The sequence below is a fragment of the Styela clava genome, chromosome 6, assembly GCF_964204865.1.
Source record: "Styela clava chromosome 6, kaStyClav1.hap1.2, whole genome shotgun sequence".
NCBI lineage: Eukaryota > Metazoa > Chordata > Ascidiacea > Stolidobranchia > Styelidae > Styela > Styela clava.
In genome coordinates, this window is record NC_135255.1 from 6456766 (window position 1) to 6600944 (window position 144179).

General features: G+C 35.6%; 10 protein-coding genes and 2 long non-coding RNA genes across 14 annotated transcripts; 6 read left to right on the forward strand and 6 right to left on the reverse strand.

Moving 5' to 3' along the window:
• The first annotated feature begins 14998 nt into the window (after positions 1–14998).
• LOC120331204 (DDB1- and CUL4-associated factor 13-like) lies at positions 14999–24439 on the forward strand. Its single transcript, XM_039398272.2, has 12 exons — positions 14999–15072; positions 16416–16595; positions 16736–16935; positions 17603–17797; positions 18471–18658; positions 19158–19286; positions 19782–19907; positions 20762–20863; positions 21200–21272; positions 23181–23275; positions 23350–23418; positions 23924–24439. Exons 2-12 carry the CDS (start codon positions 16526–16528, stop codon positions 24006–24008), a joined length of 1332 nt encoding a protein of 443 aa, XP_039254206.2. The 5' UTR covers positions 14999–15072; positions 16416–16525; the 3' UTR covers positions 24009–24439.
• A 1334-nt stretch (positions 24440–25773) lies between these two features.
• On the reverse strand, positions 25774–27991 carry LOC144424512 (uncharacterized). The gene is made up of 2 exons (XR_013476743.1): positions 27698–27991; positions 25774–26800 (listed from the first exon to the last, which is right to left on the reverse strand). It is a non-coding gene; the product is annotated as an uncharacterized LOC144424512 (long non-coding RNA).
• Positions 27992–33586: 5595 nt separating this feature from the next.
• LOC120331187 (prostaglandin G/H synthase 2-like) lies at positions 33587–43224 on the reverse strand. Its single transcript, XM_039398252.2, has 14 exons — positions 43081–43224; positions 42728–42787; positions 42418–42537; positions 40974–41117; positions 40500–40643; positions 40027–40202; positions 39781–39879; positions 39238–39472; positions 38760–38945; positions 37975–38078; positions 36880–37027; positions 36210–36363; positions 35308–35452; positions 33587–34573 (listed from the first exon to the last, which is right to left on the reverse strand). The coding sequence occupies exons 1-14, from the start codon at positions 43082–43084 to the stop codon at positions 34472–34474; spliced, it is 1821 nt and encodes a 606-aa protein (XP_039254186.2). The 5' UTR covers positions 43085–43224; the 3' UTR covers positions 33587–34471.
• Positions 43225–48546: 5322 nt separating this feature from the next.
• Positions 48547–55810, forward strand: LOC120331162 (WD repeat-containing protein 7-like). The gene has a single exon (XM_078113531.1). It carries the CDS (start codon positions 49975–49977, stop codon positions 54310–54312), a length of 4338 nt encoding a protein of 1445 aa, XP_077969657.1. The 5' UTR covers positions 48547–49974; the 3' UTR covers positions 54313–55810.
• Positions 55811–62899: 7089 nt separating this feature from the next.
• LOC120331163 (uncharacterized) lies at positions 62900–93082 on the forward strand. Of its 3 annotated transcripts, none has more exons than XM_039398205.2 (26): positions 62900–63091; positions 63753–63871; positions 64791–64902; positions 67341–67483; positions 70171–70292; positions 70459–70540; positions 70680–70812; positions 71124–71227; positions 73528–73604; positions 75809–75989; positions 76273–76345; positions 78194–78276; positions 78896–79126; positions 80008–80115; positions 80310–80516; positions 81013–81115; positions 81683–81739; positions 82119–82199; positions 82877–83020; positions 83604–83657; positions 86140–86517; positions 87742–87909; positions 88848–89182; positions 89521–89692; positions 90682–90868; positions 91190–93082. In XM_039398205.2, the coding sequence occupies exons 1-26, from the start codon at positions 62992–62994 to the stop codon at positions 91371–91373; spliced, it is 3738 nt and encodes a 1245-aa protein (XP_039254139.2). In that variant the 5' UTR covers positions 62900–62991; the 3' UTR covers positions 91374–93082. The 3 variants fall into 3 exon arrangements, with proteins under 3 accessions (XP_039254139.2, XP_039254141.2, XP_039254143.2); XM_039398207.2 differs by having other exon boundaries at positions 81019–81115; XM_039398209.2 differs by having other exon boundaries at positions 81028–81115.
• Positions 93083–96439: 3357 nt separating this feature from the next.
• LOC120331215 (uncharacterized) lies at positions 96440–98285 on the reverse strand. The gene has a single exon (XM_039398288.2). It carries the CDS (start codon positions 97633–97635, stop codon positions 96766–96768), a length of 870 nt encoding a protein of 289 aa, XP_039254222.2. The 5' UTR covers positions 97636–98285; the 3' UTR covers positions 96440–96765.
• Positions 98286–99950: 1665 nt separating this feature from the next.
• On the forward strand, positions 99951–101700 carry LOC120331216 (putative methyltransferase DDB_G0268948). The gene has a single exon (XM_039398289.2). It carries the CDS (start codon positions 100021–100023, stop codon positions 100888–100890), a length of 870 nt encoding a protein of 289 aa, XP_039254223.2. The 5' UTR covers positions 99951–100020; the 3' UTR covers positions 100891–101700.
• Positions 101701–103084: 1384 nt separating this feature from the next.
• On the reverse strand, positions 103085–108835 carry LOC120331251 (uncharacterized). The gene is made up of 4 exons (XM_078113801.1): positions 108684–108835; positions 103843–103999; positions 103609–103718; positions 103085–103299 (listed from the first exon to the last, which is right to left on the reverse strand). Exons 1-3 carry the CDS (start codon positions 108833–108835, stop codon positions 103659–103661), a joined length of 369 nt encoding a protein of 122 aa, XP_077969927.1. The 3' UTR covers positions 103085–103299; positions 103609–103658.
• Positions 108836–113467: 4632 nt separating this feature from the next.
• LOC120331193 (T-complex protein 1 subunit eta-like) lies at positions 113468–122099 on the forward strand. Its single transcript, XM_039398260.2, has 16 exons — positions 113468–113610; positions 114152–114305; positions 114999–115105; positions 115460–115549; positions 116029–116117; positions 116198–116369; positions 116929–117093; positions 117597–117674; positions 117999–118109; positions 118449–118546; positions 119012–119144; positions 119735–119851; positions 120242–120342; positions 120688–120763; positions 121555–121735; positions 121955–122099. Exons 1-15 carry the CDS (start codon positions 113605–113607, stop codon positions 121684–121686), a joined length of 1629 nt encoding a protein of 542 aa, XP_039254194.2. The 5' UTR covers positions 113468–113604; the 3' UTR covers positions 121687–121735; positions 121955–122099.
• A 3107-nt stretch (positions 122100–125206) lies between these two features.
• On the forward strand, positions 125207–126378 carry LOC144424362 (uncharacterized). Its single transcript, XM_078113576.1, has one exon. The coding sequence runs from the start codon at positions 125332–125334 to the stop codon at positions 126376–126378; it is 1047 nt and encodes a 348-aa protein (XP_077969702.1). The 5' UTR covers positions 125207–125331.
• A 646-nt stretch (positions 126379–127024) lies between these two features.
• LOC120331191 (HHIP-like protein 2) lies at positions 127025–137316 on the reverse strand. The gene is made up of 12 exons (XM_039398258.2): positions 137144–137316; positions 136249–136411; positions 135624–135864; positions 135236–135320; positions 135065–135169; positions 133488–133611; positions 131037–131227; positions 130499–130668; positions 128548–128688; positions 128179–128311; positions 127662–127798; positions 127025–127164 (listed from the first exon to the last, which is right to left on the reverse strand). The coding sequence occupies exons 1-12, from the start codon at positions 137245–137247 to the stop codon at positions 127079–127081; spliced, it is 1680 nt and encodes a 559-aa protein (XP_039254192.2). The 5' UTR covers positions 137248–137316; the 3' UTR covers positions 127025–127078.
• A 556-nt stretch (positions 137317–137872) lies between these two features.
• LOC120331246 (uncharacterized) lies at positions 137873–138923 on the reverse strand. The gene is made up of 3 exons (XR_005567945.2): positions 138713–138923; positions 138132–138205; positions 137873–138047 (listed from the first exon to the last, which is right to left on the reverse strand). It is a non-coding gene; the product is annotated as an uncharacterized LOC120331246 (long non-coding RNA).
• Between the last annotated feature and the right edge of the window lie 5256 nt (positions 138924–144179).

Below are 144179 nucleotides of genomic sequence, written 5' to 3' on the forward strand. Positions count from 1 at the left end.
AAAATACGATTTCAATCCATTTATTGCTAGTTCATGCCTTCATGGGTAAACAATGTTTAATAAATTTACTTCATTTTTGTACAAGTATGTGTTCTCACTGCAATATGGTGCTGCAATGCGTGATCAGTCTCACAATCATTGAAACTATGAAAATATGGTAAGTCTGGGAAATAACAAAAATATATTTTAATTGATATTCGATAATATTTAACTTTGTTTTAATAGATTTCATCGTCCGATTGGTATCTTTCGTTCAAATCATCAGATGAAATATTTTCGAGGAGGACTGTGCGAAGCACATTAACAAAATTGGATTTCTTTTTTTGAGTAGATAATGAGAAACATTGTTTTAGAAAGCTTAATACAGATCATGGAGACTCTCGGGTTTCTTCTCACGTCCATGACACAGCAGCTGCGCAAGAAGGTATTGTGTTATTTTCAAAAGGAATTCATCAGGATTTCACGGCGATTAATTAACAAACTTATAGTTATCATGAGGCATTTCAGATAAGTACACAAATATATACATGTTCGAAAGCAGCAGATAGTGGTAGCTGAAGAATGAGATTTTCTCGTGAATACAGCCTTGCTTGGAAATAAGTATATATGTGAAAATGTGGCATTGGGCCAACGGACGAGATACTAGAATTTTCGATTTATTAAAAAAGTAACTATGCACTGGAATCCATTTTTAGCAAAAAAGCAATATCTGATATCTAATAAACTAAGCAAGTCATTAGTCAACGAGGGCAGTGTTAAAAAATAACATTTTTTAATCTGATTGATTCAATATTTCTATATAGTGTGATCAATTACTTCGATTGTGATCACTATGGTTGTAACAAAATAGTTTGTATAATCCATGTGTGTACGGTTACAGTTGAATCTATTGAAAATGGCGACACGGAGATCACGGTTGCAACCGACTATTCAACATAAATCGTTTGTATTGATTGTAATATTTTTAAAGGTAATTTGCTTATGATTTGGAGATGGCAAGAAACGAATTAGTTTTTATTCATACACAATCGTAAGTATATGAAAACGAGTTAAGCATCTTATTTGTAAATCAACTGTTTCGAGTTTCAGCAAATGCGTTAACTGAAATCGAAGCATAACTTTGAAATGTGGTTTTGAGTATTGTGCTGCCGGGGAAATCAGACAAGCACAAGAGAACAGCTGCCATAATCATCTATTGTTACGTGAAATGGTATCGCTTTTATTGTTGATTATCATACAAATATCAAACATGTCTTATTTCAAATTACAATGTCAATAACATCATAGATAATATCTTGCAGGGATTCAGTGGATCGGAGTGTATACACCAACACCATAACCATCAGCAAAAGACATTCTTGACATTAGGAATGCTTTGATTGATTTAAACGCCATTTCACCTCTAAATAATTCTCAATGCTCAGATGTTATAAGTGCTTTCGACATATCAACGAAATAATGCAGCGACGCAAATATTACATTATCTGACGCTTATTAGGACACTTATAATTGTCTACTTATTTTATTATAGAATAATGTAACAAATAAATATTCAGACGTAGTCTATAGTACAATGTTTCTTTCAGAATAGTAACTTTGCTTTCGACAGCCCTGGGAAGCATTATTTTTATCTTTTGTATAATCTGATGCAATCGCTTAATTGTGGAAGTGGAAATGAGTTGAGAGCCAACAAACGAAAGTCGAAAACTCGGGAGAAATAACAAAATTCGTCGCAATACCACAAGAACGCTATTTATTGCTTTAAATATTATCAGTGATTTGCTATATCACAATCCGAAACATATTGAACATAATTGCTTTTGGGTCACCTATTTTAATGCTCGTTCGATATACATTGTTTAGAATAGCCTACTTTCCATATTTCAAAGAATTTGATTCTATTCAATTATCTAAGAATTTTGGTTTACATAAAGTCGATGAAGTTTCCAAGTAATGAATTTTCAGGGGACACTGATGTGAAAGTGTGCGAAAAGAACTAGAAATTTACTATATGTAAACAGCAATGTTCTAGGTGAAGTATAGGGTACCATAATAATCGGGGGAAAAAAATGAATAAATTTAATAAAGTTGCTTTGGCTGCTGCTGTTGACCATCTAGGTTAGGGTCGTTCAACCCGTGGCCGGCCGAAAGTTTTCGAGTGGTCCGCGCGGTATTATTCGAATCCCAATGTCTTTCACAAATCTGAGCCCTTATTGGAACCGCTAATGAAAAAATTGTTGTTCAAACTCGCGAGAAGCACCACCTAGCTATCGAAAGCTTCTTTTATGTCCATTTATGGTCGTTATTGCTAGTGAGACATGTTTGAATTTGTTTTTATCGTCTGTCATGTATTTCAATCTGTTTCCCTCTTTTTTTTCTGTGAAGTTAGAAAAGGCAGTTTTATGACCTCAATATTTAACAGCATTTACCTCTACGAGCAATTTATATTCACGGATAAGCCAAGTAAAATCCCCCTTGAGACACTGGGTGAGTTACTAATCGTCCTAAGCGTTAGGAATACGCTCGCCAATGCATCTCTGATTACTCTGATTACTCTGTATGGGTTCGCAGGTTCGAATCCCATGCAGGGATAGTTATGTGCGAGAAGATTGCTGGATTCCTCGCCGCCGTAGGGTGATTCACGTTACCGCTTATCGGATACGCCTTCCTCCACTAGGTTTTGTTTTTTATCAATTCTAAAAAAAACATCATGTTTTAAAACAAGGGCTTGTTTTGAATCAATTTTTTTTTGTATTCTTTGTACTTTTCATTGAAATACCCCCTGCATCGCCAAAACGTTGCGTTCGAAGAGCTGCATACGCTGCCGGAATTATAATTTTAAAAATGAAAGTGAAAAATCTTGTTTTGACTTTTATTTTTATTGCTTACATTCATTGCCACGGTGGTATCTACACCAAAGTCATAAGATTTTAACCGGAATGTTTATCCGAGATGCCAGAGAGACGTTTTGAAAAGAAAAATCATGAAACTTAGCTCACGAGCCTACTACAAAATTAATTGTGTCAAAGGCAGCCTTCGGCAAAGCGAGTGTGATACGATAATGAAGAATAAACTTACATCGGCGGCAATCTACTGATTTAAACGATGAGACGCGCTAGCCTAGGGCCCAGGGCTACTCAACTATTTTTACCGAAGGTCCGCATACAAAATTTTAAAAATATTTGGGTCCGGACTTTCCAGAAATTATATTTCGGCATCTTTAAACACGCAATTCCTAGACCGACTAATGATTATTAGCTAATCAAAATTGTTTTTAATGGCGTTATAGTTCTTTTCATATATATTTTAAAATCTTTGCATACTTTGTTCTTAAGGTTGAAGTGATAGAGTCTTCAAAGTTATACAAACTGAAATCACATTTCAATTTTCGCAAAGTAGTTTTGTCGTAGGGTCGCTCACTTAATAACTTATCGGTTACGTCTTATTGCGCCAACCACGTTTGCGGTCGCACTGAACTACACCTTGAGAAGGTGTGTATGAGCCGTTATCGATATTTGCGGCGTTTCGAAGGATTCATTGCAAATAAGAAGCGCTTGGCAAGTTTTACATCCATTTTCTTTCAACCTATTTAATACAAAAAAATCAAATAGTACATTCATTTTGAACAAAACAGGCAAAAATAAACTTGATTTTAAACAATTGTTTTAAAACAATTCTCTTTTAACAAATCCCTATCCTCCACCATCAGGTCCATGGTACCGAAGCCAAATAACTAACTAATCCCATACCCGACATGGAATGGTAACCGGACGAGAGGCCGTGGTTCTCCATATGGTTTAAGCTTATTTTAAAATACAATGTAAATAATGACATAGTCAACATCTCGCAGGAATTCAGAGGATCGAAGTGTACACACCAACCCCATATCCATCGGAAAACTACCCTTATGACATTAGGAATACTTTGATTGATTTAAACGTGACATCGACTCTAAATAATTGTCAATGCTCAGATGTTGTGAGTGCTTACGACTTCTCAACGAAATAATGCAACGACGCAAATATTTTATTATCTATCTGATGGTTCTTAGGACTTATAATTATCTACTCATTTTATTATAGAACAATGTAGCAAATAAATATTCAGACATAGTCTATAATAGAATGTTTCTTTTAGAATAGTAACGTAGATTTCGGCAGGCCTGGAACGCATTATTTTTAACTTTTATATGGTCGTATGCGATCGCTTACGCGATGGAAGTGGGAATGAGTCAAAAGCCATCAAATGAAAGTCGGGCACTCGGACGAAGTAACAAAATTTGTCGCAATGCCGCAGGAACGCTTATTAATGCTGTACATATTATCGGTGATTCGTTATATCACAATCCGAAACATATCTACCGTAAATACTTTTGAGTCACCGATTTTATTGTTCGTTTGATATACTTTGTTTAAAATACTTTCCATATTTACTATCTATTTTGAAGGTAGGTTACCACGAAAATTTATTTTCAAGAATTTGATTCTATTTAAATATCCAGGACTTTTGGTTTACGAAAGGTCGGCTAAGTTTTCAAGAAATGAGGGATTTTTGAGGAACACTGAAGAAAGTGTGCGAAATGAACTAGAACGTGTCTTACTATAAGTAAACAGCAAAGTTCTAGGTTAAATATCGGGTCCTGTAAGACATAGTTTCTCAAAGTGCTCCAAACGGAGCCGCAGGGCTCCGTGAGACGAACCTAGGGGCTCCACGAGCTACTCTATTACTTGTCAAAATACGGATTCGACTATTCTGTAACTGTTCAAAGAAGCGAATACACCATTAATAAAATTTGACACCAGCAGCGTCGTAATATGGCAACGAGGCGGTGACCTAAGTATGACATGATCTATAAGCAGAAGCGAGGTCAGGATTTTTAAAAGGAAGAGGGGAGAGTACAAAATTGGAATTGGAAATTACCAGGCACTATTATTCGCGATTCGGCCACTCGTTAAAAAAAACTTTGTCAGTGGATAACGAGTTTCCATCCATGGCCGATGCGAGCATTTAAACTGTCTTGTCATAATAATTTAATTGTGTTTATCGTTACTTGTCTTTGAGTCGAGATTACGATTAATGAAATGAGGAATACTATTACTATTCTAAAATAACATAAAATAAGTTCCAAACTGCCAACTATAAATAGATTGGAATCATATTTTTGCGATCTGGAGATTTATCAAATTTGAGTTGTTATCTCAGCGGTGTTTAAATATCAATGAGTACAATTTACAATTGCGCAATCCTTGACTGATGCCTGCATGTTCAAATGCCTTGTTAATTGGCTTCATTGTGTTCAATGGAACCTGCGGATGCGTTGACTTACGACAATATAAAATCATTACAAACCAGAATTACCACGCCAATCCGCGGACATCAAATGAGAAACAACAAATGTATTTTGTTCGCAATAACAAATTGTTCAATAAACTTATATTGCATCGCATTGCGACTGAAAAAAGTCGCATTTGGCTTTATCGGTAGTTTCAGAATGGATAAAAAGGTACATCGAGCGCACAATTGAATCGATTTACCGGTAGGTAACTCGCATGATATAACTTCATAGATAACCTAACATAACATCAAAGTTTGTGATTTAAAATATCTAAAAAAGCGTTTTTAATCTGTCGCGAGTCCGTTAAAACAATACTTATCATATTATCTTCCGTTTTGGTTTTAATATTTTATAATACCGCTTTTCAATCAATAAATTTTGGTTGCCATTCACCTATTTATTAACTATTTTTAGCATCTCGTCGCCGATGATTATAATATACTAACTCGTTTTCCATAATGAACTCACAATTCCGCAAGAGCACAAAAAAGTAATTATCGTCGTCCTCGGGGAACAATACAAGCAAGGAAAATTTGTGATTAAGTGAGAATAAACATCCACATAAAGATGTTTACGGTCTAAAAAATACGCCAGGCTGACGAAAACAATCGGCGATTTTGACAAAATGCAATCGCGCATGTCATGAGCAACTTCTTCAGTCTTCCAAAAATATCATAAGGGAGAGGGTTTGACCCCGAGTTCATTAATACGTTATCTGCGATATTTAGATAAAAAAGTTCGAGCATTTAAATTACTTAAAGTATGTATTGTCATTAGCCCAAAGTAATTTTAACTTACTCAGGAATATTAATCAGTAAATAACAATGTGGTTTTTGTCTGCATTATTTTCCAAATTTATTTGTGGGGCTCCGTGAAGAATAACCAACCTCTTCAAGGGCTCCGTAACATCAAAAGTTTGCGAACCCGTGCTGTAAGAATCATTAACAAATTGAACAAATGGATTTATTTAAAAAAGTTGCCCTGACTGATGCTGCTGTTAACCATCGAAGTTTTAAGCCAATGTGCCTCACTACTTCATTGGTGGGAAAAATGACGCATCCCGAAACAAGTTTGAGACCAATCATATTTACAACTCTTGATATCGGTCATGAAGCTTAATAATAGTACTGGGAGCGCCAGCGCAAATGTTGTAACGATACTCTATACAGCGGCAATTAAGTGAATAGTTCAAGTTTTGCTCTAATTTTCAATCATTGTTATATTTGGCTTAAAAAGAGTTCTTCAACCCTTTGATTATAATCTGAATCAGACCTTGTAATATCTTTCATCAAATTATGCGAGGAATTGTATTTACGACCCATATATAAATATACAACTTTTAATAATATGTCAACAATATATTTTACATACAAAGATGTCTGACATGAAACGTTACTAAACTTGAGATATATGAACATTGACAGCTTTATGAGTCATGAGATCGTTATGAGATTTAGTCCGAAGAAATGAGTAAATATATATGTTATGGTTAAAATAAAAATAGCTTCGGGAATGAAGCAAAATTTTTCTCCTTCGTGACTGAGTTTTCCTTTAAATTATATCCGTGCCAGTTGTATACCGTCATAATATTAAAAACTTGCTGCGTGGTATCGTTGTTTTTATTTGATTTTTTGAGCATCACGTTTTTTTTTTATTCATACAAAGCATATTGAAATATCTAAAATATTGTTCTTCAGTTGGGATTTTGAAACCTAGTATTGTAAAGTAGGACTTCGAAGCAATATATCTTGGGAAAACCCGAAAATATAATTGCGATTAAGATTCGTGGTACGATTCAGCGGGTTCGTGCGAACTCGTTATTGGAATGAACGCGTTCTTGTTTTAGACGTTAAACAAATGCAACACCGTAGTTAACGATTACGATTATATTTGGCGTTCCGTAGAACCTGTTGATGGTGGGGCGATACGAGAGAAAACCCAATTTTAAATTTTTGAACCCAGCACTGATTAAGATTTAATAATATTTCAATTTCTTTTAAAGAATTTATTTCTCAGTGGTATTTTTCATCTATAAATCAGGGGTGTGCAAACTGCGGCCCGCGGGCCAAATGCGGCCCGCAGGAAGAAGTTGTGCGGCCCGCGGAGAAATAACAATTTCGAATGGTGTACCCGCAAAACGAGTATTTATTCTTTTTCGTCGCAAAGCCCATACCAGTCATATTAGCAAAACAAGCTAGCAAAATTCTGTTGCAAAATACACGATTTATATTACAAAAACGTGTTTCTCACTGCATTCGTTTGAAGTCGGTGTGACAAAAAATTTAAATAGCAGTTTCTTCAGAAGTTTATGCGTTTTAAATCTACTATTTCTACAAGAACCCTTAATAATGCCGTAAGATCAATAGCACATATAGGCAATTTTGTGCTTGCAACTACCAGAAAGCCTAAATTAAATAAAGGTGCGGCCCGCGGCTTCACCCAGTTACTTGTATTTGGCCCGCAAATAAAAAAGATTGCACACCCCTGATCTAAATCTTTAGATGAAATATTTTCGGAGGTTGTTCATTGTCAAGTAATAAAAATATTACAAACGATTCCATAGGTGCTGTGAAGTTTCATTCGAAAACATTACCATTATTCGGGGTTAGTCATCGTGAAAATAATATTGTTTAGTTTGAATGACATTTAATCATCCATTTCCGTGGCCGGAACATGCTTTTGCTCAGTGCCAGAAACAGATCAAATGTGCTAATGAATAAATGTGGTCATAACCAATATTGTAGGGGAAGATGGGGCACGTTGGGATAGATTCGATTTAGATTTTAGGAAATAATCAAATTTGTTTGCAAAATATTTTGTCAAAATATTCGAACTATTTCAGTTGAACATTGATTTTAAAAATATTAAATCTTTAAATTTGAAGTCTCCCTGTTCTTTAGACGAGTATGCTGAATAATTGCTTATTTTTTAGAGCATACATCGTTGAACTTTGACAGACTGACCCATTGTGCCCCAGGGTCTGTCCGGATGTGCCCCACAAGTGGGGTACAGAGGGACACTTGACAGACGTTTTTCAAAGCATTTTGGTAGTAAGATGTGTGTCGCAAGGGAATTTCTTATTCGCTGAATAAAAACTACATTTACCCCACTATGCATTAGTCCCGCCAACTTAACTTTTTATCACCAGGTGTACCCAAACAAAACGTTGTAGCTCATGACTAACTTTAATATCAAGTCTCTCATCAACAAGTTCCAGTCAGTCATTTGCTTAATTTATAATACAAAATATCGAGTTAAAATAAACTCAAAATGGACCAAGACCAAGAAGAGCCTGAACTCGGGCACAATGGAGAGTAAATTGCCTTTCCCCTCAACTTGTCGTTATTCAGTGATAATGCATCTATCGATCCAAACTTTTTGACAACTAGTATTGCATTGTATTTCGCAAATTCGAGTCGAGTCTGTATACAGTCGCCAAATCAGTGGGCGCTTTGTCTATGATTCATGTTTTTTGAAAAGAAATGATAACTGTTCGATGATTGAAATCTATCCATCTTGGTTTTTCTCAAATACCGATGGGCTGATTATAGAGTGCCTTTTATTTATTTTCAAAAATAGCACATTGCTCGCTTGTACGTATCGTGCTATAAAATCTAATCTATTACCTAATCGATTCCCCTACTAGTCTGGATCCGTTTTATGGTTGCCATCCGTTATTACCCGTTGCATATTCATTTATATATAGGTGAGGTTTAGAACATCAATATTTTCTTAGATATTTGTACCAGTGTATGAACAATTGTTACGTAGATGACAAAATAATTTTGATGACGACACTAAGGGATGATAATCTGTAAAATCTTTCAAATTTTGAACAAACATACTTATTTATACTAGACTTTTAAACCAGGAGAAATTTTGGGCGTTTTTAGATATTGAGATGTGACGTTAAAACAAAGTAAGGCCAGATATATCGAATAAGAGAAAATTGTTTGCGAAACATCAAACCTTCCATGGCCATATAATTCCGTTTGGTATCCATGTCTTCTAAAGCAGCGTTTCCCAACCTTTTTTGGTCACGGACTATTTTTTCACCGACGAAAACCTTTGCGGACTCAAGGTGCGTTTATTGCAGGGGGCAATAAAACCAAGCACAACATAATTTTAACAAATTTCAACAATGGCCTTTTCTGTCGCACAACATTCAATCCATAACAACGACGAGAATTTAAAATGTCTTTCTATTTTAATTTATTTGTGTTCATAGTAACTCGCGGTTGCGTCGACTTACGACACGATGAAAGCATTAGTTTTTTAAAATGTCACGGCAATCTTCGAACATAATAATGTGAGCATATATTGCCCGATTATATTTAGTTTTGATACATATTTTTTGCGATCTTGCGAATTTGTTATCGCTGTTAGAAAAATCTTACTATCTGCTATAAATTTCCAGAAAGAACTTGTTTTAGTACTTAATAAAAATATATTTAAAGTATATTTGTAAATCAAAAATACATATTCGTCGACTTGCTTTATTATTAATTTAATTGTGGTCATTTTAACTTGCGGTTGTGTTGATGAAATAAAAGCAATAGTACTCAAAAAATATCATGACAATCCGTCGACACAAAAATGCGTGGTAAAGTGCCCGATTATATTTTGATTCGTATTTTTGTGAATTCTACAAATTTGAGCTGTTCGTACAACACCTACGGCAGTACTACACGTACCAATGTGGGGGCAGTAAAGCGAAGAATACAAATGGAAAATTGCCTAAAAAAGTGTTTTCAATTGGTCGCGGCCCACCATAAAACAAAAAATTATGGGCTCTCCGTTTCATTTTCAGTATTTTGTCTGGCCGCTTTCCAATTTAGGAAATTTGGGTCGCCACCATTACTACCTACCAAAAAAAAAAATTTATTTATTCCTCGTTGTTCGAACTCGCGAGAAACACCACTTAGGTATCTATCGACGCTTGTGCACAGCAGACTCTTGTTTTCGTCGGAAATCCGCAAGCGAGTTGTGAAATCTCATCGTTCAATGAAGCGACGCGCGAGTGACATGTCGCGTCACCTGGCACCAAATTTCTGAATAGTAAATTGCTATTCTAATAGTTGAATATTCGAATATATGCCCAGCCCTATTCAGTAGCCAATTATTATTGACCTGATTATTGTTATGTGAATAAAGTTGCTATGTTTTATGTAAATTCTAACGTAAATTGTAACTTGGCTGATAGTTAAGTTTCGCAAAAACGTTTGCGGCCCGCAGTGAATTTCTGGCTCGTTGCGGACTCATTCGAACGCTCCGCGGACTCATTTAAGACCGCGGACTCGGGTTGGGAAACACTGTTCTGAAGCTTCCGATCTTTGAATGTATACTACCATCACGATTGGAGACCACACGGGTTTGTTGTTGTATAGATGTTATAGATTCCATTTTAACATATTATAGTAATTAGACGTATTGATATACAGCCTAATTCTAAACTGCTCTCTGTGTCCTAAAGTACCACTAAGAACGGGTATATAAATGAAAATCTTCCATCACTCAATGCTGCATGCATCAGATGAAGGCTTGACCAAATTTAACTTCCGACCGATATATTTTGAAACAATATGAGCTAAGAGGTCACTGATGACACACTTTTTTATATAACCACGAATTTCCCTATAATTTGCATTTACGTAGTTTTTAAATTATAGGTGAATTTCGATGAGCAAAATATATAAAGTTACTACATATTTTATCCAATAAAACAATATTCATTTCTTTTATTCGCAAACTTTTCAAAGGTATTTGCTATTATACTCTATATATGTTAGGTAGTCATAACATAACATAAGGTGATTATTAGTCACTACTCAGCTACATTCAACATGCGGAAGACATAAACGGTAGTAAAGTGTTGAAGGTACCGACTAGGTATTTTTTATATGGTAGTACTCTATAGATATAAACTCTGCATAGGTTAATTAGTATATATGTATATGTCAAAACATATTTAAACTTCACCTGCTGTGTACCAGTATATCATAATCCTAATTTTCCATTAAAACACATAAAGACACAAATCTTTGAAAAGGTATGGACTGGTATGGACTTTCAATAGACTGATACTCAAAAATCTGAATTCGGGTAACTTGAAAATGGTTTGAAACTAAAAATTAAACTCCGATTCCGAATTGGAGAATAAAACTATCCGTAATAAGCATTAAGGTGGACGAAATAACTGAAATAACAAATTTACTCGAACGGTGTGTATTTGGCAGCAGAACCTTCTATCTCTACCTTAAAATCATTTATAAACCAATATGTTTGCTTGTTTATTCATCATATTCTTTCAAGATAATCTCAATCTACGCACTGACCTGGAATGTCTTTTGCTACTTATAATTTCGTATCTGTTCTCACGTCCTTATGCATTTTAAAATAATTTATTTGGATTATCTCATAATTTTACTGAGTTTCTGCAACAACGAACGTTTCATTTCGACATTCCGGCACGGCTTATTTTATATTTACTTAAGACTCGCAACAATTTTTTAATCGCTCGATTTCTACCTTTTTATATGGTTTCGACCTCGCAATCAAATGGCTTTACATTCTATAACTCAAACCTATAGACCAGTGGTTCCCAATCTTTTATGGCTCGTGGCCCCCTTCTGGCGCCTTATTGCACTCGTGGCCCCCATGTTCACCATCCAAAAAAACTCAAACTATATAGAGACAAAAAAAAGTCCAAGCTTTTTAGTATACAATCAATGAGAATCTTGGACTTGGGACTGCCTTGCAAGGTTTCTTATATGGAGCACAGTCTTTGATATATACAGCCAGAGACGAATGCCACAAACAAAATCTAAAAACCGTTTTGATGTTGACAAGATCAGAAAAGCCAGATGGGCTGTGGCAAGTCATAGGCCTACTATCAGTGAAGAAGCTTTCATGCTAAGTAGTGGCTAAGAATACGAAATGCCACTTCATAGCTACATTCACTCTGTCATCTAGATTTACTTTGGTGAAGCCAACGCCAATGCGACTGTCGTTCAATTTTCGTATTGTGGGCAATATGATGAAACAATTCACGTATGGGAAAGTGAATTCACCCTGAAATCGCAAATAACCTGTTCATGTAATGAAACTGCGGTGAACGCCTGAACGGGAGATTTTGTTTTAAAATAAAAGTATGCAAACTAAGTTGCTTTATGATCAATTATTGGTCTTGTGTCGTGGCCCCTCTTGAACTGCTTTGTGGCCCCCTTTGGGGGCCATCGGCCCCCGGTTGGGAACCACTGCTATAGACAGTGTTTTGATATGTAAGGCCGATAAAAATCCATTTTTTTAAAACTCCAAGCAATTGCAGGTTTCTTACTTGGGTAGTCATAATAACTTGTCTATGACATGAAAGGTAAGGTGATCACGAGCAGAGGTAAAATAGATTTAGCATGGTTTACGTTATTTATGCATCAAAACTTGTATATTCCTCGCTTGGTATATAGTAAAAAGATATCACCTATAGGGAAGTCGATTAAGACGTGGGTTCCTTTGTGTTGTCATCAAATTGTTACAGGCTGATATTTAAATTCACTTTCCGGTCGTTGCTAATACATAAACCGACAACACAGTTGCTGATGCATCATCGGCGCAGTCTTGGAGACAATAAGTTATAGTAGGAAATACAGAATTACCGTAAGCACAATTACCTAACCAAGGTAGCCGCTGACAGGTAGACCGAATGGTCATTTCGCGGTTATCCTGTTCATTCTGGGCAAAGTCATGAATATGTATATATATATATATTTTCATTTTGCTTTAACTTTATTGTTCCCGTTTGCCTGCATGGATGGCTAATAAAAAACGATTTGATTGATTGATTGATTGAATTATTTGTGATTATTTTAGGTTACAGTTTTTAATTGTGATAATTTTTATACTTTAAGAAATCATATAGCACGGATCATATTTTTTTAGATGCAAAGAAATTTCAAAAGAACGTAACACACGCATTTAATAACAGGTTCGGTGGTATTAACCATGATAACAAGTAACCTATTTTAAAAGATTCAAATCCCGTTTACTAAGACAATTCAGGAAAATGTAAAATGCCATAAAGGTCCTAGATCCTCTGCTCTGGCTCCTTAAAAGCAACACGGCTTTCGCCACCAACCTAAATAATGCATGTCGCTGGAACATTTATATATATATATGACTTATCATATTCCTTGTCGACGGTGTTGGTAATCGAGCAGTAGACTGCGTTTGAGTAGAGTTGTAGCTCAATATACGTTCACCGAAGAAAAATATCACTGGGCAACTGTATTTTACTAAATAGCCCATGGGTTTCAGATACTGAAGAAATGTTGTCTTTCAATCGTGGGTTTACATTATTAAAATAGTGTATTTCCAAATCAAAATTATTTTATAATTAGAGGAATATATCGATTTGAAGCCAGCTACCCAAACTAGTAAATATCTGACATGTGGGATAGTACGAGTTGGACCCTTTGTACAATGCTATTAGACGTACGGTCATTTACATATAACAGATTGAAGAATTTGGGAAAAGGGAAGGACAAAAAAATATTTTACATGCATACTTGAATATAATTTTATGCCACGATTTAAATCAGATGCTAACCACAAGTGTTTATGTGTTATACGGCTATTCTAAATTTAGCTTCCAATAACGCACCCAGAATAATAGTATCATTGGCACGTTATGAATATGCCACACACACACACAACCACTGAGAAGTTATTTAAGTAAGAATAAATAATAAGAATAATAAATTTAGGGTATATATACTATGCAGTAAACAAAAAAATAATAAATAAATACTAGAAATTAAAAAAATTATTCCCCACACCATATTGATATTTTTGTAATGGATGCCATTGCCAAATTGATCGATCTTCTAATCGTTAATTAAAATATAAAAGTAAGATTCTATTGGAAACATATTGCCAAGCTGATTATAGTTGGAGTCAAATGCCAAGTTGCCCAACCTAAGTTGCCAGAATTGGGTGCATGAAGAGGTGGACGAGACCATTTCATTCCCCAAATTAGAGCCTATTATTGCCAAATTATAGTCCAGATTGTAATAAGTAATTAAAGTTACCGGTAACAGTAAAATTACTATAAATTGAGTAAAGTAGGATATGGAAATAAATTGGTTACAAAGGGTGTAAGTGAGGTTTTTCATTCTTGGGTATTGATTTCAGACAAGGATATAGGAATAAGGTTGTTATTTCACAGGATATAGGAGTCTTTTTTGATTTTTTCCTTATGTGTTTTACTTCATTTAATCACTTTGAAGTAACCTGAAAAACAAAATATAAAACTGCGAGTAGATGTTTCAATGATTGGGTGAAGGGGAACGCGCTGAACTATTTATTACAGGCAAAAAATAATTGTTTAAATAAATGGGATGTATTGTCTATACTATATTCGAGAGATGTATCACTGCTTGATCTTTATTATAAAAAGTACCATCCGTTCGGTTTTTCAACTTCCTAAAAAATATGTGCGGCCCTCAAATGACTTGCAACTTTAATTTTGGCCCGCGAGCAAGAAAAGGTTGCCGACCCCTGTTGTAGACGAAAGATCGAAATAAAATTGTATTGTAACTCAGCACCGCCGCATACCGGCAGGAGTTTTGGATAAATGAATAATATCAACAACAACGCATGTGCAATGTGCCAACTTGAAGTTACCACATATCGGTACTGACATGACATAGGTAGCCTACAGCAAAGTTTTCAGCAGGAAAATTGTAAGTAATTTAATCATTTTGTCATAGAGAATGGTTAGAAAGGTAATACTGATGCATTGGTACATGAGTAATTTTTTGTGACGTTGTCAGGTGGGGCTTAGAAATGACATATGAAAAAATTGAGCCAGGCCAACTAGAAGTACCGGTACATGTGGGTGGTACCGTACCGGTACTAAATTACACCGGACTCAATGATCACTTGTACTCAATTTAAATATTCTCACATAGTACAGTAGTACTCCTCTACGGCCCATCGCCAATGGGCCGTGGCCCAACTAGATCAGTAGCCTAGATGGGCCGTATACCCGGCCCATGGGCTGTAGCCAGACTGGATTCCATGTCAGGTGCACGCTCGAAGACGCTAGCGCTCCGCAAAAATGCGCGCGAGCGAATTCAATTCTGCACGCCGAAAATTTGCAATTGCTCACCTTTGTAAATCGGTTTAAATGGTCTTTAGATCAATGACCAGTAATATAACTGTATAAAGATGCCAAAAAATTATAACTCTACAATTGTCGACTAATACTAGCTTGCAAGATTTGGCCTGATCGAAAAATGCGAAGCGAAGAAGACCATATCGTGTTGAATGATAGGAATCCCATGAGATAAGTTATGGGCGAAAAGATCACCTCCTCACCGACGCTGGCCAGTTACGGCTCTGATTCAGCGTATTTTTTTATACAATAAATAAACACGGATGTACTGTGAAACTGGTATTTGAAGTCGCACAAACACTCTCAAAATTAGTGACAAAGTATAGAAATAATGTTTTGGGTCAAAGGTCAAACGTTCATTTTTGCTCTGATTTGACGTATTTTTTATTCATTAATTCTAAGTAAAAACACTCCCAAACTTATTGACAAAGTATGTTCATTTTGCTCTGATTCAATGTATTTTTATCCAATAATTTTATGCGGATGTACTAAACGGTACCGGTATTCAGAGTTGCACAAACACTCTCAAAATTAGTGACAAACTGTAGAAATAATGTTTGGGGGTCAAAGGTCAAACGTTCATTTTTGCTGTGATTCAAAGTATTTTTATCCAATCCCGGTAATTTTACGCGAATGTATTGAGAGGTATCAATGTTGAAGTTAGTTGCACGCGGGCGCAGTTTTTTTTGCACGCTGTAAGCTATAATTGCACGCCAGGAATTCTTATTTGCACTCGGGAATTTCTGATTGCACGCCCGATTTCTCGTTCAAAAGGCCATGAAATCCAGACTGGGGCTGTAGAGGAGTCACCACTGTGGTAACCTAAGTTCTGTTTATTATCACAACCACTTCCACTCGAGCTCTTGGTCATGATGGTGATCGTGCCCACAATTTTTTCTTATTTTTCAGATTTGCTCCAAAGTCTTAAAGCTAGCCTATTTCATACCTAGTACTGCAGTACTGTAGTAGATAATCTATCTTTCCATAAATTCTGACTGAAGTTAATAGGCGTCAAAATTATGAAGATAAAAGTTTTGTCAAGAAATCCGGATGATTATATCAGAGAATCGAACAGGGATATTCACAAAGGTAAGTCATAATTGTTCTTATCAATTGTGACCTAAAGATTTCTATTAGTGCCTGTATTGAAATACTGAAATAGTATAAAATTGTATATATTTCTCTACACAGTAATATTTCAGCATTATTGCTTATGCAATTTTTCCTAGTTCAAAGAAACTATGATCCGTCACTTCATCCCTTTGAAGCACCAAGAGAATATATAAGGGCTTTGAATGCAGTGAAGCTGGAACGAGTATTTGCAAAACCATTTCTAGCTTCCCTTGATGGCCACAAAGATGGCGTCAGCTGTATGTGCAAGAATGGACAACGATTGAATTCAATTTTTTCTGGATCATGTGATGGAGAAGTAATATTTTTTTTTTAATATCTCAATTCATATTTATAAGTTAATTAATGAGCAAGAAATTCATGAGATAATCATTTGCTTCTTTTTTGCAAAAAATTCTTATAAATTTTTTTGAGTATTTATTTTTTGATGTAGATATTTTGTCAATTTGTTCATTTTGCAGATCTTCATATGTAGAACATGTTTATACCAGGAATAATCTAAACTCAACCAAATTATCACTCAGTTATATTGTCTCAATATTATTAATGATGTGATCATTTTTAAAGGCAAACTTCACATTTTACATTCTAACTTCATTTTCTGGCAGTTTTGTTCATTGTCTAGGAATATATTTTTTTATCTCAAAGTTGAGTTCTTTCTTATTTTGGCAATGATGACAGAGTAGATTTTTCATATATATTCTTGGAGGGGGAAGCCAACAGAATGGCTTATTCATATGGTGAACTATGACCCCAGTTACCAAGGCTTGGTACCAGTCCATGTAAATAGTTGATCAGTAATTTATTTCAGATGTATGGACTTGGTATTGCAGGAAGCTGTTATCGACCTATTGTTACAGGAACTCTCGCACATTCCTGTTCTCCATGGGATTATAATACGACATATAATACTTTTTTAAGCTTCTTTTTTTTCAATATAATTTTAATCGTTTACTTCAATCAAGATACGATACTGGAATCTGACAACAAAAAGATGTTTACAATATATTCAAGCTCACACAGGATTTGTCCGTGGTTTAACTTGTTCCCCTGATGGAAACTTAATTATTTCGGTTGGTGATGATAAAACAATAAAACATTGGACGACTGATGCTTTATCTGACACAATTTCAACTCCTCTAAATACAATTATATCAAAAGTTAGTGTTTTTTTAAATTTTCTATCTTAATGTTGCAAGTTGATGATCTAGTGTTCAATATGGTGTATAAAATTTAATCAGTTATTTATCAAACTGGATAGATTCTGATTTGTTGAAAATATACAGTGAATAGATTTATAACTGCTGCTATCAGAGCTAGGAAGCTGGTTTTAAATCACAGGGGTTCCATCTCTGGAGCTTCATTATTCACGTCGGGGCTGGACTCCAGAGACTCCAGATTCATACCCATTGTCTTTCTCCGGCTCGCGTGCAGCCCGGTTGCCGACCAATGATAAAAGGGTTTCAAATTAAAACTTTTAAATATATATAGATATTTAATTTATTTGTATAAGTAGGCTATTAGAAAATAACAAATGTGAATAAATAGTCAGATGGTTAAGAGCTGGAGCCACTAAAATTTTTGGTAGCTCTGGCTCCAGCTCCATCTAATATAGTAAGCTTGGCTACAGCTCCACCAAAATGTCATGACTCCGGCTCTGACTCCCCAACCCTGGCTGCTACTTTAGATTTTATAGTTTAATTTTATTGATTTCAATTGATGTATTTGGCAATGAACTGTGCTATAACACAACTCCAATATGTATGGGGAGATAGAAAAATTATATATTGATCATTTTTTCAGTAGGGAGCATTAAATTCATTCTTGTTTTAGCATTTATATACTGGAATAGACCATCATTGGAAAGAACCAGTGTATGCAACATCAGGTGAATCAATATGTATATGGAATCATGAAAAAGCAGACCCAGTACGTACATATACCTGGGGAACTGATACGGTTAACAGCGTGCGATTTAATCCTGTTGAAACGAGTATATGTGTTAGTACTGCATCAGATAGGTAGGTTTATCTTTATTCTTTTGCATAGTTTCAATTTAAATGTAAAATGAGATTTATTATAAAGGGTTAATTGAACAAGAACCCAGAACCCAGGTCATTTGGAACATACTCTAAAATAGGGGTGGGCAAGGTTTGGGGACTGGGGGCAAAAAGTGTGACGTAAAAAGTTACATATTATGGACAGAATTATATTTACAGTGTTACAAAAGCAAAATTGGAAGTAGGCCTTATCCCACAAGTGAATTTAATTGCAATCTCAACTCCTTGAGCTATTTTTTAGCCAAAACATCTGTTTAATACCGTATCGAAATATACTTCATAAACATTTGCATACTTTCTGTTACATAAATACAAAATTCACAGGAACACAAAGTGAAATGTTACACGGCGAAATAACAGATTTATATACCCACTTCCCACATTCTCCTAATAAAAATACCTCCTTTTCCAATATTGACCTTATAAATTATATTATATATATTACACTGCTCTTTTTTAGGAGTATACGATTATATGACATCAGGGCATCTGCACCGTTAAAGAAAGTTATAATGACAATGCGATGTAATGCTGCAGCATGGAATCCTATGGAAGCGTTTATGTTCACTGCAGCATCTGAAGATCATGAGTATGTTTTGATTAACTTGCTTTTTTATTTGCAAATCATGCACATCTATAGAGGGCCATGATAATCTGTTATACGAAAAACATTCTGAAATGGTATATCCAAATATGGAATGTATTCACTATTCAATAAATAAATTGGTTTGTGTTCTGCAGAGAAATAGTAGTTTGATAAAGATATTTTTTTTAAAGAAAAAATTTGAAAAAAAATTACGTATTGATTTTTTTTCATAGTATATGGAATAGAAATCAGATGTAAATCATGTAGAACTTCGGTACATATTTTAAGTATGAGTATTCTAAGTTTTTCATGAAATAAAGAATTTATTGTATCAAGCATAACTATTTTGAATGTACGGTATGTGAATATTCAATTCAATTTGGACATTTTTGTGTAGGGCATGATTGGCATCATTGTGTTGAATAGCACATGACTACATTAAAGGCAACACATGACTTAAAAAATCCAGGTATTTTATTTGGTCTTCTTTATTTTCAGCCTTCATACATTCGATATGCGATATCTTAAGACTGCAAAAATGATTCATAAAGATCATGTTGATGCTGTTCTTGACATAGATTATTCCCCAACAGGGAAAGAATTTGTATCTGGGAGTTACGACAGGTACAAATTGATTTTCTGATAATTATATAGCTGTGGATAATTATTACTTATCGATCTTGGTCGGTAAGTATGTTGATAGGTATTTGTTTGTTTGTCTGTCTGTCTGTTCGTATGTTACGCGATATCTCACGAAAGCGAGGTTGAATCTGCACCAAATTTTGCATGTGCATTCATCATATCTCGGACCAATAGCCTATTGATTTTGGATGAATTATGTTGTATAATTAGCGAGTTAATAATTAATTAGTGATGAGACACGCGGTGTTGCTATTGAGTCGGAGCAAAGGAAACATGCCACTAGATCGATAAGTCGGCAGTCTCTGATCACTATCTCATTTTATGTCTTGCTCAGTTGGAGTGAATAGCAAATAAAATATAAGTCGAAAAGGCTTGATGTAGAGCTGGGGGGGTGAGGTTTTTGGAACATGGATTAACAATTTTGCCCATTTAGACTGGTGGGCCATGTGAGGGTGATGTAAAGTATTACATTTTATGAACAATATTTACATCGTTACAAAAGCAAAAGTGGAAAACAAGCCTCGTGCGTCGTGCCAAAACTGAATTTGATCGCAATACCAACAAATTCCTTCAGCTATTTTTTTTAGCTAAAACATCAATTTGGTTTTAGTTTGGCCGTGGCAGCATCAGGCGGGCCAGATTAAATTACCCTGCGGGCTGTAGTTTGCCCATGTCAGTCGTAGAATGACATATAACAGCAATGGTCATTTCCCACTTTCCTATCAGTATTGTTCCACTTTTAGTAAAAAGTTCGGGACTTAGATTTAAGCAAATTTGTATATAAAAATTAGACGAATCTTGGAGATTTAATTATCCTCACCCAAACTTTGTGACAGATCGATAAGAATATTTCCAGTTGATAGTGGAAGAAGTCGTGAAGTCTATCATACCAAACGTATGCAAAGAGTTTTCTGTGTTAATTGGTCTGCAGATAACAGGTATGCTCAATGTGGTATTGTTTGGTTATGTATTATATATATATAAGATAGTTTTTAAAATACCAATCTCAGCTATTTGATTCCCTATGTCTGAGGTTCCCAACTTCTTTGGGTCTGGGGAATTTGACACCGGTCGGTAAATGTTGTCCTTTTGAGTTTTAATGATATCGATGAGTTTTTATATGGGCCTATTAAATGCTTTTTTTACATTTCAAAAGGGGGGTTCAGACACCATAAGGCATACTCCCCTGCTAGAGATTCTCAAAAAGCATTGAAAATCAAAATAAGTTTTTATAGTTTGATGATTGTTAGTTGAGCCAATCTTATTTTTACCAGGTATGTTTTATCCGGATCTGATGAAACAAATATTCGATTATGGAAAGCAAGAGCATCAGAAAAAATAGGAAAAGTAGGTTTTTATTCTGGAATTTTATTGCATATACCGTATGTTGCTATTTAATTCATCTAACATGTTTTATTCATGTAACACTTATATAATTCATCAATTTATAGATATTTGGCGACTTAAATCAGGGTGGTCCAAACCGCGGCCTGCGCAGAACAATTTTAGCGTGCACCAAACCGGGGGTCACCAAACTTTTTTGACTCAAACTGTGTTGAAACGGGCCGGACAAATATATTTGTCAATGCAATACAATGAATTCCCAAAAGTTGGGAAATCCATTCAATTTATTCCACAATATAAATTCTACATTTCTGAAGTCTTTAATATTAAATTCTAAATCGCAGAATATAGATCAAGAACATCATAGATAGCAAACACATATACAAGATTTCTAGACAACTATCCTGAACTTGGCTGTTAGCAAAACAATTGCACTTGTGAATGTCCGCATGTAAGCCGTATAAAAGTTAACGTGACTTGGACTATCAGCGCAAAATGCACGTTTGACGTTCATTTTATCACAGGGAACGTACACATCAACAGTTTCGCAGAAAGCACGCACAATGAGTTTACGAGTGCATCCTTCACAGAAAACGTTGCGTACCGGTAGAGAATTTCAGCCTATTTTATCACAACTCTTTCTAAACAATTTTTGATTACTGCAATTAAACTACAACTTCTAAGAAGGCAAAATGATGATTGACTCGTTTGATTCATACTTCAATTTCGGAATCACGAACCAAAAACTAACGAATAGCATTCAAAATCGCGAAGGCCAGGTATTGTTTGAAACCACGACTAAAAATCTGTTCGAGAGACAAAAGTGTCTGAGCGGAAGCGAATGGGTCTCCGGTCTATTGTTAAGTCAATATTTGCATCTTGCTGATTGGCCAATGTTACAAAATGAACAAGGAAGTCGATGCTCGGGGAAATATCCTCATCGCCAATATCGCCATTTTTTAGTGTTATTGCGGGTCAGCTGGAAGGACGCCATGGGCCGGATCTGGCAGAACATTTTTGAGTTATTTTTAAACCATCCCAACTGGGTATAGCCCTTTTCCTTATCTCGATGTCGAGATTGATGTTTGGAATTCTAATATTGTATCTATAAACGTCAAGACGGTGTCAATATGAGAATGGCGTCCTGTGATCGGTACAAAGAGAAAGTATTGTCTTGTGCAGACAGGACCAAGCCGATGAAATGAGTTGCGCTTTTCATCTAAACTTCGTGCCTTGAGCTCGCGAGACGTTTTGTGCCTTTATTTCAGTAAAAACACTTTTCTATTTTCAAGCGCTGACTTTGCGCCACACGATCTAAAAGTAATAAAATTAGTCACATATGATAATTCATCATACAATAAGTTTGATAAAAAAGGTGACCGAGGTAAACTGGTAGGAAACGTATTCTCTTATCCATAACAACGTTCAACCACAGTGCATGGTGTGTTTTCAAGTAATATCTGTCACGAAAGAATGTAATTTTAAGCGACATTAGAAAACCAAACACAAAAAAAGATATCGAAAATACCATAGCATTTCTCGGGAAGCTATTTTAAAATACCAAAAGGCTTTATATAACATCTTTATAAAACTGATCAGAACGGTAAACTCTAATTCTCACATATAAACTTGCAATGTTTTGATTTGGGGTTTGGGTTTCCTCCGACTGCGGCCTGCGGGACATCCTGAAAAGTTTTTGCGGCCCGCCAACCTCGCATCCTTGGACCACCCTGCCTTAAATAATTTCTCCAAAGTTTTATATTTTCGAATGTTTTAGAGAGGAATTATCTGTTTTAATAAATCAATATTTTGCATAGCATGATCTCTCATTTAAATGTAGTATGGAGGTCATTATTTTACTTTTTGTATCATATATCCATAATCTGTTATCACAAATACTTCTAATTACAGTTAACACCGCGAGAAAGAGAAGCAGCAATTTACAGTGATAAATTGAAAGAAAAATTTGCACATCATCCACAAATTAGAAGAATTGCAAGACATCGGTAATTCGCAATACTTATATTTTATGAAATCCTAAATTCTTGCATCTAACTTAATTTTATGGATACTTTTTCAGGCATGTACCTAAGACAATCTACAGTGCAGTGAAAGAAAAAAGAATTATGAGGGAATCTTTGCGAAGAAAGTAAGTTTGTTACGTTATTGTTATTTATATGCTTATTATTTAATGTTACACTTGAACAGATGTGATTTTCGAGGCACAAATGAATTTTTTAGATGGCACACAAATTAAAATTTTATCAACTACATGAAAATTTCACACTAAACCTTCGCTTAACATTGGGGCATACGTAAAGGGAGACAGAAAAAGACTAACCTGGGTCATTTAGTTTACGACATAGTTGGAGATAACATACCTTGTGTAGAGCCATTTTGCTTACTGAAATTGTCGGATAAAATTATACACAAACGGAAATTCAAGTCTGTAATATATACTCTTCATCTTTAAAAAGTAATCAAGGAATTTATGGGTTCTGTTTTTTTGTTGGGGGGTTGTTGTATGGGTGTATGTTGGTTGTGCCACGCTACATAATATTGAGAGCACTGCTGTACTTCTATTCATATTTTCCATGAAAAATAGCCCCCAGGTTGTTTTTACTTGTTTTGATCCCTGGAAACTTTGTTTGCAGAGAAAAGAATCGAAGAAGGCACAGCAAACCTGGTTCGGTTCCATTCGATGTTGAAAGAGCAAAAAATATTGTCGGTATTGTTTGATGCATTAAAATATATAAATGAATAAATTTGCGTTTTCCCGATAAGTTGGAAAGAAGGATCGTTCGAACATCATATAATGACTCTAGTTGATTTGATAGAATAGGAAAAGTGGCCTGCATAATCAAATGTTCCGAACCAAAAGTCATAAATTATGAATGATATTTGAATTGTCCAGTTTCTTGGCGAGTAAAGTCATATTTGAGTCGCCGGCTACTTTGTGCCTAATTGTAACAATACCTGGACAGCAAATGTTTTGCCTCCTCTTCTGCCAAGGATTAAGATAAGTAAAACAGTTCAAATGGAATTCTGAGATGATTGCTCGCTCTAACACGAAAGAAGTACATTTCCGCATCACTGCCACATTGATATATAAACATGATCTAGTTGTTGTTAAGAGCTGACACCAAATGAATATAAACCGTTAACTACTGCATTGGTGTTCTCATTCTATTATAAGTTGTCTTTTTTACTTGGAAATATTGCTGAGTAACTTTAGATGAGTTTTTTTCGACCTGCATGGCCCGTGTGTAACCTGATGAATTGGTACAGCGGAGGGTGTTTCAAATTTAAGGGGAGGGCGGACGGGGGTGTATTTTGCTATTAGCGATAAACTACTTGTAACCCACAAAAATGTGTTATGTATTGGCTGATCATCTGCATTGGTATATTCCCTACTTTCTGGATATTCAAAGATCTTTAGGCTGGGAATTCAAAGTGCGGTGTCACACCTCTAAATTGGGAGGAGGGGGTCGAAATGAAATTACCGCATCCAGCTTAATCGCTTGGGGTCGTTAGTAGTCATCCAAGAGACAGCATTTCTTAAACCGTGACTTCACTACGCAATTCATAACCGACAAAGGGAATAGGATTGTTGCACATTTGAGTTGTAAATAAATACAATATTGCAGGTTTTTTATAGAAATACAGTATAGTGGACAATTTACACATTAAATTGCGTACATCAGTATGCAAGGCATTTGCAGGTTGTCGAGGCTCGTGGCAATTTGTTTACACTGTGATCCGCTTCATGATGTATTGTGACAATATAAAATTATGGAAAGGCGGAAAATGAGTCTGCAATTTTTTTTTTCTACGATTCGACACTTTATATCAGGTTTATTGTAGAGTTCATAGGACATGTGTAAAATTTCGTGGGGTTGGCGATAAGTCATCGCAAACGAGACACAGGTCGTTTAGATTTAGATCTCGGTAGTTAAAAGGTGTAACCGATCCGGCGTAACTTCTTTAGCCGGAGTAGATACCATGGTTAAGCTGTTTCGTCAGCTTTCTTTCTCGACTTCAAATGGAATTGCCTTCATGCAGGGTTCCTGGAATAGGCTACTTGTTTTGTGAAAATGTATTAAACGTTCTCATGCGAAGCGAACTTTCTTTGCTTGATTAAATTCTGCGTAGGGCAATATTGGACTCTAATATTTGTGAAAACGCGAGTTTTTTGTGAGACTGTTGATTAAATTCTGCGTAGGGCAATATTGGACTCTAATATTTGTGAAAACGCGAGTTTTTTGTGAGACTGTGTAGAATATACAGTGTATGTGTATGATATTGTCTAACCGTTCAGCTAGAATTTTTTTTAAATGTTCCGTTATAGGCCCACTTGTGAATAACTTCTACGAAACAACCGGAAATATAGATCAGTGTATATTTGCTGATCGAATTTTACAGATAAATTTTTGACTAAAAACAATATTCCGTATATATATAAAAGACTGATTTGTATAATTTGAGTAAGTTAACGGTGGGATAAATCTTGAAAATGCGCCTTATATATGTATGTTATCTGAAATGTGAATCCCGGGTGTTGGCGCGACATGTTAAGTGTTAGGAATATTATATTCCAAAAAACAGATTCCAGCAGGTTTAGTCGAACGCAGTCAACACTCTTCAATACGAACGATTGCCTAATAAATTTTTCCTGGAATTGATTTCTCAAGGGATTGATAGTCAATAAGTCAATCAGATAATTATTCGTTGATTGGAATAACTGAATTATCTGCCCAACTTTCCCTTTTTGAAATGAAGCGGGCTTTAAACAAGATTTCTCGTTGTCTTTGAATTTTTTTAAATACATATGATAACACTGTGGAAATACATGAAAACTACATTTAAGTGCTGGTTACATTGGTGAAAAAAACTGAGCATAAAACGAGTGAAAAATTCCACAATAACTCGCAGTCCATGTAATTTTACAGCTCTTGGCATTTCGAATGTCGACCGTAACTTCGCTTGCGGATGAAACTTCTGAGGCGAGTGCGCATGACCTTGTTTTGAGCAAAATGTGATTAAAGACATCGATTCTCAACGTAGTAAATAAAGATAATTTTCATTTGTGGGAGCGTTGGTACGTTGTCGTTATCACATGCACTTTCGACAGCTCTAAAACCTACTACCTGACAGGCGATAGAACATTACCAAAACAGTCAAGATGGTTATTTGGCCAAAGAAAATATAGGTAGATACCTCGGTAGTCAAATATAATTCGTGTTCGACTACCGATTTGTTCCATTACGAACACTTTTTTTTGCCATAAAAAATAATTTCAATTACTGTATATACAAACTTTTACAAGCATGACGTTATGTACATTTGTGCCCAGTTGTGGTGGCTCCGTATTGTCGTCAGCATTTTTCTTCTTCCTGGTATGTTCCTCTATTATATTATTAAGTTCTATTTCAGTTTATCCTTGGTTCCAGAATAGTAAAAAGTAAACTGACAGCCCAACTGCTGGAGTCAATATACAAGCTGCGTATGCTAATACTGCGGTCCGTCTGACACTGAAAATGAAAGAAATAATTTGGTCATTTTAAATTATTTGGGTATTCTGAAACTGAGGTCGACTAAGGCTGCGTCGGCGTTTCCCAACCTGGGGATTTCCCAGGGAATGATTTTACTCTTGTGGGGGGAGGAAATTTTACTTTGTGTTTGCCTGTGATACTATATTCTTTACTTATTTAGTATTATTGTGATACATACACATGACATGATTTTATTATGAAATATTCCAACAGTATCTAATGCCACTTGTTGAACAGTCTCCAATAGACAGAGGCAATATAAAGGCAATGCACCCAAAAAGGCTGGGAACCATCGGGTTAAAAACTACTGAATTCCGTATTCATAAAATTCTCATCAAAAATTCAAAAGCTTCGTTATGCAATTCATGATATGCTATGCGAATATGCGACTCTTATAGAATATGTAGTATTTTAATGAAGTTCTTGATAGTATTAAAGAAATGATTTTTGCAATTATCATAAACTCGCAATCAGTCCATTTTGTTTATAAAGTTGATTGCGGTCAATCGATTCTAGACGTTGGACCCGCTTTTCAGGATCATATATTTAATTCTTATATGCTCTAAATTAATAAATATCTGCGGGAACAATTACTTATCCTCTTTCTATCCTTTTGTGGAGGTGGATCAGTATACGCATTAAACAAGGATAAAAATTGCTACATAAATTGAATCAACACGCTATTCGTCATCGATTGTTATCTAACACTGTGGATATATCAACAACAAGATTCACTCGTATAGTTTCTCAGTTAAGTACACTTAGGCCCCTCTCTGTTTTTTAACTCACCATTCACCTACTGTCACTGTGTTGTAAATCCCATTCTATCTTTTATAGGATGACATATGATATCTATAAATACTAAAACTAACTTACCAATAGTTGATTTTTTCGACTTTCTTGGGTTCTTCAAAATTACCAATGCTGAGTGAATTCCTTGCGATTAAGCTTTGTCTCGATTCCATTTTAAAGATTCCCAGTGAAATATAGTCGGCGTAAAAATTATAAATCAATCTACTTGAAAGTTAGAATATGCTGTATAAGTTGAAATCTTAAAACGAAAGTGTCTTATCAATTTATTCCGACGTCTAGCCTCAGTCGTGTGGCCACAAGTTTATAAACTTGCGGCATTTTATTTCTCGGCATAAACGCCGTTGCTGTATAACATCACAGACGACACAGTTGGCTGATCCGCCTAAATGAAAGTTTTTTCCAAAGGAATGTCCGGCATCGAACACGTATACTAAGGGAACGTAGGCAGGGAAATTTTCTATTGAAATAACATTTTTCACTACGCGGATAGTTATGATCATTGTCAATTGTATTCGCGTTGACGACGGATTATGAATTTTGAAAACATTTCACCGTTGGAAAACTGGACAAGCAACCGATGCGACGGTAACGGGTACGGGCAGTTATTAATAAACTATAAACCCTTTAAATCTCCTATCGCAATATAATTGCGCTAACTAACAATTAGACCATCGTGCCCACAGTTGCAAAGATATACTTCAAGAAGCTGGATTGTCAAAATCGTGCTTATAGTTCATCACTTAGAAAGGCGCTCCAGAAGTGTGTGTGTACCAAATGGAGGTAACTAATTTCGTTCGCCTACTTTACATCAAGTTGTGTAATGGGACTGAAGCCTATGTGCAGGAGGTATATTCACTTGGCTAACACAGATACTCCCCGAACTCGTAATGGAACTGAAATAAGGGAAATCGGAATAAAATTATGGCCTAACCCTAACCTGGTATTCACACTACGGTAGTGTCCGTAGAAAAGCACTAAAGCCGTAACCAGCTAACTGCGTTTCTCATCCATATGGATCATTTGCTCTAACTATGCCGATCGTATTTGCATTATGACTGTCAACCCACAGGAAACCAATTTTACTTTTTCAATTCAACAAACAGCGTCGAATAAATGTAATATTATTTAAAATTTAAATCAAGGCCTACGAACGTCAGTGTAACGTACTTTGGTTCAAATGCTCATCAATAAATAATGATAAAACCATAATTTATCCATAAGTTTTCTGCACCCATTGAGACAGAAAGTAATTTAATATCTCTTCAAGTCTTCCAAACCATGGGCACTTACTGCGAAGCGTTCACATGCCTTTTATTTTTAGAATATATATGCATTATCGAAAGGTGCAATCAAATGTATTGACACGGCTAGTGTCAGCTTCTGAATGGCCGAACTCCCACGAGACTGTTATACTTATCCTGACGACGCTGATGTAATTTAAAAACAATAAACTGATTTACCCTTCACATAATATTCTAATTAAGCCATCTTGTCTTTGTTTCCCTGGCGTGCCCGTTCGATCTGTCTGAGCAAACGCATTGTTGTTCCAAGATTTTATCCAATTACGATGGATGAACAAAGTACACACAATTAATATCAAAAATAATTCAAGTTTCATTTTCAATCGGTTAATCAATGAGTCCTTAGTATTGAATCGAAGAGCGTCGTATCAAGATTTAGAAGTCGATTCAATAGAGTTTTGTAATATATATTTGAAAACTGATTTCACTTGCCCAGTATCAATAACGATTCTGTCAATATTAGGTATTTAATTAAAGACAAATCTTCATTGTCGCGATGTGTGTTTTTCTGCGTCTCAGTTGTCACTTGCACCCAGTATATATACAATAAATTTTCTACTTCTAATTTACTGCTTGCCATTTTTATTCGAACCAAATTGGAAAACTGTATATATTCTCAATTTGATTGAATTGTTACATGTGTGTCGCCGCTCGATAACCAACTTTGGTTCCCCGCGACTTCCCTTCTCCAGTAAAACTGTGTAATTATCATTTTCTCGTAATTTGTGCTCGTGTGAAATTTTTTACTGGTTGGAAAAAAAATAAACTTGACTTGACCTACTTCTGCCCTCCGATCACAAAACTATTATCACAGCAGAATCGGACGTGCGGTTTAAGAGATCTGTCCGCGTAAATTCTGTAAATTACAATATGAATTTCAGTTATAAACTGTGACAATGTCAGCCTTATTCCCAGTCGAATGCAATGTATATACACAAAATTATCATATTAAAGGCCAGTTTAATAACGATCGTCTTCGTCACTAATTGCTTCTTCTTGATAGTAATAATGAACGTCATTTTCCGCAATTTTTGATCGACAAAATATATCTACGGTTTGAATAAGTTCACCACCAAGGCGTGCAGACAAAAGCATGTATTAGCCCATGTATAAAAGTAGCAATAATATAATATTTTAAGTAAACCAATATACCGGGTATCAACGACTGGAATGTGAACTTCATAAATACTTAATGTTTTATGGCCTATTCTGCGTTATTGCCTCATTCAAATAACCTGTGTGGTTTTTGGTCGCAGAATGAGAGAATCAATGACAAAAATAACATTCTTTCACTACATTTACCGCTTTCCATGAGCAGTTGCATATCAATCAGTAAATATATGGCCAATCTAAAGACGAATAAACCTACTCGCATACCTTTACTTCACTTGGTGTTAACATCTTACTTTGCTTTTTCAAAGAAAGAAAGCAGCGATTTCTCGATTAAAAAGCACGATTTTAGTTATTGATATAGCATAAATAAATTATTACATCTTTGAAGGGTTTAATAAAACCGTCAAATCTTTCAAACAGAGATGTGCAACTTTTTGTTTATCGGTGGACCAAATTAGTTTTTTCATCACAACGATTTAAAAAATTAATAATAACAACCAGAGCGCCGCGGGAAAGGAAATAGAAGATAATGCGTCTATCGCGTACCGCACCTTTCAGTCATAAAGACACCGCGCAAAACGGCGAAAAGTTTAACGCAGCGACAAGAGCAAAAATCATTATGTAATTTTACTAATGTAAGCGTCTTTTTTAAACATAAACTGTTGGATTAGTATTTTATGCTTGATGGCGAAAAATCATAGTGTTGACAAGCGTTTGGTGGGTCGGGTTGTGGCCTGTGGGCCGCCTGTTGCACACCCCTGCTTTAGAACAATGGAGATTCAACGCATTGCATTCATTCTAGTAAAGTGCTTTCACAATACGACTTGTCTACCGTGTCACAAAATATATACACAAACCTATTAGTCCGGCAGATAAGGGGACCTTTTTGGCCCAAGTTTTATTTCAGACATAAGGTTTTTTTTATTTGTGATTATTCATCCTGGGTTCATTGCCCATCATTTCTACATGGGTGTGGAGTTTGCAGCCTTGAGCAATTTTTTTACGGCTCGATATTTGTATTAGTGTTTTTCGTCAAACCTGTGCATCATAATGACGCACAACCTGAACCATAACCTGTTACAATAATATGTTCAGGTTGTGCACAAACTACGCAAGCACCAAATTTACTAGGAAATAAAATCAATAACTTTTAGGTATTTATTGAGATATTTGTATTAGTGTTTTTCGTCAAACATGTGCATTATAATGACGCACAACCTGAACCATAACCTGTTACAATACTATGTTCGGGTTATGCGCAATCTTGGTGCACAAACTACGCAAGCACCAAATTTACTAGGAAATAAAATCAATAACTTTTAGGTATTTGTTGAGCCCAGCTTTGGGTCGCGACTCATATACAGTATATGGAAATACTGTCGAAACATACGCGTAAAATTAAGAGTACTATTTCAAAATACCCGTTTTTGTTGCAAGTAACAATACAAGCCTGCTAATGCAGTCGCCAGTGGTTCAAGTGGATATACGCCCGGTGGAGAACAGTCAATTATTTGTTAGCGAGAATTGTTATGCAGCGGGATGATCACGACGACGCAGTGAAAGATAATGATATCACGAGAACAAGAAAATTGCTACATTTTATAGTATATCCCTAAGAAAGAATGTAGTTCATTCTTATGTTCCATGCCAATGCTTTTCAAACTACCAAAGACTCTCAACACTTTTGCTTCTTCTCTTCCATAAAAATACATGTTTTTTATTGTATATTCGCATTTCGATCTGTTTGTTCGTGCTCCCAGATAACCGATCGGCGGCCTCCAAGGATGACGGGGTCCCCTTTTAAGAAACCCTGTCATAAACTAAAAGAGGCGACCGTGCTTCTTTTGCATGTTGTCATGCTGTCCCTGGAATTCAGCTACAACAAAAATTTCACGAAAACGGATTTTTAAATTTTATGATTTTATTAATATTCTCAACAATGAATGATATACGGGTGGTAAAATGCCAAGTTATTCCAACAACATGATTATGTTTTGAAATTTACAACCAATATTTTGTATGTAACTTTGTTTGAAAGAGCCCCAAGAGCTTTAACTACCAATATCAAAACGGCGAGGCCAAAATAGTCACACTACAGCATTGTCAAATGTGCTGTATTTACGACAGATAACAGGTTTACCAAAAAGAATTACATGTAAAATGGTAAAATGAAGATCAATTCAGCAATATCTACTTGGTGATATGCATCTGTTGATGATTTTATGTGTTTGTTTCGGAAGTTTAATAACAGAATTAATTGTGGTTGTTGGGGATGTTTTAAAAAAGGTTGCATGGAAAAAGTTTTCACAAAATGTCAAGGTTTGATGGTAGTAGAGAAGTAGAAAAAATACTTCCATGTTTTTTTTTTATTTGATAACCACGCCACAGAACTTCCCCGATAAGTATACGCAGCAATTGCGAGAGGCAGAAATGCCAAGATGGGATTTCATCGCATTGCAAACCAATATTAGCAATTCTTATATATATTCGCGCATTCCCATCTGAACAGCGTGGAAAAGATTATACACATCTAAACACTTTAAGAACTATGTCAGATGAGCGTCATATTATCGAATATCAGTAAAGGAATAGTGCAACGGAAAAAGACATATAAGGCGGAACTTTCAGTAGTATGCAATCAAATAATCTTATTGTTGAATATATATTTAAAAACATTTCGTCACGCCAACTGCAGTCCGAAACTTTTTGTTTCTGGCTGAGCTTTGATACCGATTGACACTCATGTAAACTGGTAAGACTGTAAGATGCACGCGATGGAGCAGATACTAAGAGTATCCGTCCCCCAGCTGTCATTTGAGTGGGTACTGCTGTTTTTATTGCAGATGTTACTGATCTTTTTGTATTAAAGATTTACTGCCATCACCGATTTAAGGATGTTGGAAACCAACACGCAATATTACAAAACTCACTTTCAACACGCGGTTTAAGAGAATGAAAAAGCTGAAACTAGTATTCTTTAGAACAGCATACAAATTCTATGAAATGAAATCATACACAAAAGCTCGTCAAAAACCTATAGCTCAATAATCAAGTGGAATTTGATGCATGTGCGCAAAATGTGCGCTTTACTACGTACAACCGAAGCACGCAGGAAAATGTGTGTGATGTATTAGTATTCAAAACGTTTGACTCAACTATGTTGGCATAAGAGGTGCACATCTCGGTTTTGCATACCTTCTATCTCCACAAGGATACTGTATATTAATTTTGCCAAAGTCAATGCAGCACTGAAAGGTTGCGGTTCTTCCAAAAGAAAACACGTTACACATCTTTAGATACCAGTGGACGGTTTTACATGGCCTTGTTCGGAGTGAAAGACGAGGTCAAATATTCCAATCCAATTCAACTAATAAAATATTTCCCAAGTCCATAAGCTTAAACTAGGAAAACGAAATGCGCGCGGCAACGCAAATGTAGTTTGAAGAGCGCAAAAGAAAGTGGCTAGATGCTGTCGATGGATCTTGGCTTGTATTAGTGTAATAAACTACCATTTATTCTACTCAAATTGAATCTCTGACATTGTAAGGAGATTCAATGTTACTATGTATGCAAAACTAAACCATGTAGTTATGAAATAATTGTTTTTAACAAAAAGGCGCTCCTGAAGTATTCGTATCAAGATGGCGCACAACCTGAACATTGTATGTTTACCAGGTTAGGGTTCAGGATGTGCGTCATCTTGGACCGAATACTTTAAATCCACTTAAAAAAAATTGCGCAATATTATATACTCCACACCCACCTGGATATCATTATATATGTCATATACATTATATCTAAACAATAAAAAAAACTTTATGTCCCAAAACAATGTTAAGGCCTGATTCTGCCGGACTATATCTGGTTTGGTGGTTTTCTTAACAACATTTCATTTGACCATTATCCAGTTTACAAACTGTAGATTTCATAAAAGACCTTTTAAACATCCACGGGTATATAAAGAATCAAGATTGTTAATACTGAAGACAATGCACTGTAATAACGATAAAATATCAAAGGTAAATTAGATATTTTTTCGTTTTCCTGGCATCTGCTTCACAGTAAAATGTACGAAATCGGTTGACAACAAAGAAAAACAAGCATCAGATAAATATTTTAAAGAAAAGTTTAGAAAAATTTGTATAATTTCATTTTGAATACAGATCCTAACATGACGTACTTCTAACATTTTGAAAAATGTCGACGTTAAAATTATTATGTGATGGACATTTATAACGAATATACAATACCGTTATATAATAGATACGTGTTAAAATGACAAAAACTGCAATTATAAGGCATAAACAAATACAATATTTTGACGGCGCAAAATCACAATATTATAAATTCTGTTCAACTTTGAGGACATGGGAAATGTTACCGACTGCATCGATTCACTGAGTAACGTTATACCATTTTGATTTTACAATTCGGTTTTGTGCTGCCCTGTACCCTCCGTACCATCACTTTCGATGTCATTGTATATCATCCCTTTGTCTGTATCCTCCGTAACAGCTTCTGCAATCTGTCATATAAAAAGATGATCAACTTTAAAAGCTACTGGGAGACTTCGGCGTGATTTTTGAGTACCTTTGTATCTTTAATTAACGTGTTAATCCACCTAAGTCCTAAAGTATAGTCGGCTGAGCGTATTTAGGATTGCATTTCCATATTTTTCCAGGGGGAGAAGAAAGCCGATAAAACGGATCAATGATATGGCTTACAACGGCTTCCTGTCTAGATACCCGTCGACGCCGGGTATGGAAATAGTTAGCCAAGTATTTGTTTCTGAAGCATGGACATGATGATGAAGAAAGCCGTAACCAACCAGCGTTCCCGCGCGGAGTCCAGTAATCTTCGCGCACATAGTTATCCCCAACAGAATTCGAACCTGCGAACCCATGCAAGGTAATCGGAGGTGCCACGACAAGCGTGTTTCTAACACTTACCACAATGTGCCAACCGCCGTTTTTTATATTCAATATTTAATCTCGGACTGGGATAAATCAACCACCACTAGGATCGTAAGTGAACTATAGTGAAGTTACATACAGACTATATGGCAGTACGTAGACACGATTTCAAAAGAAGATATCTCGCTTTACCAATTGTGTCTCATTTTACAGACATGGATTTATCGATCAGCTAATATAAAATTTGAATGTAAGGCTTCGTCTTCCCCTGAAGATGCAGGAAAAAATGTTACATGTTCCGATTTTACACAGTCCTGCCTAGCCGTTTTTGTTCATGTGTACTAACCTCAAATTTGAACTCCGGGCATCCTTTTATATTTCTGCATGCTATATCTTTTAATGAAGCAGTTTTCACCATGTCAAATCCAATTTTTCCGCCAAATGTTGATTCTTTCCAATATTGAGGTGACCCGATGACGTTTGAAAATACGCTGGAGTAAAAACAAAATGTGGCCTATAAGGTAAATAATTAAATATACAACATTACAAGAGCAATGCTCAAATATATGTACAACAGTGATTGGATTAATAATTATGATAATAATAGGTCCTCTTTTGTATTGGAATCACTAGCAACAGGTTGCGTCATTTGAGCAAATGTGTCACACTACCAACACGACACGCTTTACATAAATCCAATATATATATATATCTTTTTTGAAACGCCAAATATAACACTAGTCGTCAACTGCGGTGCACGTTACCCACGTGACATTCCAGGAACGGGTTGGCGGGAACCCGTGCAAAATTCCTGAATCCCACCACTTACAGACATGAGAATCAAGTGGTATTTAAAGCTGTTCCCAGTTGTCATAAAAAGTGTTTCCATGACTAATAAAAATAGCAAGAGTTTGAGTGAAATATTGGTTTCCGAATTACTCAAGAGGAAATTTGAAAAAATAAAACAACAAAAATCGCTTTTGGGACTGCTGGCCGGTTAATTTTGCATTTATCTGCGCTGAATTAAGTTTTAACGAACAAGTCAGACGTAGCACCCGTCAGACGCCATAGTGATCAGTAATTCCGCTATACGTTTTAAAAATGAATTGGTTCGAATAGCAGTAAATTTAATTTGATAAACTGCTTGAACATTTAACCATGTACCTGTATAACTAGATTGATTTTAATGCAATGCGCCATAATACAAAGTTCACCGATTGTGGTATTTCATGTTAATATTTATAATACCTGCGAAGAGCGTAGTTTCCAATTGATTCAGTCAGAGTTATTCCCCACATCTTTGCTTTGTAACGTTTTTCGACCATGATTCCGACAAAATATTCGACAGCGTTAATTTCGCCTCCATAAAATTTACTCAAAACTTTGGCAAGCTTAGTTTCACCTAAGAATGTTTAAATTTAATAAATATAAGTAAATAACGGACTATTCAATGGGACGTCGAATATTTCGTTCTAATAAATTTTGGGCACTCCAGAAGTATGTATACCAATATGGAGATAACTATTTTTGTTCGCCTACTTTACGTCATGTTATGTAAAGGGATTGAATCCTATGGGCAGGGGGAATATTCACTTGGCTAACACAAACAGTTCCCAACTCGTAAGAGAACTAAAATAAGAAAAAACGAAATAAAAATATGCCCTAACCCTAACCTTGTACACACACTACGGGAGTACCAAATTTTGTTATAAACCACATTGCAAGCTCCGAATCGCATGGTTATATGTCACGCTATCAATTGCTTGAAATGATCAATTCCACTGACAGAGGGCTTCCATGATTCAAGCAATCTTGCCACACACACCCCGATAGGATTAAAAGCGTGATGTGAGGATGTAATAGCAATACAAGTTTGATTGCTAACAGGCCAAAATCACAAATATATATTAGATACTACCTGTCAGTTCTTCAAACGTCTTATAAGGGGGAAGCCGAAATAATTCTCTGTATCTGTTGAATGGCTGAAGGCGTAATTTTCTGTTCATTTTAATGACTTCATAAGCGACTTTATGTAAAGACTTTGCCATGTTTCGACCACCAGCTCCCTGAAATTTACACAAATACAGTAAAAAAGACCGCAAGTTTTTTTTAAAAATGTTAACATTCCGCTTGGTTGAAACATTTTGTTGAATGTTTAAAAAAGTAACTAAATTAGAAAACTGTAGGCATCACTCAGAAGCAATACAATTCACACTGCCACAAGTGTTTTACACTTTCCCCTCAGATATAGATAGTACGTAAGTACGTAAATCAACTGTATATTTGAAAGATTATGTTCCCTTCACATGAACTTTTGTTTCACATACATGAAGTGCTTGAATTATATTGAAAACTGTTTGACTGATGAGATGTCCAATACCGAATTATAAACCAGTGACGATTACATGCTAAAAGTAACACATTGAAACCAAGGTGTCGCAAACACAAGCAAAACTAGTAATCCGGTAAAAATAATCAGGAATCAAGAAGTTGTAACTGCAATGAAACTTGACTTTTAGGTCAGGAGTGTGCAAACTGCGGTCCACAAGGGAAAATTGTGCGACTCGCGGAGAAGTGCCAATTTTGAATAGTGTGCGACCCACGAAGCGAGGTTTTAATTTAGTTTAATCTGGTACGTGCAAGTAATTTCAATCCTTTTGCGTTGCAAAGCCTGTACCCGAGTCCAATTTATAGTCCATGATTATGACGTTACAATGCCTTTTTTGTGCTTGTAACTACTAGCTAGAAAGTTATGTTAAAGAGAGATGCGGCCCGCGGTTTCACCCAGTTATTTGTATCTGGCCCTCTTGTATCAAAGTTGTGCACCCCTGTTTCAAGTGTGTGCAAAGTTTGGTCTCCTTGTCACTTGTTCCGACGTTACAGCAGTTTGTGTCCCATAAAAGCAAGTTCGGCCATATTATCCTATTCTGAGTGACAATATGTAGTTGCAATACGCAGGCACATCATGAACTGAAATAATCTAATATGCATAATAACAGTAACCAAGTCTTACTCTGCCGGCCACTTGATTCGCCATCGATGTTGTAAAAACATTCATTCCATTATCAAGCAAAGAACTCATGTTAAAAAATGTTTCCTCCAGAGTATATGTTTTATCTAAGATAAATGATGTAAAAAATAGAGATAAAAATAACTCAGACTGCCACGAGGGAACGACTAAAAGTAATTAAGACAAATAAACTGTGTGAAGCATCAGGTTGTAAGCCACGATCGCTGACGTCATTGACTTGACGCTGATTTTTTTTATTTTTCTTAAATACAATATTGAATTGTGATTTGATATATCTAAATGTCAGTGAGTTGATGCGTGGATAAAGTGCAAGGTTGCTTTCCTAGGACTCAAGTGCATGTCGGGACTAAGTTCGCGTCGAAGTCTCTGATTAAAATGAGTAATATCCATGTTCTGTCTATAGAGGCCCATTAGAGTGTCAGTGACACGAAACGACGGGATATAACGGTAAACTCTAACTTGAAATTAAATGAAAGTTTGAGGATACAGGCTATATTTTGCGTCGTCGAGGTGCGTAACTTTCGCAGATAGAAGTAGAGCGCCACCCCCACAATTTAATCATAGAAGCATAAACGTGGTCAAGCGCTTTACGACTTGAGATCTTAGACGTCTTTGCTAAAAAGTGTACTTTTGTTTAAACAATTCCTACAACAGGTCTTCGTGCTTTGTTCAACGATTCATTATCGCCTGCTGTGCTTTCATAAATATTAACATGACTCTAAGTCTGAAGTCATTAAAACCTAACCCTATATTCAGAAAATACTCACTCCCAATGTAAAAGTAATTTGGAATCATATTGTGCCAGTGATAGAGAGTGTTGAATTCTACATGCAGACGACCGCTCGCCCATCGCATCGATGAATCGTGCATCAGGTCGGGTTCAAAGGTCAGCTTCAAATCCATTCCAGAAATATGCTGAACATATTCTTCAACTGTCACTTTCAATGTTTCGCCTGCGAGTAACTTTATTTTAATTTTAAGTAAGGTTGCCTATTCCAGTCTAGCGTTCACCAGTGTTCCGAGGAGACTTGACTAAATGTCACCGCCCTCTCGCGACTGGAGAAGAGTAATATTATGTTTCACGTTTTGTGGTATTTTGACGTTTTATTACAGCTTTGAGTTTCTTCGTGCTTTTAAATTCAAGCTAAAACCGAATATATTTACTTTGGTTGGCGCAGAATTTATGATATACTTTTTAGAGATACTGTATTCTCTAGTTTTAGACGAAACTTTGTTTTCGCTTACCTAAAATAATAAGTCTTGTGGTTTGGAAGAGTCTTTCATCATCCCACTGTGGGTGATGTTCTGCTAATACATCACATACCCTGTTATGTTCTCGGAGCCATAAAGTAGAGTAGTACATCAGACTAGGGAGTAAAGCAAAAAATGGATGTCCCATTGCAAATCGGTATTCCTCTATCACATTTTCTGGATAATCCATGTTCACTCCAGGGCAGTCTTTCATATTTGGAGGATATTCCTGCAATGTATTCGGAAAATAAACCATCGTATTATGGAAACGAGACGGTATAAAAATAAAATATAGTTTTTAGATCAGATCAGTGAATCAAATAGAAGACTCAACTATGACTATATTGTAAATGAATCAGCATCATCGTCTAAAATTTAGACTCTAAATCTATTTAAAAATCAAATTAGTTTAAACGATTTTCTTCATCATCTTCGTTCACCAAAATCGTATTTTTTTCCGTTATGTGCCTAAAAAAGCTCAAATTCTTAACTTCTGGTGAGAAGGCAGACACATCACAGTCCTACAAATAACAGTACCTCTCCATTGATTATTTGTGTCTTCATCTTCCCTCCTTTCATTGATCTTAAAGCGAGCTGTTTTCCTAACGTTTCCCCATAAAGATGAGACATATCGAGCTGCAAATGAATGAAAAATATATGTAATGCAGTCTGCAGTCTAATAGCAATAAATGCTCGATCCAAAATCGTATTGACAAAGTGCACATTTGAAAATAAAAACGACACTAGAATAATTACCGTATGTTTTTTTAAGTTTGTATTTACCGTATGTTGACCCCAGGTTAAAGTGTCGTCAGAGGGAACGGACTTGAAACCTTGGTGTGTAAAATGCTGCCCATACAACGGAAGCGATAGTGAGGTTCCTCTCGGACATGGCTTGAACTCAGTTCTTGTAAATACTTCTTCTACCAATTTGTAAACGTCCGGGTACTCTTTGGGACCTAAAAGAAAAATACGATGTTATACACAGACATTGTTCTAAAACGACAGGATCCTATTCCAGGCAAGCAAGCTACACTATCTTTGTATCGATGTCAAGAATATTGATATAAGTTGGGCAATGTGAGTAATCGACAGTATCGGTAATTTTTTTGAAGCCCATCGGTATTCGACAATTCTGATAAAGCCTTTTCCGGTACAATATCGCGAACAAGACGAGCGACAGAAACGGACAGACCTCTTGGGCTGTATCGCATATGAAGTTTCGAAATATCTGTATACTACATTTATTGTCTTACCGACGACACCAAAAGGTGTTGGACAATCTTCTGGAACAGCTGGAAGAGTACGTCCCCAGTACGTTTTGTTGGTGTATCCATCCCACGTGATGTAATCCGCTGCTGTGTTGTGGGGTTCTGGCCATTCCGGAGACAATGCGCGTACTATTATAGAGAGAATGAGAATAGTGTTCCGCATCAAAAATGTATAAAAAAATAAATGAGCCACTTCAAACCGAGGCATGACAAAAATATCCATACTTAGGAAGTATGTACAACATGGCCTCTTACGAGCATCCATTTTGAAGAAGACTCGCCTCAATGTTGTCAAATTTTCAAAATGTAAATGTTTCGCTGAATTGCCATATCAAATGGCAGGCGATTAAAGGGGAAAGAATTCTTTGCTTTTGCATATGAATTTCAATCAAAATATTTAAATTGTCAAATGGCAACATCAAAATACGTTATTTGCTCTCAAATATTACCATGACTTACTTTTCAGAATAAATTTCATGAAATAAGAATGCACAAATTTGATTTTGTTCACAATTTTCCATATAATTTTTCCGTTAGTAGTAATTGCTTGAACGGTGAACGGAGATGGACGAAGTAAGTTGGAGATCCATTTACTCCAGGTCGCTGAAACAAATATTTTAGTCTTTATCATTTAAATTATTATATAGTAGATATTTTGTCAATAGTGTTGCCGCCCTACGGGTAGAGTCTCACGATCTTACTCTAAGCAAATGCTATTCAATTGTTTTCCCAACTGTATATCAGATCGGAACCATATGGTATACGGCTTAGGTCTATGTTAGTGGGAATCACAAACGTGTCAGAAATTGGAAATATAACATGATAAATATGATACATCGGGATTTATACACACGACCATTACCCGTTAGTTCGCGTGGTGCATCTGCGGTACGCGTACATTTGTACCAATGCACATCTGCATCCACGGACATTTGTACCTATGATGTTTTCACGCATATGAATTCGCCCCCCACAGCCATGTTCTCGAAAAACCGTGTTCCAGACAAACTTTAATTACCAACTATAAATATATATTCGAAATGAAGACGGATTACAAACGCGAATCCGATGGAAATAAAATACTCACAAATACATGGCTCTCTAAAAAATGTCGTGTCCCACGTGTCCCTGTGGGACGATTGAGGCTATTTGAGGCACCAGTGCATTTGCGAGTATCTTAATTCCATCGGATTCATGTTTGACTCGGTTTGCTGTGTGTCATCGGCGAATTGTCAGGTGTTTCTTTTTGATTGGAAAAAATACTAACTTTGCGATAGGAAGTGTATGAGCGAGTAAGAATACTCCTTGACCAATTAAAAAAGAATTCCATACCAAAAATAAAGAGTGGGATAAACAAAGAATTTTGACATAAGTCACATTTTCTTATTTTATATAGGTAATATATATCCACCAGAAATCGAGTCAAACAAACGATACTCGCTGCTTGCGATAGATATTTTATTGAGGAGAGGACGTCGTATCCAAATCTCGAATCAATGCTACCATTGTTTTCCAAAGTTATTCATTAAATCAATGTCCATATGTACCCTTTTGCTTGTATGCATACTATTTTGTGACCGGCATACGACTACTACTATATATGACTTTACCAAACACCTAGTTATCATTTTTTCTTATATCACGTACATGGTGAACCATTCCAATTTGTGAGGTGTACAAAGTCATATAAAAATTGGAAAAAGTGTACCACGGAGAAAACGGTTCTCACCTTAAAAAAAACATTTATTAGAAAAAATCTTGTCTGTCAGAGTTTCTCAATATTAATTTAATATCAATCATTGATTGAATATTGAGGTACAGTAATATTCACTCATCGGAATCCGGAAACGGATTATTTTCAAAGAAAACTTCGAGTAATTTCAGTTTGAGTAAAACTACTCACGTGTTTGACAGTTGACACCATAGTATCCAGTGCCATAGCAGTCACAAGTATATTTTTCAGTCCAAGCAATTCTATTGCATATGCCGAAATTTTCACATGGATTTGAGCAGCATGGGTTGTCTGGAAAACGATATAAATGAACATAAGCAACAGGTAGGGTGCAGTAAACTTGTGATCAGTATGAAATTTGGGTACTTGATTTGGTTATGTAATTTCCTGTTCTGCACAACCAAACGTTCTGACGACTACTTTGGGTTCAATCTCATGTTTTTTTAAACTATGTGCTAGTCTTGTCAATTAATGTACTCACATTTAATTTCTTCTGCATTTATGACAGCAATCAATCCAAAGACCGTAAGTGTGAACAAGGCTGTGAAAATATATCATTAGATTACAAATTACGTGGTTATAAAAGATAAATACTGTGCGTGGTGATGGACTATAAAGTAAAAATATCAAATTATTGTTATCCAATCTTGGACACATCTACTGAATTTACTTTTTTAAAACCATATCTCTGTGGAAGAAAATAGATCTAGCGAGCACATAAAGGACCATACCTCTGAGATGAACTGAGTCACCGCGATTATCGCTTAAAGGAAGTCGTAATTTCCGCTCCTGTGCTGCATTTAATGATATTTTTTGTTTATCAAAGTTACTCACCCATCACGTAAATTCTGACATCCGTATGACGTAGCTGTGAAGATGTTAGACAATGAGATGTCTATGAAACACAATTTGAGACTAAGTTTGCAACTGTAATGAATATAATTTTGGATAACAATTTTGTGTACATACCATGCCCTCGTAAGCCACTAATAACCGAAATCAATAACCTGTTTACTGATAACATTTCTCTAGTCTTCATAATCTCTTTTCTACACAAGTTGAGATAGGATGGCGCGAGATATCAATTTGTGTTACAGGAAGCATTTTTCTCGCGATATAGTGTACTAAAATTGCTATGCACACAATTTAATTAATACATTTACGTGTACACTTCATGTATATTTCGAAGACGCCGCACACAGGCAAGTTGTTCTTGAAGAATTCCAGTCGCGATTGCATTCATTTATGTATTTTATAAGCAAAAATTATTCAAATACCAAACTTGCATATTAATACAGCCAAACAAGTTCAAGTTGAAAAATGATTCGTACGCCAATTCATGGAGTTGATGAATTTCAGCTTCAGCAGTTTTAAGCAAATCCTAGCACTGACACTGTCCTAAATTGGATGATAAACTATAGTGCGTAACATAATCAGCGATGAACTGAACCAATGTTGTCTCTATAAATGAATTAGATCTGTCGTTGACAAGAGTCCAAGCCTTGATGAAAAATTTCGAACAATTGATTGTTTTGTAACATGATTCACTAACAACGTTACGAGCTGTACATGTAAGCATGTTACAACGGAGCATCAGAATTGCCGTTTCATTTGTAGGTACGATTGTCTCTTATTCCATTTATGAGTCAGTCACATTACGATTTACTGTTAGCGTAGTTTGCAAGGTTTGCTTTGAAAACACCATGAAATCATTTTTTCATTTGCTATGCTTCCGAAAACAAATAACTGGCTAACTAATCCCATACCTGACATGGGCTGGTAATCGGACGAGAGGCCGTGATGATTAAGCCATCTTATCGGCACTCCGGCTTATCTGCTCCTGGATAAATATGTAGATCTTATCCTATAATACTCATATATATGGATCATTGCAAGCAAATATTGTCTAGCTTTTGTTCGACCCATCACAGTGTTTACTATAAGCAAATGCTAACTAATTTAGATGAATTGGGAAAGGTGAAAGTGGTACCCCGATGTCTTATCCACGCACTCATCCTTCTGCAATTACTAAACTAAAGCCTTTGCTCTTATGCCTCGGGGTAAAACGGATAGTAAAATGTATCACAGACACAAAATTCAACATTATATTTTTTGGTATTTTCATAACAAAACTAACGATAATAACGATGGTCACCTGAGCCGCCCACTGCGTTAATGTGCAACCATGCATGACCAAGTTTAACCGAAACAACTCTTATTTACTAGAGTAAATTGTGATGCTGTCGGAAAATTGATGAAATCTTATTGTTATTACTCTTTGTTGTTGAATTTGCCCTGTGGATCCTTCTTACGAAAATTATTGTTGTTCGCAATATCTCGCCGTTCTCCCCAACTAATAAATAAAATCAATTTCAAATTTTTAGTACTTTATAATAAAACCAAAAATAATTTTATATTTTTCTTGTGGAAGCCGATATTTTACCCCAAATTTTTGTTATAATTCATGGGAACATTGTCGAAGTGGGTAAAATACTTGAAGGTACCGATGAGTGACATCCGTGCCCATATATTTGAGCATTTATCTCTTTTGAGGCATATCGATTGGATACTCCTTTGTGCTATCAGCTTGCTTTATCTTGAGGCAAAGGGTTGAAAATATTATTTCGAGTTGTTTTAACTCAAGCCACGTTTCAGAAAAAAGCTACCTATTTTTAATACAATATTGTGGGTTTTTTTAGGGTTAAAGGGATAGAGTTTCTCAAATCTAAACAAATTTAATCATTATACCGTAGTTGGTAAACCTTTTAAACTGTAGGCTACATATTTGGAACAAGATTATTGACCTGGTTTAAAAATTAAACAAATATCAGTTTCAAACTGGAAGAAGCCGTTAAAACAAAATAAAACAGCTTGAAAAGTAATAACGGTTCAAAATCGAATGTCAAAGCCCCTAAGGCCTAGGCTTCAGCTTCTCTTGCCTAATGGTAAATCCGCCCCCGGGTTTGTTATCTGACACATAAACTTCATCTAGTGATTTGAACCCTGTTTCATATTGTGGCTTCGATTGATATAAACTAGACTAGAGTATTATTTACATTTCCACAAACCAAATCAATCATGTTTTAGAAAAGAGAGAAGTACCTTACCTATCTTTTTCCAGTCATGAGTGAATTCAAGCAATCCGTAATACTAATGATAAAAATCAACTTTTCTCATCCGGATCAATTATGGATGCTAACGAGTCAATAAGCTATGTATTCGAGTGGCTTTCTCTCTATGTATATATATGTTGGTCGCTTTTGCTGTAATTCCCTTTTATTCGAAAATCACCATCGTTCTGCTGTTGCTATCATTCTCCAGTGTTGCGCATTTATCCTAAGGTAGGATAGGATAGGATTTACATATTCATTCCGCGGGCGGTGGGGGTGGAAAGCCGATTAGACCGCTTAATCATATGGGGAACCACAGCCTCTCGTCCGGTTATCATTCCATGTCGGGAATGGGATTAGTTAGTTATTTGTTTACGAAAGCATGAACTTGATGGTTGAAAAAGCCCTAAGTTTCTCGTAGCTCAATACTTGAGATTTGAAGGTAATGATAAACAGCCCAGTAATGCCAAAATTGGGTATTGCCTTGATGAAACTATGATATATAAACCGTTTGCAAGGGTTAGAGATATCCACGTTGGACAAAACACTATTGTCTACTCTACGACATATAAAATTGGCATTGAACCAGAACAGGGGTTCCCAAACTTGATGAATCGCGGGCCAAAAGTCGAAGCAGAAGTATATTGGCGGGCCAGAAAAGGGGATTGACAAAAGGACGCGAAAAGTTAATAAATATAACAGATAGGTGATAGAATATCCGCGGAATACCGAGCACGACTTTCAACAAGAAATTTTCAACTGACATGGAATAATGAAGTTACTTGCTCATCTGGCATACGGCATCGTATAAATGGCTAGTTATGGCTTGTTTAGTTACACAGAAAGGATCAACTGAAGAACCCCCCTCCCCCCCCCCCCCACACACACACACACGTTTACACCCCTCTCACATGTTTAAAACATGGCTATGATTCAGTACATGGTATTCGCAATAACGCATTCAGATGATCATCTGTCAGTCTGAACCGAAGTTTTGATTTGTTGAGCTTCAAAGGTGTGTGTAGTTAGAAAGATGATGCTTGAAAATTTACTTTCTATATCAAGAGAAATGACTTCCAAAACTTGCAACATACATTCGGGTAAAAATTTCCTTTCAACAAACTGGCGATTTTTTTAGCGATGTTGATGGTTATAATATAACTGGCCAATAACGTGGATTCACTTTCATTTGACATTTTTTTGAACATGTTTATTTGACTTTTGTATGAATTTAGCAATGGATTAAATTTTGAAATACGCTCGTCAACTGATCATAATTTCTAATTTCCTTCTATTTCCTCAGAGCTGTAATAGTTTGTTGACAAGGAAGATAAATCGCTGAAGTTTGATTATTTTCAATATAGAAATAAGATCGCTGCCATTTATCTAAAAAACGTCTGTTTTCAGTATCAAATTTTTGTTTTTTGACAGCTTTAAGCTTTCTCAATATAGAGCAGATACCTCAAATACTGCTGTATACAAATACCGTTACGCATACATATGATATAATATGTATAATTGAATTGTTACAAATATACACATGTATGAACTGTTGTAATGATTAAACAATTGGCGGTATGTAAAACGTAAAAAGGTAAACACATAAAGTGGTAAACGTATTGGTATTTATTTACGGATCAAGTTTAACCATTAAACTATTTCACTCGAGCGCGGCCGGCCATTTTGAATTGTTACGCGGGCCGTAATTGGCCCGTGGGCCGCTGTTTGGGAACTCCAGAACCAGAAGGACACTGTTCATCCATACTATTACCAACGAGAATGCCCGTCGCGTGGTAGCACTATTGAGCTGGACAATTTTCACCATTTCTTGATTAAACCCAAAGTGATTAAACCACAAAAGTGTGCCCGAAGCAAGAACCAAGGTCGCAGCTCTCGTTCAGAGTTGAAAATAATACCCAAAAACTAATTGCTGCGGAACTGCGACGCGTTAGGATCTAACTCAGATATGTATACAGATATCGGTCAGGTTATGTTTATCGAGTTTATCGAGTTACAGCAGTATGATGACTCCGTCACCAGAGGGAGTCTCAGTGAATTCAGTCATGTTATCTGTCTTCTGGTGTTGTCTGCTTGCAGGCTTACCGCGTAGTTATTACCGTATTATAGGGCAAGATTTATCCCGGGGTAAAGAAAAAAAGAAAAGTCAAAACTAATAGATATTAAAATTTTTTTAATAATTAATACTAAAAAATATAAATAATGATCAAACATTATGGATTATGGAAATTACATGATGGACATATCAATGGCAATGGGATACTATGGACAATACAATCAATGGACTGTAATGAAATGCTTTGTTATTTTTGTATACTTGGTTATTGTTGTTCATTTATTATTTTATGATTTTTATATATTGCATAAACCACATTGTGGAATCATAAAAAAAAAAAAAAAAAAAAAAAAAGAAAAGTGATAAGAAGGCTCAATCATAATTATAGCGAACCACAGCTCATCAAATATTATCAAATGTGTGGTAATTTCTGTGAACAAGCATGTGCATTGGGTACGGTAGGGATAGGGGATAGGATTTACATATTTATCCCGGGGGAGAGGAAAGCGGATAAGACATCTTATCCATATGGCGAACCACGGCCTCTCGTCCGGTTACCGGTACGGCGGTACCATTCCAAGTCGGGTATGATATTAGTTTTACTGTATTGTTTGTTTTCGGAAGCATGGACTTGGTGGTGGAGGAAGCCGTAACCGACCAGCGGTTTTGTGAACCACCCAACGACGGCGAGCTGTCCAGCAATCCTCTCGCACATAACCATCCCTGCATGGGATTCGAACCTGCGAACCCAGGCAGAGTAATTAGAGGTGCGGTGGCGAGCGTAGATACATGTTATAAACTTTATTCTCAAGGCAGTAAGTTTTGCTTGTTTTCTAGACGTTTCTGTTATATAATTTCCTCGTTGTATTGAGTGTTGCGTTTTCAGAATGCCCAAATAAATTGTATTTATTATATCAGTGTTTCTCAATCTGAGTTCGGTGGAGCTGTTCCATGGGTTCGACTAAGGTCCTCTGGAATAATTCTACGCCATGACTGCATGATACCCGCCCTTCACTTAACTTATGTAACGCTGATTAGGATTGATATGTCAAAAAATTATTGCAATACGCTCACTAGAAGTATGTTAGGTACTAAACTACACGAGATTCCTACTGAACTTTGTGCAGTTTCGCACAAGTTAAAGTCTTTTTTGAACTGTCAGTGACGGGTATATTTTAGATCTCTCAAACTCGTTGTATCGCCACTGGTGTTGCAGGCTTGGATGTACTTCTGCATGATAGTGTTTTTAGATACTTTCTGCATATGGAAATATCTTACCTGTCTTGGATTATTAAGATAACCTCGGAATTTTAGGCTGAATATTTGCGTCAGTGTTCATATTCATGATCTACTAGTAAAATGTAGCTCCGTTTTATGCACAGGTTGAAATTCAAAAGTAAGGGTTCACGAATGAATTTGAAATCTGGGCGTATTTGTAGTTCAATGGATGAACAAATTTGCATCAAAGAATATTTTATGTCCGAGCTTTGCTAAAAATTATCATCACCTGTCCTGGACGATCTTACTATGGTATCGAGTCATGTCGTAGCTCTATTTCTTCAAAACGATCCTTCCTATCCACATCTAATTGTCATTTGGAATTCGAATGACTTGAGCTATCAATGCGTTCGATAAATCATTTTAGCTTTCAGATTTCTGAAGTGATAACTTTTTGCTTTGGTAGTGTTTCCCCTTTTCAGCCACACAAGGGGTTTCACTACTTACTGAATACAGCGGGAAACACCGCAAAGAGTGCGAAACAGGGAAACGTTGCATAACAGAGGAAAACAGCGCGGATCAGAGAAAACTAGCTCAAAACAGGAGACGCAGTTATTACCACATTATGGCGGCTCCTGCCACGAATGAACCGCGGCGCCTCTTGCCATGGTTCTATGCCGCTATTACTGGTATATTCACAACGTTATGTAACGGATTTTAGGTCATCATGCGAAATTTAATCTACTTTTCTTTTTATCTAACTCTAACCTAAACCCAAATTAATCAAAACTGTATCCATATGGAAAACGTTCTAAATTACGGTACCCAAAATGTGTCACCAGCAGGGGCAGACCTGCCATTACAGCCTACATGCCTTGGTTTGTGTTTTTAATTTGTTGCTGTGGTACTCCAACTCATTGCAGAATTTTTTTCTGCTCTGCGCTGTTTCCCTCTGTTTGCGGAGGTTATGCACAAGTTAAGCTTTTTTTTCTGACAACAAGCCCCCATGCATTCATGATCTCACGTCACATGAACTACATAATTGTTGCCCAAATTGTCATCCAAGTATTTTGATCAATATGGTACTGTCATATGAAGATGTTTGTCTATAAATTTGATGCTAGTTTTATTACTGTATTAACTAACAGATGGCAAAATCCCATTTTTGTCACATTCGATTCTGTATGTGTACAATCCAAATCCTATACGCCCTAATAGGGTTTCTATCTTTATTTTAGAAAAATATAATTTTTATTGCTGATATTGTTCCTTTATGCTGATTGTGAATTCCATTTCTTCCAGATTTGCTATATAATATTAGTAAAGATGAACAGCCTTATTGTGCCAATAGTAATGTGGGGTGGGAAACCCCCTACACATAAAATTCGTGCAATAACAATGACGAAGGATTTGAAACATATTTTAACTGGTTGTGCTGATGGTCAAATTTGCATATGGGATATGAACGATACTACAAAGAGCATTCAACCAAAGATGCTATTGTTTGGTCATTCAAGTTCAGTTGTCAGCATAGTCTCAATTAACAATGGAACAAAGGACACAAAGTTCATGGCCAGTGCATCGTTGACTAATGAGTTATTTTTGTGGGATTTATCAGATGGCCGCTGCTTGGAACAAACCAGATTATCTGGTTCCCCATCTAGATTAATGTCAACTGAAATAACTATTGATGGAAAAGCAGAATCGTGTATTTTATGTGTCGGACTCTTTGCTGAAATATTTATTCTTTCAGCTGTAACTCTTGAAATGGTCGCTACTTTGGTATCAAGAATTTATCCTGATTGGATAAACTGTTGCTGTATCACAAACTCTGGCCCTGAAATGTCTGTGGTTGGACTTACTATGTCAGGTACAATAAAAGTTTGGCAAATACCAAATAATTTGTCAACAAAATCATCCCCTATATTAGAGGATGAATCAAAACAATTAAGATGCCAAAATGCAGTCCAGCTAACTCATGCTTCTCATCCCGATAACTATTTACTCATTGTATGCCCATATGAATGGCAATTGTATGATTCTGGTGATTTTTCATTACTCTGTACTGTCCCATCCCCGCATGGTTCTGTGTTTAGCGGGGGAGACTTTTTGAAAGACAATTATAGTGTTGCTTTATATGATCAGAATGGAATCGTGTTCTTGTATTCATTACCCACTACATCTATGCCAAGAGGCTCAAGAGACTCTGTAAAAGATTTTGATACATGCAAAGTAAGATTGCTGTATTCATTTCGTAGCAAGGAAACTAGTGAATTATCATCGCCTCCTGTGATGGATTTATTCAATGAACAGAATGGTGATTTTATTTTATGTTCTGGCAATAGTAACGGCAGTGTCTCTCTATGGTCAATATCCAAGAATAGAGATCACATATCTGATACAGTGAATTTATTATGCAATATAGGGTTGCAAACTCATTGGGAAAGTTTAGTGCGTAAGCCTGCTGGTATAATTGACCAGTTAGGAAAAGATTTAAATATTTCTGTTACCACCAGCTTGTATATTGAAAGTTTGGGGCAGTTAGCTTGTGGCCGTGAAGACGGCAGCATAATTATTGTACCTGCTGCAAGAGCTTGCAAGTCTCGTTTATTACGTGATGGACCATTAACAAAAAAGACATGGCTTCCTCACAGAACAATGCGAGGACACCAAGATAGAGTTACGTATTTACTCTATCCTCATCAGGAATCAAATAGATATTCATCTCAAATATTTGTTTCTGGCAGTGCGGATTTTACAATAATACTATGGGAGTTATTCACCGGAGTGCAACTCCATGTTTTCAATATCCATGGTGGTGAAATTACACAACTAATCGTACCACCGGAGGAATGCAGTCCAAGAGTGCAACAATCAATTTGCAGTGTTGCCAGCGATCATTCTGTCGCAATATTAAGTATAAGAGAAAGAAAATGTGTGATGCTTGCTGCCAGTCATACATCAACAGTAGTTTCTATAAAATGGAGACCATTGGATGACTTTGTACTTGTTGCTTGTGCGGACGGTGGACTATTTGTATGGCAGATGGAAACAGGTCACCTTGACCGCTATGTCACTGGTGTAACTGCCACTGAGATTTTTGCAGCTTGTGATGAATCCAGCAGTAATAGGACTGATGATATTGTACATGGCAATGTCAATTTGTCTCAAGCATTTAAGCGAAGAAATTTGGCTGGATTCAAAGCCGCAGCACAGCAAGGATTGCGCAATATTATCGAAACCATCGAAGACAAAATACAGGACGATGGAGAGAAACAAGGTAATCTCAATGCAATGTCATGTACAAAAGCAATGCTTGTACAACCACTGCGAGCATCACCAACACAAGATGATGATTCTCATATCGTATTTTTCAATACTGAAGCTATTATTGGCACTCTTTTACAAGAACAAGCTCTGAGAAAGAAACTTTCTCGAGTGCAAAAACGAGCAGAAAATGGGAATAATCCCAGCTCAGCTCGTAAAGTTCTTAATGCATTTATATACCAAGTCAAAAATCAATTGTTGGATTCCAGTGATCAGGGATCGTCTGCAGCTAGTACGCCAAATATTTCTAGAAAACATAAAGAAAAAGAGAAAAAGTCTCCATCTATGGAAGTTGACACAATAATGAATGTGGCTCAATTATTACTATCTTGCCTACATGGTTGGGGCTTAGATCAAAAGTTGGATGATATATGCAAAAACAAACTTGGTATTTTTGAGCCTCTAATACCCATTTGCTTTGGTCTGTTGTCACGAGAAGGGCAAATGGCCCTTATGTTACCTACCTGGACAAAACAAAAAAAAGTACGGATTACCAAGTCTGAGGATATTGTTGATGGTTGCACACACCTCACTTTTTCAATAATTGAGGATAATGTAGCAGCAACAGATGATGTTTGCTCACATTCAGGACATTGGGAAGTTTCCAGTACGATCACAACACATCATCTCATAAGCATTATTGCCGTTGCAAACACATTGATGGAACTTTCAAACTTGAGTTTTTCGAATAATACTAAAACAAGTAATGCCAATGGAACATCTTTGACAGAGGATTCAACATCAAGCAATATTAGTGACGGAGTTTCTGAAAGTCCTGGAGAAATGGCTCAGATAAAACAAGGCTGGGCATTGCTGGCAACGATGCATTGTGTGTTATTGCAAGAGCTGTTAGATTCTACTTTATACAAGCCTCCTAAATTAGAATTATTGGCAAGGCGGTGGCAAGACAGATGCTTGGAAGTGAGGGAAGCTGCACAAGCTCTGCTCCTTGCAAAATTGAGGCAGATTGAACCAGAAGGACGCAGAAAGATAGTGGAAGAATGGGCGAGACATATGCCTGACTATGTTCAACAACAGCACATTGATCTTGTACCAAACACTAGAACGGAAGAGAGATTGAATTCAGTTTCTGCCTCTGGTACTCCTACTGATGACATCATTGACAAATCAAGTGTATCGAGTGTCGAACTTGCCACAGAGGCACCAACTCAGTCACTACGCCCCACTGCGCAAAGACTCTCCTATGAGACTAGGCGCCGACAGGCAACAGCTGTGATTATTCTTGGAGTCATTGGAGCAGAGTTTGGACAAGAAATGGAGCCTTCTCGGTCTAATAATGCAAGCCCTTCTAAATCTCAAAGCAAATCAGAAATCCCTGAAGGATTCAAACTTACTAACTATTCAATGGCAAGAAATACTTGCAAAGCTCTTGTATATCTTTTGCTCCACCCTGCCTCGCCAAGGTTGCCAGCCAATGCTCCAATAAGACGAGCTGCGATAGATCTGATAGGAAGAGGATTTACTGTCTGGGAACCTTATGTTGAAGTGTCTGCTGTTTTGCTTGGCTTACTGGAAAATTGTGTTGATTATAGTACCCATTTGGCAAGCATTCAAAGTGGTTTACCTTTATCCGCTCAAGCGGATTCATGTCGTTCATCTCATCATGCTCTTTGTCTAATAGCTACTGCTCGACCTTTGACATTTATTACTACAATAGCTCGTGAAGTTGCTCGCCACAATGCTGCAGCTGCCAATCCTCAACATCAAGCGTTGCTTGCGACTTCAATCATTGTCCGATCCAGGGCTGAGGTGCTAAGAATCATAGAGCTGCTGGCAGATAAAATGATGTCAGATGTCATGGACTTGCTGGTTGAAGTTATAGACGTTATTCTTTTTTGTATTGATACTAATGCATTGCGCACGGCTAATAGTTTAATCGAAGCTGTGCCAGCCCTGTCTCGTTTTCACACTATTTCATATGATCCTCGAACAAGACGTATTGCTGTTGGAACTCGTAGAGGTGCAATATATTTATACGATCTCAGGACTAATAAACATCAAATCATACATCGTGGAAGATATACTATATCCACATTAGCCTTCTCCCCAGAAGGGAAATATCTTTCTGTGTATAGTGTTCAAGATAACCTTCTTAGTTTCTGGATGACATCATCGACCTTGTTTGGTATGCTACAAGCACAGGTGAAAAATGTTAAAACAGTACGCTTACTGCCATCTTCAGTAAATCAGCGTATTGTAAGTTCCCCTGATCACACAAGAGACAATAGCAAAAATTTTATGAAATTATCTTGGGTTAATAATCGTATAACTGTTTTGTTATTGCCAGATGGTAATGAATACAAGTGTCATGTATGATATTTCTTATGCCGAAGAGGGATTATTATACAGCTTTGACACTTGTAAGTAATTGGAATAATTTGATATAAAGTATTTGACCCAATGACTATTTACATTGTTCCAATATGCGAAATCAAAAGTGGTATATGTCATGCAGTTTATATGTGTGACATCTTTGAAAAATCAATAGTTTTAGTCTTCAATATTCAGTAGATAAGTCAACCTTTCACAAGACATGAAATTGATTGATTGATATCCAATATTTGTTGATATATTTGTGTTGGCAATTACTGGATAGTTGGGCATGCAAAATTTTTTTCTATACTATTTTCAACTGAATCATTACAAAATAATATATAAGTCAATATTTCAATACCCACTGCATAATGATGCACTGATCTAATAATGCTATTCATAGTATGTCATAATTCTGGGAAGGGTTTGTTACTATTTCCTTCCATTATAAGCGATATGATTTGTTAGTTTGTTTACACCTGCCTAGGTAACCTTGAAGTGAAACCTTAAAATTTTTAATTTAGGTCTACACTAGCATGATAAAATTTATAAAGAACGTTCATTTTCTCATCTTGGATCAAAGCAGCTGTTAGCTGTGTTTATACTAATAGTATATTCATATGTGATAGCATACTTATTTATTTGTTTATCTTCATTTTACTGTATTTTAGATCAAAAGTTTATTTTTGTTTATGATTATTGGGTTATTGGTGACAGAGGTAATGGTGCATGTTCGGATATTCAATTTGAGGTATTAGAAGTTCATGTTTTTTATTTACATCTTATGCTTAGTTCTTTTAATGGTAATTGAGAAAATCAAATTAAAAATGTTGTATTCGTTTGGTTATTTCATATTGTCTTTTATTTTGAAATTGCAATGTTTTTTAAACAAAATCGTGCTTAATATGTAAGCTGCTGATTCTTTGCCACTAATCCGAATTGCATTATCAAACATCTCAAATGACATATCGATTTTTAATAACTTTTGGAATGACATTTATTTAGATTGAACTCTTTTTGAATTTCATATGTCAAATGCCACCTTGTATTTCATGCTGCATATTATGTGACAAACAAATTACGTAACCTTATGATTGTATCTTCATTACCTGATTGCTATGACCACTTAAAGTTTATCTATAATGTTGAGATGAATAATGCACATAACCGATTTGTCATTTATTGACTGAATAATTGATTATGAGCAACCCTCTAAATCAGAGATTATGATGACAAAAATTCGATGTGCTTCATTTATAACTCGTTCGAATTTCTTGATTTTAAATTGTTGTTGCGATCTTAAAATTGGCTTCTTTCTTACTCCTAGAATCGGTTTATACCAAGCCTATGTGATGTTCTGTCTCTGCCCATAGGGATATTGTGCAATTTTTATGTTTGAAATTTTATTTCTATAACAGTCACTGTGTACTGCCTGATGGAATACTATTTGTCGACAAAACTACTCGATTGAAAACAATGAATAAATCAGGTCGATAATATATGTCTGGTGGTCATTGGTTTGTTCACGCGGGGAAAGCGGACTCGATTGGTGTCGAGATTAATAAACGCCATTCGTGTGAATAAAACTAAAGAAGGGTTTCGCTTTATCGTTCATGACAACGTTCCTCGTGCAAAAACTAAATTCAATCGCAATCTCAACAAATTCCTTAATCTGTTTTTTTTTTATCTAAAAGCAACAAAATTTGGTTGTGGCAGCAACACGTTTCCCGGCCGGAGAGGAATTTCTTTTCAAAAAAGAATTTTAATGTTTTTGGGGAGGTAATATCACTTTCCATTTAGTTTCACAAATCATCAGTCCTAATGATGTCTCAAGTTCGTGTATGGCAAATTCACTTGCTTGTGAATCGAGTTTCTTCATGTTATCCTATTCAGATACTTACAAGTTTTGGTGAATAAATTTTGCATCCTGCTCAAGGTATGTTAAGATACAATGGCCAAGATACAGGCCAAACAATAATAGACAATATTACCTGTCTTATACTTCACTTGGAAAAGCAGAATAGTATATATATTTTAAAAGTGAAACACTGAATTAGAAAAACGCAGTCAAGCAATTTTTTTATGAGAGAGAGAAAAAGAGATTTATTGTTTCGTCAACCAAAAAACAAGCGTTGGTACAATAAAATACACAAGGTTATTTGGTATAGACTGGAGGAGCGATACGACCATAAGGTCATCAGAGTCAGCTCCCCCCAAATTCACTATTAGGATTCACATTTAATGTCTTTAAACAATGTATAAAAAAGCTACTTGTAGGAGAGTTGACTAAATCTTTTACAAATTTTTTTTGGGTTTTTGCTACAAAATAGTTAAACCGTAAATATATACTACTACGGCTAAACCTATGGACCCTTTTCGGCCTTACAGGTAATAAATGATCAAGGGTTCCGCTCCCAATAGCAAACCTTGAGGTCGTGGTCCGTTTTGTAAATTTTGAAAAATGGGCGCATTAGGATGACACAGAATTGACAATTACGGTAGTTATTCCATCAGGAAATGTTTTCATGTTATGTATCTCGCCTTTTTCGAGTAATCTGTACAAGGCTCAGAACAAGCAGTACTGGTACAGCTATTATGCCTTTTGTGATGAAATAAACTTTCCGTTATCTCATGACTTGAAAAATTGGATGCAGCTATCGGACAAGAATATTCTAATCTTCTAATAGCGTGTTTGATAAGTTCTCTTCGAACATGGCTCTATCATGAAGAAGTAGATACTTTGTTATAAGAAAAACCCTATCTTTTCAAGTTATATGAGCGTATGAATTGATCCTGTGAGGAGATAGTAGCACACTTTTTATGAAATGTTTTTGGAAGAACAAGATTGTTCCCGGTACGCATGCTTTTATTTATTTGAGGAATAATAGGACCACGCCATTGAGAAAGAGTATTATATCATGGTCTTATTATTTTGATTGTGACGATATGATACCAACACGTGACTAGATTATGGCGATGAATAAAGTTAGTGGATAGGCAACATTAACTGACGATCTTGAAAACCTAGTCCGATGAACATAAGCAATGACCTTACTATTTATATATAAATGAGCGTAACTGCTACATGTGTACCATCAGAGTGTGTATTCAAACCGGCAATAATAATTGTAAACTCAAAGCGTCACTACCGTGTTTCCTAGAAAATGAAACCTAGCCTGGATTTTCAAAATGATTTTAATATGAGACCTCCCTTTAAAATAAGAACTAACAGATAGCAGATAACAATTTTTTTTTGACCTAGTCGATAGCAAGAAATCTTTCCTACACATTTTACCTGATCAATAATCTATGTGCAGTTATTTTAAGTTAAAACGTGTTATCTATAAGTAAATGAATATTGGTTTTTATATTTTGTATATTCAAAAATCTCAACATTATAATTTTGTTTTTGATAAATGAAAATGAAAGACACCACCCCCAAAAAATAAACCCTAGCTCAGTGTTATTTTTCGAAAAAAAAATGAAATAAGACCCCGTCTTATTTTCGGGAAAACACGAAATTTCCCTAAAATGTCGATATGCTAATATCGCTACAGAATGCGCATTGAATAGAACAGGGGTGGGCACAATTTTTTAGTATAAGAGCCGCATGCTGCAAGTCAGAACTTTAAAAGAGCCGCAGAATTTGTGAATTTATTAATATTATCGAAATACTATGAACAGAAAAGAAATTCACACAAGAATCTAATAACAATAAATAGATAAACAAGGCAACTCTGTTTTCATCTTCGTACTTTCGTTTTTTTAATTTTGGACACATCGCACAGTAACTTAGACCAGTGCTCTTCAACCGGGTAAACGGTATACCAAAGTGTACCAAAGTGTATACCAGGCCATAAGTTGGGTATACAACTGATAAAGGGTTTACGAAAAGTGTACAGCCTATAAAATATTCAATTGGATACAACAATGCAAACGCGGCGCACATGAAATGTAAAATGTTATTAACGCTAAGAGCCGACGTGAGCACGTTGTTACATCACAAATTATATAGATAATACGGGCATGTGTCTGGGTTGGTGATTTCGGATGCCATGCACTTTGTTTGATTTACGTCGAACATTATTCCCGTCGACGCTAAGGCAGTCAGTCAAATTTATAACTTGCGGTCACTAGCCTATTAGATTGCATGATGATATTGCAGTACAATATGTGCTTAAAATTTATTGTTTATTTGAGCCTTAAATAAACATTGGTATTTGTAAGGTGTACAAAGTTCTTGAAAAACTGTAAAAGGTATACTTCGATAAAAAAGGTTGAAGAACACTGACTTAGACTAACTAACCGCAATCCAGGGGAGGTCGCTACGCTACCCGCGAGGGAAAATGTATAGAAATTTTTCTAGTAAATTAAGAAGCAGATGTTTGTTTGAAGTTTGTTGGAGGACCCGGGTCGTTGCGCCGGACGAATGACGGAAAGTCGTCCGGCGCTCTGCCCCCGACCCCTCTGGTCATTAAGAAGTTCAAATACCACGTAATAAACTGATCACCCCTAACCGGAGTCGAATTTTTCCAATTTCAAGGTCCGTGATCACTCAACCGTGACGAATTTTTTTTGACATAAACTAGACCTCAACTACCTCGTATGACCCGAATATGGCATCTCCACCTTTTACCATTCTCGAGATATAACGTGAAATTACTGGAGCGTGACTGAAGAGCTAGAGAAAAAAAATAATTGCTCTCAGAATGGATTCAAATAATTTTTCTAAACATGCCCATGCCTTTACTTTCTTACTAAGTCTTTTTAGAGGGCCTGCAATAAGCCAAAATCACTAGACCATGACTGGGGGGTTCGAGAAATAAAATTTCCTGAAAAAGGCATTAAACTAATTTTACCCAACATACCTATCTATTTTATTTCTCGATAGCTTCAATTTTAGGTACGCAACCTTCTTACGCCACTGGAGGGCGATTGGGAGGGTGAAACACCTAATATTCGGTAAAGAAAATAACAATTAGTTATATTCTTCGAGTATTAGGCAATACTTTGCCCAAAACCCCATTCACATGCCTCAGAATTGCCTAAAAACAATATACCCTAAGTGGGCGTGGCTTTGCACGAGTTTTCCCATCACAGAGGGCGTGGGGGCACGGCCCCCACCCCAAAAAATACTTGAAAAAAATTTCCAATACTCGGGCAAACGCTTTCTGGCCCCGGAAACAGAGGTAAACGGCCTCCAAACCCCAAACTCACTCTTGCGTGACTTGATTGACAGCTGATTGACCAATAAGCAGCTCCGGGCCACTAAAATCCCGTTTTGGCCCGATCGTTCCCAAAAATTTTCTGTGTTTGTTTGGTAACTACCTTCCGCTACATGCCAAGTTCCGTCTCGATCGGCCCGCCAGTTTTCTGGGAAATGGTAATTCATAGGGCCTTAACCACTAGACTTCGTCACATTATTTTTGCTCTACGAGCAAAGGCTTTTGACCATTACTGTGCATACGCACTAAAGTGCTACAAGTTTGCCTGACCATCCTGCAATATCGCCGACGCATCAATAAACATTGGCCATTGTGACGAAAGATTTGCTGACTCGACTGACTTAAATTCAACGCTACAGCGATTTTCATACTAAAACATAATTTGTCCTAATTATTGACGAAAACTTCTTTACGTCTTTTAATAAATTAAAAGAGTTTACATCAAAGTTTTTCTCCTAGTTGAAATTTGGATAATAATTTATGTTAGCGAGAAGAGCCGCACAAAAAGTCTGACGAGCCGCATGCGGCTCGCGAGCCGCGGTGTGCCCACCCCTGGAATAGAGGCTCTTTTTATTATTGTAATTATTGACATAGGTAATAGTGTCGAAAGCGCTTGGGCTCAGTTTCGTAATCGTATTGCCATTGCATTCCACCAAATCCGTGTTGCCGTGCATCTGGCTAGCTGATCCCATACCATAGCATAAATTAATTCTGAAAGTTGTCGCAGAATTTATTCTGAACGGAAACTGATTCTGAACTTATCATTGTCAAATTTTCATAATTAGAAATACCAGTACTTCAATTATTTCCTTACATTTTTTGTGTTTATCAATTAAATATCCGTTCGAATTCAATGTCACGAGAGATAAATTTGTGATGAATCAATCATTATCAAAGAAGTTGAACTAGAGATGTGAGATGTCAGTTAATGGTACAATATCGTAACCGTGATCCATCTAAAATGGGTCAACCAGCTAACTATCCCCATCCCTACTTATGAATAACCTATTCTGATTCTTCGCTTTACGAATATTTTCGAAGTTTATGCTTAGATTTCACAGCTGTGAAAGGAGGTCATGCTGTTAGTGGGGGCTACATATGACTGAATTTTTATCGAATGATCACAGAAAAAAAATCTCAAGGTACAGTGACTCATCACCAGTTCGAGTCCCAGCTAATTCGAGACCAAGGTCAAGTCGGAACATTACTGCTTCCATTTACAAGTCGAATCAGAGTCAATATATTTTCCATAATAAACAATAGTAAAATGAATTAATTGCCAATATTGTACCATCCTAATGCGACCTCATTGTTTATAATGCGCTATTCCTAATGCGATTACGCATTGTTCCCATATCGCTGTTGACAGGTCAGTCAGTGGTTTATTTTGCACCAAAATCAAAGTACAATTTATGCAAATAAAAAACAGGAAAAAAAACATGAAAATGGCATTTCAGTGTGAAGAGTGACGCGAAAAATCCAATGTTGGTTATCAAGCAAAGGCAAGCAGTGAAACCTGTCACCTGCCTCCTTCATTGTTGATAATGCGCCATTGTCAATGCGACCTCAGTCTAACCGTAATGCGCTGCTCGTGCTCTCAGGCTACCAACCCCCTCTCCAGATAGGCAGATATCGGTACCTGTAACGGACACCGGTACTCAGATAGGAGATCACTTTACTGCTTTATGGGAAATGGGTTGATACGGTACGCTCGAAATTAGTTTGCATCGCACAGCTTGAGAAGTATTGACATAGGATAGGTACGGTAGGCCCAAAGTGACTATAGTTTGACCCAAAGTGACTTTGGGTACGGTACCGGTACCGGCAGGCCTAACAGTGTCGAAAGCGCTTTAGCTCAGTTTCGTAATCGTACGTTTGTTTTCACTCAGCTAGGAAATTCAAAAACAATTTTAGTAAAGAGTGCATGATTCTTTTTTTCGTGTTAACTTCATATAGTCTATATATTTTTTAATTCTGTTTGTCCATAATTATTTTATATTTAGAAATCAGCATGGCGATTAGTACCGGTACGGTACAAAATTTTTTTTTAAAACATAGTGAGAGTCAAAAATGTTGAACCTGTGAACTATTTATTCATGTACTTTAGTATAGGATTTACATATTTACCAGTACCGGTATCCCCGGGGAGAGGTAAGACGATAAGAAGGCTTAATCCTGTAATCATATGGCGAACCACAGCCTCTCGTTCGGTTACCGGGTACCGTACCAGTCCAGGTCGGGTACCGGTATGCTGGTACCGGTATGGGGTTAGTTAGCCAGTTATTTGTTTTGGGAAGCATGGACTTGATGGTGGAGGAAGCCGTAACCGACCAGCGGTTACGTGAACCACCCTACGGCGGCGAGAAGTCCAGCAATCCTCTCGCACATGATCAAACCCGCATGGGATTCGAGCCTGCGAACCCACGAAGGGTACCGTACGGTAATCAGAGATGCGGTGGCTAGCGTATTCCTATCGCTTAGCATGATGCGCCGCACCGCCTAGCCTTTTTTTGTATTGGCTGGTAACTGACTCTGATGACCTTATCGGTCGTATCGTTATCGTCCAGTTACCGGTACCGGTATATACCGAAAACTTACTGAATCCATCGTCTAACTACCAGCTCGCCAGTGGGATTTAACTCCAGTAGGGCTGAGTTTTCCGATTTAAAGATGTCCTGATATTTGGATCGATAAACTGATGAAAGAAATTTTATTTGTCGAACTTTCTATTTGTCATGGCGATATTAATTTACTGATTTAGATCAATCGTCACATGCGTTCGGGGTATACGATCAAAAGTCTTTCTCTTTCCCATTTAATTGCTCAAATGCTTTGGTGATACTTTTTTGCTCCAGTAGAACCGAATTTTTTTCTGAGGAATCCAATGGCAATAGAGCACAGTTCTCAAATTTCATGATTTCCCTGACATTTGTTCCAATGAAACAAACACCTTCCGTGCATGTCCCAGAAACAAGAGCGTCTTCACGTTGCCATGCTTGTTTCAATAATAATCTAAATTATTTATGGTCGTCACATGATCAAATTTTTTTTGTTAAAAACTATCGACTGATCCGGTAAAATCAATGCCGAATTACCTATTTTTTTGTCGATATGGATGCCCAAACTGTCTTGTAAAAGAGGGGTTTGCACTCCCTGTCATAATTGATGTCTTTCAATGTGGGAGCTATTCTTGGATTTTGAAAACTGTGCCATACTGAATGGTGATGTATTTAAAATGTGCTTTTAGTTTATTGCATTCAATTCTGTGTTGTACTAAACCACAGAACTAAGTGATTGACTTATACCCAAGGCTTATCAGTTTAATTCTAATATGTCTGTATATATTGTTATTCATTTGCAGATCATCTTAAAATATTTTCTAGGTAATATTTTGGTGCTGCCTATTTCTCATTAGCACGATTGTAGGTGCATATATGAATATTTTTCACCTTGAAAGATGAAGAAGCTATTTTCCCAAGCTGCTGGCGGAGATTATGTTGGAAAAATAATTCGGATTAATAGGTATCAAGTCACGGTGGAGGAAGTCATTGCAGAAGGTATAACTGTATAACAGTTTTTATTTGTGAAAAATAATTTGGCTATTTTTGATTTCTTTCCCGATAAAAATTAGCACCTTTTTGTTTTCCATCACTATGCCAAAATTAAAACAAGATAGTCAGATAGTTGAATAGGAATTAGATCTTAATATTTAATAAAAATGAAAAAATATATGATAATTCATGAATAAAGTAAAAGAAGGTTTGGGCGAGGCATGGACACTTATAATTACCTAAAAATGTACTTGATGCAGATTTTCACTGGTGCAGGAAATTGTGTGTAAAATACATGAAGTATCACTTATATCCTTGAACTAAGGAATCAAGTGAAGCTGAATAATATTTTGTCACTGGACAAAGACTATTATACAGGGTGACCCTAAAAAAATAGAACCAAATTTTCAAATAATTTTATGAAAAGTAGGAGAATTTATTTAACAATTGAACTTCTGTATTTGTATGATTGCATTCAAAAGTTTCAGTAATCTAGAATGCTTCGCACATAAGTTATGTTCTCCCTAGAATATGTTGCACATGGTCGGATTTCTGTTTTTTTGGGTCACATGTGCAATTTATATTGGTTATGCAGACTTCTATGTGATAATCACTTGCTAATCGCTTTGATTTGAACTTCATCATTAATAAATTGTTTCAATTTCAGGTGGTTTTTCCATGGTATTCTTATGCAAGCTCAATTCTGGTCAACGTGTTGCATTGAAGCGCATGTTCGTCAATAGTGAGGCTAGCTTAGATGTTTGTAAACAAGAAATCAAGATTTGGGTAAGAGAGTTATTTTTTTGTTATATCAGAAGCCATTTTTTTATTTTGAAAAAAAATTTAGTTTTGGTTTGTTTGATATTTATTATCGCTTGGTAAAGTGTAGATTTTAACTCTTGAATTTGTCCTGATTGTGAGATGCAACTTCAACTGACAAATGTATATTACTTTTAGTTGGAAAAATTCCATTTTCCGATAAAACATCAAAGTATTAATTTCCCAGTTATGGATATAGTTTCGTTTTTCACATTCATATGATATACTGGTGTAATCATTATCTATCTTTTATTTTTATCTCGTTCAAAAATAATGACATACCGTAATTATAATGTCGGATTTATAAAGTGAATCATTATATTCATAACTGCAACTATGATATAAAAGCTACATTGACATAAAACGCTGTCAATGTAGATGTATGATATTAAATCTCAAATTAGTTTTTTAGTTTTGATATGGGCCTCTGTAACTGATTGTGTGTTGTACATGCTTTGACTTTCTGCACAATCCTATGACCATAGCTGACATGGGCAAACTACAGCCCGCAGGCCAAATCCAACCCATTGGGTAATTCAATCTGGCCCGTCTGATGCCGCCACTACCAAACCAAATTGATGTTTTAGCTCAAAAATAGCTCAAGGAATGAAATTGGGATTAAATTTAGTTTTGGCACGAGACTTATTGACTATTGTTTAACGCTTTTGCTTTTGTGACACTGTAAATAAAATTCTGTATGTGATGCTTACATGCCCCACCAGTCTAGGTGGGCAAAACTTTCGGTCCCTGGTCCAAAAACCTTGATCTGTAGTTTAATGGGTATATTTTCTCCCGGTTCCATTATCAGCCATAATAACACTACTTGTTGCCGGAAACATGTCACCCGGAATTTTTGAAATTGTGCATTCAATATATTTTGTTTTAGGCGAGTCTTGCAAGTCACAAAAATGTTGTTCATCTCATTGATACCAATATATCAAGGTCATCCAATAATGACGGTGTCTACGAAGTTCTAATGTTGATGGAGTATTGCAGAGGTTGGTTTTTACTGTTAATTTTACACAAAGCGAATGTCGTCGTGGGATTAGGATATGTATGGTTGTTACGACTGCTATTAAGGTTAAGGTTGGGAACCTGCAGATCTTGCGCTACTATGGTTCATAAACTTAAATTTTGTTTTGGGATGATAAGTGCGAAGGAATTGCTCGGCGTATTATTGTTCTGCAATTGAACTGGAAGTCTATTTGGACCAATTTAGTTGTTGAATATTCCAGTATGTAGCATCTACTGGTAACTGGTTCCGAGTCTGTGGTTCACCATATGATTATGCTTTCCTGACGGCCTCCCTCTCGCACAAGCTAAAATATAAAAGCCTGTGTGGTTAGGTATGAACATTCTTCATTTTTTAGTAAGTTTGAAATTTATTTAATCATATCAATGCATCTATTCAATCACCCCATAAGGTATGATAGCTATTCTTGTGTATGAAATATTATTTCTCAATGCGTCATATTTGAGGGTTTCCACGGTTGAGACGAAGGGTGAATGTTAAAATGTTGATAAAATTTTATCCAAAAATCTTTAAAAAAAGAAGTGAAGGATTTTGTATCTGTTTTTTTTAATCAAAGTTTTAAGCTATCTTTATTAAGTATTTCGTTTAAAAAAATAGAGTAGTTCAAAAATCGAGAATATGTTTTTCCCATTTTTTTCCGAATCAATTTTTAAGTTTTTCCGTTTTTGGCTATTGAAGCGTATTGCCGTTATTAGTCATATTTTATGCATAAACATTAGAAAAAATATACCTTGTTTTTAATAAGTCTATTTAGGGATAAGTTAATTTAGGGATTTATTATGCACATGTCTTAATATTCATGGTAGATTATTCGAACTTTTTTGTGTTTTTATTTTATTGTCTATACAAAACTAAAAAAAACTATACAATTTATATCAGTTCAAATCAAGCAATGTTTTACTGTATATTTACTGTATGTCCAGCAAAAGTATTTTTATATTAATATTACCATCAAGAATCTCAAAAATGTTCAATTAGTGAATCAGTGGTATGTTGTCCGAGTTGAATCGTAAACAATTGTGTAATCAGAGATTATAAGTAGTCGAGGCTTTGAATATACTTGGTGTTTTTACAATCTATTTTTGTCCGTCTTTTCCATTTTCTGTATAAATAGAAAATATTATTTACCATGTTTTTAATATAAATGAGCCTAAGGCTATGTTTTAATGATATTTCGAAAGCTCATTCCCATCATATTCCAATTGTTGTAAATCTATTGAAATTTCAAAAACAGTGAAAATGGTAACTCGTTTGATACCTGGATTGTCCATACTTGCGATTCTTGATAAATATATACATAAAAATTTTCGTCTGTGACAAAAATTTTATTTTCAATATTTGACCAAACAAAAAACTATGTATTGAATGTAGCAGGTATTGAATGCAACTACTAGGAAGCCTATGTTAAATAATGGTGCAGGCCGCAGTTTCACTCAGTTATTTGTATCTGGCCATTCTGTATTAAAGGTAAAATAGGCTTGTGGCTTCATGTATTAATAGCTGCTTTTTCTAAAGCATTGCTTGAAGTGAAATAAATGGAAAACACCATGTTGATATTATTAGATAATGTATTGATTGATACTTCTTTTTAACCAAACAATTGATTTTCTTTGTATGTACGCGGTTATTAATATAGACTGGTGAGCTTGTTTTGTTAAATCTTCCAATAGGCCTACATCATTTTACAGTTTCACATGGGATACCATTATATTGTTGAATGTAGAAACTTTATCTTATTTGAAACTTTTTCAACAAGTTTGGTACTGTCACGATTTGCCAGTACACGTGCTCGCACTAGTGAAAGAGGTGCTTGCATGAGTAATAACAGTAATTTTAAAAGAAATTAATTGAGAATAGTAACATATATGAAAAAAGTATTGGCATGCGGAGACCAGAATCTTGGTTGCGAATTGTCTTACCCTAATATGATATACCTACAATAAACTTTATATGCCCACAATCAAAACCTAAAACTGATTTTGAAACCAGACCAAAAGATGGCTATTGTTTCATAATGATAGAACACCTGAACTACTTTGTTTTTACTGCGAAGAAATATTCATATAGTTATGCATTATTTAGTTTTTGCATATACATTTATCCTACTAAAAAACTACATCGTCGGCTTCGTCGCATGCTTGATTTCAATTCCTTGGCAACCTTTTTTGATAGTTTTGAAGAAATAAATAAAAGATGAAAACATAATATGATCACATTGATTATCACAGTAATGTTTTGTCCAATTGGTTAAATAGAAATTAGTATTATCAAATTGTAACCAGAAGTTTTATCACAGATCCAATCATGTTTTGTGCTGTCCAATATTTTAATCATTAAATTTGATGTATGTAAAGGATTTTATTTACCTTACAATATTATAATTTCACTTATTTTTTTTTACAGCTGGTCATGTTGTCCAACTTATGAATCAACGATTATCGACGAGGTTCAATCAACATGAGGTGCTTAAAATATTTTGCGATATACTGTTGGCAGTTGCTGCATTACATCATTTCACACCGCCTGTAATTCACAGGGATTTAAAGGTAAAGGTATTGATTATTCACCAGGTTTAGCAATATTCATGCTAAAATCATTTCCAAGAGTCACTCGTGGTTCATATAATGGTCACATTCACGTAATGCGTTTGGCAAACATTGTGCTCGCATATTTTTTAAATAAACAATATCACTGCAACCAGAGGAGTAGCCAGGAGTTTTCAAAAGGGGGTTCTGGAGTCTCTTATTGCCAAGTTAGACCAAAATCGCCAGTGGGTCCGACTGGAAAACGTTGGTTTTCAAGGGTTCGACCAAGATGGCTTCTGAGAGAAGATGGACATAGTGCTTGATCTGTGACTGCAACATGTTTAGGACCATCACATTAAGTAACTGCACTCAGGTTCTCTCCAGTCTCATGCTGTTAAACATTTACTAAATAATTTCTACTGTGACTCTTTTGTTAAAATGTTATGCCATGCCTGTTAAAGAAAATATTTTACTTGTTCAAAGCTTATCACAGTGTCAGCTTTTTTTTTATAACAGCTACCACTCTTCTAAGTCAGTTGTAGTTTCCTTGCCTGTGGGTTTATTGAACGTATTAAATTTGGAATGTGTTAACAGAAACTAATGATAAGTATTGGTCATGGGACGCTTTGTGCTGACAGATTGTCACGTGATGTTTAATAAGTAACTATTATAATATACTAAATACAAACCGTCTTGGTTTAATCATTCTTGAGACTTTTATTGCTATCTTATATATCAGGAGTGGCAAACCTAGTTGCCACCATGATCGACTAAAATCCTCAGTAGTCGGCGATAGCCCGCGATCGACTGATTAGTAATGGGGTCATACACAAAAACAAATGGGTAGGATTCTGAATATGATGATAACTGCACACTCATTCCTGCCTATTTTTTTAGTCTAAGTGTTGAAAATTGCTCAAACATATGGCCAAGTATCCATGAATTACCTAAACAGCCAAAAATAAATATTATGAAACCATAAATGTTATATGACTATTCAAACATCGGTATCTAATTTACAATTTCCTTCATTTCTTCGCTCATTTGGAATTAGACAAAATTGTCATTCTGATGCCACTGCCCTTGTTGCGAATAAAATGGAGTGAGACAATAACTTTCGCATACTGCAGAAGTTACTGTAGGACCATAAGTCAGTCAAGATGCACAATATTTGACACTTCATTCCTAAACCTTGGCACCGACAAAACTTGCATTTGTTACATAATAATATGCCTGAGTGGAAGTTAATTTTAATAATTGTCAACACATGATTTATTAATCAAACAGTCAATCATCAACCAAAATTTCATCACAGTATTAATAGTGATGTAACAATGCTAATCTCTTTACCTCTTATTTGTGGAATACGGAAATATACTTACTTCCACAGTAGACTGTGAATTTTAATTTTGTATGTGACTGCCTCGTAAATTGATCACTTTATTATACAAGATAAATATAGAAAATCAATAAACAAGTCAATAGCAATTGACTAAAAGTGGTTTATTCTATGTTAGCTAACAGATCTTTCTCAATTTGGACTATTATAATTTGTATAGACATGATGTCCAATATTTTACATTTGTGATAATTTGTATCAATGGATATATATGGTACATGCTAAAATAAGCATTTTAACTCTGTTAGTTCTGGTTTGGACCTTTTTTTGAGTAAACTAGGGTGTAAAAATAGATTCCTAAATACTTTTGTGTTTCATATAATTTGCCTACTATGAAGCAATAAGGTTGTGATTTCGTTAGTTAATTAATCTCCAACTGAAGTGGTTGGAAATTTTCTTGCATTCCAATTTCAGAAGTCTGTAGCTTGGATGATTAATATATGAATGGAAAATGTTTATGATTGGTGATTACTGATTGACTCACAAAGTTGGAATTTATTTTTTTCTGTTTAGTTATGTCGTCATGATGATATGAAAATCTATGACAAAAACATGTTGCAAGGATGAACTCTAATATAAAATGCTTATGTGTACTATGTTAGATCAATTGTATGGCATACACTTTTGTGAAAATTTGATTCAACTTTAGCAACATATTGAGCAAGTTTACCAGTGAGATTTTGATTTTTGGAAATAGAATAAGCCATAATAACATTTCAAAACCTTAATAAAATTCATGTATATTTTGATGAGTTCTGCATAATTTGGGTTCGACTCTGTATAACTAGCCACTGATATCTGGAGTCTTACTAAGTTCTTCTTAAGAAGAAGCCAAATAAATTACTAATAATGGAATAATTTAGTGTACGACGAAATGAAACGAGCTTGGAAAATGAAAATAAAAAAGTTCGTTTTGAAAGATTTGAATCATCTTATTTAATGCGACCTCATTTTGGAAACCGCTATGATGTGTCATCAGTGAGAAGGACCACCCTCCCCCTATTCATTGAATAATCTCTGCTTCTAAAATAAAAACTGCTGTAACCACTTTGATTCAAGGGAGCCAGGGATCCAAGAACAGAGTGCCGCATGCGGTTTCGGAGCCGCAGGTTGCCGATTGCTGTTATATAGCAATAAGTTTCGAATGGTTTTCCAGAATGAGGGAACCTGTTATCAGTGAGTTTAATTCAAAAGAGAAGCTGTTCCTAAAATTCTGAATCCCACCACTGGTTATACCCCGAGAACTACATCCTGTGTAAGCAAGAAAACATTTTATTTTATTTAAATATATATTTTTCTCTTTATTTAGGTTGAAAACATTCTACTACACGACAATGGAAACTATGTTTTATGTGACTTCGGTAGTGCCACAACAGCAGAACTTAATCCAAAAGTTCATGGTGTCGCTGCTGTCGAAGAGGAAATTCTCAAGTTAGTATAAATCTACCACATGACATATCATATGGGCCAGTGGTTGGCAAAGATTTTAAATGAGGCCCAAATAGTAATAGGAAAGGTTTCAAGGTTCAACAATTTTTATTACCTGTTTTTTTTATTTTTTCTATTGTATGACAATGGTTCAATTTTGTTTTATCAGATACACAACATTATCATACCGTGCACCTGAAATGGTCAACTTATATTTGGGGAAAACGATAACGACAAAAGCTGACATTTGGGTAAGATAAGAATAAATGTCAAAAATTTAGTTTGATTAAAATTTTAGACCTTCAATTTCAAAATAACGAAAAATCAAAAATGCTATTATAATGATTTCAGGAAAAAAGTTTCTGATTTGGTTGAAATCTCGTTTTACAGGCACTTGGATGTATGTTATATAAATTATGCTTCTTTGAAATGCCTTTTGGAGAAAGTTCACTCGCTATACAGAACGGAGCTTTCACAATCCCAGATGATTCTAGATATGCTAAAGAAGTTCACTGTTTAATAAGTAAGTTTTAAATTTTATAGGTTCTATAATGAATAAGGATCACAAGGCAAAGTTGTATAAAAAAGGCATTTTTATTTACCGTACATAGCAATTTTTGGTAGCTTGGAATGGGTTTTAGACCCCCAAGAAGACCCACCTTTACAAGCCTCCTGGCAGACCTGCTAGATGTTACGGTAACTTAACAATTAGAAATTTCAGAATCCCGCTATGAAAATTCTATGCCCTTGTTTCTATGCTTTATTATTATTCACTTTATAATTCACCTTATTGTTATTCACTGATAACAATCCTTTTCAAATTGCATATTTCAGGGTATATGTTGGAACCAGAGCCAGATTTACGACCTGATATTTTTCAAGTTGCGCATCATGCGTTCAAGCTAGCCAAAGCTCCTAATATGGTCAGAAATCAAAATGTGAGTGCACAGGACCTTTTTGTCGTGCTATAAATGCTAACGCACAAACTTTGCCAGTTTTCATATTTCCGATGTTGTACTTTCGTATTGTGATTGTGATTGATTATTATTTTTGTTAGTGACCAATCGTTATTGATCCTATGGCATGGTATTTTTCTTGGACGAATCATTTTGGTGAATTTTTGTTGATTTTTTCATTGATTGATTGACCAATTGTTTTCAAATTTTCAATTGGTGAGTATGGAGGTGTGTGATAGGATGCTTTTACCATCATAACTTTTCCATAATTTTTCATAGCTTAATTGTCATATTTGATTGTTTCCCGGAATAATATGCCAGTAATCGAGGTTACAGATCTCGAGTTATAGGGCTAACTTCTGCCCACTAAGCAGAAATGGTCGATCAAAACTGGTGTTTGGTGTAGATAAGTCTTTGCTTGCATACAACCTTGTAAAGCGAAGATATTAAGTTGTTCATAAAATATTGAAAAGTATATTATTAATAAATAATCACTTTTTGCAAATGAACTTATTTTGAGACAAAATTTTTTGATTTTGTCAATATTTGAGAGAGGGTTGTTTCAGAATGTCTGTGGCTTTTTCATTTTATCTTTTGTTTGGTGTTTGCAGTCTTTCTACACACCCCTGATTTTAGTTGTGAATAAAACATTTCGGTCTCAATCAGTGTTATTCATAGCTCAAGAATATATTGATTCACCGGTAATTTAAATTTATCTATTTTTGACGGTCACCCACCTACTTCAGTTTTAAAAAATTTTCTTATATTAATCTAATCAGTGCAGAGCAATACAACTTGAATGCTAGTGGCACATTGCATCGTCAGGTCATCTTACAAGTCACAATTTCCTGTACGTAATCATCAACATTATATTGAGAATCCAGCATTGAAAATAATTTAAAAGCTTTTGCTCCTACTGGGGCCAATGTATTCTGCTTATACAGTGGTTTCCAAACTTTTTTTCATCGGCCCAATTTTTTTTTTAAATCAATTTTGTAAAATGCAAAATACATATATTTTTACATAACATTCATTCTGACAGAAGTTACCCCAAAGTGAGAAGGCAGTGCAAGTTTTTTCTCAGCAGTACCGTATTTGAAAAGGTAGTGTGGCTTTACTTAGTAAAATGAATGCTGCCAATATTCACGCAGCATTTTGTATGGATATTTTGAACTACCAAAATCTCAATATGTCTGTAACGTTTTATTTAAATAAATTTATTGTTGTTAATTTATTAAAGAACTTTGCGGAAATATCAACTCATAGCGAGACAAATCAACATAATCACATCCTTATGAAAGATATATAGGCAAATATGAATCATTGTTTAAATTTTTAAAGTTATATTCGTTCATACATATCCTATACATAAGTAAAACTGTTTATTTTGGGCTATCCGTACCCTTTGCTTGGTTGTGTATCAAAAGTGAATCGGTGTATCAAGTTATCATAATCAATATTAATGGTGAACACATGATTTGACGTAATGCACCGGCCTTCTAGGAAGCAATTTGGCAAATCAATGGGAGATTATCACCTAATTCCTACCAAATTTGGAAATTGAAAAATGACTGCATTTCCCTATCCAAAATTATTATGGCTCAATGGCCAACAGTTCTTTAGTTGGGTAACTATGCTTGAATGAGCATAGGATATGCTTATGATTTAAAAACTAAATCTTCATATTAAGTAAATAATATTTTTTGATAAATATATGCGTAATTCATCTTTGGTACACACATGAAAAAATATTATCGTATATAATATTTTTCCATAATTTGGCTCTATGCAATAATAATGCAGTCCAGACGCATATGATTATTTTTATTTGTACAAACCTTGTATAGAAATTGAAATCTGTACAAAATATAAGAAATCAGTAACACAAATACAATGTGATCATGGTATTGTATATTTATGAGTTCATGTACAAATTAACATTGACACGTATTGTGAATTCAAACAAGATGAGCATGGTTGCAATTCTGACTTTTAAGAGAATTTGTTTCAATCATGGGTACACAAGCTCAGAAGTAAAGCAGAATTGTCCCTGAGCAAAGTTGTATTTTAATAACGAGACTATTGAAAGACCAAAACTATATAAATTTCTGTTGGTTTTTCACACAACATCAAATACTGTTTGACTTGAGACTTGAAGCAGATCACGGACAATGTGCAGAATCATATAGTAAAGGAAACATAGCCACTTTTGTGTGTGTCCATTGAATGTTTTCAAACACTATAGCTTCAGCAATTTCTATATCTTCTTTGTTTTATGTTAGAATGCACCAATATTAGAAGAATTACCTGTTCCACTGACAAGAACGCAAGCTGAAGAGCTAAAAGAGATGGCTAAGAAGTATGATGTTGTTTTTTATTTTGACACAGAAATGTATTTATTTTGTATTCTGTAATATTGTTTGAACATATTTGGATTTTGATATTCCTTTTTTTGATTATTATGATGAATCAAGTTTATTTTGCATATTTTAGTCATGTTGGAAGAATGTCTGTAGGGAATGTTTGAAATATACATGAACTACTAAAATATATATTAAAAATTGATTATGTCAAATTTCTGGATTGCACATTATTTTTAGAAGTAAATGTATCAAAACATAAATAATTTTTTTAATTGTGTGAATTATAAAATTTTATAGTTACAAGTAGGGTGGGTACGCTAATAACCCAAGTAGAATGCATATTAAAGTAATATTTAAGAACACTTACGGTAACTATAAATCAATATTTTTGTGTTTTTCTGTTAAATTAAGCCATTTTTATGATAAAAACTGTACAATTGTGTTTTTGCTTAGTGTAGAAATGAGTTTGATATTGCATGATAAAAGGCGTTTCATATCATTATGTTATAACACAAATTAAAAAGAGGGTGTGCACTTACTCAGAACATAGTTAATTCATAACAACTCAAAGGCAGTAAAACTCAACAATGAGTGACATTAGAATCAACACATGAAATAGTAAAACCATCAGTAGCAACACGACATTGTATCGGCAAGCAACACTCTACCATTGTGTTTCACAGCCTCATTGTTGCAGCATACCACATTGACTATTTTTTTTATAGGCTTGTGACACTAAATTCCATAGAATGCAAAACTGCAGAGTTTTGATGTTATTTAGCATTGATGTTATTTAGCATGGTGGTTCTGGTAGCATTTTGTGGCTGATAATTACTGTTTCAATTTAACGGAGTTCAAAATAGGAATTGCAATCACATTGAATTTTAATTTCTGCAAACCACTAAATTCAATAGAAAAATTTTATGCAAATTCTTTTAAAACCACAAACAATAATGTTATTAAGTATAATACAAAATTTTATAACTGATGATTACCACTATAATCAAGCATTCGGATTCGAAACAGACATTCAAATTGGAATTGCAATCTCATTTGTTTCTACTGACAACGAATGAATGATTTTAAGTCTACCAGTCTTTGAGTCATGTTAAGTCTTCAACCCATGTTGGAAAACGTGGGAAAATAAAACGACCACCCATCAATGACACTTACCAGCAATTAATTAAATACCGTTCTGGGAGTATAAATTCAGTTACTATCATTTATTTCAAAATAAGACTTGTTAGTTACTGAAGATCTCGTAGCCTATACCAGGGCTTTTCAACTGGCGGACTGCGGTCCGAATCCGGACCTTTTGAGTATTGGTTCTGGACCGCACCTAATTATTTATTCTGGATCATTAGCCCCACTTTTTGAATTTCCTATTATAAAATGACTTTCATAGTTTTGAATATATACGAAAAGAACTATAACACCATAATAAACAATTTTAATTTGCTACTAATCATTTGTCGGTCGAGGAAGTGCTCGTTTAAGGATGCCAAAATATCATTTCTGGAAAGACCGGACCCAAATAATTTTGAAGTTTTGTTTGCGGAACTTCTATAAAAATAGTTGAGTAGCCCTGGCCTATACCTCCAAAATTATGTTACCATATCACTGGTACTAGCACCACTAGTTGAAAAGCACTGCTCTATCATTCAATCGGATATTTTACCTTTACATCTAAATTTTTGCAATCAAAGAAACATACCGTAGCCAAACTTATTTTTACAATTGAAATTTAAGAATAACGCATTTTTAGTTTGAATGATTACATTACAGAAATGTGCTAAAATGTGCTCAAAATTATCATAAGCTGTGATATAAGTACGACATGTGTAAATGTGTAAAGCTCAAATTTACACAATACCAAACAAGGATTATAAGCAGAAAAGTTGCATCAGCAGGTTTCTCATTGATGCAAATTTTCTTTAAACCCACACTCCACAGTCTTGTTTTACACAATTTGAGTATGATTTGACCCGTTCATTAAAAAAGGTTCGGTACCCCTGGTATAGATTGTGATTATTTTAAAATTAAATTGAAAAATAAGCTGGTATTACACAATATTTAGAATGTATTACGGATCTACAAAACCGAATGAATTGAAAATTGAAAAAAAAACAGTTTCTATTTTCCAAAAACTGGCTTATTTTCTGGTAACGCTTTTCTTATTCAAATTACTTTTAAACTCAAGGGAAGCGGCTGAGAAAGGGACATTAAACGGTGCCGAGGGGCCAACAGAAACTAGCATTGCTCCAAGGAGACGACCACAGGGTCTGATATCTGGTTCTGGTGCGAGACTTAATGTGTATCCAGCCTCTCCCGCACCTACTACTTCATCACCAAGGCCACATATGGTCCGACCATCAACACAGGTATTTATCTGTTCATTCTTTACAGTGAAATAATCACTTTGAATTTTTTTTTGTGTTAATCATATATTAAGGATTGGTTTCGCATACATGCAGTACTGTAAATGGTAGTGGCTGCATTCCGGTACCATATCCAGGGCTGTTGAATCAGAGAACATTTACGCTTGACCCTTCACTCGCTATTGAAAAGTGGGTATTTCATTTCTTGGCAATGTAGCTGTTGATTAACTTTGCTAGCTGATTGTCTTTGTTCTTTTTCGACTTTTTCTAAGTTTTTTATTTTTAGTCTACAAGCAATTCATCACTTCAAACACCTCGCACTGTTCAACCTGCATCTTCATCCCAAATTTCTAATACAGGTGACTTTTTTTCACATGTTCAACTTTTTTATGAGAATTCTATACAAGTTGACCCAAAATAAAAGGAGCACTTGAACTTATGTTTGTGCAAGATTGTACCCAAAAGTTTCAGTAATTTGGGATTAGGGCCCGACCGATACTGCCTTTTTGAACCGATACCGATACTGCTAGTTTTCCAAAACTAGGCCGATAAGCCGATAACGATGTTTCTTCACGAAGAACTGTCACGAAGAACTAGGAACACACTGTTGCAGTAAATCCAAAAAAGTGGTTCCTATGTACTCTCCAGTATGCGAGCCATGCATGGCCTTGATGTTTAATACAATTTGGAATCTTTCCCAATTACAATTTATAAAATGAACAGTCAAGCTCATAAGTGATTCTGTTGGTCCTGACCAGCAGTCTGTAGTAAATGCCAATCCATCGCCAGCATTTTCTGTCACGAGAAGAGTCATTATTTTCTGGCTCACAAGTTCATATATTTGTGGCAGCATTTCTGTTCTGAAATACTTCTCAGTCTTTAGGGCGTAGCGAGGTTCAATGGTTTCTATTAGCCTGCGGAATCCATCATCTTGCACTATTGCAAATGGCCTGTTGTCAGTGGCTATTATCTCCATTATTATTTTATCAAGTGATTTCGTTCTTGCGTCATTTCCATGCCATTTATTAAATTTATCCATTATGTGTTCCCATGAAGGTTGCCGATTAAACTGGGAAGCTTCGGCTGGCCTTTTTCGCGTTAACTGCGTCTGCGAAATCTCATCATACTTGCTCTTGTGTTTCGATCTGAGATGACTCCACAAATTACTGGTGTTTTTCTTTTTGGAATCGGCGGAACCTTGACTTAACAATGATGAGCATATTTTACAAAGTACACCATCACTGTGGCATACAAAGTATTCCCATACTTTGCACTTACCGCTAGAACCAGCCATCTATAACATACCAATACAAGAAGTTAAATAATACCTTCAACGACTAAAGCGCAAGGGAAATCAAGCGCCGTGTAAACTACGCGAAAATTCTCTATCTAGCGTATATTATTTGACACAAATAAGCCGTTCACGTGTTCTATTGCTTCGATTTGTAAGCCACCACGCTGCAAACTTGCTTGCAAAGTGTGAAATCCCGTGTCGCAATCGTCCGTGAAACCGCTTTTGATAAGAGAGAAATAGAAATAGTGAAGAAAAAGAGTTTCACGCAGAACCGCTCTCGAATTAAACAAGCGATAAAACTGCTTTCCCGGCAACCTTCAACAACTAAAGCGCAAGGGAAATCAAGCGCCGTGTAAACTACGCGAAAATTCTCTATTTAATCTAGCGTATATTATTTGACACAAATAAGCCGTTCACGTGTTCTATCGCTTCGATTTGTAAGCCACCACGCTGCAAACTTGCTTGCAAAGTGTGAAATCCCGTGTCGCAATCGTCCGTGAAACCGCTTTTGATAAGAGAGAAATAGAAATAGTGAAGAAAAAGAGTTTCACGCAGAACCGCTCTCGAATTAAACAAGCGATAAAACTGCTTTCCCGGCGCAATTTTGACACTTTGGCAGTCACGTGATTAGCCGATAACTATCGGTAAAATTAGCCGATACCGATAGTTCAAAATTTGTGAAAAACAAGGCCCTATTTGGGATGCTTTGTTGCTTATTCTTGTTTTCCACTAACAAGGATTTTTCCTCCTATATCTAGTTAATAATCTGTTTGAATTTGTTAGCTTTTTTCAAATTCAAGTTTTCCAAAATGATTTACAAATCATGAACTTTTGAAAGTTTTATACATAAGTTTTTATGCGTAGACGTACACAATCAATGTTTGAGACTGAGAGTCATTGTTTTATGTTGCAGCTCGTTTGACAAATCCTAAAGTTCTTCAACAACAACAACAAACTTCTTCTGCTTGGAATAATCAGTCCTTGCAACCGCAACAAGTAATTTCTTTTTGTATCATATGACTGAAAAATGTTTGGTTTTTTGGAGATTCTAGGAACAGTGGTTATCATGAGACATTTCATCAGCTTGAACAACCCCTGTGTTTGTTGATCTGTCTTTATTGCCTGAATTGTATAAACTATAAATATATATATAAAAGCCAACCTAACACTGGGAGAACAAAATTAGCAAGTGTAGCAAGTTCAATAATAGTGGCTGACCTAATAGGTATTTGGCTATTTTTGAACAATATGCTTATATTAATATAGCCTTTGGATTTGAATGGAAACTAGTGGAACTCCTGGACTGAACTGGTCTGGAATCCTGGGGGCTGTGAAACCCTGATTGGAAACCAGAAGATTCCCTACCTATTTTTTAAGTCAATAATATAGAACACTGTTCTAGAAAAACATATACAGTTTAGCAAAGCAAAGCATTCTGAATGTAAAGTGAAAGTTCATTATTAGCTTGAAACTCTTATCCTACAGTTGATGTTTGACTTTATTTGACAATTTTTCTTGCACAATTATTTCCCACTGAATTCCAACCTGCAAACACATGCAGAGTTTTAGCTGACATGAGAAGTTACACTAATATTCTCCTCCAAATCATTTTTAGGCACAGAGGCAGCTACCTGCCAGCAGCCAAGCCGTTACTGCCAATAGGCCGCCTGTAACTCCCGGAATTGATCCAACGATCGTTCTCAAACAAACCCAATTCGCTCAGGAAATAGCTGGACTACAGCAACAAGGCCGAGTTTTGCAACAAAGAATGGTCGTCATTCAACATAGCTTGTCTGTGTTGAATAATCAAGCAGCTCAACAGCCAGCACTCATTAATCTGATTACAGTGAGTTTTATTCTGTCTATTAAATCTGTCAGAATTTCACTCTCAACAAGGATCTACTAAAGCAGCTTTTAAGATTTATGGAGCTTCTGTTTTCTTCCTGGAGAACAAGTGCTATTTGATTTGATATGTTTATCCAATGGATGTGCTTTTCTCGTACCCTTGGCCCTAGAAAAATTCTGCCTATACTTTACCACTGTGTAAAAATATGGTTATTATTTTCCCATCAATCTGAATCTAAATATTTTACCACCTGCCATTAAAGGTAATTTTGTATAACTTTAGGCCTAGTTTATCGCAGCTTTCAAAAACTCATTTTCGATTCATGTATCTGCAAGTAAACTATGACTCCTCAGAAGATAGTATGACCACAGATTTGTACCAATTTTCCGAAATATAACAAAAATTTGGCAAATACAACCGTGATTAAAAATTTGACTGCCGGAGAGACATCGAAAATTTCAATAGTTTTATTACCATTAATTTATTTCTGAACGGTTCTTGTTATGAAAATGAACAATGAAACCGATGCTCATGGGATGAGCATCCTTTTCTTAAACGAACCTCAATATGGTCATAGGAGAATACTGTTATGTATGGTACATGGTGGTACAGGGTAACCCAAAAAACAGAACCCCCATAAATCTCTTGATTCTAGGAAAATGAAGTAAATTTTTTTAACACTTGATCTTCTGTTTGTGTATGATTGTACCCAAAAGTTTCAGGGAAATAAGACACTTTGCACAAAAGTTATTTTCTCTCTAGAATATGTTCCAAATGATATAGGTTCTGTTTTAGATCACCCTGTAAATAATGTCCAACCTTTACTTTACATGCGGCTGTAGTAAAAATAGTTTATTCACCCAATTTTTTTTTCATTTTAGCCTAAAATTCAACATATGCAACAAGAAGGCCAAGTTGTTCAGCAACAATATTTACAAATAACTCAAAGAATTGCTCAGATTCATCAAATGCTTAATCACCTGCGACAGGTAGAATACATAGCTTATCTGTTATCTTGTCTCATCTTAATATTGAGAGAGTTTGTGATTCTTTGTTATAGAACAATTTCATTATTTATTATCAGAATATTTAACACTTCACTTCATCAAATTTCTAGGAATTTTTAGCACCAACAGTTGAGCTTTGGGAATAAATGAAATAATTTTTTTTTCTCGACTCAAAGTCTTCGGGACAAGCACAGCTTCAGGCCCAGCAAATACAGGCTCAACGTCAGCAGCAAGCTCAACTTCAAGCTCAGGCTCAAGCTGCTGCACAACTTCAGCAACAACAGCAAGCCCAACTTCAACAACAGGCTCAGTTGCAACAACAGCAAGTTGAGATGCAGCGAAGGGCACAGATGATGCAATTACAACAACAACAATCTGCCATGGTGAGATATGGATGAATTATAGAGAAAAAATTGTTAATTTTAGTTTGGGTGCTCCATGGTGTATTCACACAGTATTATATGGTTTTGAATATATATGAAATTTTTGAGGTCATTGTGTTCTTCACAATTCTTTGCATATATGAGAGATAATTATGAACTGAACTATCAAATTACTGATACATGAACTACAAGAGTTGATAAAGATGTATTGCCATTAAAGACCATAGTATACTCATCAGAGTTCTAAAGTCTGAGAAGAGCTCAATTGTATTCTTAGCTATTTGAATATACACTCTTGATTAAGAAAAGTCTGGCTTGGACTCAGAGCTCGATCATTTTTATACAGTATGGACGTTTTCACATAAACGCAACATATAAGTTTGACGGGCCATTATAAATCATTATGTGGACTGTAACTGGCCCGCGGGCCGCGGTTTGGGAACCACTGGTATAGCCTATACATTTGTGTTGCATTGTAAAAAAATTTCCTTTTCAGCAAAAGGTGAACCAGCAAAATGAGCATATTTCAGTTCGACGTTCTGGTAGTACAAGCAATGCTCATATGCCTTCAATACACCTTCAAGCTGCATCACCCGCAGGTATTGAGTATTGTTTAATTTTGTAAATTTGGAATAAGAATATAGTTTCTTTATGATGTACTTCTAAATGTGACATCGTGAATACGTATGATGATTTGTACTTTATATATGATTATTATAAACATTGTAAACCAGAGCTGGGTAGCTGATAATAGCTCTTAAAATCACAGTGGCTCTAGCTGCGAAGTCACAGTATATTAAAACTGTATTCTATTGAAAAGCTAATGCGGTTTTTGAGTTTATTTGCAACCCGAATGGAATTTTGCGAAAATGATATAAGGTTTCAAAATTTTGAAATTGAACTTGAAACTTTTTCAATAATATTACAGAATAAAATTTATAATGATATTTTATAAACTGAAGGAAGGAAATCATAAATTTTTCACAATGTTTGGATTGTTAGGAGCTTGAGCCACTGAAATTACTGGTAGGTCCAGCCTCTCTATAATATGGTGAGCTGGCTGCATTTCCACTGAAATTTTATTTCTCAGAGTCCAGCTCCGGCTCCCTAACCCTGATGTAACCTACTGTTAGGTAGTGGAATAAATTTTATTGTATATGTTTTAGGAGACACTCTGGATGGCACTAGAAGAACTCACAGAAGAGTACAAAGCGATGTTTCAGGTACGCTGATCCTAAATTTTTCTTGACTAAACTTTTCGCTGCTTTTTCCTTAAATGAAAATAATATATACGGTATAGCTGAGCTATAATAGCTCACTATAATAATGAGTTGCTGTTGTTGGAAATTGTAGTAACGAAGCTTTTTTTACACATTGGCATACGGAATTCCATCTGTTTTTACAAAAGTTTCCAATTGAAATTATTCATAAAATTGTAGAATTGCCATATAGAATATATGATCAAATCCTTCGGACATCTCTGTTTAAACTAAAAAGATCCTTTTTTCGTTTTTGTGATGGGCGCATCAGGCCCACCATTGTCATAAAATATAGGCTTGCATCTATGCTCTGTTTTTCAATCTTTATGTTTTTCTGCTTCAGGTATAACTGCATCTGCACGAAGAAGACATCAAATAACACCTTGTGATACAAATGTTGTTGGAACATTAAATAAACAGAAAAGTAAGGAAATAAATAGTTGAATAGCAAAATTGTCAATTATAACTACAAAGGATAAAATAAAACATTTTTTTCATTCACTTAGTCGTTAGAGCTTTCGACATTACCATGCTGGCATTGCAGGTTAAGGATCATTGATTCAAACCTCTGTGCCTGCCACCTCGCTCAGAGTGTAAAACCCGAAAAATAGTACCTCATAATTCATAAAGTAACTGTGGTAGCTGCATGTACAGAATTAAATAATACTCTATTAATTTCTAATGTTCTAGAAATTAATTTGAATATTTATGTGTTCTACAATAGACCTGATGGTTAAGACTAAGAAGTTAGCATGGGGGTCCTATTAATGTATAGCAGGGGGGGTGTTCAACCTGCGGTCCGCAGGAAAATGCTATTCTCAAGAAAAAATTGTGCGCCCCGTGGAGAAGTGCCAATTTTGAATGATGTCGAGTTTTTAATTTGGTAATTCCAATCGCTTTGTGTTGTGAAGTCTATACCTGATTTCAATTTGTTATCTATGCCTATGACATCACAGTGCCCCTGATGTATGGTATACCAATGTAGCCAGTGAGGGATTGCAGATTCAAACCCCGTTTCCTACCACCTACATCCAGACTGATATAAATCAGACTATACTGAACCAGCATTCGATTAAAAGTGTTATAAATAATTGAATTCAGGTACCAGTAGCAACAGTCTAACACCAGATATAGAAGTTTGGAATCCTTTCGATGGCGATAATTTTACGCAAAATGTTGGAGAAGGCCAAGTTGATGCTGACAAAGAATTTGACGAATTTTTGACAATAAGAAACACTGAACCAGGTTGGGGAAATTTCACTAATTGTGACATTTTGGCTCCGGATGACTTGGCTTTTTTTAGCCAAATTTTGCAGCCGCATACTATTTATAGGCTCTTGACTCTATGACTTTGGATCAATTGATCTCATATTTTCAGTTCTTGGAGATAGAAATAGTCACTAGAAAGCTATTACGTTTTGTTTTCGACTTTCTTCTGTATCCTAAATCCTAATAGATATTTTACCACAAAATTTGATGGTTTATATAAGCCACAGGCTCACCTTAATATTCAGCATTCTTAATGATTTGAATTAATTTTTATTTTTCATAATCCAGACAAAGCAAAATTTTGTTAGAATTGTGATATGTAGTATCAAAACAATTCACTTGGTGATTATTACTGGTCATCAGATGAGAAACCTTGTTTGGCCATAAGGATGGCTGTTTTGGTCAAGGCAAGATTTCTTTAAGGCAATTCTGTATAATTTACTATTCTAGGATAATATAGAATACGAACGGAAAATTGAATTTGAAATATCAAGTCCTTTTCTTTTATAATCAGAATGATTTAGTAAATGCGTTATTGGGAACTGTGAATTTTTTGCAGGAAATTGTGATGATGTTCAGAAAGATTTGTTCGGTGCAAAACCATTTCAAGCTGGTAAGTATTACCCCAGTTAATAACGTTTTGGTAATGTGGTTTTTCATTCAAACTTGAAAGTTATAGTCGCTGTGTGGAGTTGGAATTTGTGAACATTGGAGTAGTACAGTGCGACTCAAACTAAACATAACGCATGAAATTCTTAATTACTTCTATGATATGGAAGAAAATTTATTTAAAATTTTAGCACTTGAACTTCTGTTTGTGTATGATTGTACCCAAAGGTTTGAGTAATCTGGGACGTTTTGCACAATTATGTTCTCTCTAAGTCTAGAATATGTTCCAAATGACCTGGGTTCTGATTTATTTTTAGGTAATCCTGTTGTTTTAAATCCCCTTGACTTGAAATCGCAGAATAAAAAAAAGTAAATCTCATTAGGTGGTGAATTTGAAATGATAAGTGATTTTTATATGATTTAATCTACAGCCTAGTGTGGGCTATAGATAGAGCAGGCCGTTGAGGCCTGGTCCATCTATGGACCACAGTAGGCAAAGCGGGTTTAATACCTCCATACCCTTAGTTTTGCGTATTTTCAGACTTACAAAACCTCATTCCGCAAGAAAACAATGCGGAAAGACAGGTTAGAACAGGAATGGCAGGTTTACGAAGGTACGATATCAGCATGATCAGGCAGTGATGTAACGTTTTTCTCCTCCGCTTGGATAATTTTCTTTCTTTTTTTTTCGTTGCTGACAATTTGTTTAGTTCTGTTGCGTAGCTTGTGCTTTCTTCGTTTTGATTTCAATCTGCTTTCTATTCATTCATTTGTTCCAACCACTGGTTATTAATTTCCAGTTCTTTTTTCATATTTTCAGCGAAAATCGTTCTTTTTGTTCATTTCATATAATCTTGAAATTTATTTTTCTTTATTCATTTAGAACAGGGGTAGGCAATTACTTTCACTGGGCAAAGGCTCAAAACTCATATGAAAAACTAAGATTAAATAAAAGTTTATTTACAAAAGCTACATTTTTAAAATTGTTATTTTGGATCTTGTTTAAAGAGTAATGCATATTCAAAAAATACTTTTTTCAAAATTTCACGGAAATTTTTTTTTAAAATGTGAAATCATTTTTAATTGTACTAAATTCTGAGAGCATTCAAAATGTTGCTTCAAATGAAAATGAAAATTGGTTTTCAAATTCGGCAACTTATATAGAAGTAAACAGAGGGTTTATGTATTCTAATGCTTTGTTCAATTAACTTAGTTTGATGTTTTCTTTTATAGATGCACTTTTCGTTTTGTTTTATCACAATTTTCACAGCACCGCACGCAATTAAAAATACCTTTAACCTCAATTTCTTACTATGTAATCGAAGCGTGTCTATGTATAGTGTGTTTCAATTAGATGGTGGTTTTGATAAATTTTAGCATCAAAATTTGTTTGATGTGCTTGTTTGTATTTAAAATTTCACCATTATTTTGTTTTTGTGTGACTTGATGGCATTGTTCCTCTTTCACAAAGTTTTAAAACCTGTGAAAGAGATGCTAGTTTTTATATTGATTTTTTACTGCTTTTTTGAGGTTATTCACATACTGTATTTACTTTTAAAAAAGTCTTCAGTCAAGTACCTTCTAGTCTGTTTCAGCATTTATAGCATGTAAATGATCCATCAGGAATATTTAACAAAGAGTTAAAATATTATTCATCGAATGTATTACTCTGTTTTTCTACCACTTCACCTTTTCCTTTAATTCTTTTGTTGCGATTCATAGTTTTTAGTAGAGTAAGCTAGTGTGAGCATTACAAGTTTAGATTAGAGTATTTGAATTGTTAGAAATTAGCTTTAGCAAATACAGAAGTAGTTCTCAGCTCTAGTTATTTTTCAAAATTTTCTAGTACCTGTATTGAGGTCTATTTTCACTAAATAATATTAGTCGCTAAGAATGTATATAGAGATTGTGAAATCCGAATTTGCATTTATTAATTGATGTTCAGAAACTGTACTATAGAAATTCCGTCATTAAAAAGTTTTCATCAAAAATTTAGATGAAATTTGATCCTAACCCCATTCTAATGCTTTTCTGAATTAATTCATATTTTTTAGACTTTCAGGATTTTTCTCGAACAAAATTTCCATACCTTAGAAGCTATTAAAAATATAAAAAACTACTATTAACTATAAAAGTTAATTAGGTGTAGTTGTCCTCAGCCGAGAATAGTATTTACAGCATAATATGCTTAACATATTTTATGATGTAAAAAAATACAAATTGAGAATTGAAGACCTCTTGTAACGTACTTAGGATGAGTCTGTTGTGTGATACTGAAAATCAACCGTGGGAAATATACCTTTAGAACCGGATTTTAGTGTGTCCAAATTTTAAGATTTAAAAGAGTAATTAATACTTTTGAAATATATATTTTATATATTTAAATTTCATTTTTGTATTTGTGAATTTATGGCTTTTTTAAACAATTGGAATCTGTATTATTGATCATTTATAAAAAATTAATTTGTTCTTACTCTCTACCCTAGGTAACAAACACCTCCCAACTCATGTCGAAGAACCAACCGGAAGCGACGAACTAATAGAAAATACGAACAATTCAAACTTTGTTACTAAAGACATTGATAATAATTTACAAAACACTGTTAATGTGAATGTAGAAGAAGACAATTTTATTAAATCATTGAACGATAGCGTTCAAAGTGATGACAGCTTTGGACAGATACGTATCGAGAAAGGGACTGTAGTCCCTGAACATAGTTTTACTATTGATGGTTTTGGAAACGAGGGTGCTGATAGTGGAAAATCAGCTCCGGTGATGTCAACAACTAATATTAAAGGATATAGGGTGTTTGGTGTTGTTGGATTTTCAGATGACCAGAGATCTAGTGCAGATGGATCAGAAAGTAAGATTGGATTTATATTTTATTTGTTCGGACAAATTACCATTCGAAAAAATTTAGTGCCAAAAGTTTTTCCCAAGAACTTTTAATCGGGCCTAATATAGTTTAGAACCACAAGTACTTCCAGTGGGTGTAGCTTAACGAATTTTGCATATGTTATTCCTAACTCCCACCTGACTATGTCATGCAAAAATCATGTCACAATCAAATCATAGAGCTTGTCGAAGTGTAGCTACGATCGCCCGAAATGACATCTGCAACGCCGATAACAAACTCACCAATGTCAGCAATCTCTCTCATATTAGAATCGTTGCAATGAGAGAATTAGCTTGCTCGATTCCCGGTGATTACCTGCTCGTTTTGGACGGTATTCTGTATTCTTTGGAGGAGGGACTTATTTTGCCGCAGTGATGTCGTAATGACGTAATTTTTTGATGAGGTAGACGTAGTCAGGTGGGGGTTAGGAATGACGTATGCAAAAATTGTTGAGTCAGGTCAACTAGATGTGCCACGTGGTACTGAACTATACCAGACCCTTTTAATCATGTGGAATTACCTCTTAAAACTGACATGAACTGCTTTAAGTCTCTCGTTATTTGGCATTTACTATTGCAAAATTTAACACTATAATTCGTTATAGTCTCAGTAGCTCTTGGCACTTTAGTGGTTATCAACAATAAGAAATCAATCTTCTTCATTTCTCAGTGAATGCACATGCTTTGAGAAATTCTCCTTATATAGGAAAAAATATGTAGATGTAGTGTTTTCAGAATTCTTGAATTTATACAGTTTTTGTCATCTGTTTTTGCACCTCTGGATAAGGCTCTGCAAAAAAACTAATAATATGTAATGAGTTTCCATTTTGAGGACAGGAAGATTCGGCATTGCTTAGGTAATTTATTACACCCTGGGTGAGTGAGGTGTTCAACATGAGATTGTACCCAATGTCTTTGCCTTCGACCATACTTGAGTTTGATTCTCACAATTGTTCCCATATACATAGCTTATCCAGTTTGAGAAAGATGAGACACTGGTATTTTTACTCATATGGTGGAAAGAATTAGTTTGTTTTCAAATTTATTGGAACTCTGGTTTAGTTTTGGATTCTTAGAAACACAGGTTCGAATCCAATGCCCGCCACCTCATGCCAGTTAAGTTTATGAAGAAAACGCCATTCAAGCAATTCAAGGTAAATATTAAAAAAGACTTTATTTTTAATCATTACAGAAGGATATCCTCAAGTTAGGGATTCAGAATCTTCTTTCTCATCATCTGAAGATGATGAGGAACATCATCATAGAAATGAAGAAGAGGAAGCATTGGGAAGCAAACCTCTTATCATGGAGGATGATGAGGATGAGGTTGATCATCCTGGAGAGAGTCTTCACGATACTGGTAAGAAGAAATTAATTTTGTCTCACTCCGAACAAGGCCTTGTAGCAGTGGTTCTGAACCTTTTTTCTGAATTTCCCACTTTCGATTTAGAGAGGGTTTTCATTCCCTACTTACTAAAGCCTCCAATAAAATTTGGTAGGTTTCTGTTTAATCGAGTGTATAAATCAAGTTGCGATGCACTGGTTTCATTAACTGCCCATAGTGTTGCGCCTCCATGATTATATACTTCTACGCAACAACACGTTCACACAAAGTTTTTTACAAAATTTAAGCACCATGGGTGTCTTTCTTTGCCTAGTGTTATTATGATTTTCATTGTGTAACAATATTCATTCGTGGTGTTTACTGCGTGTAATTTTCTACAAGTTTGTTAATTTTCCCCACTAGTAACGCCTCAATTCTCCACAAGTGGGGAATTACCCACCGGTTGGGAATATCTGACTTCTACAATCAGCCACTGATATCTAATGATACGTAAGTAGCTACAACTATTTAGAAAGGATTGAAATCTTTTCGTTTAGTAGGCAATTCCTACTCAGTTTATTACTCACTGAGAGAGGTGGTGGATTGTAATAATGTTTATATGTAATTTATATAATATTACCGGTATCTTCAATTTTGATTTACTCGCTGTGTGAATTCTACTGATAATTGTGTTTTATTCATATTTTCGTACATACAAAAAAAGCATTACTATTCTAAAATCCTGTGGCAATCTTGAGGACATAGAATGTATGGTAAACTGCCCGATCATGATTAATTTTTGATTCGTATTTTCGACCTTATGAAAAATTTAAGCATTATTACTCTGAAATACCACGGTCATCTGTGGACAGAAAACGTGTGGTAAAATATGGAAATAGAATTTATATAAGGAACAAATTATGAACGAATTCATGATTTTGATGTATGAGTGCCTTATTTTCTTAATCTAACAGATGAATTTGGACTTACACCCTTCAACTCTCATAAGTCCCCGATAAGTCACATAAATAGAAAACCACGTACCAGTTCCATCGGGTCTGAAGTCTTTTCAAACGCACCATTCACCAACACTCCTAACCCCGTAGGCGAGGATTTATTTGGATGTACACCTTTCAATGTTGCTGCTGTTCCTTCTGTACATATGATGGCAAATTTGCCGGAAGAAGATGCCCATACTAGTACGGATGTCAATCCTTTTGATAACGCACCCTTTACTGCTCCTGCTGTTTCGCCGCCTCGTCCTAGTACCGACCCCAACAAAGATGCTTTTGGAGCTGCACCTTTTACAGTGAGTGTTTGTAATTATGCTCGGTGTTATTAATTTTTATATATTTTTAGGCTCTTGTTCCTACTTTTTGATTATATAGTTTTTTGACTGGGTTAGCAGTAACATAATAGTACATAATAGTAACTCTCAAGATCGAATCTTCGGAGAGTATATAGAGGTGCGATTTAACATGCGCCAATCACTGAGCCTTACTAGTAAGCGACGAAGGTGTATCCTAGAAGACTGAAGCTTGGTATTGTACCTTCCTATTTTGCTATCCAGTCTTTAATGACATCGGTGATCTTTGGCCTATCTTATATATTAGCAGCATTGTCATTATTTGATTATCAATCTTACAGCCAGAACCTGTGAAAATGGAATCGTCGTCAGATCAGTCTCAAACTGATACTGGAACGAAACTCAATCTTCATTTTACTCATCTTCAACAAAATCGCAAGGCAGCAATTAGGAAGAAAACTCCAGGAAGACAAGTGATAAGCTCTGGTGCGAGGAAAAATAATTCACCAAGAGGTTGGTTGAAAAATTAAGTGGTTTTATGTTTAAGATTAATTTTTCAATCGCCTTTTTAATGCTTCATTTTCGTTGTAGGTTTTGTGGTCCGATTTAATGAATTTTATTATTATTCCGTCAATATGAGTTGTTTAGAATGTTCTTGGTCAAAAATGAGCTCCTGAGCTCTTTGTATTTTGTTTGTTTGCGTCCACATTTGCTGCATCATAGAAAATGAAATCTGTGATTGTTTTTTTTTTTTAAAACAGCCTTCATTATATAGATTTATATACATTCCAATCAATATCACAGTTCTCCATCTTCTACTCATTTTCAGTTTGTGAGATATGGATATGATTTCATTTCATTCAATGTTTGCTCTGAACAATCAGCCACTGATATGTTAAGTATATGATGGGATAGGGTTTCCATATTCGGGTTTTTATAGCATCGAATATCCACTCTAGTAACGTAGCACTTTTGACCAAAATTTTCCGGTCGACTACCGTATTGTTCGAGTATCAATTCATTCGACTGCCGAAATATCACTGTATTCTTGTTTTTAATTGTTTTCCATTACTTATTTCTATCAGCCTCGTTTAAAAATGCTTAACGGTCAGTGATAAATTAATTTAATTACAGTTAATTTACTTCAAATTACGTAATCATCACACCTGATGCAGGGGACCCAAAAAATAGAATTCTTAAATTTTCTAATTACTTCTACGAAAATGAAAATACTCACTCGAACTTCTATTTGTGTGTATGATGGTACCCGAAAGTTTCAGTAATGTAAGACGCTTTTCACAAAAGTTATGTTCTATCTGGAATACATTCTGAATCGAATGACCTGGCTTTCATTTTTTAGGGATTCACCCTGTACCTAGTGAAGGCCTATTTCTTGTGACTCGCAGAGAACGACCCAAATGAGGGCTAATTTTGAAACACTAAACAGTCCATCGTACCAATTTGTTTAAATGAACTAAACCAAATACTTTTTGAATTCACAGATCGAAGCAATAGCAAAGGATCTGGGATGAGGACGCGTGTGAAAGCTTCAAGAAGCAGTAGCAATAGTAGTAGTGGAAGTGGTAGAAGGGGGTCACATCATCACAATGGGAGCAGCAGCCCCAACATGAGCCCCGTTGTTGGTGCAGATGAGGGTAAGAAGCGAATGAGGAAAAAACCTGTGCCAAAGTAAGTCTGCAATATATAAGATTTAGTTTATTCCATTGTTTTGGAATTAGTTAGTTGAATAGTTAGTTTCTGAAGACACTTTTCTATTTGCAGATTTTGAGACAAAAGGACGAACGTTGAAATTTTGAAAAAAATTCACATTTTGAAAATTAAGGACAAATAAATGCTCTCTAAACTAGTTTTATTATCGAAGTAACATTCACCAAAGTAGAGGAGTTTTAAAGTCAAGAATATACATTTCCTCATTTTTCCAAAACAGTGTTTTATTTTCAAATTTCATCTTTTTTTATTAACATTTAATGCTTTTTTTTTTTAATTTAGACCAAGACACCACCACACCAGTGATAATAAATCCAGCTCGGCTTCTGATGCATTTGGTGATACACCATTTATGCCAATGACGAATAAAGAAATGTCTCCTCAATCTGATAACTCCGCAAAAACATTTCCACAACCAGGGTTGGATGCTTTTGGAGCAGCTCCTTTTAACACAAAAAATTCCTAGCCAATATTATTTTTGTTGTTGATCATTTTTATCTCTCGTCAAAAAAAAAGGATTCCATGCTTTCACTGGATTTATAATACAATCAAATTCATAGTTATCATTAATTTAGTTAACAGCACCCTATTGTTTATTCCATGTGCAAATTTCAAATAATGTAGTTCCTCAACTTTTTTGTGAGATTCGTTGTTGAGACATTCTGTCTGTTTCAAATGTTACGCTCGACGATTTAAATTTTTTTTATATTGAGTCGCTTTTTAAGGAGGTACCCCAGTCGTAATTTCCTTTCAACTTATCTTCAGGCTTGCATACGAAAACATGGGTAAAATATCATCCGTTTAGAGTTGTACATCTAGCCCCACAGTCAAAAATTCGCTTATTTTATGGTGTTTCAATGCATCATGGCATTGTTTTCATCTTCAATCTCTACGAAAAGTGTATATACTTGCAAATTATAACATACCTAACCATAATAAATTGTTGTTTACAATGCTGTATAATTATCAGATCAATCCATTTTTATCTTTTCTTATCTAATTCGTTCTGAATTTCTTTGTTCCTTTAAAAGTTGATGTTCTGTTGCTACGTTTTTGCATGCTTTTCCTATAGTTATTTTGGAATAAGATATGCCGTTGACATAAACAACACCGTATAGCATTGTTGCAGTTGAAGATGTCTGGTTCAAACCCTATGGCCACCACTGCATGGTGGTCGTAATAAGGTGAGTAGCCAACATCGAATTAGAAATATTCTGGTTTTTACAAATATCGGCATTAGCATTAGTGGCTGCATGTTCAACATCTTTTTCTGAGAGAAGTAAAAACGCTTCTTGTGGAATTTAAAATTATTTTGTAATTGATTTGTTATGCTATGAATAAAGAAAAGGAAATAATCCACATTGAAATTACATTCAAACCTAATTCTCGTCGCTTTTGCTTATGACATGATGTGCTTTGTTGTCTCTTCATCAACTTGCTCAATTGCAAGCTTTACAAAAAAACATCGCTGTTGTTTTTAGTTTCTTAAGGTTTTTTCATATTTTTGTTGGATTCTGAGTTCTAATTGCAAATATATTACTAACACAATATTCGCACATATTGAAATATACTCATCATGTGAAGCACATATATTATCTGTCTATAATATCGCTCAATGATGTGTTGCCGTCACATTTTTTTTCATTTGTTCCTCATTAGCTATCTCACATATATAATTTGTTTGTTATTTAGTAATGCCAAAATATGCGATATTACCACTAGTGTCATTTATAGTTTGTCAAAATAAGTTTGAAATTCAAATGAATTGGGTATACAATGCCAAACCAGAAAGATTCTGGCTTTTCCGAAAGTAGGAGCTCTACATATAAGAAGATTCTTGTATAGAGCCTTATTCTGAGTGAAGACAGGACAAAAAGTAAAAATATTTGCCACGATTTGAAAAATTTTCGATTATTTCACAACAAAATTGAAATGTTTTTCTGTTCACTTAGTAAAATTTGGCATACGTCCTAATTGTGCATATTGAGGCTTGCCTATTGATGCACCTATGCTATTATCAGAGTAGATTCTTTGTATACATATCTGTGCCATTTTCCTTTATTTCTGCTTTATTTTATGTATTAACTGTATGTATGTATGTTATTGTCATTACTATTCCAGCGTTAACTTTCTTGAACAGAGTTCAGTTATTAAATTGAATTTTTAATCTAATAACTGCTTAGCAATCTCCGCCTGAACTATTCATTCCTGTTTTTTCTTGTACACTACTGGCTGGCTAGTAAGGATGCTAAGTATGACTACTTACAAGTATTCGATTCTTATCCGATTCCTAAAATTTTAATTCCGATTCTCGATTCCTCGACTTAGCTTGCCGGAAAAAACATACCCACTTGAACAATACTATATGAATTCGAAAAAGAGAGCGACGTTTAAATATATCAACGGTGAGCAAACCGCGGCTCGCGAGAGTTTTTATGCTCTTCTCGCTATCATTACTTATTATCAAAATTCAACTAAGAAACTGTAGTGTAGCAGTTGTTACTTATCGATCTTAAGATCGGTAAGTATATTGATAGGTATTTGTCTGTATGTATGTCTGTCTGTCTGTTAGATGCACGCGATATCTCACGAAAGCGAGATTGCATCTGCTCCAGATTTTGCATGTGCATTCATCTTATCTCGGACCAGATTCCTATTGATTTTGGGCGAATTATGTCGTATAATTAGCGAGTTATCAATCAATTATTGATTAAGTGATCTAGATTTTTGTAAAGCGAGAGAATTTTGAGACCCGCCGAGTGTGTGTGTGTGCGATGCGCAGTGCGCAAGTTACACGAGCGGATGAATCGAAACTGCAGTTTCTGTTTTGGGGGATCCCCTAACTATCGATCGATAAGTATTCGGTTTCCAACCGATATTCTAGTTTTTAATTCAATAATAACTAAGACAAATTATGTTTTAGTATGAAAATCGTTGTGGCGTGGAATTTTAAATCAGTCAAGCGACAAAATTTACGTCACAATGGTCAATGTGTGCTGCTGCGTGCTGTTGTTAGTCTCAGTTACAGTGCGATATGTCTTCAAGTGAGAAGCGAAAATACGAATATGAGAATACTGAATACGCATTCATTAGCCCACAAATTAACCTTTGTGTTTAATCTCTTGTAAGCTGCTAATTCAAAATAAAGTCGGCAATGTTGAACGGCAATATGAAACGAATTACAAAAAATTCGTACGAGGCTACCTACCCTCGTAAATCAGCTGTACGGAAATGACTTTAAATCATTACTAAAAAGACGGCAGAAATTTGTGATATCATTTGGCAAAGAATCCAATGCATCAACTGAAGCTAGTTTTGTTATATCATGGAATGTTGCTCGTGCTAAACGCACATACTCCGACTGTGATTATGTGGGGGGAAAATATTGCTGATGTTGTCGCATTCAATAGTCCAAACGCCGGTATTAGTATCCATGTAAGAATCACAATGCAAAATGTTTTAATTAGCCCTAATATTAATAATTTTAAAAATTATGCGGCTCTTATACTGAAAAATTTTGCCCACTCCTGAAATTCATGGGCACGAGGACCAAAACTATAAGTAGTAGCCTATAGGTAATAAAATCTGTCACAGTGGAGAAAATCGCACACAAAAAAGTATCCCACAGAAGCCACAAGCCCGAAAATTGACATTCTCCTGCGTAAAAATTAAAAAAAATCTCTACCACAACATGAACAACGCTCCGTTTTCACACAGATATATGTATGTCACAGTAAATCTGGTACTAGCTGATTATGCAACAAATAATATGGCAATAAACTATTAGAGGCATATTATGCACTGCAGACCAAAGAATCGATTTTAGGTTTTGATGTTTTATTGAGAAGGTATTGAAATTTCAAATGTATGGTCAAATGTACTTCATCATTATTGCGAATATATCTCCATGAATAACAGTCTATATATATATACCAAACCTATCACGAATGAACTGCACCAGACGAAAAATCAATCGTGTGTTCAGAGTTTCGCTGGCAAAGATTACTTTCAAACACAATTAGTATACTATAGATCATAGGTTCTCAAAGTGCTCCGTACGGAGCCCCAGGGCTCCGCGAGAGAAACCCAGGGGCTCCGCGAGCTATTCGATTACTCTTCGAAATACTGACTCAAAATTTTGTAACTGTTGAAAGAAGCAATAACAGCGTTGATAAAATCAGACAACAATACAGCCTCGAAATATGGTAAAGAGGCTGAATTAAAAATGACATTATTTATAAGCAGGAGCGCAGCCAGGATTCTTAAGAGGGAGGTGGTTCAAAATTGGAATCGGAAATTTCCGCGCAACATTCTTCGCCATTAAAAAAACGGATAACGAGATTTCTGTTGCGTGAAATATTCAATCCATGACCGATGCGAGCATTCAACGTGTCTCTTCGTTATAATGTAATTGTGATCATCGTTACTCAAGTTTGATTCGAGATTAGTATTAGTATTACTTAAATGAAAGAATACTATTCTAAAATAACATAAAATATGTAATAAACTGCCAACAATAAATAAAGTGGAGTCGTATTTTCGCGATCTTGGGATTTGTCAAACTTGATTTGTTCTTTCGCACCTGAGATTATTTTTAAGCAGGATATCGCCGTTTAAAAAATCACAATGTCTGGGCAAAATACGAACAATTAGAATTTATTTTATTGCATTCGGCTCCGTCGGTAGTTTCAGAAAAAGGTACATCGTGGATCGCGTGCACAATTGATTGCGTGCGGCTTCGTCGGTAGTTTCAGAATGGGAAAAAAAGGTACATCGCGCGCACAATTGACTGTGTTTCGATTTCGCAGTTACTACGACGAAAACCTAACATAACACCAAATTTTGTGATTTACAATGTCTATAAAAGCGTTTTCAATCTGAGGTGAGTCTGCTGAAGCCAAACGTGTGATCTTCCATTTTAAGTTTCAGTTTTAATATTTTAGAATGCCGTTTTTCAATCAAGAAATTTGAGTTGCGGATTTATCTCTTTATTAATTATAATTTTTAACATTTCGTCGCAGATGACTATTATATGGTAACATGTTTTTCACATTGAACTCATAATTTCCCACGAGAACAAAAAAGGAATTAACGTCGTCATTGTGTAACAATACATGTATATGCCGAGGGAAATGTTTGATTTAAGGAGAATAAACACCGGCGTAAAGATGTTCAAAACACGCCATGCTGACGAAAAAAATCGGCGATTGTAACAAAATAAAATCGCGCACGTTATTAGCGGCCTGTTAAGTCTTCCAAAAATGTCAAAAGAGAAAAGATTCGACCCCTAATTTATTAATATGTTCGTCAAGTGTCAAATTTACAGCTTTAGTATGAAATTCAGATTCATTTATGGCTTGTGTTAATTCTATTAAAAAAGGTTCAGCATTTTAAATAAGTAAAGTACTTTTAACTTGCCCAGGAATATTAATCTGAAAGTAACAATTTTAACATTTATTTTGGGGCTCCGCGAATAATATTCAACTTTTCAAGGGCTCCGCAACACCAAAAGTTTGAGAACCCCTGCTATAGATCATATTATTAAAATGTTATGAATTAGAGCAGCATACTTTCGACTGGGAATCAAAACTAATGATTATAATTTCTCCGACACTATTTTTATTCATAACTAAACAATCGCTTTATATTTGCATTTTTTCAAGTTTTTATTCAAATAATTCGTCCTTCGTAACGTTTGCGCCTCAGTCCGACGATACGAAATTTGAGATACACTCTTTTAGTTGTGGTGAAAGCAAATTTTATTGAAAATACACGGTCTATATACAAAAATGTTACGTCAACTACTCAAGTCATTCAAATTTTGGTTCCAAATTATATTAAATTACTAAATCCATTAACTACTGCTTTGTGCAGACGATAACTTTATATTCAAGCTTGAGAACCAGTTTTACATCGTCATCCGATTCATTCTCTCTTCCAAGAGCTCTCTTAATGTCGCTTGCAAAAACGTCAAGCGGATCAATTGATGGCTTCTCTTTTTCCATAAAAATATGGTAATCACCAATGCTCGAACCTAATGCTTTGAATTGCGGCAACGTTAAAAGCATCTCATGTTTAAGCCTCTTTAACCACTGCTTGTTGTCCTGTTGAATTTCTTCGTAAATGGACATGTAGCCATTATAACATTCATAGTTCCTGTCGTGTGCATGAACGTTTTGAAAAAATCTGTAAACGATATCTTTTATATCAATCAAACTTGAATGCAGCTCTGGTTTCTCTGCGCCTTCCTGTTCAACATTACTGATGCCTTTCAATGCAGGGACGTAGATGGCGCAGCAACCATTTGGCTTTAAGACTCTTTTGCACTCTTCTAAAAACTTCGGCATGTTGAGCCAGTGAGCAGCAGTTCCACAACCCACCAAGTCGATACTGTTGTCTTCAACAGGAAATCTATGATCGTTAACAAGTTGAAAAGATATATTTTCTGTTTCGTTAATCTCTCTCGCCTTTTCTATTTGAGCTTCACTGATGTCGATTCCTAATATTGAGCGAAAAAATGGGGCAAATATGAAGGTAGATTGCCCGGTGCCACAGCCAACATCTAACATTTTTTCAAACTTCTGGCTTTGTGGGCCTGAGCCCACTTTTTCACTCAAATATTCCATAATAGCCTGTGGCACGATTGGCGGATACGATGGCCGATACTTGTGGTAGATTTCTGCCATTGAATTACCTTCATAAACTCGGATTAAATTTGATTCATTCATGATTTATTCAAACCATAAAAAAGAAATCAAGATAAAGAAACTACAGACTTTATAAACCAGCAGTGTATGATATAATCGATATTTGACAAAGACTGACATTCCATTTTTAATTTCCGAAGAACTTATCTTGTTCCGGAAATTTTCATTGGGGAGAATGGTTCCAACAATATACGTCATAAGATGGATGTGTCAATCAATATGCTTAAAAAATGCATTCTATCACGCAAAAAACGTTGATTGATATTCTATTTTAGGCGATATCGAGAGAGATCACAGATGGCGGTAGAGGAAACTTGTCGATGCTCCTGATTTCACCAATGCATATGAATAATTTCAATGAAATATAAATCTATATATATCATTTTCAATGCATTTTAAAGCTACTTTAAAATCTTATTTAACGCAAATCGAATATGCAAGAAAGGAATATTTTAATTTTTAACACATGAACTCATTCTGGAGAATATTAGGTCTTCGTTACTCCATAAAAAGCAAGAGCAGTAACTTGTAGTGATATTGCATATTTTATACTAATTTAATTCGGTGCTTGAGTTCATGACCTTTCATGCAGTTATTATCTTGCTCTGCCCTGCCCCTAGTGCATACAATGTATACCGTTTTTTGGTTTATGAAGTAAACACACTAACACAGTACTCTGAAATATCGAGTTTATGTGTATGTAAATAATGTAGTCAATACTATAAGAAGTTCAATAAAGTGTAGGAAAATTATAGCAAGTAAAGACAATAAAGTAAATTCAAGTTATTGTCATTTTTACGTGTAAACAATGAAAACAAGTTACTACGCTGGTAAATTGTTTCTTCAAACCACAGGAGTCGCGTTGAAATCTTTTCATTGTCGATTCTTATTTCAAAGTAATTGGTCTATATGAAGAATGTTATTATAAATTCTCACTAAAATATGCGAGTGTATTCTGAATAATTAGAGAGCCTGTTCTATTAGAATTAGATATATCTTGAAAACCTAATTTGATGTGAGGTTTATCACAAGTCTCAGCAAGCTATTTTATGCCAGGGATCGGAAAAACGGGAAGACATCTGAACTAGTATTAAAACCCAAAGTCGACTTTTCTGGTCTGCAACATTTAATGCTGAGAAACACAAAACACCATCGTTTAATTTGGACTTCATTTGTTAAACACAGAACAAAGAGATCTCGTTACAGACCTTTCATTGCAGTCACCCGCTGTTATTTAATCAAGAATTTTAATTTTATTGATTATTTGGCATGCGTGTTATAGTGGAACTATGTATGTCTGAGGAAATCAGACCTTGGTCAGACGAAACGTTACAGAAATATATTTGTATATATTGTGAAGATGCCATCTTGAACTAAAATCAATAATTCCAGTAGAACAGGAACTAGAAATCAATAGCGCTGTTGCTTTTCCTCGCAAAATAATGGTTGTAAAATTTATTTTGCTCAACATCCAACTCCATAGTTACCCACTCTGTTTTTTCTACGTATAGAATATATTGGGAAAGTTTAACATGTCAAAGCTTCGAATTATTTCTGATTCGTCATACATTCGCTAATTAATGCGATAAACAACATTTTAGACTTCATATGCGTACAGACTTCAAATGGTTTTAAAATACATATATATATATATATAAGATTGGGTTCGCACAGTGGCGTATCCATGACATGGAAGCCATGGCTCTTGCCATGGTCGCTGTTTCGAAAGCGGCGAAAAGAGGGCGAAAAGTTTTAATCGGGAAATGTTTCAATAAAATAATTTCAAATTAGAATAACTGAAATTCGCGTTTTTACTCAAAATATACCGTACATGTATCTCAATTTACCTATAATCGTTAAAAATTGTAAGTCAACGATTAAGGGGGCACGTTTTTAAATATTGCCACATGCGCTATTTTAGGTAGATACGCCACTGCGTTCACACATCAATATTCGGAAGGGGCGGTGCCAAATTGGATGAGGCAAGAAGAAGCATAACATCGTACATGCGGTGTTCATTTGGTTGCGTTCTAAACTTGTTCTTCGTGAAGTTCCTTGACATCTTCAAACTGCTGATCACATACATATGACTCGCCAAATATTGATTTTAGGCATGATTGAACCAGTTAAATGAGATTTTATAGTGACCTTGAAATGCCTAAAACATGATATTAATCAACGTGCACCTTGCACGATAAAATGCTATTTTTCAGCATATTGATTGACACATCTATTTTATTACGTATATTGTTGTAACCCTTTACATCAATAGTCGGAACACGGTTGTTCGGCAATGATGGAATGTCAGTCAATGTAAAATATTGATTATACCATACATTGCTGTTTTATAAAGTTTGTAGTTCATTTATTTTGGTTTATTTTTATGGTTTGAAGCAATTGAAAGCCATGAATAAAGCAAATTTAATCAGGGTTTATGAAGGTAAATCGATAACAGAAATCTATTTCAAGTATCGACCACCGTATCCGCCAATCGTGCCACAGGCTATTATGGAATATTTGAGTGAAAAAATGGGCTCAAGCCCACAAAGCAAGAAGTTTGAAAAAATGTTAGACGTTGGCTGTGGCGCCGGGCAATCTACCTTCATATTTGCCCCATTTTTTCGCTCAATATTAGGAATCGACATCAGTGAAGCTCAAATAGAAAAGGCGAAAGAGATTAACGAAACAGAAAATATATCTTTCCAACTTGTTAACGATCATAGATTTCCTGTTGAAGACAACAGCATCGATCTGGTGGGTTGTGGAACTGCTGCTCACTGGCTAAACATACCGAAGTTTTTAGAAGAGTGCAAAAGAGTCTTAAAGCCAAATGGTTGCTGCGCCATCTACGTTGATGTATTGAAAGGCATCAGTAATGTCGGGCAGAAAGACGCAGAGAAACCAAAACTGCGTTTAAGTTTGATTGATATAAATGATATCGTTATCAAATTTTCTCAAAACGTTCATGCACACGACAGGAACTATGAATGTTATAATGGCTACAAATGTATTTATGAAGAAATCCAACAAGGCAACAAGCAATGGCTGAAGAGGCTTGAACACGAGATGCTTTTAACGTTGTCACAATTCAAAGCATTTATTTCAACTATGGGTGATTACCATATTTTTATTGAAAAAGAGAAGCCATCAATTGATCCGCTTGACGTCTTTGCAAGTGACATCAAAAGAGCTCTTGAAAGAGAGAATGAATCGGATGACGACGTAAAACTGCTTCTCAAGCTTGATTATAATGTTATCGTCTGCACAAAGCAGTAGTTAATGGATTTAGTAATTTAATATTATATGAAACCAAAATTTGAATAACTTGAGTACTGGACGTTAGCTCTATCATATAGACAGTATATATTCAATGGAAATTTTGCTTCCATCACACATAAAATTGCTATTTCACAAACAGAGTGGTCGTGTTCATCTCAGATTTTGTATCTTATGCAGTTTTCCTGCGAATAGAAATGACCGGAAAAGCCCCATTACATTGGTGAGACATTGCTAAAACATTGCCTGGTGGAGTGCGCTGATATTCTGCTGAGCAAGTCTTCGGCGTCAAAGATGAAGCAGGTCTTCTTGTCCAATAACAATGATGCGCATTTTCGAAAATGGACCCCGACATACGATCTATCATGTCAAAAAAACAATGGCAAAATTGATATTGATAGTGTAATGTAAATTCTGATGCGTTTATTACTTATTACTTATCGACTTCGATCGGTAAGTATGTTGATAGGTATTTGTCTGTTTATTTCACTTTCGTATGTTACGCGATATCTCACGAAAGCGAGGATGAATCTGCTCCAAATTTAGCATGTGCATTCATCATATCTCGGACCAGAAGCCTATTGATTTTGGATGAATTTTTATGTCGTATAATTAGCGAGTTATTAATTGATTGGTGATGGGACATGCGGTTGAGTCAGAGCGAGGGAATCGAAACCGCAGATCGATATGTCGGCGGTCTCCGATCTCTATCTAGTTTGTAATCTTATGCGTTGAATTGTCCTATTCGATGAATAACACTGGTTTTCTTTACACGGATTGTCACTATCTTGGAATGCTAGAGGGCGCAATAAATTGGCGTTTCTTTTCAAGGGGGTTGATATGTTGTGGGGAATGAAAGTGGGAAATTAAGATAAAAAGGTTGGAAACCACTGGCTTAGTGAGATGTGCGTACAATCAACCTGATCACCAAATATTTGAATTGAAAGTCGCACAAGCTAGTAGTGTGCAAGATTGGAATAGTCCAGACAGAGATTGCAATGCAGTTATTAGATTAAAACTTCAATTTAATAACTGAACTCAAGGAAGTTAACGCTGGAATAGTAATAACAATAACATACATATTTACAGTTGATACATAAAAGAGGGCAGAAACGAAGGGAAATGACACATATACCGTGTTTTCCTGAAAATAAAACTGGGTCTTATTTCACTTTTCTTACGGAAAATACCACCAAGGCTTATTCTCGACGGATGTCTTATATTTTCATTTATCAAAAACAAAATTACAAAGTAGAGAATTACGATATTTTTGAATATACAAAATAAGAAAACCGGTATCCATTTACTCATAAACATTAAATCATCAATTTATGAATCATTTAAAACGCGTAGGAGAGATTTCTTGCTATCGACTAAGTCAAAAAAGTCGCGTTGTTGACTAGGTTTTATTTTAAGGGATGGGCTTACATTAAAATCGTTCGTAAAATTCGGGCTAGGTCTTATTTTCAGAGTAGGTCTTATTTTGGGGGAAACACAGTATGTATACAAAGAATCTAGTCTGACTAGAAATCAATAGCAATGTTGCTTTCCCTTGCAAAATAGTGGTTGTAAAATCAATATTGCTGGGCATCTAACTTCATAGTTTCCCACCTTTTTTGACGTAAAGAATATATTGGGTAAGTATAAACATGCTGAAGCTTCGAAATATTTCAGATTCACTATACTCTCGCTTAATGTGATAAGGAATTTAGCTAAATATCTATATATATAGGGTTTTGAAGGGGGATCGCCTTCGCCCATCAATATTCTTTAAAAGTGCTATGCCAAATTGGATAAAGCACATAACATAACATCGAACATGTGGCGTTCATTTAGTTGCGTTCCAAACCTGTTCTACGTGAGGTTTCTTGACGTCTTCAAACTGTATGATCACATACATACGGTCGGCCAATATTGATTTTAGGCGTTCCGATATCATCATGACGAGGAAGAATTTTTAAATTATCGTATCGATGAAATAAATGAAGGCTACTACTACTACTGTCCGGACCATATCGCCAAGTTATGTAATAATATTTCTACCCCTGATTCAGTGATTTGTATACCGGAGTGTAGAATATTATCCAGAATAAACTCCATTATATATATATTTTTTTTTTTGATAATAAATAAAATAATAATATAGATCATTACATACATATATTTGCATACTAATTCCAGTTCTCCACAATAATCGGATAAATTTCGCAGTCGTTCTATATTTTTCCATATATATATACTTTTTTTAGTGCCTAATTATGAACAATAATACAATGAATTTGATTGATCCAATGTGCATCCGAAATCAACTCGGTAGAATGTGGAGTTGTTGTTCCATCTGTTTGGTGGTATTTGACAATGTTGTACTCTTGATCATTCTGTTGTTTCTTCATTTTCACATTTCAGCATCTGCGGAAACCAAAGTAAAGTTATATTTCCCACCACAAATAAATACCATTTTATATTCTGAATATAAACGCTCAATATTGTATCTATTATAAATAGCACAGCATAAAATGCCATCGGAAGCCCCAAGCACCATCCTCCCAAACTAGTTGACAACAATTTTTTGCGAAAACACTAATACAAAGTAGTGTGGCGCATTTTAAAATTATAATTGGATAAACGTTCATCATGACTTACAATGTATATATATAAACGTATACATTAGCACCTATGAATAACTTTATTTTTTGGAGACATTGAAAACTAAATTACCGTTGATTTGAGTCTTCCTTGTGTCCAAAACTGCGAAGCATCTCCTATGTTTACTTATGCTGTTCCCGGTATAGGAGTGGCATCCACGTATTCTCCATCTGTGCCCTTACCTTAATATTTTGTTGTAACCGTTTAAAATATGTAGAAAAATGGCTATCAACTATGTTTCTCTTTTTTTTAAGTTGAATTAAACAGAAACATAAAAATATTTTAATAATGATAATTGAAACAAACCTGCAGTCCGCCCACTTTATCTTGAAACAAAATAGTAAAAGATCCAAAATCAGTATGTTCACCAAGACGAACTTGACCTGGTTCGAACGAACACTTATCGGGTATTCCCGGGTAGTAATGTGTTCTGATCGTGGTTAAATTCTTTTCATCGTTCATTCTAGAATGACATTTCATCAAGTATTCTTTATCCTGTGTTGATGAAAATGGGATAACAATGTAATTACCAATCAGACAGATATCTTCTGTTCATACTGAGCGTACGAACTGCATTTGAAATTTTTCATAGGTCTGACGTAGCCCCAAAGTATACAAAAAATGCTTTACCGCGCTCGAAATGGTGAGTTGGGATCATCGAAACTATCTTAAATTCAATTCACAGAATTTTGCAAATTGGAAAAACTGTTGAAAGTCTTCAACGAACAAGTAATACGCCACGTTGTCATATGAACTATATATATATAGCTCACTAAGTTTGCTAGGAAATTATATGGATGGAAAGTAGTAGATTTTTTTTAAATTTATTTTCGAGCATAACTGCGGGACCAAGTCACCCCCATCTACGGGGACAGGATGAGCGCTGTAAGTTCTCCCATCATTTTATAAGTATAAAAACCATTCCATCGGTAACAACCAATCGGCAAAAGCGACAATTTTTAACGATAAGAAAGTGTCTTTAAAACCGGTCCAAGTCAAGGGATTAATAAATATAGACATAGTTAGTTTTGAAACCTCTTTCAAAAAGAAAGGCAATATTTACCCAGATAAATACAATGACATATTAACAGAAACTTCGGGAAAGCAGACAAAACCTAAAATAAGGTTTAAAACGTTACTATGAAGAAAGGAAAGTTAATGCAAAGATAAGGACATGCGTCGCTCACTCATAGATATATATGCTGCTAGACTTCTACTGCTTGAACATATATGCAACACGCCGCGGTTTCTTGGAAGCAAAATGCTCAATAACGCGCTGATTAAAGTCATGCATCCCAGAAATAACGTCTCTGTGAATGGATAAAACAGCCAAGGAATTTAATCTATCTTGCTTCATTGTGTTTCTGAGATACGTTTTAATACGCTTCAGCGTGCTGAATGTTCGCTCTGCGTCGGCGGAAGAAATAGGCGTCGTCAAAATGATGTCCAGAAATTTTGTAGACGCCGCAAAGGTAGTTACTAGAGTGTTATCTATGAGGAACCCATAGAGCGCGCAAGTTGATGTGATGTTCAAAAAAGTTTGATTGGTGTATATACATCGCAATTCATTTTCCAATTTACCCACGTTCATCATGGGGTAAAATTTGGAGACAGTAGCCAACAAATGGATGGGAAATTGACGTGCAAATTTTGAAAAATTTTTGGGGTTCATCAAAGAGAACGCGGCAAGGTGTTCAGTGCGCAGACGATCGCCTATTTGATTCACCAGAATGTCACAGCATTCCTTTGCAGACAAAATCAAACGCTGCGTTGTTTGCCCGCGGCGTAAAGAAGCACTCCATGTGTCGTCGTATTTTATTGTTTCCCGGATACGAGATACGGCATTGCAGAAGTCTGAAATACACGACTGCACAGACGCTCCATCCATTAGCCTTGACTGCAATGCGCCGTATAATACATCCACGTGATAGAATATTGTGGAGAAAAAATGAAAACTCACCATCTTCTAGCAGACGCTTTAGACCTGCCGCCTCCCTCACAGAGCGTTCGTCCTAAACCGGAGAGCTCTGAATGCCAATGAAACACTCAATGAGCTCAGACCTAATTTCGAACACGCTCTGCACCACGCGTGATTGGAAGTTCCAACGTGTTGGTGCACAAGCTGGGAGACGGCGGCTACATATCTGGCGAAGGAGGTCAGAGCGCTTCGGCGAAACGGAAAAAAATGAGGAAAACCCCGAAACATTTGCAAAAAATATACGGACGAGAGGGGTATCAAGACACATATTTTTAATAACGAGGTTAAATTGGTGTGCATAACAATGTAAAAAATGCGCATGAGGAAAATCTTCTTTTATATAAACTTGAACACCATGTTTCGACCCACTCATGACTGCCGCGCCGTCATAAGTTTGAGCTATCAATTTTGACTTCGTGTTGTAAGGCTGTAACACTTCTTTCAGTACAGCCGATATCCCGCAAGCCGTGCGATCAACGATTGGTACAAAGCTGTGAAATCTCTCGGTAGGTTTACCATCTTTCACAAACCGAAAAATCACAGCCAGTTGGGAAACGCACGTGATGTCAGTTGTCTCGTCAGACTGAATCGAAAGGAACTGGCAATTCTCAATTTCCAGAGCCAAATGTTGTAAATAAATGTTATGGTTCCATTACATTTGAACCCACGTACATTTGAACCCATGACAATTGCACCTGTATGCTATTGCACATATGGAATTTTTTTTTGTTTCACGGATAGTTAAACTCATACTAACCCTAACCCATGGGTTTTAGCACCCGCATATAGATTGAACTCGTGGATATACGCATGAGTTCAAATGTACATGCGTTCAAATGTACGGTCACCAAATTTTATATATTGAGTCGAGCAAATCATTTTGGATATCCTTAGATGTCCCTTTCGAAACAGTTGCAGCATCAAGATGATCTCTCAATACTGTATCTAGGGATGCGGTGTATTCCATCATATCCAAAAATACCCCTATATTAGAAGAGCCAGCCCGTTCATCGTGCCCACGGAGGGACAGCTCGTGACAACCAATGAACTTCAAAACATCTATCAATCGACCGAGAACATGGCGGTTTTTCTCGACGTTTTGGTTGTGCCGACGAATAGAAACCGCGCGTCCTTCATCCAACTGTGCTGCAATATTAACATTTCCGAATGTACGGTATTTTACTGCATTGTCCAGATGCTCCATAGAAGATTGATGATCCCTGGCACGCTCGGAAAGATGTTTGGGATCTCTAAAACCAAATTTACACCAACGTGAGTCACGATCGGTAGCAAAAAGTAGGCAATAAAAACAAAAAAGTGCATTTTTGACCTCGCTGTAACACAACCATTCGTGTTTTTCATACTGTAGCGTACCGGCAATGTATGAAATAATTATCCAGGTTCAGAATATCTTCTAATATGATCTGACGTCAAGTTTTCTCTCAATAGTCCAAGTCTTTATGCTATTTTATGTCATTTATTAACAACTCGAACAGTAAACGATCCAAAACAACCAAACACTCCCCAAAGGAACGAAAAGCATAAAATAAAAATAATAGATACCAGGCAGTAAAATGCAAGAAAGACCACATACACAACAAAAACACTGACAAACCCTGAAATCCAAGACAGCTCTGAATAAAAACCAAATGACCCCTAGAATCTGGTACAATAAACTAGCTACTGCAATTTGCAAAACAGGCCGAAAGTAACTTATGACAGGCATTCAAAAAGACTATAAACAATTCTATAGGTGCACAACATTTGAACAATACTGATGAAAGCTAATTCCACGATAAAACTGAAAATACAACATTACGGTAAATGAACTGTAATGGCACTGTACTGGTAAGAACAATAACATGGTCCCTACGTCAGCCCACTGTCCAGCACAAAACATCCGACAGTCACACAACACAGACAAACATCCCTGAAGACCAGAGGCATTCACACAGACATTCAAATCCCACCAATCAAACCGAAACACTCAGACGACTGCCCTCTGTCGCACACCATACACCAACAGACCACGCTGTCCCCGAGAACCGATCGACCGTGTCGCAGCGTCTAAACTGCTAGAATACCAAATATGGAAACGATATCACATGATGTCATTTAACAGGCAAAACAAGGGTCGTCACAATACCAAGTTTCTGCGCAGAATGTACGCCGACGCTTTCCTCCGTCATGGGATTGTTCCAGTGAACAATTTTTTGGTTGATAAAGCCCAAGACGTTGTACCTCTAATTTTTGTTCCAGCGGCAGCTGCGAAAACGGAGTGCGAAGTAGTGCATCAACCTTATTCATTATGAGGTCTAAGGCTAAGAAATGCGAAGCCGGAAAGAAGTGAGGAGCTCAAAAGGAATGTGGAAAATCGAAAGCAAATGGACTAAAGGTCTCTAACTGATTCAAATAGCGAAACAAGCGACAAAAACGAAGGCGAGGAAACTATCAACTCTTCAAGCAACCAACGAACGAGAAGGAATGCGTGAATATGTCAACACGTTGTTGTAAGAAACGTCGGCATTGTGTCGTCATAATTTCGGGACTAGCCCCGATCGGCCCCGATGATTTAGTAAAAGAAACAGAAAACAAACGAGACAATCGCGGCGAGTGGAAGATAAAAGAGAGAATACGATATACAATGAGCAACCGCGGCAAAATCGGCGTCGCCCCGTCGACGTTCGGCGAAGGCTTTGCGAGCAAAAAAAGGAACCATGTCGGGAGAATATGGCTAGTGTAGACAGTCTGTGCAACCGATATTGAGGTATTTTTCGAATATTTTATTATACCGAAAAAACAACCGGGGCATTGCCCCGGTTGGCCCTGTTGACGCGCCGCCACTGATATACATCCAATATGGAAGTATGACCCCCCCCCCCCTGTTTTGCAGTTTTATTCCCTTTCTCAACATCATTCCTGTATGGAAAAATGATAAAATACATCGATCATTGAATAGCACTAAACTAAATATATTGCTTTGGTGGACTGAATGTAAGACAATAACAAGTTTGCCAGAGTATTATCATTAGTATCACAACACTTAATTGTTAAAGTATCCAAATATAAATTCTGAATATTCGGAATGTTCCTGTGTACTTGCATAGAGTTTAACATTATAAATTTTCCGATATTCTGAGTCACTTTCCTTTTCACGTTGCTGTTTTACTTTGATATATCAGTATCTTTTAGATAAACGAAGCCGGCCGAGTGAAAAGCTTTCACAATTGATTCTCCAACATACTTCAAATCTTTCGTAGATATATATATTTTTGTTTCGTATATCGCACAACTGGCGAAGTCTATAACAGGAAGCTTCATTTTTATGTAAACTAACCTATATAATGTGTCAGAAATAGTTGTTACTTTAACAGAGCCAATGTTTAGTCTAAAATTTCGCTGTTTTTTTATTTAATTCTTGAGCACCCTCTTCAACGACAGCACACATCTATGATTGCATCTCATCTGGTACAACATGTGACTATGATACGAAAGACAATAGAATCCCGTAGTTACTTATTCATGAAATATAACCAGTGGCGTAGCATCCACCCCCGCAACCCCCGCGGTAGCGGGAGGGCCCACAGCGCAAAGGGGCCCAAGCGGTTAGAATTTATAAATTTAAGCCGCAAAACTAAAAGTTGCATTGCAAAACCAGTTATTCACATCTTATAACGTTGATGTTAGTTCTGCTCAAATCGGTTTGTTACGTAACAATGCCAGGAAGTCGTCGATTTTCGGCGTCTTGTGGTCTGATCGCACCGGCAAAATTTCGAAGTCTGTCAGAATGATGTCGAAAGCAAAACCTCTCAGTGGCGCACAGAAACGCAGAAAAAGGGCAGAAGAGGAAGCACGTATGAAAAAACTAAAGTAACCAAGATAAACGGCAAATTTTAGGTTACCATTGTTTTTTAATAGCGACATGTTATGCTTTTTGTCGAAATAAAAAAAGCGTTGTTTTAGCTTATGTCCGAGAGTTTTTAGGGTCATTTCCACGAAATATTTTTGCGGGGGGGGGGGGGGGGGGGTCCACGAGAGTCTTGCTACGCCACTGAATATAACCTCCGTCCTAACTCAATTTAGTTCATTTTTACATCATCCAACTATTTCAACTTTTAGGACCTTTGCGTAGACTTAGTATAAAGTTAGACTATAACGTGATTTCTTCGATTCAAAAAACTGTTACGAACCGTCTCACTTTCACAGGAAATTTTAATACTGTCTGTCCAGTAATCTCTTAGACTCAGCTAGATCAGTCATCGTTTATCCGTTTGGTAACGTTGTAAACTTTCAATTTATTCTGTTTCATGTTCTTGGCAGAAAAAAGATGTTGTTTATAAGTTATATCTTGGTAGCTCAGAGCTTTGCAAAATGTTTTGCATATACAAACCTTATTTTTGTCCCAGGTAATACTACACACATATATATATAATATATATTATTGTAAAAATAAATCGTGATAGGCGCCACAATAGACCAAAATGGAATATTAGGAAATGTATTCTTCAGTACCTTCGCGTTGGTTGTCTAAGAGAAAAGAATAATTATTGTATTTCAGGCATATCCGTTGGAGATTTCTTCAGCGTGAAAGTTGGTTACGATTTTTATGGCCAAGCAGATGTTATCATCAAGTCTTATGATGAATTCAATTATGATTCAGGTAAATAATCTGTTTCTGGCACTTTGCATATTTTGTGAATCTTATAGCTTATTTTTCATTTACAGATGATATGATGTCACAGATTATTACTTATCGATCTTAAGATAAGGTATTTGTCTGTTAGATAGGTATTTGTCTGTTTGTTTGTTTGTCTGTTAGATACACGCGATATCTCACGAAAACAAAGATGAATCCGCTCCAAATTGCATATGCATTCATCATATCTCGGATCAGAAACCTATTGATTTTGGATGAATTATGTCGTATAATTAGCGAGTTAATAATTAATTAGTGATGGGACACAAGGTGTCACTATGCAGTAAGAGCGCTGTTTTGGGGGATCCCCTAACTTTCGATCGATAAGGATCTGACCGATATTCTCGTTGACATGGTTAATCGCTATTCATACAACCTGCGACAATCGTTATGTCTACAATATCCATGTTCATTCGGTGGGAGATGTATTTTGAAGCCAGTTTCAGAATTGCTTGCTGAAAATCAAAAGGTTGCAATAGAGCAAAATACTCTGGACTTGGTTAGTAACCTTTCGCCAGTGGAAACAATCAATAAATCAGTAGCAATTCTTGAAGCCAGGGCAATTCTGACAAAGCATTTGATGATGTACGATATCTTGGAAATTCTTGGATGATGTCACCCATTTCGACTGATGTAATCTTACAAAAATTTCAGAGAACTGTTACCTTGCATGTTCGAATAGCAATGGTAAAACAAGTCGAGCAAGATATGAAGTCAGCAGTTGGAGCAACTTTACAAGATTTTGAACAAATTGCAATGAAGTACATTCGATGCGATTGCATAAATGGTTCAACAGGTTCCCGCTGTGAATCTTGCTCATAGTATTTTATAATGTATGCAAAGTTATTGTAAATAATCGAAATTAAATGAGCCTATCATACGCAGAGGACTTTTATACACAATCAAGAAGGATTACCATAATTCAACACTGCATTCACATCTAAAATCCATACATAAAAATCTGTTTTTATTATTGCCATGCTTCCTCATTCGTAACTGGACTAATGAAACTAGAAAAGTTGTTTCAGACGAAGATACAAACTCGACTACTGTAGTAAATAAAATGATATATATATCAACTTTTATAATTCGATTATTGTACTAAGTCAACTGCTGTTAAAATACTATTAGGAATTGCAAAATTTCTGGATAATTTTTGCTTGACTTTAATATGGGATTAAAATGATCATCGACTTTTGCCACAGAAACAGACCTGAGTCCCTAAAGTATAACAGTAAAAGCTGCTACCAATATAGTATTAGTAACAGGGAATACTTTATGCAACTGTAAATTCACATCTGTCATTCGTGAGTTCACTCGTTAGAAAAGGTGTGAAAGAAGTCCAGATTATTCATAAAACTGACACAAAACAAAAAGATTAGACGTACTTGCCTGCAGTCACCAAATCAGCTCGAGCAAACTCGTTTGCTAGAATAACTGGGTCAAGAATAGGAGCATTATATGATTGTAGATTTTTAAAAATTACTACTTCAGCAGCATCTGCATCTTGCACTGAAACATAATTAGATAATTACTTTTAGATTCAATAAACACGACATAGAAATGTACTTCAACTTGGAAAATCCGAGCAACCCACTTCGAATTATTTGTAAAGAAAAGTGAAGCATCATTACTTATTGATCTTTATTACTTATCGATCTTTAGATCGGTAATTACTTATCGATCTTTAGATCGGTAAGTATGTTGATAAGTAATTGTCTGTCTGTTTTTCTGTTAAATGCACGCGATATCTCACGAAGGCGTGGTTGAATATGCTCCGAATTGTGCATGTGCATTCACCATATCTCGGACCAGGTCGATCGATAAGTCTTCGGTCTCCGACCGATATTCTCGTTTTCAATACTTGACGCTTCGTTTCGTGGGCTACATTATCCAACTTATATGTATTTTGAAGACATATCCATTAACGCAGGATTTGACACTATATTACAAATGTATATGCAAGCATACATGCAACTTACCGTCTTTGTAAATTTATTCATACAATTTTCAGCGCTCCAGAATTGTATTTAACAATATACAGACGAGAATATCGGTCGGAGACCGAAGACTTGTCGATCGAAACTGCGGTTTCGATTCATGACTCTATAGTGACACCGCGTGTCCTACCACTAATTAATTAATAACTCGCTAATTATACGACATAATTCATCCAAAATCGAATAGGCTTCTGGTCCGAGATATGATGAATGCAGATGCAAAATTTGGACAAACAAACAGACAAATACCTATTGTCGTTCTGATTGATTCTTATTTGAAGCTCAATTACATTTATGTTTAAATTTCGGAAAAGCACCTCCTCTACTTCAGTAAAATTCACTGAAAAAAAATTCCAATTCTGATCAGACTAATTCAAAATTCCTTTTCGTTCTAATCAGATTACGTTTTGTACAATGTACATAGTGTAAATACCTTTTCATAAACCCAGAGCTCAATAAAAAACTTCTACGACGTGTTATATTTTGGGTTTGAAAATTTTTTTGAAGAAGTTTTTATTCGAACTAAAAACATATATATACAGTTAATATCTTCGTTCACTCTCTTTGAGGTTTCTTTATGTCTATTATTCTACAATGAGTCAGTCATATTAGTCTAACGCAGGGGTGTCCAACCCGCGGGCCGCATGTGGCCCACAGGAAGAATTCTTGCGGCCCACTTGAAGTTTTTATATAAATACGGACATATAAACATATTTAACATGAAAATTACCGTCCATTGCAAAATCATCAAGGTTGGAGTCACATACCGGTACTTGTTTTATTGATGGTTGTTGAACCACAAAAACAAATCCACCGGTATGTCTGGAACAAAAAAGATGAAGCTTGAGGATGAAAATCGGAAATATCAAAAGAATTGGAAAGAGTTGTAAGACAACGATGTATGCCTAATATGCTGTAAATCTGTTTTGAGCTTGAAGTCTTATAATTTGAAAATTATGAAGTCGAAGCATAGAAGTACGCTGACGAACAAAAATTTGATTTGCATTTTGCATAAAAGTTGAGTTGAATTTCATGGTCTTTGTGTGCATCATGTGTTCAGAAATCCGCAAAAATGTTCTGCAATCCAGGCGTTTGATTTATGGACGCTCAAATTATAACGTAAATCGGAATTGGGTTGGTATTTAAGTTTGGTAAAAACGTTTGCGGTCCGCAATGAATTTTCCCATGTGAAAGTGGCCCGCGACACTAATAAGGTTGGACATGCTTGCTAACGCGAATACGCGATTTGGAAAATTTCGCATCGGTAATGAATTACGGACACCTAGTGGAAAAATGAAATTGCCGGTTTGTTTGATTCCAGAACATTCGCGACCGTTGGCAAGTTTCGGGCGTGTTCATCGGCAGTTTGCTTCGAGTGTTCAGATAGTGACAAAATGATGGTGAGTTATCTGAAGACATCAACTTTAAACTTTATGATTTAGTGTTATTTTACTTCTATGCGAAGAGAATTTTAACCTATCGTTCGATTAAATCGTTACAAGTGTACTAATATTTGTGAATATGCTTGCTGTTCAGTGAAATTGAAATAGGCTCGTTTGATCACCGTATTGCACCGACATAACGATCATAATCAAGCGCAGTTTTGCCCGTTCCGATACTGAAGGCGGCCGACATTGCACTTAGTGACTTAGAAATTATTTCAGTATATAGCTGCTAAAAGCGTTGTACAATCTGACAGTCGTTTGACAAAATTATATACTGTTAAGCTTAAACTTTCCACATGCCGACGTGGTTGTACTTTCGGTATTTAACCCCCCCTTTTGAAATGTGAAAAAAAGCATCCATGTTTTCCGGCTGTTACGGCCTAACTTGGCATTTAGATATTTCACCTGGCTACGCCCTCGATCTGTAGGTGGTTATTAGGCAACATTTATTGGTATATTTACAGGTGCATACCTCAATGTTTTTATTATTTTGTAGCAACCACAAATCATCCTCTTAAAAGAGGGAACAGACACTTCACAAGGAATCCCTCAACTTGTCAGTAATATCACAGCATGTCAGGTTGTCGCAGAAGCAATCAGAACAACTCTTGGTCCACTAGGAATGGACAAACTTATTGTTGAAAATAATGGTAAATGATGATTTCAGGATTATATGATATTTTTTTCATACAAAGTGGGGTAAGAGGCTCACAACTAGCTAAATTCTTTTACGAACAATTTCAGAATTTAGAGTGTTATTGATCAGTTTATAAAATACTGCGTTGTGGAGAGGACTTCATCACTTATAACTTTGTATAACTATGTCGGTATGTATTCATCATCTGCCACCAGATTCCGGATTGACAAAGCTTTCGACTTTGTCGCTTGAATCAGGTTAAAGAAATTTTGACTGACTAGCTCCCAGTTCTAGAAGACAAAATTTTTGAGTGCAAAGATTTTGCATATGCAAGCCTTATTAAATTGTCTGTGGAGAATGCTTAGTCAACTTTCCATCGAAAATTTAGACTTTGACATCTAGAATTATAACCAGGAGTTTTGAAATACGACTCCGGCTTAGATTCCAATATCAATGAAAAATACATCAGACTGATAGAATCTGCAACTAGTTTAATGTTCTGGGTTTAAGATGTTGGTGCTGGAGAAAAATTTTATTGCTCAGTGCTTGGATGAATCACCTATGATAGCTAGGAGTCTGATCATTCTCTCTTACAATTGTTCATATTATACAGGACAATTGTCATAGCTAGGTAATCTTCGCAGCTACATGACATAATTTGCTAGATTTTTTTATGCATATTTATCTTTTAGAATTTATATTACAGGAAAATCCACAATATCAAACGATGGAGCGACGATTCTCAAATTGTTGGATATTGTTCACCCAGCAGCAAAAACACTTGTTGATATATCACGTTCACAAGATGCTGAGGTTGGTATTGGTGGCTTTACTTTTAGATGTATATAATTATATGATGGGCCATTCTAGTTTTGAATCCGAAAAGCAAGAAGACCCATAAAAATTAGGTAGCCTACTTCTATAGTGTGCGTACCAGGTTGGGGTTAGACCATAATTTTATTCAGATTTCCCTTATTTTAGCTCTATTACGAATTTGGAGACTGTCTGCGTTAGCCAAGTAAATATATACCCCCTGCCCATGGGCTTCAGTCCCTTTACACAACTAATCTAATTAGCTATTATTTATTCATTAGTTTTTGGCTTCATTAAGTGTACATGAGCTCATCAACATCTTAGTATGAATAAGTTTTGTTTTACATTTTTCAGGTTGGTGACGGGACAACCACTGTGACATTGCTTGCGGCAGAATTTTTAAAACAAGTTAAAACATTTGTTGAAGATGGTGTCCATCCTCGGGTAAGATGCAGTATCCAAAAATGGTTGGCGATCTGACATCCACTTAATCCAGTAAAATAGATAGCGATCGGAAACCGCCGACCTTTCGATCTTGCAGTTTCGATTCCTTCGCTCTGACTCAATAGTGACACTGCGTGTCCCCTCACTAATTGTACGACATAATTCATCCAAAATCAATAGACTTCTGGTCCGAGATATGATGAATGTACATGCAAAATTTGGAGCAGATTCAACCTCGCTTTCATGAGATATCGCGTAACATACGAAAGTGAAACAAACAGACAAATACCTATTAATATACTTACCGATTGAAATGGATAAGCAATAAGAATACCCATGATACCAATTTTTTCCCCATTAATATGGTTGTTTCGATCATTGTTACTCCTTAGGTGTGAGGCATGGATTTCTGCCCGCGTTTCAAATAAGGCCATTATAATTTCTATTTTTTTTCATATTATTATTGTTAATCATACCAGGTAATCATCAGAGCTTACCGACGTGCGACGCAACTAGCGATTGAAAAAATTAGGGAAATCCAGGTTACAATTAAGAAAGATGACCCCAAGTAAGAACAATATTTTGTTTTATTAATATTATTTTATGAGTTTTATTTTTGTGATTGAAAAACGTGTTATATGTCTTCAGGGAATGGCGACAATTACTTGAAAAATGTGCATCAACGGCTCTTAATTCAAAACTTGTAGCGGCTTACAAAGATTTCTTTTCACCTATGATTGTTGATGCAGTTTCAATGCTAGGTGACCTTTTACCATTGAATATGATTGGTATCAAAAAAGTTTCCGGTGGAGCTCTCAGCGTAAGTTGTATCTTTGATTAACGCTTAATAATAGTTACCGGTAAGCGTACCGGTACAGTAAAAATGGGAAGCTATTCTGAAATTATCATCCATCTCTGTTGTGTATTCATTGAATTTTCCATCTCTAAACACATACGGCAGGTTTAAACCATATACCCCCATCTCATACAGGTTTCAATTAAGATAGATTTCTATTCTTGTTAAATTGGTGTATAGCTTTTGTGCTTATCGTTTACTACTTGTCTGGAGCAAATGGGCCATTAATTTTTGAAAATATAGTTGGTAGATTGAACCTCAACCTTTTTAATGATTATTTAAATACTAATTAGCGCAAATGAATCAAATATTTAAATTGTTTTGAAATTTGTGATATCCTATTCGGTATAGTATATAACAATATATTATATAAATATTTGGAAATATATTATTCGATTTTGGTTGTCCATAGCTTTTATACGGAGACATAATAATAACACTGACTTAGTGTTGTTTTATACTAAGTATACATGTCTAAAACGGCAATAAAATAGGATTTGATTTAAAATTTTATATTTCTCAGGAGTCTAAACTCGTCGCCGGTGTTGCTTTCAAGAAAACATTCTCGTATGCTGGTTTTGAAATGCAACCGAAGAAATATAGCAACCCTAAAATTGCTCTCCTCAATGTCGAACTTGAACTGAAATCGGAAAAAGAGAACGCCGAAATAAGATTAGATAATGTTGCTGTAAGTTGTAGTCATGCTCTTTATAAACAGCATGTTAATTAAATGTCGATAAGTCATTATTTCTTCTGGGTAGTTCTGTAACATAAATCATAAAAAATTCTTCAATATAAACATAAGAGAGCAATGATCTAATACGTGGACATGAAGGTCAGATGACTTGGGCCACTATAATGTCAGCTAAATTCTAACCAGATGTCAAAGAATTATACTGAATGTCATTCGCAATGGACCAGATGTAAGATGAAGGCGTCCTGCGAAACACTAGCAACTATGTCCATTAGTTGCGGATGAAAGTGATTTTCAGACACTTATCGGGAGCAACAATATAGTGCAAATAACCACGGGTCCACTTTGTGTCTAATTGTGACCCTTTATAAGTTAAATGGAATTATGAAACATCACTTATGTAGATTTACCTTAAAGCGGTCACATTTATTTATTGTTCCTGTTACTCATTAAGTACCTTTTTGAATTATTTTATTAATAACTTTGTGTGTTTTCAGGATTATCAAGCTATTGTAGATGCAGAATGGTCAATTTTGTATGAAAAGCTACAAGCCATATGTGATAGTGGAGCTAAGGTTAGTTTTGTTATTATTTGTTTTGTGATGGAAAACTTGGGAATTTTCACTCTTCGAATTATCCTATTCCTAATTGTGAGTGCCTGGAATGTTGCCGTACAAAGGTTAACACATTTCTACGGGGTCAATACAGGCCGACATTAAATATCAATGATGTTCAGTTATTTCCTTCCACTGTTATAATAGGTGGGATGGAATTTGGACATCATATATGGCCATATTTAATAAAAATGATAATAATAATAGGGAATTTTTCATAGTTTATTTGTTAGATGTCTTTAATTAAAGGTTCCATTCATTTTATGTTTTATAATTTTTTACCAGGTTGTCCTCAGTAAACTTCCTATTGGTGATGTAGCCACACAGTATTTTGCTGATCGTGATATGTTTTGTGCTGGCAGAGTTCCTCAAGTCGATTTGAAAAGAACAATGAAGGTACCTTGATTTTGAATAACTTTGAGCCAGCCTATAGTGACGTGATGGCATTGCGATGGAAATCTCAACCAAAACGTTTTGGTTATTGATAATCATGAACAATTTAACAGTTGTTGCTTAGATGAGAATTTTGAATTGGTTGGGTTAAAATCAATTTACTCTTGGACCTGATATTTTAATTGAATAACTATTATAATTTGGAAAATTCAAATAAATTTTCATGGATTATTCAAGTATTACTGGGATTGACTTATGTGCAGAAATATTCGCTATCATTTCTATACTTACATCTCACTCATGAGTATGATCGAACTCTGAAAGTATTTTAATTTTTGCTAGGCATGCGGGGGATCGATTCAAACATCAGTACAAAGTTTAACTGAAGACGTTTTAGGTACTTGTGAAGAATTTGATGAAGAACAAGTTGGTGGGGAAAGGTTAGTTATTTACTTTGAAGTTTTACAATGTCTTCATTATTATTTGAAAATATAGTCGCAATTGGTATCGAGACGGCTTGGGATGCCCCGGATTAAGGTATACATTACTTCGGGCTCATGACAGGCCAATATAAAATATTGTAAGAATTCGGTTTCTGGCACTTTCAACTTTGATTTGTAGAGTTGGATTTTACTTGGAAACCAAACATTTATAGTAGTTGAGAGAATTGAATTATGTTTCTCTGATGAAGTCCTGACTTTTGTCAGAGAAATCGCTACAGAAATCCATTTGTGCTTTATAATGCACCAGTCTCTTGGAACACTCTTACAGAATCCTCGCATTGTATGCATATTGTTACAAAAGCGTCCACAGAAACTAATGGTTTATTTTCTTTTGTAAGCTGAATAAGAGTTAATAACCTTTTTTTTGTTCCATTGACTCAACATTTATACCTTTCTTCCCAGGTTCAACTTCTTTAGAGGATGTCCACAAGCAAAGACATGTACGTTAATAATCCGCGGAGGAACTGAACAATTTATGGAAGAAACTGAACGTTCACTTCATGATGCAATTATGATCGTCCGTAGAGCTATTAAGGTTACAAAGCCTATTGCATTGTGTCTACTTTTATGCTTTTCTTACGAGAATAGCAAAGTTCTCCACTTTTTCTGATATTTGTAGGCCTGGGATGCCCCGATGGAAGGCTACACATTCTTTCGGGCTCATAACAGGCCAATAATAATTAAAACAACGTGGTTTCTGGCACATTTAACATCTATGACATGGTGTTCGATATTACTTGGAAACCATACAAATCACTAGTCATTCTTGATTTCGGAAATGCTATGGCATATATGTACCTGAAAATTTGAGCTTTTTTGAAGCAAAATTTGAATTAGACATATTAGCAGGCTAGACGCATAGGTTTTCTTAACAGTATGAAAGTTTTTGAAAACCGGGCAAAAAATATCTAAATATTGCGTGATTGAAATAATTTCCTCCTAAATCTAAACCAACTTCTAATATTCTCAAGATTCTACCATTCGGAATATTTTTTTAAATTTAATCAATGTACTATTTTTTTTATCATTGTGTGAATCTATAGAAAATTGCTTATTATTAAATAACTTAACTATTATTCAATGAAGGAATTCTTCTTATTTCCATTTTCTATATTTTTATTACAGAATGATTCAGTTGTTGCTGGTGGTGGAGCAATAGAAATGGAGTTAAGCAAACATTTGAGAGATTATTCAAGAACTATAAAAGGAAAACAACAAATGTTGATCGCGGCGTATGCCAAGGTTCATGTTTACTCCTATTATATTTGTCATTATCGCCTGAGATGTTGCCGTAAAAAGTTGTCACCTTTTTCCGGGGTCAATGCAGGCGAACATCAAAACATGGTTCTTGGCATCGTTGAACATGGTATTTTTACATGTCTGACATTACTTGCGAACCGTACATTCAAAAATTCAGTATTTATTAATGGTCGAATGCCCCATCAATGATTTCTTCCAAATTTGAAGAGTACGTCGCAAGAATTGATAATTTTGATGGATGTTCGATTATCAAAGCTTTACTTGCTATATAAAATGATATTTAATTCAAATTATTATTAAAAAGGATTCTTTTTTGCTATGTATCCTGTAATTAACATATGTTCAGTCTCAAATAGCTATTTATTCATACAGGCATTGGAAATCATCCCTCGTCAGTTGTGTGACAATGCTGGTTTCGACGCAACAAACATATTGAACAAGCTGCGACAGGCCCATGCTACTGGAAACATATGGTTGGTGCTCCAATAGTTTGCCACAGAATTGAATCCTAGAAATTAATATTAAGTTTGAAAGCATTAAAATTGTTGTTTGTCAGAATTATAAATCAAAATGGTATGTTTGAATTAGTGTTTTATTTCTAACTACTTCTTTATTTTAGTTAGTAGAACCATATGTACTGACTGCAGAATCCTTTGGCAGGAATTAAAATGGCTATATTAGGTGTTTCAAAGGTCTTGAATCGCACTTTCACGGATTTTATGCTTGAACAGTTGGTTTGGACAAAGTCCTACATCCCTCTTGGATTAAATTTGTAAAGATTCAATCTTAAAAATTTATATCTTTTTTGCTTGTTTTAGGTGTGGTGTAGATATAAACAATGAAGACGTAGCTGACAACTTCAAGGCTTATGTTTGGGAACCATCTCTCGTTAAAGTAAGCATAAAATAATATTCAAACTGTTTGGTGTATTCTCACAAAGCTTTGTCAAAAACTGTGCTTGTTTGCATAACCAGAAACTGCAAGTATGCAACTTGAATTTGCTTTATGTGATTCTATAATTTTATGTCAAGTACTATATGCAGGCAGATAACAGTAACTTTTAGGAAATGGGTTGATATTTCCAACAACTCTAAATTAGTTGCACATTTTGTGAACCACTAATGATTCCGACTTCGACTATATGCTTCAATGTTCTTATGTCAGGTTCAAGTAGATATAATAAAATTTGACTATCTGCTCACACCGTGCCACCTCCATTAGATGCTTCTTATTCTATTTCCTGGTGGAACATCAAAATGTTTCAGCAATTATTATCATTGTTTCTATACTTAACCATGCACATTTGTTGGTAATTAATATATTCTGAAGGTTATCGTGTTAGTGTGCCTGGAATGTTGCCGTACTAAGGTTCTACATTTTTACGGGGTCAATACAGGCAAACAATAAATAACAATGATTTCTGTCAACTTCCTGCAGTGTTTTACCTCACATTGGATAGTTTCCAGAGTTTTGCATACAAATTTCAATTCCGGGATACAGGCGATTAAACTTGCAAACCCTTGTAGAGTAGGGATATAGCTCCAATGTTAATGCCATATGATTATGACTTTTCCCCTGTGCTTTTTGCCCATTTTTCAAAAGCATTCACTTGGCTGCAGAAAATCGGGATCTTCACATGAAGACAGCTATTGATTTAACAAAATACACCTTTTATTTACTTTCAGGTCAATGCCCTTACAGCTGCTTCCGAAGCTGCATGCTTGATATTATCAGTTGATGAAACTATCCGCAACCCACGATCTTCAGTCGACGCACCTCCTGGTGGTATGGGCAGAGGTAGAGGAAGACCTCGATAATGTTGTAAACTTGTTTCTAGAAAATTGCACGAATTGTTTTGAAGTACATGTAAGTATTTTTCTGTCAAAAAGGGATTTTGTCGAAGTTCGGAGCAGAAGTCCAATCTGACTCAAATTAACTTCAACCTGGAGTCTGGTTTCCAAATTTAGGAGCCAAAGACTATTGGAAGGAGCCAAGTTCTACATGTCATGAATTTGCTGTGCACTTTTCCCCCACACAACTCTCTCTAAAAAATACTAGTACTTGTCTAATACAATTCGTTTTCAGGTATACAGTGTTCCCGTTGATGATGTGATGAATGAACGCTTCTTCTTGCGTTGAAAATATTTTGTATTTTTTGCATGTTCCATCCCGGCATATTATTAGTGTGGTAGAAAACACTGTTTGGCTAGCAAATAAAATTATTACAGTATGTGTTGTCTATTTATATAAGTTGCAGGGAGTATTTGGCGGGGCTAATTGTAGTTTTTGAGCTTGAGCTCTCTTGCGGGCAGAATCTCAATATTGGGTTCGTAGATATTGGGCCTGTGGATGGAGTATGCCCTGCTCAAAAGTAAAAAACAAATTTGCTCTTGCACCCTTGATATTGTGGAAATGCATCTAGTCTCGCTCATGGTACTGTATTTTACGGATATGAAACCAGTCTCGGTGTCGTTGGCAAAGTGGATAATTGTGATTTGTGAGAATGCCAGAGCATAAACGTGCGCCTGATTTTGTGACATTTGATGACTTTGGATAGCCACATGTGGCCCGCCGCTTCATTATCTGTGGGCCGCGTCGCATTCGGAGACTAATCAATAAATCGCATTTCGTGTTGTTTTGTCATAAAATTAACCAGAAAAGTTTTTCAACTCATTGTTTCATCACTAATGAATGTCACTGAAAGTAACTAGCGAAGTTGAATGATGTGCTTGGCGGTCTTAATTATTATCTGGCTTTCTATCGTTTTGGTTGGGAATATATGCTAACAATTTTGGCGTCATAGAAAACTAAAAATCGAATGCAGATTCTATTAGCTTCGGTTGGCTATGCCTGATAACTAAATGTTATGGCCTGACAATGTTATTCATGCCGGGTGTTTTTTGCAACCAGCCTGAACAGTATTACAAAAAATGCTGCCTATATGTCAGAAAATTTAGTAATTACCATTCTGTACCTCACATATGGTAATCAATCAATCTGCAGTCATTTTGTAAACGTGAGTTTGAAAAGAAAGCTGAAGAATTCAAACAGATTTTAACTGTGTGTGTGGGATGGAAAATACCACAATGGTTGCTTAATATGTCGCAAGTTGTGTTGGTGACAAAAGAATTGAATTGTAAACGGCATTTTAGCATCTTGTGAGCAATGAGCATTTTCCCCCAAAAAAGTTTTCATTTGCGGAAGCACTTTTTTCGTTATTACGAGTTCGAAATCTTACATTGTATGTAGATATTTATAGAATTTTTTTTGTATGTTTTAGTAAGTTTTTTGGTGGCTTTTGCACGGATTAGATTGATACATGACATAAACTGATCAATGTGTTTGCACAAGAAAAGTATTTGTTTGGGATTGCACTGTTTACCTATTCTTGGCACTATTGTGGCCCGCGAACAATGCAAAAAAATGGCGGAACCGACAACCTTGGACCACCCTAAGCTAATGGCTCAAAGCCACCATCTGGAGGATCATATCTGAATGCTTTCAAAGTCGGATTCCGCCTGAGTAGCGACAAACAACTGAGTTAAGGTGCTGTTTGGCAAACTGCTAAGTCGAGTTTTTCTACCTGACTGAAGTGGTTTGCGCACGAGTCATTGGATCACAGCGGACTGTCTTTTTTAAACTGATTCCAAGACTATCATCGGGCAGGCAACTGGACCGACTCGAGGCGAGTGTGCCGAATTTGTCTTCCCATCCATCGACTTCCAGCCGGATTCCTGGGGAGCGTGACAGTCTGACTTCTGAAAACTCAGGCGCCGCGAATCATTTTCAAAACCCAATGTGAGGGCGTCAGCTTCAAAACGTATCTTGCATTAAGAACAACTTACGTAACCGCGTGCATTTAGGTCAGGATAAAGACCTCTTTTGACTTACTTTTCTCTTTAATTAATAACTGGACCAATTGCTTTGAAATTATTGTGGTTACGGATTGTATTTGTCGCTAGAGTGCTAATACTTTATTTATACCAAACATTTTTGTGGGCTGTTTAAATTTCGTTTTTGGGGTGTTTGATGACGTCATCAAAATTAAAAATCGCGCTCCTTGTGGAGGTTCCGAGTTCGCGTTCGTTGCTAAATGGTGGTCAGGCGAAGTCGTGAAGACTGCCTTATTAGTAGTCAACTCTACGGCAGCGGTTCCCAACCGAACAACTCCGCAACTCCCAACTCCGCAAGAGGGCAACAGACCAGTTGGTGGGGGCCACAATGCTAAGCGAAAAAAAGATTTTGCTCTAGTGTTTGCAAGGAAACTCCCTGTTCTTTTTAGTTTCATTGCTTGATAATATTATTTCACAGAGTGTTCCAATTTTTAGTGCATGGATTGTTCGAATATGATGGGATTTGGAATCTACCAATCAAAATAACACTCTGAATACCACTGGAATGATGAACATGGAGACAATGAATGCTAAAACCTTCCGGGTAGGGAGGGCCACGATCTATAAAAGGTTGGGAACCACTGCTCTACGGTAAAATATTAGATTCCCGTGCTGCTACGTTTTGGCTTTCCCATGCATATATTTGATCATTGCTCTCTTGTTTCTTTTCAAATCTTCTCTTGTGCTTGATATTTCTCCCATTTTTTTAATTCACGTGCAAACCTTCATACGACAAAATATTTTCTGTCAATCGGAACAATTCTAGAAAATTTATGACATCCTGATTTTCATGTTAGTCTTTTGACTTTTGTGTACGTATATTTGAACATTTCTCTTTTTTTTAGATAATTATCGGTACCAGTTTTTCATATTATCTCATGCATGCTCTCACGCACGCCTTATGGGCATGATAATGAAATGAAAATAATTTTTTTATAATTACACAAACAGAAAAATGATATATATATGTTGAAAGCATTAATTTGATGTGCAGAAATAGATTTATTACGGCGTGTAACTCTGAAATAGGGGACATCGACATCAATTATTTACTCCTGATGAATGGTTCAAACCCGACATTATACTACTATAATCGAAGAAATATCAATATAATTTTGGTTAATTGGAGATTGCGATGTTCCGGGTACCTATTGTTTAAAAAATGCACTGATGATTGATATATTGATAACAACTGTAATTGTTTTATTCTGCAAAGCATGTTCTCTGCAAATAATAGACATGACCGGACGGTGTAAACTGTTTGTTTGTTTTTCTCTAAATATGGCTTATCCGATTGTTGTAATTGAAATTTGATTATGCCCTAAAATGGGATTGTTAATTTCAAACATTGTAATTTGTCGTGTACTTTTCTTTACATTTTTTCAATGATTAGATATAAAATAATAAAAAAGGATACCGATTCTATATATATATATATATGACATTCTTCATTAAGCAGACCAGTACAATATAAACAGCGAGTTACAATTTTTTGTCACTTTCGCCGACTCGCTGCATAAAGTGTGATCTCCTGTTTTTACTAATACTGTCTGGAAGGTAACATTTGCAATGGAAAACTCTACCGTTCCCAACTATACTACGGATGCTACACTGCCCGCTTCGTCATGGTCAAATGATTCGGATGATTATCAGATTACACCCAGAATTTTTACCCTAAATGGGCCACACTTTACCAGTTGGATGACTAAGACCGTAATTACGCTTGTTCTTGCTATACTAGATTCATATATTATCGTGGTTCTGGCAATCGATGGAAAAAGGGAACTTTCAAAAAGCAGGGGAATAGATCAAGAAACAACTGGAAAGCGACTTGGGCGCTTGATGAGATTAGTCAGATTCCTACAATCTATTTCTACTCTGGGATTTCACATTACCGCTCTTGTGATAGCCATTGGGGTCGAATTTAAAGGGTTGCCAGGTGCTTGTGCGTCTGCAAAAAAAATTCAGGCATTCTGGGGAAGTTCTTCTTTTATTTTAACTTACTTGGTGCTGTGGTTAAGACAAAGAGTGATTTACAGTAATCCAGCTTTGAAACACTTGACAAACATTGTTTCTCGATCTCTCAGTATATTAGCTCTTGCAATATTGGTTGTGGGATTGGTAGCTAATTACTTCAAGTACGCGCTTAGTTTTCATCATTCAATTACAAAATTTGGCTGCGTTGTATCTAAAGCGTATATTTCACCTTTAACATCGTGGCTTATGATTGGTATTTCAACGATTGTGTTGCAGATGTTACTACTAGGTTTATTTCTGCATCCTTTACGAAAGCACCAAAGTAATGCAGACGACGGCAAAGAATCTTTAAAACCTGTGATACAGAGAGCTTTCTTTGCAGCATTGGCTTGTACCTTAAGTGAACTCATTTCAACAGCGATGACATTTGGCCTTGGTAGAAAGGACGCATACATTATATCAATATTCATGCGTATCCGCATGTTTATGAATGTGGTGACCATTATTGCTTCATTTCCAGATTGGAAGACCACAATATTGCCATGGAAAAACTACCCAACTGACCAGGGGATAAGTCGAACAGTAGACTCCAGCAGCAAAAATATTCCCGACATTAATTGTCCCGCACCGCCAGCTTGAGATCATGTTGTTTGGTCTCATCGTCTGAAATGCCTTGTGGGGCTTACCATTCCTTGGCGTGCATACAGCTATCGTAAAATAGTCCTTGAAAAGTAGACCGTTGGTCAGTTCGGGTTTATCTTGTCAATTTTTGGCGAAGACCTGGATGTTTTTGGTGTCTGATGTTTTCTTTTCTATTGTGCTCGATTTAGGAATTGTAGTTTTCAAATTGCACTCACATTAAACTTGCATTTAATTTTACTCCATACCGCACACACACACACCTATTGTATAAGATATTTCGTATTTTAAATATAATGAACTGAATGTTTTCAAGTTGGATAAATTGTTGGAATACTCCGGACGAAAAATTAAAATAAACGCATATACTTCATCCTTTTTGAAATAACATTCACTCAAATCACTGTTAAGTTAAGCCGATTGATCACTAACGCTGTAAAAGACAGTGAATTTACACGTTTTTCTGGTGATGTCGATTTTCTCTGTTTTACTTACCATATAATTATATTTGATTCAAAATGAAAATAAATTATATATATTGTTAATGTACAAATGTAAAAATTGTTTTTGCGTGTGTGAGGTGACGAAAAAGGGTAAAGGGACTTTTTCACATTGTTCCCGATGATAGAAAACATTAACCGACACGGCGGCCAACCATATGAAGATCTACGGCTGCCAGTTCGCTTATAGAAATACATATTTAATTAATTGCCGATATAAGTTTATAAATTTCGCCATTTGCTTCCGTCATTTTCGCCGTTTTAGCTACGAACATATACAATTCACCTGGAAAAGAAAAGGATATATATATATATTTATTTTTTCTTGCCTTATAGTTTTCCCGGTCATAAATAACTCAAAACAAATAAATTTTCCGAAAATGCTCAATATATGAAGACAAAAGCCCAAACGATGTAGTAGGACATCAAATCGCAATGATAGCGAACGCTATTTTAAGTTTGATGATATCATCATACAACAATTCATAGTGACAAACGAAGCCCATAGAGCCCAGAAAAATATTTGAAATAAATATATATAGGAATAGCCTTCTAGCGACAACAACAATCTTGAACTACTGAAAATTTCAAAGCAGTTGGTCCAGTAGATAAAGAGAAAAGCGATTATTACACAACATCACTTTGTCCACTTCTTGTCAAAAAAGCACAGACAAGTTGCGTCTCGATGAAGCAAAAGTTTTGTTTAGTACCGTGTAACTGTATAATGTACTAATGTTAGCATTTTTCAAAGCAAACCAGCCACACCGAGAATCAACCAATCACCTTTTTCGTCCTGTGCGAATGCAAACAAATGTTGTCGGGGATTGTGAGATATAGTTCCATCAGGACAAGCAGATTTTCCAACACAAATATTCCGATTTTCCCATTTGTCGCCATTTTCCTCCAGAGCCCATATTTGACTGTGAAGAACAAGATTTTTGATAGTTTTAATAGAATATTTTAGTATTAATATAAAGCGCAGTAAATGGAAATCTCAAAATGCCATTTAAATCGAACGGTTCTTAGACATGCTATGCAAAAAACCTGATTTTATTCGTTTTTATTCACGTATGATCAAATAAGATGATTTAGGTAAACACTAGCTAATTATATACGTAAAAGTACAGCGAATCGATTTCCTTCGATGTCAATGATTTTTCACCGAGAGTGCTCATCAAAAGATATCAGGACTTACATGATATCGATGCATCGCCAACATAATTATTCACTCACCTGTAGAAACTGGAAAAGTCATGTTTAAAGTTTTATGTTTTCTTTGTATCATTACACAACATCTAACCTCTTACGCTGATCTCCATAAACGTATTTGCCGTTCAGTTCTGGTACATTAGACCCTCTGTATACATATCCCCCAATTACTGCCTGTCCAACATCATGTGTGTAAGAATATATTGGCCATTGAAGAGCTTGGTCTGTTATGAACAGAAAATAAGATTTTATTACTCTAGCTATAGAGCTAATAGGGATCTTGTTAATTAATTCAATAACAAATGAACAGTAACATCTCATTTCTCTTCTAATGGTTACTACGATTAATCAAATGTCAGTTTTTGATTTTTTAACCTGTATCGTTTTGATCTTTTGCAATTCGAAAAGACAAAAGTTTTGAAATTATATACCAAACTAAATTGTAATTTTAAATACCTACCAGATGCTATAATTTCGTCACACATTTGTTGATCATAGCAATTATTTCCTTCGTAGGCTCTCCATCCATAATTCCCACCTTTCACAATTATATCAACTTCTTCAATATGATTTTGTCCAACATCACCGCAGAATATTCTATCTGGAAGTGAAATGAGGCACATGATACAGGCGTGGTGTAATTTTTAAAAAACTCATACCCAAGTTAGATAAATATCTAACGCAGATCATCTAAAACTCTTTTAAATCTAAGCTCTAATTAACGTAATCGGTTAAAGCTGAATCTGTATACTGAAACTTGTTTATTTCACATAACATTCACCTGCATTCGATCGAATGTTTGTATTTATTTCCCCTCAATGCTATTGAATATCATGGCTTTCTAAACCCGTTAATTTTTACTTCAATATTATATATATCAAAAACCCTAGACCAGTTGTTCCCAACCGCCGGTCCGCGAAGCTTTTTTACCGGTCCGCAAGAAATTTCGTTGTTTTTATGTCTCAATCGCTATACCGTAGACAAAGTTGCGTTAGCTCACTACGCAATTCTCTTCCGCCGTGATATTGCGACGTCTTTCTCGACATCTTGGCGTCGAGCATTCACGCTTTTCCGGCGCCGATTCATCGCGAATGCGCTCCATCAAATCTCACAAAATTAGGAAGCCTAAAAATCGGCACGCGTGCTTTTTCTGTTCTGCGTGCTTTTCCTGATTAATATGACCATCCATATAAAACACAATGCATATCTCCTCGTTTAAACAAAAAAAACAGTCAAGAACAGTATAATATAATATATAAAAAAAATTTTCTGTTCTGCGTGCTTTTCCTGATTAATATGACCATCCATATAAAACACAATGCATATCTCCTCGTTTAAACAAGAAAACAGTCAAGAACAGTATAATATTCCAGTAAGATATGAACTTGTTGCGACCCCACAGGTGGTCAAGACTCAAGAGACGCGCAAAAAAGCATGGGCCGCAGAGATCTTTTCCGGTTCCATTACATTTGAACCCACGTACATTTGAACCCATGACAATTGCACCTGTATGCTTTTGTACCTATGAATTTTTTTTTGTTTTACGGATAGTTGAACCCATACTAACCCTAACCCATGGGTTTTAGCACCCGCATAAAGATTGAACCCGTGGATATACACATGGGTTCAAATGTACGTGGGTTCAAATGTACGGTCACCATCTTTTCCAGACACAGTAGGATTTTGAGCCTGTTGCCAAGTTATCGACGACTTTATCATTGTAATGCAAATTCATTACGTTTGAGGCGTCGATCAACTGCAGAGGTATTATTATGATGAACCCAATGAAAAGGAAAGGCTTGATTAAAATAGTGATTCTACTTTACAGTCCAGATTAAAAATAAATTACTTATCACACTATTAGATATCTCTTAATAACGAATGCCCACTGCAAAGTAATCCAGCAGTCAAACTGTTGTCCGTCTTTTCAGTCAGTTACTGGGTTATGCGAATAAACATTTTCATCACTAGATTCAATTAAAACGAGGCAAAGAAATCGGCTGCACGTGGCTGCAGAGCTACGTGTTGCAAAAACTTATTTGAGGCGTCGTTTGCAACCTTCTATTGGAAACGAAACATCAGCAAAATTCTCACATGAGTTAATTGTGTTTGTACATGATTTGGCATGTACATGTTTGTAATGTGAGATATTTTAAGCGTGCATTTCTTACGCATAATGGGTGCCCAGCACTGCATTTCATTACGCAAATATATGGTATTATTTTAGGTTTCACCCATTTTCAGTTTTTGGTAGGCACATCATTTTATAGTTTTTCTCCGTGTGAAATATTTTTAAGTGTGTTTGTTTTGTTTAGAAGCATATTGAGTGCCTGGCATTGCATTATATTACGCAAATATTATCTACTTATAATAGCTTTCAAAGCAACATGAACTAATTAATATAGGGCTACCTGTTTCACGATCGATAGAAGTTCTCCATGGGTTCCTCAGGCCATAAGCAAATATCTCTTTCTTTTCCATTCCGTCAGAATTAACGAATGGATTGTCGTCGGGTATCGTGTATGAAACATTAGGATTCGACTTCACATCGATTCGAAGAATATTACCAAGAAGAGTTGTTCTGAATAGGTAGTTACTGTTAGATATTGATCATGCAGGCCTATAAGAATTTAGGGTTCAAATATATGTATTTTTTCAGTGGAGACAAAAAAGTTTTCAACAATCGAACTTCAAGCCTTGTTGAGTGGCACCAATAAGTATATAGGTATTGTTTTGCAGCGCTCGTAAAATACTATGTCTAAGTTAAACTATGCGAACTCGCTTAAAACTCAATTTTTGTACTCCAATATGCACAAAATATTGTTATTTTTAGTCAAACATGATTATATGACATTTAGTTTTCATTGAGTTTCACCCATCCACTATACGCGTTAATAGTTAACACCTGGATTGAAATATCAAAAATAAATAAATTCAGGACTTTCTCACAGAGATTGTCCATTTCCACGCGTTCCGTGTTTATCTCCTCCCCCTCCCCCATCTCCTGTAGTAATGTAAAGATATCCATCGTTTCCAAAAAACAACTGACCCCCATCGTGATTTCCTTCTGGTTTTGGGAATTCTAAAATTAGTTTTTCACTTTCTTCTTCAACGACCATTGGTGGGCCTATATCTGAAACCTGTTTTAATTACGTACAAATTCTTTTTATTTTTATTTTTCATACTTGTTTGCATTGCTTATAGCAGTGATTTTCAACCGGTGTTCCGCGGAACACTGGTGTTCCGCGAGAGACCTCCAGGTGTTCCGCAAAAAATTTCTTTTTTGAAGTATTATGACGTCATTCGAATAATATTAATAGCGTCGATTTGGAAATGGCGGGTCAGAGTTTTGGGAAGTCGGTATAAAAAACTTGTAACCAGAGAATTTCTCGGCGTGTATTTTCAGTGATCCATTCCATTCTTGACCAATTAATGTTTCAAAAATGTGAACATTATACTCGACCATGGATGGAGTCATGATCGGAGTTGGTTACATTCGTTGCATTTTGAAGCATTTCTTGTAGTAATAATTAGGGCGTGGCATCATTTTAAAATTGTCAAGTGAAGTGTTGAATTTGCAAATTCCGTAAATGAAATTGTGAATTTTCCGGTAACGATTTCAGCTATGATAATGTTCGCGGTATTGTTTTGTTGGAAAAGAAAACGTTAAAACTTGAGGTGATTAATTTTAATCAGCGTCTTCCTTTCTACTAGGCACGAGAGCAATTGGGCACAAAATTGTTTACAATTTGTAAGATATCGTGAAAGAAGTGCTCTTCATCGTCATCTCACCTAATGATCACGTAGAAATTCCTTTATTCCAGCTTTTAAATCAACATTCAGGATTCACGCAATCACAGATTTATCTAATCACAGTATCTAATTGATTTATTTCGGAAATAACACTGACACCAGTGTGGAGCATAAGAAACTCAATTATCGTCCTAATAAATGTGTGCATCCCGTTGTCGATAATGATAAAATTATTCGCTCAAAACTGTGACGTTTCAATTTGCAAACGGCGATAAGTTAGCTCAAAGCTGGCGCAAAAGATAAATATTAGAATAAAATTAAGTTGGGATTTAAAATCGCTCCCTCATGTCATTAACAATTGTCGTCGATGTGAACGCATATAGTTAAACCAAAATATGAAATTTCGATCTCCGCCGATCGGCAAGAATTAATACTTGCGCACAAGAACAAAGGCGGTAATATGAAAACGTTCAGGGGGCAAAAAAAATAGCGATTATGACGAAATTAAACAGTAAAAATCGCTTTGTTGCCAATTTTCAATGTTTCTATTAATTTCCAAATAGACCCGCGATCTTTTGGACTCCTGTTGCGTATAAAAAAAACGCGAGAAATTGATAGCCGTTGAGAAAGAGATGCGTGTTTGTCTCTCTTCAATTACAGCCAGTACCGTACTTTAGCTCTTGTAGCTCTGAATCGGAATGTGTCACGTCCTTTCCAGCTAAAGTTGATAAGCTATATTATTAATTTCGTTATTTTATTTTCATGTCGAAATGATCGATGTTAGTTAATTGCATAATGTATTTCCAAAAATCTCGTTTGGTGTTCCGCCACAGTTTTAGATTAAAAAAAGTGTTCCGCGGTACAAAAAAGGTTGAAAATCACTGGCTTATAGTATTGGGGTTGTAAAACTGGGGTCCGTTTTAGGGGGCCGGGAATGACCAGTAAAGAGTTTAGGTGTGAAATGAGATTTGCACAAGATGAGCATGAATTGAAAAAAATTCCGGAGAATAACTGTAATTTTTGCTTGTGACATGGTTTAAGCAGTGGTGGGATTTAGCCGGTTCGCACCGGTTCTATAGAACCGTCTCACGGAGTTTTATAAGATCAGCGAACCGGTTAGCATTACTAAAAAAACATGTAACAGAACCGCCCGAAAAATATGACTTTTGTGATTGAACCGACTGACAAAAAATTTGAGTCCCACCACTGGGTATAATCCGTAAAGCCATTCCACTTTAGATCTAGCATAACAGTTCTAGCAATTCGCCACTCTTTCTCGACGTCACAAGTTTTATTCAGACAATTACCGGGAATGCTGGATGGGGACATGTCTACACAAAACATATTCAAATGCAGGGAATCTTTATTTCATCATTGCAAAAATGAATTTCGCCCCAGTTGCGTAAATTCTACCTTATTTGGTATTGTATAAATAAATAAACAGTCATCTAGGATTGGCTTTTCCGTGTTACTCGAAAAGAGAGAAGTCAATAGAGGACCCACTCAACGTTTGTTGGTCTGTTATACTAGTTCAGGCTATAGTATAGAAATAGTCGACCAAATATAGCTTTAGTTATATGATCATTGACTTGAGAGAAACAGCTTCAATGAGCTCGTGATCCCACAACTAAATCACCAAACTATTACCTTCATCCTAACGATGCGTTCCCTGGTTCCTCTCATGGAAGGGTTATAAAATAAGTAGAAATATTTATTCGAGAGAAAATCTGGATCGAAAACCATCGAGAGCAAACCTCTCTCATCAACTGCTCTGTAGAAAAACAAGTTATATTATGCTGCGCTGAGGTATAAAAGCAAATACCTTTAGCTACCAGCCTACCAACAAAAATGGCGCAGAAGTTCGATACCTTGCTTGAATATTTGGAATTCGTTATTTTCTTATCAGAAAAAAATAAAAGCTACATATCTGTTATTTCTTCATTGTCGTACACCTTTCTGGTAGAGTGACCTGGTGAAATTATTTTTTGAGAACTTCGGATATAGGAGATTATGTACCACGCTTCTATGTAACCTGAAGTCATCGACGGGTTTACTTACTCCAGATTATTGTAATTTATCAGGCTTTAATGACACTCGTTAGATGAAAGGAATCCTGTTTCTTTACCCGAGCAAGCACGCATTATATTCTAGAGTTCTTTCGCAATGTTAAGTTTGTATAAAGTTATTTTCTAGCTACACAGAAAGTTTTGTTTTACATTCAGGTATATCTTCAATTTATAATACGACAATATGGCGCCTTGGCGAACTGACAGTTTAAATTCTCTACTAGACCAGGGCTACACAACTGGCGAACCGCGGTCCAATTCCGGACCTTTTGAGTATTGGATTTGGACCGCATCTGCTCCTTGACTTTGAATGCATCATTTAATTTTATTTCACAATTGTGATATAATGCATTTTTCGCTAAACCACTGAGGAAAAAATTGTCGTATAGCAATATAAGTTTCTCAGAACATTGACTCACTTGTTTACTTCTCTAGCATTGGCTAATCAGCAAGACGTCAACGTTGCGTAAAAATGCGTAAAAACTGAAGTTTTAGTGGCTTCTTGGATCCATTTTTCACAGATTTTTAGAAATTGTGATAAACATTAGATTGTTTTTGTGGCTTTGTAAGCTATTTGTCAGTTTTTAGTATATATTTGAAATTTAAAAATAGGACAAATAAACCGATTTTGCCAAATAGTATACTCTCACTTCCTATATGAGAATCAAGATTGAAATAATTGGCGAAAACGAAGAAATGTAACTTCTCAGAGTAACGATTGACAAATAACTGCTAATAAACACGAAAACTACTAATGAAACGTTTTGCTAAAATTCTTGTGGACGCTATAATTTTTCTTCATATTGTTTGGAGAAATCGTTTTCCTCCCAACAAATATATTCTAAATATTCAGTCTTGAAAGAATTCAAGTCGCTGGAAGACTTTAAAATATATATATTTTTATGGGGGCATTTATTTTACATCTTTTCAGCAAAGCCGGCGCTCAATTACACAAGCGCGATATTGGGTATTGCTCTTGTATTTTATCAAACGATGCATTTGGAATTTTGCATAGAGAAAACATATTTCTCGGAATGGCCCGAACCCCGGTAATGTTTAAATTTTATGTACGGACCTTTGGTGAAAATAGTTGAGTATTCCTGCTTTAGACCACAGTAATATATTCCAACTAATGAAAAAGTATGATAAACAATGTACCCGCTCTGTTGTACTTTGCTAGCAATGTTTAGAAATGGTTTTTGTAATCTCTCTCGTTTTGCTGATAACTCCCAAATGATTCCGTTTTGCTGAACAACAAAAAGTCTGCAACATTAGAAAGACGATTAATTTCCTCCTTCGCGTGAACTATATGGCTACCCTAATATGTACCTGTTGGAATTGTCTTGCGGAAATGCTCCATCCACAACATTTTTCACACCGTCTGTTATTTTCCGGAGACAAATGGGAATGCAATCTGCAAAAACGAGTAATAGTAATCATTTTTTTGCATATTGTAAACTACATCAATCTTTCAATATACTTCAAATATTTATTATTTGTTGATGGACCGTAAAATTTCGTACAGCCGTCAAATTTTATTTTGCACACATCCAGATGTCTAAATCTTACAATAATTAATTTAGTTAAGTTTTACGAAGAGATATGCAGTTTGAACAACGTCATATTATGTTGTAATATGTTATTTAACAGTTTCACTATGAATCGATCATAAATTCACTCCGTCCACCATCGCGGCTAATTTTTTCAAATTTCTTACTTTCTGCAAATTCATTCTCTTTAACTTCTTCGTGTTTTTCGTCCAGCGAGTCTGTTTTTGGATAGCAGTTTCCCGTCTTGTCAGAAGCATCAGGGTCGCATATTTCTTTCCCAAAAACCATCACGATGTATTCTGCGCAATTGTCGTTTAACTTTCTACAAAAACTTTGACATAGTATCGGAAATTTTCTATCTTCTTTCGTTTCTCCTTCGAAAAGATGGCCCGACTTTGGAGAGCATTTCTGAGAATGTAAGTTGTTTTAATAAAAATTGATGTCATAACCAAACTAAAGATAAAAATAGGAACGTTGAGTAAAACTTTGGTAGAATATTCACAGTGATTCATGCTTCATCTTTGAAATTGTCATTTGACCTATACGGTAGATAATTATTGGCGACAAATATTATGGAACGAGTGATTTCTAGGTACAATTTTTTGCTATTGTATCAATTTCTGTTAGACTTCACCTGGGTAGGGTATCGTTGCTACATAAACAATTATAGCCGTTTTTTTATTCACTTCCCTGAAATTCCATATTTAGTCCTTTATATGTTTATTTAGTCGGTATTTTTCGTGAAATGAAGTTGGACGAAAATAATGTGGCAGTTTACAAAAAAATTCAGACCTGGCATAAAATTTCAGTAAAAAGGCTTAGACATATTTTGGGTATTTCCTCTATGGACATATCTGTGGAGAGTTTATCTGTTATTCCTCTAAGCGCTTGACTGTCGCAACATCCGTTAGTTTTGTATTTTCCGCATACATCGACCATTTGCTCGTTTGTGCGGCTAAATGAAAAACACAACTGAATGCAATCCTATGACTGTTGTATAATACCTATTGGTCAACATAGCTCAGCTACGAAAATAAATACAATATATAGACCATAAACTTTCATCGGATACCTTCAAAGTTGGCACAAAGGAGAAATAACCATTCAATTAAAATTCGTTTATTATTTTTTACAGTAGGGGATGGGCAAGGTTTTTGAACAGAGGACAAATTTTTTTCCCATTTAGACTGGCGGGCCATGTAAGTATGAAGTAAAAGTTACATTTCATGGACAATATTTACAGTGTTACAAAAGCAAAAGTAGAAAACGATAAGCCTCGTGCCAAAACTCAATTTGATTGCAATCCCAACAAATTCCTTGAGTTATTTTTTGTTAAAACAGCAAAATTTGGTTTTAGTTTGGCTGTGACAGCATCAGGCGGGCCAGATTGAATTACCCAACGGGCCGGATCCGGCCCGCGGGCCGTAGTTTGCCCAGGTCTGTTCTAGAGTGTAAAATCTATTTCGTGAACATATGTGATGACTTAAATTTATGTTTATTTTTTCTTACTTATTACAAATTTACTTCCGAATACGAGTCATACAACTTCGAACCCTAGTACAGACACACTAGCCTTATATGAAATACACTTTCAGTTGCTTTCAATTCAACACACTTTTAATTCAGAACTGCTGGAACGATTGTATCACGGAAACTTCTAAACAACAAAAATAACTCAACTACTCACTCTTTCGGAGAATTTCCACCAAGACACATGTCGTGAGCACTCGAAATGCTAGAAAATATCACCAATATAAGTGGAAGGGCACATACTACACAATCATATTCCATTTTATCCGATATGCATTGAGCTGAGCAACAAACACAAAAGGCCTACATGGTTTAAATCTTATATGAAAAGTGTAGACCGTGTTACTAATCCACGGTACACATCGGATGGTTGTCATCATTTCATTTCCGTCCTACATTGCAGCTTAGCCAAGGAATCGGTACATGATTTACTTTGCCCAGACTTGAGCAGTAGGAACACCAATTCGCGGCTGATTTGCGTCCATATGTAATCGGGTATGTTTTTTATTATTATTGTGATATCATATTGTGTTCCTCGCGGTGAATAATGAATGCATAGCAATTCCAGTGCTGAGACGCTTTATCCGAAACATTATCGCGATTATACGGAAAATAATATACACGATTTAGGTCGTGATTTCCTGAATCGAATCATAGCGGTGTGGGCTACAACCTTATTGAGCGAATATCAGAATTATATAAATGTTGGATTGATCCCTAATACATCCTTGGATGCTTGAATTGTTGTTTTTCTTTTCTTCGCAGATTTGATCATTTCTTCGAGATAAAAAGACCATGTTTCGTCTTTTTTCGAAACAACACTGACAACACTAACACGGACCTTCTTGGAAAGTACTAAATGTTTTTTTAAAAAAACTGAGAGCAATTCGATGCATAACATAATGTATTACTTGCGGTATACGGTTTAAATCAAATATTAAAAAATACCATCGTAATTTCAGACCACAATCATACATACAAAAAATTACATTATTGAAACATATCAACGTAGTCCTTTATATCTTCAGATTCTTTTTGGACGTCATGAGCAAATATGCACCCTGTAATTATGTATTTGGCTGTTATAAACTGACTCTGGCATCAGTTAGATAAGTTAAAATTTAATTTAGGTTAGTAGTTCTTACTCTTGAATATCGGCCATCCAGAATTTGGCGGCCCCTTGAACGTTGTTCTTGTGTGGAACCAAAACCGAATTGGCCTGTTAAAAAGTGTAAATAAATATCGCAGTCAATATTACATTTTAACATAGATTAACTTAATTTCAAGCATTTTTATTCATGAAAGAGTAAATAGAATTTCTAGTTAAAGGCACGAAAAAAGCATCTCGGTGCGAAAATGGAACCTCATGGAGTTAAATTATTCTAAAAGTAAGAAATTTACTGAGAAGTTCTATCTTAACTTCACATATAGAAAAACATATGTAATTTGATTTTTTTGCAGTTTATTGGACATCATCAAGTAACTCAATTTCTTGAATTACCGCATTACCCGGGTTAGTGATACTCAGCATGTATATATACAATTACATCATAATTTGGCTTAGATTCCTATTGGGACCTTACTTTGAGGTTTATGGGTCGCAGCTTATTTTCATTTATTAATATTTGAAAAACGGCTAGGCACATAATTATTAAATTAAGTTTAACTTTATTCATCGCATTTGTATAGATATAGACTATATATATATGCGTACAATTATACATACCAACAATGTGCTTTGCAGTATTCCACACTAGAAAAGAGAACAACCAGCAATACTAAATGATACATTGTAGAGATAATATCGCCGTTCTGTTGCTGTAACCCTATGTTGATATTTTATTAGTAAGTGATAAGGATTCATGTATTCCATATGGGGTGTATCATCGTTTCCACTTGAAATAGTGAACGAGAAATTTGATCTATTTTAAAGACAATATGCGGAAACTCATCAGGATGTTAGTTAGCTTCATTAAAGTAGTACCAAGCCATTTACCATTTTAAAATTTATGGGTGTAATAATTTAATTAGGATAGATACTCCTCTGGATAGAAAACCCCATAGGACGTTTGGTGGAATAATTAACCAGTTATTACTTTCAGAGGAGGAGGCAATAACTACACAATAACCGATCGACAGTTCAGGAAACCATCCGATGACGACGAGTTCAGCAATTTTTCCACAGCTATATGGCAAGCGGTAACTCCCAGCGAAAACTCTTTGGTTTTATTACGTCATCAAGAGTAAACACTTGGCCCAATACAGAGTTCTCGGTTTATAAATAAATTGGATTATTCTCGAAACTTTTTACACATAGATGTTAATTAAAAATTTCAAACATTATTTATTTCCATTTAAAAAAAATCACACCCCATGACGACCATCGCCACATACAAATTTATCGAATGCTAGCTTCTAAAATTTTTGCCTGGTCTTATTTTGTTCATCGTTTTCACATCTTGAATTGATTTGGAAGTTATTGGTTAGGAGCTCGCTTGATTTATATCGTTCGTGCTTATTTTACAGTATGTCTATATTGTGGGCGTCTCGTATTTGTACGTTTTCAGCCTTATTCCAGATTATGCTCGCCTTCCTCTGCATTTTGTTTGTCCGTTTGCTGCTGTTTTATTCCACAGCAACCAGAATATAATTGATTGAATGACTGGCGCTCTGTCGACCAAGAAATGCTCATTCCTATAGTTACACCCAGCATCCAAATTACATAATTTCTTCTGCATTAAACAAATCTTCTAAAATTATGTTAATAACTCTTGGTAATCACAGAATAGCAGAACTTGAAGACAATCATTTTCTATACTTTTGATTATCACAAAAAAAAATCAACAATACATTCCATGGTAAAATTATGAAGGTGAATATTAGTTAAATTGTTCCCAGAATTTGTACAAATACTAACAAAATATAAGTACCGGGACTTAAGAATCACGCAGATACAGATTTCTCAACTGTTTATCTCACTTGCACGATTTCAATCGTCAAATATTTATGTTTTAGGACGTGACGCGAAGGGGCGTGGGCTACAACTCTATTGAGCGAATATCAGAATTATATAGAAATGTTGGGTTGAATTATGTTATGTCCTTAATACACCCTTGGATGCTTGGATTGTTGTTTTTCTCTTGTTTACAGATTTGATCATTTCTTCAAGATAAATGTTACGTCTTCTTTCGAAACAACACTATGATAGACCTCCTTTGACATTACTGAGTGCTGAGGTTTGTCGGATACCAAAGCTTGCCCCAGTTGTGGCGTATCTGCGTGAAAGTTTAAAATGCGCCCCTTTGATCGTTTACTGAAATTTTTACTGTTTGTTGCTTTGGGATACTTTTAAGTTATTACTACAAAGTAAGTTTGTTACAAAAATGAGGTTCCGCCCATTGTGCTTTCTTATCGAAATGGGCCCATGGCCGGGGGCAGGCACAGTGTCCCTCATGCCTAAATATGCCACGGAGCACAGGAATTCACAATTCTTCAATTCGCGTCTGATCGTGGCAGAAAAGCTAAATATCTCAATGTTGCTACCTTTAAACAATCTGTCTCTGCATTCCCATTAATATCTCAAAATCCACTCAGATCGCCTTTAAAAATCGGCTTGTTTGGAAAGCTGACCCAGGTAAGCAAGGCTCTCGTATATTTTTGTCTCTTTATTCTCTTACTTAAAAAGAATATTAAAATTATTGAAGAAATATCTGTTCTCCATGATTACCGGTTGTCGGGAAGTGGGTTTTGTTAGGTGCGAATAAGAAATAGGAGTGCGGAGCATAGGTGTAAGAAGTGTCTTAAAACTTCCTTTTGGCGGGAGTTCTAATATTCATCTATCATCTCAAACGACTTTGGAAAAAAAAATTATGAAGTCATTTAAGATGACTGATAAATATTAAAACTTAAAACCTCACTATCGCGCTCCTCCTTGGCCTAGTTGGTAAAGGCGGTTGATATACCTTTATTTTGTTTACTGTCCCGTATCAATTTCGTGTCGTCATTAATTGGATTACGCAGATATCTAAAATATGAAGCTCCCTCCGACTTCCCAAAATAAACGAAAATAGACAAAATTGAAGGGTCGGACCTTAGAAAAAGTGGAATTTTGAAATTTTTATTCGGATCATGCATGATCGTAGATAAATTTCAGTAATTACACTCGATTTATCCATGGCCAATGGTCGGCCGTATATATAAAAAATACGTGTCGTTCCAGCGTTACTCTTTAATTGGATTTTTCTACTATTTTTAGATGGCAGCTTATCACTCTGTAACCGGGTTTTAGGTCGGCGCTTGCTTCGCCGATCCATATATTCACTCCACGTCAGATGATCAACGAACGTGATCCATGGGTACCGGTTTGCTCAATTCAATTTGAAAAGTCGTTACTTTGCGTTATGGTGTTATATGCTTATCATTGCACTTAACGTATCGTTTCAATTCCATATTTTGCAAAAAACGTACCGACCGTTCCGTAAATTTAGAAACGTCAAACTAGATTAGGTATATAAAATCAATTTCTCAGATTTTAAAATCCGCATTCTTGGTGACCTGTCATTAGTCATTTCTTACTTTACCGAACATAAAGTTGATTAAAATTAAATGTTGAAATTACCTTTCGGCGTTTCATTGTGAAAAAGGCGATTTTAGGTCGTTAGAAAACTCTAGTTATATAAATAGCATGGATTTAAAAATGACCGAAAGTTTTTCCAAAAGCTGGTATGAGTTACTTGTATGAAAAACACTTATTAAGTTGTAACCAGATAAGAAATGTCATGTCCTACTCCATTCAAAGCACTTTGTATTAGCTATTTAGTGATCCCTTCCATCCTTGGCCTAGTAATGTTTCAAATATGTAAACATTTTACTCGACCATGAATGGCCGTTGAGCCAAGAGTAGAACGTAAAATCAATCGTGAATTTCGTTGTAACAATGCGCACTGACTCGTTCACGATTTGTTGCGTCTATTATCATCGAAAATGATTACAATTGTTAAATTTTGAAGCATTTTGGCAGTAATGCTTAAGCCTTTAAGCATGACATAATCAAATTCATTAGGTGAAGTGCTGAATTTGCAAATTCTGTAACGAAAATTGAGCATTACTCAGTAAGTAATTTAGCTATAATAACCGTCGAGTTATTGTTTTGTTGAAGAAAAAACGTTAAAACTTGAAGGAATTAGTTATAATTAGCGTCTGACCCCGTATTAGGCACAAAGGCCTAAAAAGGCCTTTGTTGCCAATTTTTTAATCTCTATTTCAAATCAACATTCAGGATTCACGCAATCGTAAATTTGCTAGGCTTATCTATGTAATACTAAAATAACACGAACACCATAGAAAAGCATGAGAAACTCAAGTTATCATTTTAATAAATATCTGCAACTCGGTTACCGTTCATTTTAAACAGGTACGGTTAATTTACAAGCGGTTATAAGGATGATCAAATCCAAGACAGAGGATAAAACTCAGAATAAAATTAATTTGGTTTTGACATCAGCCCTTAATGTATTTAACAGCTGTCGCTAATTTAAACGTGAGGGTATGCTAGAAATATAAAACTTCGATATCCGGTGACCCCTTATTCTTGCAAAAAACGAGAAAGGGCGAGAATATAGAATACCAACTTTAGGATATCGCCACCTAACGATCGCGGTGACAAAGACAATCAGCGATTATGACGAAATTAACCATTAACCAGTAATAAAACGCTTTATTGCCGACTTTTCAATGTTTCTATTAATTTCCAAATGAAGTATAGACCTCACTGTTATTTATAAAAAATATTCATTATTCGGTATTCGTTAAAACATTTCAAATTATTCGATTCGAAAAAAGATTCGATTTTGCCCACCCTAGACTGACAGCCATTTAATTGGATTCTGATTTCTAATAAGTTTGTCAAAGCGGGTCGAAATCGGGGAGGATGCAAGGTGCAGTAGCTGCTTGAGATGATCGCCAGATATTTCTGGACTATTTTACTGGATTACTGGAACAAAATTAAAACGCTCTGGAAAAAAATAATCATTGAGTTATTTGATTTATACATAATATTTGCAAATGCGACAAAAACTCTAAATCCACGAAAGCAAGCCAATGATTACAACCATGTCTAAAATCTTCCCAAGTGAAAAGTGTCCGAGTGGCCTCGAAAACGTTCACTGTTGCATCTTGTAGATTAGTCAACGATACGCAAATAAACGTGGGGGAATCTATTCGACTAACTAATAGACTTCCGTATTTTAATTTCAAGTCAATGATTAGTTTTCAATGAAATTTTTTTTTGAAAGTACTTGATTTTTAAAGCATCAACAAGAGCCGCAGGAAAGGTTGTTGAGAGCCGCATGCGTACCGTACCAAATTTTAGTCTGCATTTTGAAAATTTTGTAATTGCTCATCAAGAAGACAAATTTTAGAAGTTTTCGTTATAGAGGTGGATGGAGAGCCGCCCAGGACCCTCGTCAGGCCAAATTTACGACTCTTTTAGAAAAAAAAGAATATCTGGATTCGTGATACAGCAATTTCGCCTAAGCCGATTACCGCTTTTAATTTTCAGGACTGGTTAACATTACGTGAACCACCCTACGGCGGCGAGGAGTTCAATCCTTTCGCACATAATCATCCCCGCATGGGAATCGAACCTGCGAACCCACGAAGGGTAATAAGAGATGCGGTGGCGATCTCTGATAATTACTATCCGTGCATTTACTAGAACAGCGGTTATCAAACGACGGGCGTGAAGCTAATTAAAACATATCAACGTAGTCTTCAATATCTTCAGATTTTCCGTTGATGTCATGAGCCTATTTGCACTCCGTAATTATGTATTTGTCTGTTATAAACTGGCTTTGGCATCAGCTAGATAAATTAAAGTATCATTTAGATTAGTCTTGAACGTTGTCCTTGTGTAGAACCAAAACCGAATTGGCCTGATGAAAAGTGTAAATAAATATCGCAGTCACTATTACATTTTATAAAGGGGTGGCCCTACCCTTTGACATATAGATGTCAAAAACCATGTATCTTCATTTAATAAAAATATCGCACCCCATGACGACCGTGGCCAAGTATAAATTTATCCAATGCTATTTTGTAAAATTTCTGTCCGGCGTTTTCACATCCCGAATTGATTTAGAAATTATTGAATAGGAACTCGCCCGATTTTATATCGTTCATTTACACTCTACTGT

Bases quoted from the DNA above. Each gene is read 5' to 3' on its own strand.
- LOC120331204 (XM_039398272.2), top strand. From the start codon at position 16,526: ATGAAGATAAAAGTTTTGTCAAGAAATCCGGATGATTATATCAGAGAA. The intron at 19,287-19,781 runs GTATGTTTTGAT...CTTTATTTTCAG, and splicing joins GCAGCATCTGAAGATCATGA to CCTTCATACATTCGATATGC. The intron at 21,273-23,180 runs GTAGGTTTTTAT...TTCTAATTACAG, and splicing joins CATCAGAAAAAATAGGAAAA to TTAACACCGCGAGAAAGAGA.
- LOC120331187 (XM_039398252.2), bottom strand. The intron at 42,538-42,727 runs GTGAGTACATTA...ATCGTTTTCCAG, and splicing joins AAATGCAGAAGAAATTAAAT to ACAACCCATGCTGCTCAAAT. The intron at 37,028-37,974 runs GTAAGACTTGGT...TGTAAATTTCAG, and splicing joins CGAATCAAGTGGCCGGCAGA to GGAGCTGGTGGTCGAAACAT.
- LOC120331162 (XM_078113531.1), top strand. From the start codon at position 49,975: ATGAACAGCCTTATTGTGCCAATAGTAATGTGGGGTGGGAAACCCCCT.
- LOC120331163 (XM_039398205.2), top strand. From the start codon at position 62,992: ATGAAGAAGCTATTTTCCCAAGCTGCTGGCGGAGATTATGTTGGAAAA. The intron at 80,116-80,309 runs GTAGAATACATA...CTCGACTCAAAG, and splicing joins TGCTTAATCACCTGCGACAG to TCTTCGGGACAAGCACAGCT. The intron at 86,518-87,741 runs GTAAGATTGGAT...TAATCATTACAG, and splicing joins TAGTGCAGATGGATCAGAAA to AAGGATATCCTCAAGTTAGG.
- LOC120331215 (XM_039398288.2), bottom strand. From the start codon at position 97,635: ATGAATGAATCAAATTTAATCCGAGTTTATGAAGGTAATTCAATGGCA.
- LOC120331216 (XM_039398289.2), top strand. From the start codon at position 100,021: ATGAATAAAGCAAATTTAATCAGGGTTTATGAAGGTAAATCGATAACA.
- LOC120331251 (XM_078113801.1), bottom strand. From the start codon at position 108,835: ATGAAGCTTCCTGTTATAGACTTCGCCAGTTGTGCGATATACGAAACA. The intron at 104,000-108,683 runs GTAAAACAGCAA...ATGTCATTCTAG, and splicing joins AAAGATACTGATATATCAAA to AATGAACGATGAAAAGAATT. The intron at 103,719-103,842 runs GTTTGTTTCAAT...CAAAATATTAAG, and splicing joins ATAAAGTGGGCGGACTGCAG to GTAAGGGCACAGATGGAGAA.
- LOC120331193 (XM_039398260.2), top strand. The intron at 118,547-119,011 runs GTTAGTTATTTA...CTTTCTTCCCAG, and splicing joins GAACAAGTTGGTGGGGAAAG to GTTCAACTTCTTTAGAGGAT. The intron at 120,764-121,554 runs GTAAGCATAAAA...ATTTACTTTCAG, and splicing joins GGGAACCATCTCTCGTTAAA to GTCAATGCCCTTACAGCTGC.
- LOC144424362 (XM_078113576.1), top strand. From the start codon at position 125,332: ATGGAAAACTCTACCGTTCCCAACTATACTACGGATGCTACACTGCCC.
- LOC120331191 (XM_039398258.2), bottom strand. From the start codon at position 137,247: ATGGAATATGATTGTGTAGTATGTGCCCTTCCACTTATATTGGTGATA. The intron at 128,689-130,498 runs GTAGCCCTATAT...TTTCACTTCCAG, and splicing joins TTCTATCGATCGTGAAACAG to ATAGAATATTCTGCGGTGAT. The intron at 127,799-128,178 runs GTTAGATGTTGT...TGTTCTTCACAG, and splicing joins TATGGAGATCAGCGTAAGAG to TCAAATATGGGCTCTGGAGG.